The sequence below is a fragment of the Oncorhynchus nerka genome, linkage group LG18 (genome assembly GCF_034236695.1).
Source record: "Oncorhynchus nerka isolate Pitt River linkage group LG18, Oner_Uvic_2.0, whole genome shotgun sequence".
Lineage (NCBI taxonomy): Eukaryota > Metazoa > Chordata > Actinopteri > Salmoniformes > Salmonidae > Oncorhynchus > Oncorhynchus nerka.
In genome coordinates this window covers 62,715,880-62,833,843 of record NC_088413.1, presented here as the reverse complement: position 1 = coordinate 62,833,843, position 117,964 = coordinate 62,715,880, and the positions used below count along the sequence as shown (strand labels likewise).

The window sequence follows — 117,964 nt, the reverse complement described above, 5'->3', positions numbered from 1 at the left end:
CTGCCTTGGCAACACTTCCTGTATTTTATGTACTTTAGGAGACAGGGAGTTCCTTTTTTTGCTCCAGTTCGAGAACTGACCATCTCGAATTCCACCGTACCTTCTCCGCTGTGCAATCTGATTTCCGAGCCGGTCACGGGTGCACCTCAGCCACACTCAAGGTACTAAACGATATCATAACCACCATCGATAAAAGACAGTACTGTGCAGCCGTCTTCATCGACCTTGCCAAGGCTTTCGACTCTGTCAATCACCATATTCTTATCGGCAGACTCAGTAGCCTCGGTTTTTCGGATGACTGCCTTGCCTGGTTCACCAATTACTTTGCAGACAGAGTTCAGTGTGTCAAATCGGAGGGCATGCTGTCCGGTCCTCTGGCAGTCTCTATAGGGGTGCCACAGGGTTCAATTCTCGGGCCGACTCTTTTCTCTGTATATATCAATGATGTTGCTCTTGCTGCGGGCGATTCCCTGATCCACCTCTACGCAGACGACACCATTCTATATACTTCCGGCTCGTCCTTGGACACTGTGATATCTAACCTCCAAACGAGCTTCAATGCCATACAACACTCCTTCCGTGGCCTCCAACTGCTCTTAAACGCTAGTAAAACCAAATGCATGCTTTTCAACCGATCGCTGCCTGCACCCGCATGCCCGACTAGCATCACCACCCTGGATGGTTCCGACCTTGAATATGTGGACATCTATAAGTACCTAGGTGTCTGGCTAGACTGTAAACTCTCCTTCCAGACTCATATCAAACATCTCCAATCGAAAATCAAATCAAGAGTCGGCTTTCTATTCCGCAACAAAGCCTCCTTCACTCACGCCGCCAAACTTACCCTAGTAAAACTGACTATCCGAAGGATCCTCGAATTTGGCGATGTCATCTACAAAATTGCTTCCATCACTCTACTCAGCAAACTGGATGCAGTTTATCACAGTGCCATCCGTTTTGTCACTAAAGCACCTTATACCACCCACCACTGCGACTTGTATGCTCTAGTCGGCTGGCCCTCGCTACATATTCGTCGCCAGACCCACTGGCTCCAGGTCATCTACAAGTCCATGCTAGGTAAAGCTCCGCCTTATCTCAGTTCACTGGTCACGATGGCAACACCCATCCGTAGCACGCGCTCCAGCAGGTGTATCTCACTGATCATCCCTAAAGCCAACACCTCATTTGGCCGCCTTTCGTTCCAGTACTCTGCTGCCTGTGACTGGAACGAATTGCAAAAATCGCTGAAGTTGGAGACTTTTATCTCCCTCACCAACTTCAAACATCTGCTATCTGAGCAGTTAACCGATCGCTGCAGCTGTACATAGTCTATTGGTAAATAGCCCACCCATTTCACCTACCTCATCCCCATACTGTTTTTATTTATTTACGTTACTGCTCTTTTGCACACCAATATCTCTACCTGTACATGACCATCTGATAATTTATCACTCCAGTGTTAATCTGCAAAATTGTAATTATTCGCCTACCTCCTCATGCCTTTTTGCACACAATGTATATAGACCCCCCCCCCCTTTTTTTCCTACTGTGTTATTGACTTGTTAATTGTTTACTCCATGTGTAACTCTGTGTTGTCTGTTCACACTGCTATGCTTTATCTTGGCCAGGTCGCAGTTGTAAATGAGAACTTGTTCTCAACTGGCCTACCTGGTTAAATAAAGGTGAAAAAAAAAAAATAAGAATAAGAAAAAAAAAACTGGTCCAGGCAGTTTGCTGGGTGCACCTGACAGAATGCACACCATGTCTCCACACGCTGAGAGAACAGGAAAACGACTACAATGTTCTGTGTCTGTCAGTACACCGCTCTATTAGACAGTGAAAACAGCAGGGGCAAGTGCTAACAGGGAAAATGAGGAGTTAGGGCAGAACTAAAAGAGAATCCTGTACAGTCTACCTGCTGCCAACGTGTGTTATTTTCTTTGTCTACACAGTGAAAGACCCACAAGTCCTGATTCAAGAGGCTGAATAGAGAGAAATAACATTCTGTGTCAACAGACCAGGTCCAACCTTGATTCCTGTTTGATTATTACAGAGTTAATTTTTACAGAAGACAAAAACATACACTTCATTGAACAACTGAAATTCCCCTTTCTGGAATACAAAGTAAGACTAACTTGTTCGATTTCACTTCACAGCCCTGTGTTCACCTTTACTACACATATCATCCCTTTTATGATCTCTAATTTCCATGTAAACAGAGGAGTCACTTGTCCCAAAGACTGACAGGTAAATTTCCTCAACTGGGAGGGTCGCCTACCACCCTGGCTAACGTATAACACTGGTGATTGGACCGGTCCTCTTATACAATTAGAGTGTTGCTCATACTGTATGTTCTGATCCCCATATAGAATGATTGTCATTAATATGTGACAAATGCACTAGTGCTGATATGGGACTAATCTCAGCACTCATACCCGGCACTGAAACATGCATGACAGCACCAGCTGTTCCGGAAAACTGTGTGATCCCACTCTCTGCAGCCGATGTGAGTAAGACCTTTTAACAGGTCAACATTCACAAGGCCGCAGGGCCAGACGGATTACCAGGACGTGTACTGCGAGCATGCGCTCACCAACTGGAAAGTGTCTTCAGTGACATTTTCAACCTCTCCCTGTCAGAGTCTGTAATACCAACATGTTTTAAGCAGACCACCATAGTATCTATGCCCAAGAACGCTTGGGTAACCTGCCTATATGACTACTGACATGTAGCACTCACGGGCTGTAGCCATGAAGTGTTTTGAAAGGCTGGTCATGGATCACATCAACACCATTATCCCAGAAACCCAAGACCCACTCCAATTTGCTTACCGCCCTAACAAATCCACAAATAATGCAATCTCTTTTGCACTCCACACTGCCCTTTCCCACCTGGACAAAAGGAACACCTACAGTTGAAGTCAGAAGTTTACATACACCTTAGCCAAATACATTTAAACTCAGTTTTTCACAGTTCCTGACATTTAATCAGAGTAAAAATTCCCTGTCTTAGGTCAGTTAGAATCACCACTTTATTTTAAGAATGTGAAATGTCAGAATAATAGTAGAGAGAATTATTTATTTAAGCTTTTATTTATTTCATCACATTCCCAGTGGGTCAGAAGTTTACATACACTCAATTAGTATTTGGTAGCATTGCCTTTAAATTGTTTAACTTGGGTCAAACGCTTTGTGTAGCCTTCCACAAGCTTCCCACAATAAGTTGGGTGAAATTTGGCCCATTCCTCCTGACAGAGCTGGTGTAACTGAGTCAGGTTTGTAGGCCTCCTTTCTCGCACACACCTTTTCAGTTCTGCCCACAAATTCTCTATAGGATTGAGGTCAGGGCTTTGTGATGTCCACTCCAATACCTTGACTTTGTTGTCCTTAAGCCATTTTTCCACAACTTTGGAAGTTTGCTTGGCGTCATTGTCCATTTGGAAGACCCATTTGCGACCAAGCTGTAACTTCCTGACTGATGTCTTGAGATGTTGCTTCAATATATCCACATAATTGTCCTGCCTCATGATGCCATCTATTTTGTGAAGTGCACCAGTCTCTCCTGCAGCAAAGCACCCCCACAACATGATGCCGCCACCCCCGTGCACGGCCAGGCACGACTCTAACACCATCATTAAGTTTGCAGATGACACAACAGTGGTAGGTCTGATCACCGACAATGGCGAGACAGCCTATATGGAGGAGGTCAGAGACCTGGCCGTGTGGTGCCAGGACAACAACCTCTCCCTCAACATGATCAAGACAAAGGAGATGATTGTGGACAACACGAAAAAGAGGACCGAGCACACCCCCATTCTCATCGACGAGGCTGTAGTGGAGCAGGTTGAGAGCTTCAAGTTCCTTGGTGTCCACATCACCAACAAACTAACATGGTCCAAGCACACCAAGACAGTCGTAAATAGGGCACGACAAAACCTATTCCCCCTCAGGAGACTGAAAAGATTTGGCATGGGTCCTCAGATCCTCAAAAGCTTCTACAGCTGCACCATCGAGAGCATCTGGTTGCATCACTGCGCATGGTATGGCAACTGCTCGGCCTCCGACCGCAAAGCACTACAGAGAGTAGTGCGTACGGCCCAGTACATCAGTGTGGAAAAGCTTCCTGCCATCCAGGACCTCTGCACCAGGCGATGTCAGAGGAAGGCCTTAAATTGTCAAAGACTCCAGTCACCCTAGTCATAGACTGTTCTCTCTGCTACCGCACGGCAAGCGGTCCCGGAGCGCCAAGTCAGCTTTTACCCCCCAAGCCATAAGACTCCTGAACATCTAATCAAATGGCTACCGAGGCTATTTGCATTGCCCCTCTCCTCTTTTACACCGCTACAACTTTAATAACTCTACCTACATGTACAAATTACCTCAACTAACCAGTGCACCCGCACATTGACTCTGTACCGGTACCCCACTGTGTATAGTCTCGCTATTGTTATTTTACTGCTGCTTTTTAATTACTTATTTCTTATTCTTACCTAGATTTTTATTTAATTAAATTTTTTAACTGCATTGTTGGTTTAGTATCTCGTAAGTAAGCATTTCACTGTTGTATTCGGTGCATGTGATAAATAAAATTGGATTTGATTTGAAATCTTCTACATGAGAGTAAAATGGGAAATTCAATGCTAAGGGACTTTTCATGGTCTTGATCCTTATCTAAGTCTCTGAACCAAGAAATAGCATTTGAATACTGTCTGTAATGAATTAACACAGGTGCCATCATAGAAAAATGTACTGTATAGGGGCATTTCTCTCACAATGAGTATGGTCTCTTGTTTGTATGTTAAAAATATTCCCAAAACATGCATTCTGTTTCCAACAAGGTACTAAAGTAATATTGCAAAAAAATGGGGCCAATCAATTCACTTTTTGTCCTGAATACAAAGTATTATGTTTGGGGCAAATCCAATGCAACACATTACTGAGTACCACTCTCCATTTTTTCAATCATAGTGGGATCTGCATCATGTTATGGATATGCTTGTAATTGTTAAGAACTGGGGAGTTTTTCAGGATAAAAAATAAATGGAATGGAATTAAGCACAGGCAAAATCCTAGAGGAAAACCTGGTTCAGTCTGCTTTCCACCAGACACTGAGAGATGAATTCACCTTTCAGCAGGACAATAACCTAAAACACAAGACCAAATCTACACTTGAGTTGCTTACCAAGAAGACAGTGAATGGTCCTGAGTTGCCTAGTTACAGTTTTTACCTAAATATACTTGAAAATCTGTGACAAGACCTGAATATGGTTCGTTTAGCAATGATCAATGACTAATTTGACAGAGCTTGAAGAATTTTGAAAAGAATAATGGACAAATGTTGCACAATCAAGGTGTGGAAAGCTCTTAGAGACTTACCCAGAAAGACTTGCTGCCATAGCTGCTTCTACAAAGTATTGAATCAGGGGTGTGAATACTTCTGTAAATTGAATATTTCTGTATTTAATTGTCAATGAATTTGCTAAAATTTCTAAAAACATGTTTTCACTTTGTCATTATGGGGTATTATGTGTAGATGGGTGAGAGAGAAAAATATTTAATACATTTTGAATTCAGGTTGTAACGCAACAAAATATGAACCAAGTAAAAGTGTATGAACTCTTTCTGAAGACACTGTAAATATCCCCAAATATGTTTACATCCATGTATTTTGAGATACACAGTTTCATCAACAGCTTACAGAAACTCACTAAAATCATCATCTCTACTGGCTTTATGCAGTGTATGTATTTTAGAATATACAATGTAATAAAAATAAACACAGAATAGCCATACTCATTTTTCAAGCCATGTTTGTGCATATCTAATGGACTAACATCAGTATGACCAGAAAAATACTCTCAAAGTCCATAGAAGAAATGACATATTTTTAATTGTCTGAAAATACATTGCTCTTTGCTTCATCTTTTTCACAACAAAGCCTGATGCAGTCTCTGCCATTCGTAATGAAGGATGAGACAGGGAAAACAACTTCTCGAGGGCATAAGAACAGCAGTGGTATGGGCACAGTGTGGCAATGGTTGAGTCCTTTCATAAAAATAGCACTGGTAAAGTTGTGAGGTGTGGTAGACAGCGAACAAATAACATAAGAATACATTACATTTCCCAGCCCTAGCGTGAAACTTTCCTCTGTAAATGATGGATATTTTATTTAAAGTGACTAATTGATTTGTTTAATTACCAGGTCAATGACAGAATGGTAGGTAAACAATTTATCCAGGAATGTCAAGAGCTATCCAGTTCCATTGTAGCTCAGGCAATGAGAAGACAGTCTTGAATGGCAGTGAGGTACTCTCTAGCCCAGTGAGGGCCTGAAGAGAAATGGAAGATATTTCCCATTGCCTCCAAACTTATGTCTTCTTTGCATTCTCTCATTCAGTCTCTAATGTCTTTGTCCAGTCTTTACCTCAGGCATACACGACAACGCTATAAGATGGGGCTGAGGTATCCTTGCTGGGTAGCTTTATTGAGGGCAGCTTTAATGAGTTGGACTGCATTCCATTCTTGCCACCAACCACCAGGGAGGTAGCCATGGCCATCTGGCGTGGCTGAATGGTGGAGGAGGGTGAGTTCTTGTGCATAATACGGGTGAAGACCTCTTTACAGCGTTTCCCGACCAGGTACAGGATCTCCAAGAAGGAGAGCAGGATACAAGCCAGACTGGTGACCACCATGAAGATGGTGAAGATCCGCTTCTCAGTGGGGCGAGCAATGAAGCAGTCCACCTTGTTGGGACAGGGCTTCTGCTCACACTTGATGAGGGAGGGGAAGTCATAGCCCTCGTAGATATGGTAGATTAAATACACAAAGGTGGCGTCCACAGTCATCTTGAAGACCAGGGTCAGGACGTAGGTCCACCACAGCCCTCCACGCTTCTTACCGGTGTTCATGTAGATTTTCTGGCAGCCCTCGCCGTATTTTAGTGTGTGTTTACGCTCACGTTCATCTCTGTAGGCTACGTGCATTACCACCAGGAGAGAGGGACATGTGACGAAGATGAGCTGCAGGGCCCACAGGCGGACGTGGGACACAGGGAAGAAGTGGTCGTAACAGACGTTGTGGCAGCCAGGCTGGGCCGTGTTGCACGTGAAGTCTTTTTGCTCATCGCCCCACACCTTCTCGGCTGCCACGACAAACACCATGACCCTGAAGAGGAAGACAACGGACAGCCACACGCGGCCGAACGCCGTGGAGTACTTGTTCACCCCACTGAGGAGGCTCTGGAGGAATTCCCAGTTCATTGTGAGACTGACTCACAATCTACCTCCCTGACGAAAGTTATTACGGAATAATTAGTGCGAGAAACTATTTCAACTGTTGGTTGAGATCTCAGGTAAAATTCTGGAGTGTTCTTCACTTTCAGCGATCTTTAGAAAAAGAGAGAGGAAGTGGGGAAAAGATTAGGCCTTTGAGTATGAGTGAACAAAAGGACTTAAACAACTGGTGTCACCTGTTTTCCCAAGAGTAAAAAGTCATTCCCAACCAAATACCTGGTAGCTATTTTCACACTTGCGGTCTTCTTTTAAAATTAAATTGAATGATAAAGTTAATATATTAAGGATGATAAAAGCCCCCATGTCCTAAAAACACATGACAGGATTTCTGTTGAGTAGCAAGTTACAGTGCCTTCAGAAAGTATTTACACCCCTTGACCTTTTCAAAATGTGTTGTGTTACAAAGTGGGAATAAAATGGATTTAATTGTCATTTTTTGTCAATGATCTACACAATATACGCAATAATGTCATTTGTAAACAAAACAGAGTCAATACATGTTAGAATCATTTTTAGCAGTGATTACAACTGTGAGTTTCTGGGTAAGTCTCTAAGACTTTTCCATACCTGGATTGTGCAACATTTGCCCTAAACAAACATTTTCAGGTCTTGCCATAGATTTTCAAGCATATTTAAGTCCAAACTGTAACTCGACCACTCACAAACAATCACTGTATTTTTGGTAAGCAACTCAAGTGTAGATTTGGCATTATTACTTTAGTGTCTTGTTTGAAACATAATGCATATTTTTTATATTTTTATTCTGTACATGCTTCCTTCCTTTCACTCTGTCAATTAAGTTAGTATTGTGCAGTAACTATAATGTTTTTGATCCATCCTCAGTTTTCTATCACAGCCAAACTCTGTTTCAAAATCACAATTGGCCTCAGGGTGAAATCTCTGAACGGTTTCCTTCATCTCTGATAACTGAGTTAGGAAGGACGCCTGTATCTTTGTAGTGACTGGGTGTATTGATACACCATCCAAAGTGTAATTAATAACTTCACCATGCTCAAAAGGATATTCAATGGATTTGTTCATTTTTACCCATATGCCAATAGTTGCCCTTTGAGAGGCATTTGTGGTTGAATCTGTGTTTGAAATCCATTGCTCAACTGAGGGACTTTACAGATACTTGTGTGTGTGTGGGGTACAGAGACGAGGTAGTCATTCAAAAATCACGTTTAAAAACTATTATTGCACACAGAGTCCATGTTACTTATGTGACTTTAGCACATTTTTACTTGTGAACTTATTTGAGGCTTGCCATAAGAAAGGGGTTGAATACTTATCAACTCAAGACATTTCAGCTTTTCATTTTTTTGTAATTTGTGAACTATCCTAAAAACATAATTCCACTTTGACATTATGGGGTATTGTGTGTAAGCCACTGACAAAACATCAATTGATTAAATGTTAAATTCAGCCTGTGACACAAAATGTGGAAAAAGTCTAGGGGTTTGAATACTTTCTGAAGACACTAACTATTGCATTCATAGTAGGCCTAAACATTAATACCGGACACATTTATAGTTTTTATAACACGGTTAGGCTGTGGAAACTCGTTTATTTCCTAATTGTTGATTCTAGTCAGTGCTCTGCGGAGAAAAATTGTCTCAAATGCAATCACTGCAATCATCGAAAAAGAACCCAAACTTGATCTCTCGCAATCTTTATATAATAACCTTATAGTACAGCTATTGATTCGCAGGTGGGAATCTAAACAAATAAATGTACTTACACTTCAAAATGACTTTATATAGAAAGGACCATAAACTCTGTCGGGAAAGTTGCAGTTCGTATCGTAATGGAGAAACATAGATTTTCATCTGTGGGGCGCAGTAAAACTATGAAGATTTCCCAAGGGAATTTACATAACGACGTTACGGTACAACGTTCCATTTATCCAGGTGTGGCTCGTGAACGAACCATCGAGCGGAGTGTTTTCTCCGGTCATTTAAATGTTATTCAGAGTGGAGCGGCTGGTCATAGGCTTTATTTCAGACCGTTAGTCAAAAATATCGAGTTTTTATTTTTCATTGAAGACCCATAAACTTAAATTATCGAATATATAATGCAACCTCTTAGAAATGTTGGGGTACATTTTGAATGAAAAATCCTAAAAGACACATTTCTAGAGGAAATGTAAGTATTTGTATTCACTATACAGTCCTATACTGTATCAACGAAGAAAACGTTTTATTTGCAATTTGGAAAAGGTGACATTGATACAGCAGTTGTTTATGTTCATTATAAAACAAGTGTTTATTGTAATATTTACATCACAGAGAAGGTGGGAAGAACAGGGAGAATCCATGTACAGCAGATGAGTCATGGACATGTGTAGTACATGATAAAAACTGAGCAGTTTACCATTCTTCAGTCTGATACTGCATATTTTTTTACACATAGTCACACACTCAGCTACAACAGTCACTCTTCTGTGCTTCAAGTTAAACATAGTCTCCACAGTCTGAAATGATCACTTTCTGCTTGGTCTTGCCTTCTTTGGTTCCTTGTGTGTGTGGTGACTTTGTGCGTGTGGTGACAGACAACATGACATGAGTCTTGGTACACAACTTCTTCACAGTCTGTAACAACCTATACAACCCTTATTCCCCTCCATGGGAGAATCTCAATTGCCTACTCCTCGCATCCCCTCTCATAGTCTCCTTCTCAAAACTCATTGGAGGAGAAAGTTAAAAGGGTAGGGACCTCTGGCTTTCTCATCCAATGGGTTTGAGAAGGAGACGAGGAGAGGACACGAAGAGTATGCATTTGAGATCTTCCCCAGCATGTCCCTTCCCTCTTACCTCCATGGCTTTTGCCACCTCCATGCCCTCCATCAACTCTCCAAACACCACATGTTTGTTATCCAGCCAATCCGTTTTGTCACAGGTGATGAAGAACTGAGAGCCGTTGCTGTTTGCTCCAGAGTTAGCCGTGGAGAGCTGACCTATTACACATTACATTACATTACATTACATTTAAGTCATTTAGCAGACGCTCTTATCCAGAGCGACTTACAAATTGGTGCGTTCACCTTAAGACATCCAGTGGAACAGCCACTTTACAATAGTGCATCTAAATCTTTTAAGGGGGGGGGGGGCGTGAGAAGGATTACTTTATCCTATCCTAGGTATTCCTATTCCTTTTTGAACCAATGGAATGGTTCAAAAATAAACATATCCAGGTGTTAGAATGGCCAAGTCAAAGTCCAGACCTGAATCCAATCGAGAATCTGTGGAAAGAACTGAAAACTGCTGTTCACAAATGCTCTCCATCCAACCTCACTGAGCTCGAGCAGTTTTGCAAGGAGGAATGGGAAAAAAATTCAGTCTCTCGATGTGCAAAACTGATAGAGACATACCCCAAGCGACTTACAGCTGTAATCACAGCAAAAGGTGGCGCTACAAAGTGTTAACTTAAGGGGGCTGAATAATTTTGCACATAATATATTTTTCAGTTTTTGATTTGTTAAAAAAGTTTGAAATATCCAATAAATGTCGTTCCACTTCATGATTGTGTCCCACTTGTTGTTGATTCTTCACAAAAAAATACAGTTTTATATCTTTATGTTTGAAGCCTGAAATGTGGCAAAAGGTCGCAAAGTTCAAGGGGGCCGAATACTTTCGCAAGGCACTGTATCTACCTCAAATACCTTATTATTATCTATCCTGATGCCTAGTCACTTTACCCTGCCTTCATGTACATATCTACCTCAAATACCTTGTACCTCTGCACATTGATATGGTGCTAGTTATTCTCTGGTCTCTGAACACACTGTATCTCGAGATGTGTTTCCCAGTACTGTGTCCATGTAGCCCACCTGCCAGGGCCTTGATGATGTCGTCCCTCTTGTTGTGGGAACTGTTCCGGGCCTTGAAGGCGATCTGGTAGCTGCCCTGGTTGGGGGCTTTAAACCACGGCTCTAAGAACACACTCAGGTACTTATCCATGTCCTCCTGGAACGCCTTGCACGTTCCACTCACCGGCAGCATTCACACGAGAGAGAGGTGCATTTATCCTCATGTGATCAGAAACTATACTCATTCAAATCTGCATATTTTTTTTTTTCACCTTTATTTAACCAGGTAGGCTAGTTGAGAACAAGTTCTCATTTGCGCCTGCGACCTGGCCAAGATAAAGCAAAGCAGTTTGACACATTCAACAGAGTTACACATGGAATAAACAAACATACAGTCAATAATACAGTAGAAAAAGTATATATACAGTATGTGCACTGAGGTAGGATAAGGGAGGTAGGTAAAGGCAATAAATAGGCCATGGTGGCGAAGTAATTACAATATAGCAATTAAACACTGGAATGGTAGATGTGCAGTATATATATACAGTGGGGCAAAAAAGTATTTAGTCAGCCACCAATTGTGCAAGTTCTCCCACTTAAAAAGATGAGAGAGGTCTGTAATTTTCATCATAGGTACACTTCAACTATGCCAGACAAAATGAAAAGAAAAAATCCAGAAAATTACATTGTACGATTTTTAATGAATGTATTTGAAAATTATGGTGGCGAATAAGTATTTGGTCAATAACAAAAGTTTATCTCAATACTTTGTTATATACCCTTTGTTGGCAATGACAGAGGTCAAACGTTTTCTGTAAGTCTTCACAAGGTTTTCACACACTGTTGCTGGTATTTTGGCCCATTCCTCCATGTAGATCTCCTCTAGAGCAGTGATGTTTTGGGGCTGTTGCTGGGCAACACAGACTTTCAACTCCCTCCAAAGATTTTCTATGGGGTTGAGATCTAGAGACTGGCTAGGTCACTCCAGGACCTTAAAATGCTTCTTACGAAGCCACTCCTTCGTTGCCCGGGCGGTGTGTTTGGGATCATTTGTCATGCTGAAAGACCCAGCCACGTTTCATCTTCAATGCCCTTGCTGATGGAAGGAGGTTTTCACTCAAAATCTCACGATACATGGCCCCATTCATTCTTTCCTTTACACGGATCAGTCGGCCTGGTCCCTTTGCAGAAAAACAGCCCCAAAGCATGATGTTTCCACCCCCATGCTTCACAGTAGGTATGGTGTTCTTTGGATGCAACTCAGCATTCTTTGTCCTCCAAACACGACGTGTTGACTTTTTACCAAAAAGTTATATTTTGGTTTCATCTGACCATATGACATTCTCCCAATCTTCTTCAGGATCATCCAAATGCTCTCTAGCAAACTTCAGACGGGCCTGGACATGTATTGGCTTAAGCAGGGGGACACGTCTGGCACTGCAGGATTTGAGTCCCTGGCGGCGTAGTGTGTTACTGATGGTAGGCTTTGTTACTTTGGTCCCAGATCTCTGCAGGTCATTCACTAGGTCCCCCTGTGTGGTTCTGGGATTTTTGCTCACCGTTCTTGTGATAATTTTGACCCCACGGGGTGAGATCTTGCGTGGAGCCCCAGATTGAGGGAGATTATCAGTGGTCTTGTATGTCTTCCATTTCCTAATAATTGCTCCCACAGTTGATTTCCTCAAACCAAGCTGCTTACCTATTGCAGATTCAGTCTTCCCCGCCTGGTGCAGGTCTACAATTTTGTTTCTGGTGTCCTTTGACAGCTCTTTGGTCTTGGCCATAGTGGAGTTTGGAGTGTGACTGTTTGAGGTTGTGGACAGGTGTCTTTTATACTGATAACAAGTTCAAACAGGTGCCATTAATACAGGTAACGAGTGGAGGACAAAGGAGCCTCTTAAAGAAGTTACAGGTCTGTGAGAGCCAGAAATCTTGCTTGTTTGTAGGTGTCCAAATACTTATTTTCCACCATAATTTGCAAATAAATTCATTAAAAATCCCTACAATGTGATTTTCTGGATTTTTTCCCCTCATTTTGTCTGTCATACCTGTGATGAAAATTACAGGCCTCTCATCTTTTTAAGTGGGAGAACTTGCACAATTGGTGGCTGACTAAATACCCCCCCCCACTGTACCTGCTGGAGTGCGTGCTACATGTGGGTGCTGCTATGGTGACCAGTGAGCTGAGATAAGGCGGGGCTTTACCTAGCAGAGACTTGTAGATGACCTGGAGCCAGTGGGTTTGGCAATGAGTATGAAGCGAGGGCCAGCCAACGAGAGCGTACAGGTCGCAGTGGTGGGTAGTATATGGGGCTTTGGTGACAAAACGGATGGCACTGTGATAGACTGCATCCAATTTGTTGAGTAGAGTGTTGGAGGTTATTTGTAAATGACATGGCCGAGGTCGAGGATTGGTAGGATGGTCAGTTTTACGAGGGTATGTTCGGCAGCATGAGTGAAGGATGCTTTGTTGTGAAATAGGAAACCGATTGTAGATTTAATTTTGGATTGGAGATGCTTAATGTGAGTTTACAGTCTAACCAGGTATTTGTAGTTGTCCACATATTCTAAGTCAGAACTGTCCAGAGTAGTGATGTTGGACGGGTGGGTAGGTGCGGGCAGCGATCGGTTAAAGAGCATGCATTTAGTTTTACTTGCATTTAAGAGCAATATGGCAATGCACTTCCTCACCACTCTACACATTCATTCACAGACATACATATTTACAGCTGTACAGGGACATGTCTCACCTGCAGCAGTGTGTTTGAGGACAAAGTTCTCATCGTCAAACTTTCGCCCATAGATGGACTTGCCCCCAGTGCCATTGTGGTTGGTGAAATCTCCTCCCTGACACATGAACTGTGGGATGACACGGTGGAAACAGCTGCCTTTGAAGCCAACGCCCTTCTCATGTGTGCACAAGCAGAGGAAGTTCTCTACGGGAGATGTTAGGGCAGAGGAGTAGTAGATTTTAAGGGATGCTGCTTCTATTTAACAGGCAGTTTAACTGCAGACTAGAGAAACTGAATTGGCTGAATCTTTCTAGCTTTACATATGATCTCTTTTGATACAGTCCAAATATTCCTCTAATGACAGGGTTCTATTTTCAGAAATGTCCCTGATACATTATAACAAGGAGGAACATGGATACCTGCGGTCATAGGAGCACTGTCTGCTCGGAGCAGGAAGCGCAGTCTCCCTGCTGGCTTATTGCCAATCTTGATGTCCATGTAAACCTGGGGGTTTGTTCTGCCCTTCTTGGCTGGGGGCTCGTTCTGCAATCAATGATAATATATTATTGTGGCAGGCTTTTTTACAATATAAGATGTTATTATACAATGTTCTACACTCACAGAGACAGACAGGAACACACACACAACTTGCATCTGCTGTTGATTTGGCTGATTCTCCAGTGGACTCCGTCACCTCAGCCTCTTCGGCAGTCGTTCCCGAGAACTTTTTCAGCCAATCATCATCTGACCAAACTGAGGAAATGGCATAAAGTTAGAGGTTTTATCACATCTATGGGGTTTCATTATAGATCAAAGCCATGGGGCAGTTGTTTTTTTAACCTTTATTTTACTAGGCAAGTCAGTTAAGAACAAATTCTTATTTTCAATGACGGCCTAGGAACAGTGGGTTAACTGCCTGTTCAGGGGCAGAACGACAGATTTGAAGTATTGAAGTATTTATAGAGAGACTAATGCATATCACTCACCTGGACGAGAAGAGCCCTCTTTGATCCTCATAGGTTTGGCGATGTTGACCCGGATGGTTCTTCAAAAGAACTCTGACTCATTCTGTCAATAAAACAGAGGGAAAACCTGCATGAAAGAGAATGGTTCAAACCACACCTTTTAAAAATGAGAGTCACTGTCTCAGAGTACATAGTAGCAAAACAGGGGATAATGCAAAGGTCTATAAGTTAAACCAAACTGACTTTAGAAGCAGACAATGTTTCACTCACCATGTTATCAATAGCAGCAGAAGAGGGGGATGAAAGAATCACAGCAAATCAAATTGTATTAGTCACATGCGCCGAATACAACCGGTGTAGACCTTACAGTGAAATGATTACTATCGAGCCCCTAACCAACAATGCAGTTTAAAACAAATACAGATAAGAATAAGAAATAAAAATAACAAGTAATTAAAGAGCAGCAGTAAAATAACAATAGCAAGACTATTTTACAGAGGCAATGTGCGGGGGCACCGGTTAGTGGAGGTAATATGTACATGTAGGTAGAGTTAAAGTGACTATGCATAGATGATAACAACAGAGTAGCAGCAGTGTAAAAAAAAGAGGGGGAGAGGGCAATGCAAATAGTCTGGGTAGCCATTTGATTAGATGTTCAGGAGTCTTATGGCTTGGGGGTAGAAGCCGTTTAGAAGCCTCTTAGACCTAGACTTGGACCTCCGGTTCCGCTTGCTGTGCGGTAGCAGAGAGAACAGTCTGACTAGGGTGGCTGGAGCAAAATATTACAACACAATCATTATTGTGAGCATTTCACTGTAAGGTCTACACCTGTTGTATTCGGTGCAAGTGACAAATAACATTTGAATTGATAGCCAATGACCATCCACCACAACCACTAGATGGCGGTCCATGCTGAACCCTGAGCCATTACAATACACACACATTTGTTTGCTGGCCATATCCAACATAATATGGCATATTTGCTTAGAGGTTGATTAAACTTACTTCAGCAAATTCAAATTCAATGAAGGCAATCCTCTGTGCTTCTCTGCAAAGCAAACAATATAGGGTGCATTCGTAAATTAACTCTGGCCATCTACTCCGATTTCAGAACACTCGTCTGAGCCTGCCAGAGCACAGAATAACTGATGAAATTACAAACAACACCCATTGAATATGGCCGGTGTCAGTAAACGTTGGCAAAACACACAATTAAATTGCCAGCAGCAGTTAGTCATCAACGCTCTGGATAACATGAAAACTGCCTAACCAACTCTGCTTGGGCGGTAAAATGGTCAGTGGGGTGTTCTTATTTGTGTCTGTAAGTATCTAAGTAGCTAAGTAAACTATCCAACGTTAGCTTGGATGCCGTTGTGAGGTCTGCACGCCCGGATCAACCCTACTCCTCCGCCAGAGCGTCCAGTGTGCACTCTGAAAGTTTAGAGAGCGAAACGCTCTGAATTTACGAACGGACAATCTGACATCGCTCTAGATTAATATACACCCAGAGCGCACTCCAGATTGAATTTATGAACACACTCATGAGACACAAACTTCTGCTCTAACGTTAAGGTTTTCATCTCCAGTAGCAGCTAACTCTGGCTAAGTAGCCAGGCAGGATGGATGAGTTTCTTTTCACTGTTGCGCTTTACGTTTATGCAAAACACTGAATGGTGAAGGTATTTCCTCTCACCCGTTTCATAGTCTATTGGAATCTGAATATCAGTGATATCCCGCATGCAGCACTTTTTCGTCCACCTGTGTAAACACATATACAGTCACGTTAGCTAGCTAGTCAATCAAAGTAGTAAATGATCAGCTAAACTAAACGGTTTCTTAAGTGTCTTTGACTTCGTATTAAAACAATGAATGGGGCTTTAGCTACAACAACCAATAAGTTGCTAAACGTAAGGGGATTCGATCTAGCAACCTTTCGGTTACTGGCCCAACGCTCTAACCACTCTAGGCTACCTGCCTCATCAACCATTCAGTCACAGCCTGCCCACTGCCTGATAGTCAGCAGCGTTTCACAGTGAAATGTATATCTTTCAAGAGAAATGCCATGGCAGCCTTAGTGTAATTTAGCAAATCACGAACCATTGACCCCTGCAAAACTAGTGATTGGTCCATTACAACCAAAGCCCACTTTCTTCTGTGGATTTTGTATGGCGGTAGGCAACCAACTTTAAAGGTACATCACCGCCACCGACTGGACTGTTAACCAGAAACAGGGAAGGTCTAATAACCCTACCCATTAATTCTAGTCTCATTAAAAACGAACTACACAATTCACTTAAACTTAGCTCTGGAATACCATTACTCCTTATTAAATCGAATTACAATCTCTCCCTTTCCCTCCCATTGAATAGTGCTGGCACTGAAATATGACATGTTCCACAGTTTCCATCTCCTCTTGACAGTGATCACACTTCCCAGTTGGATGATTTCCTAACCATTTCAATGTGCTGTTGAGCTTTGCGTGTCAGTCTCAGCCTTGTGATTACACTTTCCTCCCTTATCGCTTGACCCGAGGACGTCCCTGTCCCCACTTTTTCCTCAATTGTATACAGGGGTCTTCCCTTTCCCTCCCTGTTCCACAACTCGACATTTGTTTTTAACCACAGTTCATATTAACCCCTTGGCTTCTGAATTTACTGATTAACATTTCCATGTCAACATTAGGATGTTTGAGAGCCTGCTTGGCGAGAACATTCACCTCCTCATTCTCCTCTATATGAGCGGGTACCCAGAGGAACCTCACAAATACTACCATCTGTCTCAACCTAAACCCGGCACTGAAAAATCTCAAAATACATTTTCTGCTCTGTGATACAAATTAATTTAAGCTAATCAGTGCTGAACATGAGACGATGACTACCCCTGTCTGGCCTCACCTCCCCCACCCACTCTGTAGCCATGAGTATGGCCAGGAACACCTTTGTGTATACAGATAAATTATCCGTTGCTCTTTTTGTCACAGCCATCAGGAACACTAAAAGCTGCACCTGTGTTCCCCGTTTTAGGGTCCTTAGATTCATCAGTGAATATATTCAAGAAAGCATAGTACTGAGTTCTTAATTGTTTACTGAATCTTACTAAACATTGGCTGAGGGAGAAACCAAGGTAATCCACTAGATCCACTTTTGAGCTCTGAAGGTAAAAATGCTGGTTTAGTTTAATTCTAAATAGTACTGTTTTGCATAATCCTTTGGTTTGAACCTGTGAAATGAAAAATGTAATAATTTGACACAAAAATCATGAATATTTTTCTTTTTTTTTTTCAAGTTGTTGGCGCTCAGTCCTCAATTCCCAAATTATATTTACTTTATGCTCCCTAGTCTGCGAAGGTAGCTAGTTTAATGTACCATAATCCTTTGGTTTTGTGAAATGAATTAATAATTTGACCAAAATTGAATATTTTTTCAAACGCTTCACTTGAGCAATGCAATGTGTACACACTATGGGGCTAAGGTAGTATGCAAACTATAGTGGAAAAGAAAAAACAGACAATGTGGTAAACTTGATATATTAATCCCTTTATTGAGAATAACATACCAAACCACCCATGATAACATGATGGGATAGAGGAATCCAATTTTTCAAATCATTAAACAAAACTTTCAAACAAAGAACTAAGAGCAAAGCTCATTTTCCTTATAGAAAAAGGTTCTGTCCTGGCCACAAAATAAAGGGACTTAGAAGAAGTCCATTACTTTTGGTCAAGTTTAAAATTGTTACACAACTAGAAAAATTAAGTAGTGTAATATTTGGTTTATTAATGCTCAAGTACGTTAAAATGTATTCTTTATAACCTTTTTTTAATACATTTTTTGCATAGGATTTTGTAGAAGACCCAGGCATTTGCGACCAATGTAGTAATCTCTAACCGTCTTTTCCCAGTTGCCTGTGTAAAAAAAAAGCAAAACAAACATAGGATGAGAAATATTATTATTATTTTTAAACATTTAGTAAGCGGTCTTTACACATCAGGAGGTAGTGGCAGCAGCGGTTGTAGTGATGACTCCCACTTTCTGTGTGGCATCCTTCTTTGCCTGGTGGGCCTGGAGCACGGCAACAGCCTCCTCCACCTGCACAAACACACAGTGAAATAGGAGACCGTCAGAGATTTGGACAAAACTATGACTCCTAGATCCCTTCTTATGATCTTATCCTGTTGCCGGTACCTTGGAGCGCAAGGATTCGTTGGACTCCAGCATGTGCAGCAGCTCAGAGTTGTCGATCTCAAGCAGCATTCCAGTGATCTTCCCTGCCAAGCTGGGGTGCATGGGCTGGATCAGGGGGAACAGGCGCTCCCCTGAGAGAGAGAGAGCGAGATGGAAGGTTAAGAATGGTTCTCACAGGTAAAATGATACTTTATAATTGCACCTTGTTGCATTGATGTTCAAAATCCCTCCAAAGGGTCTAGACTCTAGAACTTCCAAGGAACAATATGACACACCGCCAATCTGTTCCAGCACTCACTCACTCACCAAGCATCTGCTTCTGCTCCTGAGGCGGTGCAGCAGCCAGCACAGAGGCTGTGAGAGGCTCCTGACCCTGCACATCTACAGCTAGTTGAGACTGAGAATAGAAAGACAGGCCACAAAGAGTTTAAAAACAGAGCAGTGATGAATATACAGTACCAGTCAAAAGTTTGGACACACCTACTCATTCAAGGATTTTTCTTTATTTTTTACAATGTAGAATAATAGTGAAGACATCAAAACTATGAAATAACACATGGAATCATGTAGTACCCAAGAAAGTGTTATAAAATATATGTTGTTTTTGTTTATTTGAGATTCTTCAAAGTAGCCACCCTTTGCCTTTGATGACATAAAAAACATAAACAAACAAAATATATTTAGATTTGTTGAACACTTGTTACTACATGATTACATGTGTTATTTAATAGTTTATGTCTTCACTATTATTCTACAATGTAGAAAATAGTACAAATATAGAAAAAACCCTTCAATGAGTAGGTGTCCAAAATGTTGACTTGTATTACGTATGCATGTATGTATACAGTTGAAGTCAGAAGTTTACATACACCATAGCCAAATGCATTTAAACGCAGTTTTTCACAATTCCTGACATTTAATCCTAGTAAAAATTCCATCTTGGGTCAGTTAGGATCACCACTTTATTTTAAGAATGTGAAATGTCAGAATAATAGTAGAGAATGACTTCAGCTTTCATCACATTCCCAGTGAGTCAGAAGTTTACATACACTCAATTAGTATTTGGTAGCATTGCCTTTGTTTATCTTGGGTCAAACATTTCTGATAGCCTCCCACAATAAATTGGGTGAATTTTGGCCCATTCCAACTGATAGAGCTGGTGTAACGGAGTCGGGTTTGTAGGCCTCCTTGCTTGTACACGCTTTTTCAGTTCTGCCATCTATTTTGAGAAAGCACCTCCAGGTGTTCTTTGGCTTGCAAGCCTCCCCCTTTTCCCTCCAAACATAACAATGGTCATTATGGCCAAACAGTTCTATTTTTGTTTCATCAGACCAGAGAACATTTCTCCAAAAAGTACGATATTCGTCCCCATGTGCAGTTGCAAACAGTAGTCTGGCTGTTTTATGGCAGTTTTGGAGCAGTGGCTTCTTCCTTGCTGATCGATATATGTCGATATAGGACTCGTTTTACTGTGGATATAGATACTTTGTACCCGTTTCCTCCAGCATCTTCACAAGGTCCTTTGCTGTTGTTCTGGGATTGATTTGCACTTTTCGGATCAAAGTACGTTAATCTCTAGGAGACAGAACGAGTCTCCTTCCTGAGCGGTATGACGGCTGCGTGGTCCTATGGTGTTTATACTTGTGTACCATTGTTTGTACAGATGAGCGCGGTATCTTCAGGTGTTTGGAAATTGCTCCCAAGGATGAACCAGACAATTTTTTTTCTGAGGTCTTGGCTGATTTCTTTTGAGTTTCCCGTGATATCAAGCAAAGAAGCACGGAGTTTGAAGGTAGGCCTTGAAATACAGCCACAGGTACACCTTCAATTGTCTCAAATGATATAAATTAGCCTATCAGAAGCGTCTAAAGCCATGACATCATTTCCTGGAATTTTCCAAGATGTTTAAAGGCACAGTCAACTTAGTGCATGTACATTTCTGACCCACTAGAATTGTGATACAGTGAATTATAAGTGAAATAATCTGTGTAAACAATTGTTGGAAAAATTACTTGTGTCATGCACGAAGTAGATGTCCTAACCGACTTGCCAAAACTATTGTTTGTGAAGACATTTGTGAAGTGGTTGAAAAACTAGTTTTAATGACTCCAACCTAAGTGCATGTAAACTTCCGACTTCTACTGTATATGCGTTTCATGGTTACCTACAACAGATAGGTGCAGTTAAATGTGTTGTTTTACAGGGTCAGCCATGGGTTAAGTGCCTTGCTCAAGGAGACTTTTCACCTTGTCGGCTCGGGTATTTGAACCAGCATCCTTTCGGTTACTGGCCTTACGCTCTAACCGCTAAGCTACCTATCGCCAGGTTAGTGAGTTTTACCTGCTGTGAGGCGATAGGGTGCACCACCTGGGGGTTAGTGTTGCGTACGTTTGTGGTGTACTTGTAGGACGTCATGGCCCGAGGGGCGGGGACTCCCATGGAGGGATGAGGACCCATGGCCTGGCCAGCAATTCCTAATGGTAGGGATTAAACAAAGTATGTATGAGCCAAGCATATGAAGTTTGATGAGGTATTATTTCGACAATGTCAATTGTAATCAGAAGTACTGAGGCAATCCAGACTTACCAATTCTCTGAGCTCCAGAAGGGCCCATGCTTCGGGGGCCCTGGGCGCTGGCATTGGGAGTCAGGTGTCTCGGGTTGGCACGTGGACCAGGCTGGCGCAGGGAGTTGGGCATTCCCTGGAACCCACCTAGGAAGGAAGGTGGAGGCAGGGTTATTATTAGACAGAAGTTAAAGTCCCCATAATACAGTATGTCACCAGGACATGTAGTACTTAAATAAACATCGCCTGGATATACAACTCATGATAGATTGTCATTGTGTATGTCATCTCTAACCCTCACCTTGGCCTCTGCCACCCTGCTGCTGCCAGCGGGGGTTGTGCCTCATCTGGGCCAGCTGATTGGGTGCATAGTAGGTGGTCCTGTTCTGGGCCTGACGTGCACACACACACACACACACACACACACACGTTGCACAACATTCAAGTTCTCAATCTTAGTCTACATAAAAAAAATACTGATTCTCACTGGCATTTGCACAGCAGTCTATCATATCAACTGGCAGAACCCTGACATGGCTGTTGTGAAGGGCATTTCCAAGCACACAACTTTCAAACCCATTTGAACCCGCTCTCCTTTCAACACTAACCTGTGGCACTGCAGGCATGAAGTATCCGCTGGCGGGCTGGAACTGGTTGATGATGGCGTTGGCTGGCATGGCCCTCATGCCAGCGATGCGCTGCACATACTGGTTAGTGAGGTGGGCTTTGCGCTCTTCTTTGCGCTGAGCCAAGGCCACGTAGATTGGCTTGGAGCCCACGATGCGCCCATTCATCTCAGTCACAGCCTTGGTGGCCTCCTCAGGAGAGGAGAAGCAGACAAACCCAAAGCCCTTGGACCGCCCCTCCTCCAACATCACCTGCATTGAGAGAAGTCAGTTGTGTTTTTCTGGATAACATGCTCCAAATACAAAACTAAAAAGGGGTCATTGTTGTTGTACCACATTGACCTCTGCTAAACTCTCTCACCTTGGCACTGGTGATGGACCCGAATGGTGTAAACTCCTTTCGCAGTTTCTCGTCGTCAATGGTGTCGTCCAAGTTTTTAATGTAAAGGTTAACGCCCTGAAACCAGAAATAGTCATGACCCACACACATACTCAGCCTGGCTTGTTGTCTAATGGGTGGGTACTATGAAACAATGTCAGGTTGAATGATGGCATTTGTTTCTTATCAGTGTTCTATTAGACATAGTGGTGCCAGAGGAGGCGACTGACCTGGTAACGGCTGATCCTCTCCTGTTTCAACATCTCGAACTTTCTCCTTAGCTCTGCCTGCCGTTCCATCTTCTTCTGAGCACGCCCCACGAAGACGGTCTTCCCGTTGAACTCTAGACCGTTCATCTCCTCACATGCCTGAGTAGAGATTCATTCTTACAACCAGTGTATATGTAGTAAACCCATAAGTTAACAATGTGATGAGTGATTGTTTCAGTATTTTTCCACCAACCATGAAATCCCACCGACTTGTATTGACAACTGTTGTCATGTGGGTATAATATACCTACCTTGTTAGCGTCCTCGTGTTTCTCGTAACTCACAAAGCCAAAACCTCTGGATTTGCCACTGGGGTCAGCCATAACCCTCACACTGAGAGTTTTACCTGCAGGGAGGAAAAGGGAATAATTATGACTCCGGTATATGAGTTTGGAGAAAGGCAAGTTCATGTCTAGGTTCCTTGGGTGGATTTCAAGACTAATGTGAAAAACTAAATGGCTCCACTAATGAGAAAACTCAGTATTAATCTGTGTCGCAGCTTACCGTATTGGTCAAACATTTCCTTTAGCTTGTCATCATTCATGTCGTCTCCAAAGTTCTTGATGTAGACGTTGGTGAACTCCTTTGCTTTGGCCCCCAGTTCTGCCTCCCTCTCCTTCCGAGACTTGAATCGTCCAACGAACCTAAACACAGCGAGAGCAGCGACAACTCTTGTAAAACAGTCCTGAGCAGGAGGGAGAAAGGGACTGTGATCCATCTCTCATGTTTTTCATCTGAGATACATGTTTTCTGGCTTCAAGCTGGTGTTCCCAGCACTGACATTGAGGATGCCCAGACATGACTACTAAATAGAAGGAAGCACTTCGTATAAGACAAGACCACATTGAGTCAGTCAAGGACCTCTCAGGAACAACATTGATCAACCTTCTTGCACGGTTTATGGCACCACAATCAGGAAAACAGAGCATTCATGCTATCCACCCAGAACACAGCACACAAACAATGCCATTTCCTGGTCCAAGACCTGAAGGATGGAGGGACAGAGGTTCATAAAGAGGAAAGCTGAGGATCAAACGAGCTTGTTGGATCATCTTCCTCACCTCAGACTTTACCTTGCTATGCAGACCTCTCCCAATCCGTGCTCCAGTATCGCATTCCTGCACTCGCTCCATCACTAAAACACACAAGCGTGGTTAGACACATACACACGCCAGGCAGGCAGGGAGGACAAACGTACAGACGGACATTCAGCTGACACGGGGTGTGAGGTGACCAGAGTGTGGACATGTTTTGTAGGTTTCAAAAAAGTAAGCGAGGTGTTAAAGTAAGCACTCCAGTAAGCACTGCAAAAAAAACATTCACTGTTAGTTGTGTAGTTCAACAAACCACACAGAAAGCCATGGTTTATGGGGACTGAGTGTGGGGTGTTACATGGCTCGTTATATCTATCTACAGGCCTTTTTGGTTCCAGGTAGAACCCCTTTGGGTTCCATGTGTAACCCTTTCCAGAGGGTTCTACATGGAACCCGAAAGGGTTCTACCTGGAACTGAAAAATGGGTTCTCCTATACCTATGGGGTTGGCCAAAGAACCCTTTTTGAGTTCTCTCATTCACCTTCATCATCATCACCAGAAATGTTTTACTTCCCCCTTAACAAGTTGAATTGTCTTTTGCCTTGTCACAGTATAGGTAAACAGATGAGCTACTACAATCCTTATCAACATCCTAACTGCCCTTGATTGATCTTAACCAGGAGTCTCCAACCCTATTCCTGGAGAGCTACCGTCCTGTAAGTTTTCACTCCAACCCTAATCTAGTGCACATTCTAATTATTAGATGATTGATAAGCTGAATCAGGTTAGTTACAACTGGGATTGGAGTGAAAACCTACAAGAGGGTAGCTCTCCAGGAACAGGGGCTGCGTTTCAAACTCATTAAAGACATACCCTCCTCCACTTACTCTCGCCTTATGCCCTTGGGGGAATCCCCGCAGCCATCTTTGTCATTGGTCCAAATGATTAACCAAGCAAGGGAAGTTGGCAACGTAAGCCCCTCAGCCCTCGTTTTTGATCGAGTTAGCAAGTGTACAATTATGGTCACTCCGGACCTGAAATTTCCCATAATTCAATTCGCCAAGAAAAGTCAGCCAAAACTTAAAACCAACATTCCCCACCCTCTCCTAGTTAATCAGACACTCACACCTTGCGATCGTTCAGAAGCATGCCGTTCATCTTCTCGATGGCGCGGTCGGCTGCTTCCTGCGTTTCAAAGTGCACAAACGCGTATCCCTTGGATCCATTCTCATCACATACAACCTGTTTGAGAAAAAAAATGTATGCCGTTTAAAAAATATATTACATAGTATGTATACACATAATGTGTATACATGGTCATACAGATGTCTGGCCGGAAACACTTCCATCTTACTTTGCAAGACAGGATGTTCCCAAAGGCAGAGAAGGTGTCATAGAGGGCCTTGTTATCAATGGTCTTGTCCAGGTTCTTGATGAACACGTTGCCCACCCCAGACTTCCTGAGTGAGGGATCTCGCTGTGACCACATGATTCTGATTGGCTTCCCTTTCACCATATCAAAGTTCATGGTGTCCAGGGCTCTCTCGGCTAGAGGGCAAGGGGAGAGGTCAGAGGGTAGAGTCAGGGTGTTAACTTACAACATTAAAAACATCTCAACCACTGGGTCCACTACACCATGTTGTTTATGCTATTTAGTGCCCACTTCGAATCATGGACACCAAATGTACGCCTCCCAATCATTCACTCCACCAAATTGTGCCCTAGTGGACAAGACTATAAGTTATTCCTGGTCATGTGGTCAGAAAAAACTACTGGCCCCAGTTTAAGGCACATTGTTTTAAAGAACCCACGCTACTATTGGAGTGTCCTAACTACTAACTAGACCATGTGACTATGGAGTCTGACCCCCGCCTGCCACCACACTGACCAGCTGTTAGGGGAGGGCACACGGCGCTCACAGACACATGTGGCCTGCAAGGCACTTCTGGTCCTAAGTCATCATTTATGCACACTCTCATAATGAATATAAACAATGGGATACATACTGTACATGGACGGTTATAATTCAAATGGGGCAAATGGCTCTTGAAAATGTGACATTCTTTAACAGGTTCTCTTTTAGAGGTTCTAATTAATACCAGCCACTATTCATTTTATTTGTCCAAACTACATTTGCTGCCAGTGTGCTGTCACTTCGATTTACATTTCTAGATCTGTCGATCGTTATTTATGTTGTGCCAGTTCGCATTTTCCTGCTGCCTCTCTCATGTCCCCTCATGTCCATCTGGGCACACGTGCCAACCAGAGACCTCCCCTTTGTTCCAGTCACTCCACAGCAACACACACCCGGGCTTTAGAGCTAAACATGTCCGGTAAACAAACCAGAGACCTCCCCCTTGTTCCAGTCACTCCACAGCAACACACACCCGGGCTTTAGAGCTAAACATGTCCGGTAAACAAACCAGAGACCTCCCCTTTGTTCCAGTCACTCCACAGCAACACACACCCGGGCTTTAGAGCTAAACATGTCTGGTTAACAAACCAGAGACCTCCCCTTTGTTCCAGTCACTCCACAGCAACACACACCCGGGCTTTAGAGCTAAACATGTCTGGTTAACAAACCAGAGACCTTCCCTTTGTTCCAGTCACTCCACAGCAACACACACCCGGGCTTTAGAGCTAAACATGTCCGGTAAACAAACCAGAGACCTCCCCTTTGTTCCAGTCACTCCACAGCAACACACACCCGGGCTTTAGAGCTAAACATGTCCGGTAAACAAAACAGAGCTCCCTTGCGTCTGCTGGCATCAGCAGTTAGCTGTGCAATTGTACTTCACACAAACCAGCTCAGAGATGGTGTGTGATGGTTTCTCACTGTATGTCTAGTTCTGGAAGGTTCCCATGGCCAACCTTGATGGAAAAAAATTTGCACCATGTGGAGCTGGGATTGCTGAATGGATGAATAGCAGAAATAGATAAACACATCAAACAAGAGGTGAACTGAATGTAACACACAAAAAACCCTTGAAGTGAACTTCACAGGTCAATGTGATATACTAGAAATGCATTTTGTCATAAAACTGAAAACGGGATATTTTATTCTAGGTGAGGCAGGTAGCAACCCTAATATATTCTGTCAAACATTACCCTTAAATGGAGACTTTATAGGGTTTTAGATATTATAGGCAGGGAATATTTAGGCTGCCTGAGAGACATTTAGAGAGGGGTCCTGAGAGTATGTGCTGGTGTGGAATGTGAGTTGAGCATTATCTGCCTGCCATTGATGGGAGACACATTCAACAAGAATGTTGAGATGATCAACACCAGGTCTTGAGACTTAAATGCGGCGGTGACATGCTGAAAGTGGAGATGGTCAGCCAAAGAGACTTCAGACACATGAAGGAAGACTACTCTTCTCAAATGCACTGAACAAAAATTTGAAAACACAACCATTTCAAAGATGTTACTGAGTTACAGTTCATATAAAAAAGGAAATACCTGAACTGAATTAATTTAAATAAATTCACTAGGCCCTAAATCTATGGATTTCACTTGACTGGGAATACAGGTATCTGTTGGTCACAGATAACTTAAAAATGAAAAAAGGTAGGGGTGTGGATCCAAAAACCAGTCAGTATCTGGTGTGAGCACCACTTGCCTCCCACACATCTCCTTCGCATAGAGTTGATCAGGCTGTTGATTGTGGCCTGTGGAATGTTGTCCCACTCTCCTCTTCAATGGCTGTGTGAAGTTCCTGGATATTGGTGAGAACTGGAAGATTGTCTTCCTCGTCAATCCAGAGCATCCCAAACATGCAGGCCATGGAAGAACTGGGACATTTTAAGCTCCCAGGAATTGTGTACAGATCCTTGCAACATGGGGCAGTGCATTATCATGCTGAAACATGAGGTGATGGAGGTGAATGAATGGCACGACAATGGGCCTCAGGATCTCGTCATGGTATCTCTGTTCATTCAAATTGCCATCGATAAAATGCAATTGTGTTCGTTGTCCATAGCTTATGCCTGCCCATACCATTGCCCCATGGTGGAGGTGGGTTTCTCTGTTCACAACGTTGACATCAGCAAACCACTCGCCCACACATGCTATCTGCCATCTGCCCAGTACAGTTGAAACCAGGATTAATCCATGAAGAACACACTTCCTCAGCGTGCCAGTGGCCACCGAAGGTGAGCATTTGCCCACTGAAGTCGGTTACAACGCCAAACAGCAGTCAGGTCAAGACCCTGCTAAGGATGACGAACACGTAGATGAGCTTCCCTGAGACGGTTTCTGACAGTTTCTGCAGAAATTCTTCAGTTGTGCGAACCCACAGTTTCATCAGATGCCCGAGTGACTGGTCTCAGATGATCCCGCAGGTGAAGAAGCCAGATGTGGAGGTCCTGAGCTGGCGTGGTGAGGCCGGGTTGGACGTACTGACGAATTTTCCAAAACGACATTGAAGACAGCTTATGGTAGAGCAATTAACATTCAATTCTCTGGCAACAGCTCTGGTGGACATTCCTGTAGTGAGCATGCCAACAGCTCTGGTGGACATTCCTGTAGTGAGCATGCCAACAGCTCTGGTGGACATTCCTGTAGTGAGCATGCCAATTGCACGCTCCCTTTACATCGAGACATCTGTGGCAATGTGTTGTGTGACAAATCAGCAAATTGTAGAGTGGCCTTTAACTGTGGATGGATTATCTTAGCAAATGAGAAATTCTTCCTAACGGACATAAACAAACTTGTGCACAAAATCTTAAAGAAATAAGCTTTTTGTGTGTATGGAACATTTTTGGGATCTTTTATTTCAGCTCATGGAACATGGGAACATGTGGCATTTATATTTTTGTTCAGTGTATGTGGTAGTAGTTGTACTAGACGTTTACTTCCTGACATGATGCTAGGTTGAAGATGACAAAGGTTAAAAGCCAACTCATGCTTGACCCAACAATGTAGTCGGAGACTTCGTCTGGAGAGTGTGACGGCATAACGAAGCCCCGGGAGGCATGCAGAGGCCAAATCATGCGCCGTACCGCATCTCCTTGCCCCTCTCAAATGTTCAAACAATACGGAGAGCTCCGTATTGACATGATTTGTTGATCTCAGGTGGGGGCGGGTGGTCTTGTATAAACAAACTCACTTCCTTGACAACTTACTTCACAATAGCTCTGCTCAGCGCAAGAAGTATGAAAGCCCTGACGTATGCATCACAGTAAACGCTGTACGGCCACTTCAGACGTCAAATTGACCATGCCTTTAAAATAACGGGATTCTAATATCCCATAACTCTTTGCAACAATGGGACTAGCTATGCTAGTTAGCAATGGCGCTGGTAACAGGTTTGTGATGTTGTCTAAACCTGTATATTCACAACCGAGACATGACGTTATATTATGTTTGTGATCAAAATACAACCTCCAGGTAATATTGCCATGGGGTTCTCTCTACACTGGCTCAGACAAGTGATGGCAGGTGCAAAATGAAAACATCCCGAACTGCATAAACAGTCGGCAGACACAGACACCTTCATAGAACACAAATTATAGCTCAATCCTGCCAGGTCACGCTCACCAACAAATACAGCATTCTACTGTAGATGATAACTCTACATTGGATAATGAGAAGAGTGATTGTTGAATCAAGTGGTATATCGAAGCATGAAATTCTGTTGTATTTCAGACTTCTTACAATAGCCACAGGATTGGGGCTTGGACTGACTCCCAATGCAAATGCTGGAAATTCCTCAAGTGTGTACCCTTGTATGGCGTAAATTGGGAGTGGATTTGGGAAAGAAATTGTAAGCCCCTAAAACATGAGTAAAACATTACAGATCCACATGTAGAGAAGAACATGGAGATGTGAATTACATGACCCTTCAACAATTACTCAAGAAATCCAACCATAAATAGGTGTTACATCCCAGAGAATAGTTTCTGCTTCTACAAATACATTCCTGCTATCTATTCAGACTTATTCTTTTCAGGTGACACACAAATGCATGACATAACATGATCCAAAGAAAGCAGAGAAATGCACAAGTTAATGTTCAGATGTGCCTTTTCTTCCTCTCTGTGTGTGTGTAAGGCAGCAGGGGAGGTGATGGGAATTAATTTCACTGCAGAACAGTTTCCTGGTGGCCCTTTAAATAGGAGCTGAAATGGGTCACTTTGGGTTCCAGCGTTTCCCAAACTCAGTCCTCGAGACCCCAAGGGGTGCACATTTTGGTTTTTGCCCCAACACTACACAGATGATTCAAATTATCAAAACTTGATGATTAGTTGATTTGAATCAGCTGTGTAGTGCTAGGGCAAAAGCCAAAACGTGGGATCCTGAGGACAGAGTTTGTGAAACCCTGGGTTAGGCAGTGTGGAGCAGTACTCTGGAGCAAAACTGTAGCGCCACTTATTCAAAGGTAAATGCAGAACACAGGCAGTAGCCTGGCTACAACATGTACAAAGCAGGAGTCTTGGAGCAGATTCTGGTCAATCCTCCAACACTGTCAGATGGAAGAAGTGGGCCATCATTGCTATATGGGTCAAGAGATACTATTCCAAATGTGTACTTCTCCACTCAACGGAGTTGGTCCATGCAAGGCAAAAAGTCGTTTTGAGAGTCTGTACAGTATGCTTTAGTAGACTGACTGTGCCATGCATGGTTCTGAGCAAGTTTACTTGAGTCCAAAGTGAGGGAAAACATTTATCCTCTCCCATTAATTTAGTTAATTGCAGAGTTGGGGCTTAGCCTACACCTCTTAGATTGCCTTTGTATTGGTATGTTTGCACTAGGTAGTGGAGTCGGGAGGTAACAACAGAGCTCTATATAGGTAACATAGGTGTGAATGATGGAGATATGATCAAAAATAGGTGTGAATTATGTAGATATGATCAGAAGTATGTGGACACCTGCTCATTGAAAATCTTATTCCAAAATCATGGGCATCAATACAGAGTTGGTCCCCGCTTTGCTGCTATAACAGCCTCCACTCTTCTGGGAAGGCTATCCACAAGATGTTGGAACATTGCTGCGGGGACTTGCTTCCATTCAGCCACAAGAGCATTAGTGAGGTCGGGTACTGATGTTAGGGGATTAGGCCTGGCTCGCAGTGTGCGTTCCAATTCACCCCAAAGCTGTTCGATGGGGTTGAGATCAGGGCTCTGTGTAGGCCAGTTAAGTTCTTCCACGCCGATCTCAACAAACCATTTCTGTATGGACCTCATTTTGTGCACGGGAGCATTGTCATGCTTAAACAGGAAAGGGCCTTCCCCAAACTGTTGCCACAAAGTTGGAAGCTTTAAGATTTCCCCTCACTGGAACTAAGGGGCCTAGCCTGAACCATGAAAACAGCCCCAGGCCATTATTCCTCCTCCACCAAACTTTACAGTTGGCACTATGCATTAGGGCAGGTAGCGTTCTCCTTGAACGACACTTGGCATTGCACATAGGGATCTTAGGCTTGTGTGCTGTTGCTCGGCAAAGGAAACCCATTTCATGAAGCTCCCGACAAACAATTATTGTGCTGACGTTGCTTCCAGAGGCAGTTTGGAACTCTGTAGTGAGTGTTACAACCGGGGACCTGTTGTGAGCTTGTGTGGCCTACCACTTTGCGTATGAGACGTTGATGTTCCTAGACTATCCACTTCACAATAACAGCACTTAAGTTCACTGGGGCAGCTCTAGCAGGGCAGAGGTTTACTAACTTGTTGAAAAGGTGGCATCCTATGACGGTGCCATGTTGAAAGTCACTGAGCTCTTCAGTAAGGCCAGTCTCTACTGCCAATGTTTGTCTATGGACATTGCATGGCAGTGTGTTCGATTTTATACACCTTTCTGCAACGGGTATGGCTCAAATAGCCGAAACCACTAATTTGATGGGGTGTCTAAACTTTGGTATATATTGTGTACTTTCTAACGGGAAATCATAACAATTGATACTCTATAAAAGCAATATGTGCTTTACATTGTATCCTATTAGACAGATGCACAGAATAACACGGACAACATGCTCAAATCAAAGATCAAATCAACTCTTCACCGTAATGTAAACAAACACTGATTTTGAGGCATGCTTTTTTTCTTACCGTCCGTGGGTTGCGAGAAATTCACATAGGCATAACCCAGAGAGCGTCGGGTGATCATATCACGACATACTCGAATAGACAGCACTGGTCCAGCTGGGCTGAATTTCTCATACAGCATAGCTTCAGTGATATCAGGGTGCAGGTCGCCAACATATAGAGAAGCCATTGGATAACTCCCCTCATTCGCTGTGTTCATTTCTTGAAGTGCACAAAATGTATGAATTATTCCCTCGCGTTAGCCACGACAATTGTTAAGAATTGTTCACCGGGGCAGAATCTGTGCGTAATGAGCCTAAGACGCTCTTTCCACCAAAATGTGACTTGACCTAAAAGTATTCCACGACTCGCTGACGAGAAAAGAAAAGAGAGCTAAAACAGAATGGAATTTCGGCGTATTCTCCTGAAAAATCGATTTGTCCTAAACGTCGGTTTAAGCCCGAGGCCCCCAAATTATTAACCCCCCAAATAATGTTTTGCGATTTAAAATATGTTTTAGATTACGACAGCTACTTATTTTTTTAATTTTATGAATTTGATGTTTTTTTATATTTTTAAAGTTGTTAAAGAACGGTGAGTTACACTCACGGTTGTTTTGTTGCTGGGGAAAGAGACTGCATGGGCACTATATAGACAGCGCAGTGCGCAGAAGAAATAGACAGGGTCAAACGTGTGATAGGAAAAAAACTGAGCATGCGTTGTAAAAGGGAGCGCGGCGGGTGTTCCGTCACAACTACTCAACACAAATCCCTACAGCGACATCTGGGAGTGACCACAGTTTTTTGCCATTGACCAGGTTTATTAAACCCCCCCAAAAATCAGTACGACATGTGTAGGGTAACGTGGGGTAAAACTACCCACCTAAGATCAATGTCTAATTGCTGAAAAAAAGATAGGATATTTTTAACATTTTATTTTTAGGTGGAGGATGGTCATGCTTATGGTAATAAACTGATGGAAAATGGCTGCAGTTGACAAAACATTTTTTAAATAAAATGTAATTTTTATGTAAGGAGCATTTGATTAGTTGAGGACGATTTATTTGGTCAAGTGTGATTATATCTACAACTTTTTCTAAACGACAAAAAAATTAATATTATATATATATTTACCTCATTGTTTTGATGGAATGACTTCAAACTGATGAAAAACGGAATTACGGGTATTATCACACAGAGGGCGTCTCACTCTATTAGTGGTGGAAAAAGTACTCAATTTTCATAATTCTACTTGAGTTAAAATTTCAAATTTCTACTTGAGTTAAAGTCTAAAAGTATTTGGTTTAAAATATACTTAGTGCATTCAGAAAGGATTCAGACACCTTGACTTTTTCCACATTTTGTTAAGTTACATCCTTATTCTAAAATGGATTAAATAAATAAAAATCCTCAATCTACACACAATACCCAATAATAACAAAGCGAAAACAGGTTTTTAGAAGTGTTTGGAAATGTAAAAAAAAAACAGAAATACCTTATTTACGTAGGTATTCAGACCCTTTGCTATGGGACTCGAAATTGAGCTCAGGTGCATCCGGTTTCCATTGATTATCCTTGAAGATGTTTACACAACTTGATTGGAGTCCACCTGTGGTCAATTCAATTGATTGGATGTTATTTGGAAGGGCGCATGCATGTCTATATAAGGTCCCACAGTTGACAGCGCATGTCAGAACAAAAACCAAGCCATGAGGTCGAAGGAATTGTCCGTAGAGCTCTGAGACACGATTGTGTCGAGGCACAGATCTGGGGAAGGGTACTAAAAAATGTCTGTAGCATTGCAGGTCCCCAAGAACATAGTGACCTCCATAATTTTTAAATGGAAGAAGTTTAGAACCACCAAGACTCTTCCTAGAGCTGGCTGCCCGGCTAAACTGAGAAATCGGGGGAGAAGGGCCTTGGTCAGGGAGGTGACCAAGAGCCCAATGATCACTCGGACAGAGCTCCAGAGTTCCTCTGTGGAGATGGGAGAACCTTCCAGAAGGACAACCATCTCTGCAGCACAACACCAATCAGGCCTATATGGTAGAGTGGCCAGACCATGAGAAAAGGCACATGACAGCCCACTGGAGTTTGCCAAAAGGCACCTAAAGGACTCACAATTATAAACAAGATCCTCTGGTCTGATGAAACTAAGATTGAACTCTGGCCTGAATGCCAAGTGTCACGTCTGGAGGAAACCTGGCACCATCCCTACGGTGAAGCATTGTGGTGGCAACATAATGCTGATTCACATCAATGCGCTAAGTGGATATCATTAAGTTATATCTGTATCGCCGTAGACGACACCTGTCTTCCTTACCTCTGAGTGTTTATTCAAGTTGGATCATCTTAGGTTACCTACAGCAGTCGCATCATTGGAAGACATAGTTTGGACTGTAGCCTACAAAAGCGCACTCCTACGCTTTTCCCGCAATCCATCAAACACATTTGGTGTGTCATCATAGTGCTCTCTGACTTGTGGTCAGACTCGATCAGGTGGAACGAACTTAAACTTTCGCCTGTTTTCAATTATGATTTGAATGTCATTGAGAACAGAGAAGTGTCAAAGAAAATCTAACATCCTTTCTGAATTTCAAAGTAATCCTTGAAGTAATCTAGTTTTTCAAAAGTGTCTAATCTGATTACAATATTTTTGCTGGTAATATAACAGATTACAGTTACCATTATTTGCAATCCCTTACATGTAACGTAATACATGTAATCCGTTACACCCCAACCCTGGCTGTGTGGATGTTTTTCAGCGGCAGGTTCTGGGAGACTAGTCAGGATTGAGGGAAAGATGAACGGAGCAAAGTACAGAGAGATCCTTGATGAAAACCTGCTCCAGAGCCCTCAGGATCTCAGTCTGGGGCGAAGGTTCACCTTCCAACAGGACAATGACCCCAAGCACTCAGCAATGACAATGCAGGATGGCATCTCTGGAGAGACCTGGAAATAGCTGTGCAGCTATGCTCCCCATCGAACCTGATAGAGTTTGAGAGAATGGGAGAAACTCACCAAATACAGGTGTGCCAAGCTTGAAGCGTCATACCAAAGAAGATTCGAGGCTGTAATCACTGCCAAAGGTGCTTCAACAAAGTACTGAGTAAAGGGTCTAAATAATTATGTAAATATGTTATTTCAGTTTTATTTTTAATAAATTAGCAAAAATGTCAACCTGTTTTTGCTTTGTCATTATGGCGTATTGTGTGTAGATTGATGAGGGGGAAAAATTAGTACATTTTAGAATAAGGCTGTAATGTAACAAAATGTGGAGAAAGTCGAGGGGTCGGAATATGATCCGAATGCACTGTATGTATATGCACAGCAGTGTTCTAGAATATTGGACTGTTGGCTTTCATACTTTTCAAATTTTCAGAGCAGATCAAGCAATTTCTCCAACTGTCAACACATTAAAATGAATAGAGGATTCGTACCGGTAGATGCATTGGTTGGGAATTGTGGGGAGGTGCTGGTTCAGGCTGTTTGTACCCTGCAGATGGTGGTCTCAGTGCCATGTAGCTACAATGGGATACTAGACTATTGCATCAGTGTCTTTGGACTATGATTTATGTAACCATAATGCTCACTCCACATTTCATTCTAAATGGCTAGGCTTGCTGCTTGCAATGTTTTTCAACTGTAAAAAATGTTTATTTGCAGGACAAAGACTTAGAAGACTTAGAATGCCTGAAGTGCATCGCTTTGCTTTTCTGGTTAGCTAGCAAGTTTCACCATCCAATTATTTCAGATCTAGCCGTAACCAATGTATTCATGAGAATATTCGGCCTACATGGGTAATGGAAACTTCTATGATATCATGGTGGTCTGCAAACAAACGTTTGCATGTGCTCATACATAACAGCATGAACAGCATGTGCTCATACATAACCTAATCAGGTGTATAGCTTCCGTCCCTCTCCTCGCCCTTACCTGGGCTTGAACCAGGAACCCTCTACACACATCGACAACAGCCACCCTCGAAGCATCGTTACCCACCGCTCCACAAAAGCCACGGCCCTTGCAGAGCAAGGTGAACAACTACTTCATGGTCTCAGAGCGAGTGACGTCACCGATTGATACGATATTAGCTCGCACCCCGCTAACTAGCTAGCCATTTCACATCGGTTACACAGAATTAACCCGGTGTTCTCATTTAGGCTTACTTACCTTACTCCAGGACTCCATAGTCTCAGACTAACTAAGCCAAATTTAAGCCACGTTCATGAAAACGACTTAAATGCCCTAGTTTAACTAGTACACATTAAGGCCTACTCCTGACTTAATCTAAACCCTATCTGTGAAACCGGCCCGAAGTGTTTGTTGTCATTCAACAAGAGAAGACTAGTTTTCATGTAGATTTTTTAAACTTGAGAAATACTGCACCAAACATCTTAGCTTGATGTAAGTTTGTGCGACTATGACCTCTGGAAAAATGTATAAATTAATGACAGATTACTTGATTTAGTAAGTGTTTCTATGTTGTTGCTACTGTGGGTCAAGAGAGACATACAACAGTAATATTTCCGCTTTGTTCTAATTTTTCAAGCGAGAGTATTTTTGGGAGTATGAGAGAGGGGTGAGATAGTGAACGTTTCGACTGTCAGGCGGACCGACAGCCTCGGAGACACCATTGGAAATGCACCAAGATCCAGGAATCTGAAGATTGAGCTGAGGAGGACGCTGCTCTCAGATGCAGAGTAGCCCACGTTTTGCGAGCATGGAGAGGGTAGAGATAGTCAGACTAGTATGCTAAGGAACAGAAGCTGGGTATTGGAGAAAGGCCATCAGTTCTACCAGACAAGACAGCTGATGAAGGTGCATGAACTTGGTGAACGGATAGACGTGGTTATGAGCAGTGAGGAAGAAGGTGAAGAGCCGAGTGCAGAGGGAAGATGCGTGTTGAGGAAGAATGGCACCAAGTACGAACTGTACTCTGCTGTCTCTGATGGCTCAGAAATGTAACCTGATGAGAATGAATTACCTGCGGTGGCAGGTGCGGTGAAGACCTCCGAGTCCAAACCTCGCCCCCTATAGTCATGCAAAGGATGATTCTGGCTCAGTGGAAGTGAAGTTCTTGGAGAAAGTGGATCCCTGCCTTTTGGCTGACCCATATGTAGTATCAGGCTGGGTAGAAAATAATTTGAGTACTGTTAAATGAGTGAAGGTAGCTCAAAGTGGACTGCCCAGAGGGAGCGGGCACATCGCGTCACGCACCTCAGAACAAGACCTGTGACTAGCTTTGCTCTCCGGAGCGTGGTGCCTTTGAAAGGAGTGATTATTGGGGTTGCGTTAAGTGTTGAGGTGGAGTAACTGAAATTGAAGATTCCCTGTATCTGTGACGCCCGCCGTTTGGTGCAACGCAGACCCGGTGGTGAGCATGGTGAAACTGAGAAGACACTGTCTGTCCTTTTGAGGTTTTGAAGCAGTCTTGTCAGTTAAGATTCTTATTTACAATGACAGCCTAGGAACAGTGGGTTAACTGCCTTGTTCAGGGGCAGAACGACAGATTTTTACCCTGTCAGCTCAGGGATTCGTTCTAGCAACCTTTCAGTTACTGGCCCAACGCTCTAACCACTAGGCTACCTGCCGACCCCACTAGGCTTCCTGTCACCCCTATATATATTGTATCCACTCATTAGTTACCTAAAATATAGATGTATGCATTATACAAACGTATGCTAATCCTTCAGGAGGGCTTTGAGGGAGATAAGAAAAAAAGAGAGCCCTACTATCTTCTAAAAACCCCTACCCCATCCCCTTCCAACATCAATAACCCTACACTTCTATATTTCCCTCTCTGCAACATACTTACACCAATATAACACATGCTCCACCGTTTCATCGACCCTGCAATTCAGACACATACCATTTACATGCCTGCCAACCAGATGTAATGACGAGTTCAATGTCCTAGGTGCAACCGAGCAAACAACACCTCTTCCTTCCTATTCTGACCTTTGAATCTTGGTCCACCGACATTTCTCTGGAGGGCATATAAATACCGGCCCTTGGTCTCAGTCCCATCTCTTCTGCCACACATCTATCAAAATTGCTCTGATCTTACATTTGGCCTCAGCTCCACCCAGTGGAGCATGAATATCAATTATATCTAGTTTTAAAGCCCCTTTGCCTATCTGGTCTACAATTTCACTCCCTTCCACACCCAGTCTCTCGATTCTCCTTAATAGCGTTAATGCTTGCAATAGTAGATCACTCCTATTAGATTTTCCAGAGGATAAACTACACAATACAGAAAGAGAATCTGAGCATAATACAATTCTGACAGGTTGAACGTCCTCCACCTACTGGAGGGCAACCACTATTGCCAACATTTCAACAGAGTACAGACAGTTAATCTGTTAGTCTTCTACATATCTGCACATAAAATTCAGGAATGTAAAAGCCTGCTCCTGTGCGCCCACAATCTGGGTCCTTGGATCCATCTGTGAAAAACTGTAAGAATGCATAAACTTCTACCAATGTCATTGTCAACCAGTTTCCCTATATCACTGACTTCTGACCAATCTTTTATTTTTTAATAGCTAGCCTTATTGTTTGGTGTGTTATTAGGCTATTATTACACAGGCAGCCCAATTATTTCTTCCACAAAATTGGTCTTTTGACCAATCACATTAGATATTTTCACATCAGCTCTTTTTCAGCAAAAAAAAAAAAATCAAACTAGACCGTTTTTTCTCAATCTCTTCATTCAAAGACTCAATCATGGACACTCTTACTGACAGTTGTGGCTGCTTTGCGTGATGTATTGTTGTCTCTAATTTCTTGCCCTTTGTGCTGTTGTCTGTGCCCAATAATGTGTGTACCCTGTTTTGTGCTGCTACCATGATGTGTTGCTACCACGTTGATGTCATGTTGTGTTGCTACCACGCTGTGTTGTCTTAAGTCTCTCTTTATGTAGTGTTGTCTCTCTTATCATGATGTATGTTTTGTCCTATATTTGTATATACTGTAAACGGCAGCATTCCAGCTGCATACCACCCTGCGTACCACTGCTGGCTTGCTTCTGAAGCTAAGCAGGGTTGGTCCTGGTCAGTTCCTGGATGGGAGACCAGATGCTGCTGGAAGTGGTGTTGGAGGGCCAGTAGGATCCCAATGCCCCAGGGCAGTGATTGGGGACACTGCCCTGTGTAGGGTGCCGTCTTTTGGATGGGACGTTAAACGGGTGTCCTGACTCTCTGAGGTCATTAAAGATCCCATGGCACTTATCGTAAGAGTAGGGGTGTTAACCCCGGTGTCCTGGTTAAATTCCCAATCTGGCCCTCAAACCATCACGGTCACCTAATAATCCCCAGTTTACAATTGGCTCATTCATCCCCCTCCTCTCCCCTGTGACATAGGTGTCTGGCTAGACTGCAAACTCTCCTTCCAGACTCATATCAAACATCTCCAATCCAAAATCAAATCTAGAGTCGGCTTTCTATTTCGGAACAAAGCCTCCTTCACTCACGCCGCAAAACTTACCCTAGTAAAACTGACTATCCTACCGATCCTCAACTTCGGCGATGTCATCTACAAAATAGCTTCCAATACTCTACTCAGCAAACTGGATGCAGTTTATCACAGTGCCATCCATTTTGTTACTAAAGCACCTTATACCACCCACCACTGCGACCTGTATGCTCTAGTCGGCCGTTCCTCGCTACATGTTCATCGCCAGACCCACTGGCTCCAGGTCATCTACAAGTCTATGCTAGGTAAAGCTCCGCCTTATCTCAGTTCACTGGTCACGATGGAAACACCCACCCGTAGCACGCGCTCCAGCAGGTGTATCTCACTGATCATCCCTAAAGCCAAAACCTCATTTGGCCGCCTTTCCTTCCAGTTCTCTGCTGCCTGCGACTGGAACGAATTGCAAAAATCCCTGAAGTTGGAGACTTTTATCTCCCTCACCAACTTTAAACATCTGCTATCAGAGCAGCTAACCGATCGCTGCAGCTGTGCATAGTCCATCGGTATATAGCCCACCCAATTTACCTACCTCATCCCCATACTGTTTTTATTTTATTTACTTTTCTGCTCTTTTGCACACCAGTATCTCTACCTGCACATCATCATCTGATCATTTATCACGCCAGTGTTAATCTGCTAAATTGTAATTATTCACTCCTATGGCCTATTTATTGCCTACCTCCTCATGCCTTTTGCACACAATGTATATAGATTATTTTTTTCTACTATGTTATTGACTTGTTTATTGTTTACTCCATGTGTAACTCTGTGTTGTCTGTTCACACTGCTATGCTTTATCTTGGCCAGGTCGCAGTTGCAAATGAGAACTTGTTCTCAACTAGCCTACCTGGTTAAATAAAGGTGAAATAAAAAAAAATAAAAAATTAAAAAAATATTCCCCAGGTCGTTGCTGCAAATGAGAACGTGTTCTCAGTCAATTTACCTGGTAAAATAACGGATAAATACTTGTTTTTTCTTTTCTTTTTAATCCCAGCCTTTTGCCTTTTGGTAAGCCGTCATTGTAAATAAGAATGTGTCCTTATGTTAACTGACTTGCCAAGTTAAATGAAGGTTAAATAAATTGGTCAAAAGACCAATTAGTGAAAAAATATCAAATCGAATTGTATTTCGTACAGTGTATTTCGTGCACCGTACAGTGAAATGCGTACTTACAAGCTCTTTAACCAATAACTCTTTAAGAAGTTAATAAAAAAGAACAAAAATAATAATAATAATAGATAAGTTTTAAAAAATTGACTGCCTGTCTAAACGCAGCCTTACATTACTTGTTTACCCATATATATGTAGGTAGGCTACGTCATTGGAAATACAGTATAAATTCCTTTCTGATCAGTTTTGACAGAGAGCTATTATTTCACAGGTAATAGCCAACTCGAGGCGGAGCGTAGCGTCCTCAAACTGAAGCACGGGTTGGATTCCATGCAGGTGTGCTGAAAGAGAAGAGAACGAACAAAGCAGAAGCGGCGTTCGCTGTTTCAAGAGCCAAATGGCGATACAGAAATACCTTTAAAATGACTTGAGTGCAAACGGAATTCAACATGGGGAATTTAGGTGAGTTTACTTGTATTCATTGTACGGATGTGTAGTTTAAATGGAAGTGAAGATACGTAGGCTACTTCAGAAGTGTGAGTTACTAATCTGAGCATTATTTTCTGGGTGGGGTCGGCATGCCGACGTTTTTTTTGTTTTATAGAGTGTCTGTCATCAAAGGAACTACCATGGGATGTCGTCGTTTCTAGCAATGTCGTTTCCAGTATAATGCATAGGTCTACCTATGTAGTCTATCTGGCTATCTGATTTAATATAGTAACATTAAACAGTATGAATAACAGAACGTGGGTCAATAACGTCATTTTCCCAGTTTGGACAATGATTGCTCATTAGGCGGGCCTAAAGTAATAATATTGGTTGTGTATGCCTATTCGTAAACAATTGATGGATTAGTAGATGAGGAACAGTAGCGGATCGCAATATCATCACTTACACTAAGGTGCAGGCCTGAATTGACCAATTGTATTTCGGTTTAGCTGGGTGAGAGGAGGCTAAACTTTAAAACTACCTGGTTCAATTTGCTTCAGAGAAGGTAGCATAAAGTGAATTATCTAGGCCCCTCTTTTATTTTCATAGACAGGGGCTGGTATCCTAATAGTCTTATACTTTGTGCATTGTTTAGCATACTGTATTTTCTTCTCAACAAATGCATAATTAACTTGCAGAGAATGGAAATTGGTCTTTATACTCACAACAGTTACCATTTCTGGTGTTGCCCTGGGTCAGATATGTTGATTCAGTTGTAATTACACTATACATTGCCTTGTTTTCAAACTGTCTGTAACCAGACTAGAAATAGGAGCGGACAAGTACATTAGTGTCTAGTTTGAGAAACAGACGACTCTGGGATGCTGGCATTCTAGGCAGAGTTCCTCTGTCCAGTGTCTGTTCTTTTGCCCATCTTAATCTTTTCTTTTTATTGGCCAGTCTGAGATATGGCTTTTTCTTTGCAACTCTGCCTAGAAGGCCAGCATCCCGGAGTCATCGCTTCACTGTTGACTTTGAGACTGGTGTTTTGCTGGTACTATTTAATGCAGCTGACAGTTGAGGACCTGTGAGGCATCTGTTTCTCAAACTAGACACTAATGTACTTTTCCTCTTGCTCAGTTGTGCACCGGGGCCTCCCACTCTTTCTATTCTGGTTTGAGACAGTTTGTGCTGTTCTGTGAAGGGCGTAGTACACAGCGTTGTACGAGATCTTCAGTTTCTTGGTAATTTCTCACATGGAATAGCCTTCACTTCTCAGAACAAGAATAGACTGAGTTTCAGAATCAAGTACTTTGTTTCTGGCCATTTTGAGCCTGTAATCGAAACCAAAAGAAGGCAGTTTTATTGCTTCTTTAATTAGAACAACAGTTTTCAGCTGTGCTAACATGAATGCAAAAGGTTTTTCTAATGGACAATTAGCCTTTTAAAATGATACAGTTGGATTAGCTAACACAACGTGCCATTGGAACACAGGAGTGATGGTTGCTGATAATGGGCCTCTGTACACCTATGTAGATATTCCATTAAAAATCAGCCGTTTGCAGCTACATTAGTGATTTACAACATTGACAATGTCTACACTGTATTTCTGATCAATTTTATGATATTTTAATAGACAAAAAATGTGCTTTTCTTTCAAAAACAAGGACATTTCTAGGTGACCTTGAACAGCAGTGTATTCAAAAGTATGTGGACACCTCTTCAAATTTGTCGATTTGGTTATTTCAGCCACACCTGTTGACATAAATATAAAATTGAGCACACAGCCATGCTATCTCAATAGACAAACATTGGCAGTAGAATGGCCTTATTGAAAAGCTTTGTGACTTTCAACATGGCACCGTCATAGGATGCCATCTTTCCAAAAAGTCAGTTCGTCTCATTTCTGCCCTGCTAGAGCTGCCCCGGTCAACTGTAAGTGCTGTTATTGTGAAGTGGAAACATCTAGGAGCAACAACGGCTCAGCCACAAAGTGGTATGCCACACAAGGTCACGGAACGGGACTGCCAAGTGCTAAACCGCGTAAAAATGATCTGTCCTTGGTTGCAACACTCACTACACTTCCAAACTGCCTCTGGAAGCAACGTCAGCACAATAACTGTTCGCCGGGAGCTTCATGAAATGGGTTTCCATGACAGTGATGCTGCACACAAGCCTAAGATCACCATGTGCAACGGCAAGGATCGGATGGAGTGGTGTAAAGCTCCCCTCTATTGGAATAATGGTTTGGGCTAGGCCCCTTAGTTCCAGTGAAGGGAAATCTTAACACTACATTATACAATGACATTCTAGACGATTCTGTGCTTCCAACTTTGTGGCAACAGTTTGGGGAAGGCCCTTTCCTGTTAGCGCATGACAATACCCCCATGCACAAAGCGAGGTCCATACAGAAATGGCTTGTCGAGATTGGTGTGGAAGAACTTGACTAGCATGCACAGAGCCCTGACGTCAACTCCATCAAACACCTTTGAGATTAATTGGAACGCTGACTGCGAGCCAGGCCTAATCCCCTAACATCAGTGCCGACCTCACTTGAATGCTCTTGTGGCTGAATGGAAGCAAGTCCCCGCAGCAATGTTCCAACATCTAGTGGAAAGCCTTCCCAGAAGAGTGGAGGCTGTTATAGCAGCAAAGGGGGAAGAACTCTATATTGATGCACATGGTTTTGCAACGAGATGTTCGACAAGCAGGTGTCCACATACTTTGGGTAGTGTACATTGAAGTCAGTGTTTACTGTTTACCCACAGATGATCTACAGTGATGAAAGATATTGAAGCAATGTTTCTATCCTCTGCTCCAGGTGTGTGCTGTGCAGACCTGAAGGACAACAAGACCCTTATGAAAATGGGACTAGGACTAGTGCTGGTGGGACACGTCAACTTCTTGCTGGGAGCGCTGGTACACGGCGTTGTGCTCAGGCACATCAACGTGCATGTTCAAGCCAGGGTCATGGGGTACGCCATCTACATCATCATCGCCCTGGTGGCAGGGCTCGTGGTGAGTGACTGGAGGCTGGCACAGATAATAAAAGCACTGATCATCAGCAGGCAAACTATTTCCTGTGTTGTCCTTCCATTGTGTATTGCTCATTTGAGCAGTATATTGTGTTTTGGTTTTCTTTAATCAAGTTATGATTCTTGTTTGGAATACAGTATCAGCCTGTAGTAACAAAGCCCAAACATAATTTTGTAAAGGTTGTGACCTTTTGGTGACGTTCTGGTAACTTTATCATGTGACCTGATAGTAGTAGTATCTCCGTTTGTGGTCCTTTGGTAGACTGGAGCCATTTTAGTTAGTGAATTGTTGGTTGTACCATTCTAGCCTGTGGGCCAATAGGAACAGTGTATTAGCTAACATGTGACTTGACTTCTGTGTCTTCAGGGAATCATAGCTGGAATAGTAGCCATTGTCCTATCCAAAAACCTGAAAAACAGGATTCTGGTAAATATTGCTTCATTCTCTCCTACAGTAGTTTCTTTCTCCACCTATCAGGGACTAGACAAAATACTGTTGTGTGTTTGTATTTGTCAGAACTTGCCCTTGTGTCTGGGCACGTTTTAGTATCCTCTGGTTCTTTATCTATGTGTGTGGGTGAGTTAAACCCATATTCAAAAATGTATTTGGTGCCATGTACATTCAAATAAGGGCAGGCATTATCAATACACATGCAAAAATGGAACCCACCCTCCATACACATACATCATTTGTAACTTGTCAGCCAAGTCAAACAATATATACTGTATAGGCATAATATACACACTTACACTGTTTTGTTGCATTACAAAGTGGGATTTAACTATACTTTTATCATTGATCTACACAAAATGCTCCATAATATCAAAGTGAATAAAATCTGCAAATGTGATAAATTCAATAACTAAAATATATAGTCCTTGCGTAAGTATTCACCCCCTTTGTTTAGGCAAGCCTAAATGAGTTCAGAACTAAACTTTGTCTTAACAAATCACAAGTTATATGGACTCGCTCTGTGAAATAATAGGGGTTGACATGATTTTTGAATGATTACTCCTTCCTCTGTCCCCCATACATTCATTTGTAAGCACAGCTTCGACGACAAAAGACCAGGGAGCTTTTTTGAAAGCCTCATAAAGAAGGGCAGTGACTAGTAGATGGGTAACAATAACAAATCAGACAATAACAAATCAGACATTAAATATACTGTATCTTTTTAGCATAGTCAAGTTAATAATTATGCTGTGGATGATGTATTAAATCACACACGCATCAAAGATTCAGTCCTCCTTCTGAACTAAGCCTTAGGACAGCAAGGAAACTGCTAGGGGATGTCCCCATGAGGCCATTACTGATTTTAAAACAGCCATTGACTGTGATGGGAGATCTGAGGATGATTCAACGACACTGTAGTGACTACAATAATGATAAAATAATACAAATATTGAGAAAATATGCATATGTATTCAACAAGGCACTAAAGTAATACTGCAAAAAAAAAACATGGCAAAGGTACTTTTTGGCCTAAACGCAAAACCTTATATTTGGGACAAGTCCAACACAACACATCATTGAGTAATTGCCTCATCTTCAAGCATTGTGGTAGCTGCATTGTGATATGGGTATGCTTGACATCTGCAAAGACTGGGGAGTTGTTCAGGATGAAAAGAAACAGGATGGTGCGACACACAGGCAAAATCCAAGAGGAAAACATGGTTGTCTACTTTACACCAGACACTGGGAGAGGAATTCACCTTTCAGCAGGACAATAACCTACAACTCAAAGCCAAATCTACACTGGAGTTGCTTACCAAGGAGACAAGTGAATGTTCCTGAGTGGATAAGTTAGTTTTGACTTAAGTTTGCTTAACTCTATGGCAACACTTGAAACTTGCTGTGTAGCCATGGACCCAACACCTAGACAGCGCTTGAAGAATTTTGAAAATAATGGCCAAATAATAGAGAATAAGACACAGCTGTAATTGCTGCCAAAGGTGTTTCTAACATGTTTTGAAGTGAATAATTATCTAATCAAGGTATATTAGTGTTTTCTTTTTCATTCATCTTTAAATATAATACATTTTCTTCCACTTTGACAGTATTTTGTATAGATCATAGACAAAGGACAATTGTAACACAATAAGATGTAAGGAAATCCAAGGGGGGTGTAGACTTTACAGTATATAGGCGCTGTACAGTGTGTCTATATATACAATTGTGCTGAACTACACCATGTGTAGCCACTTATTTTACTTTCCAATAATATTGGTATATACACCTAGTACATCCTAGTCTACCTGTCACGTGAGCTTTTTTGATGTTGGTAAATACGTTATGTGACAAAGTATATGGACACCTGCTTGTCGACCATCTCATTCCAAAATCATGGGCATTAATATGGAGTTGCCCCCCCCCCCCCCCCCTTGCTGCTATAACAACCTCCATTCTTCTGGGAAGGCATTCCACTAGATGTTGGAAGATTACTGTTGGGACTTGCTTCTATTCAGCCACACGCATTGATATTGGGCGTTCAAAGGTTTTCGATGGGGTTGCGGTCAGGGCTCTGTGCAGGCCAGTCATGTTCTTCTGCACTGATCTTGACAAACCATTTCTGTATAGAACTCGCTTTGTGCATGGGGGCATTGTCATGCTGAAACTGTTGCCACAAAGTTGGAAGCACAGAATCGTCTAGAATGTCATTGTATGCTGTAGCATTAAGATTTCCCTTCACTGGAACTAAGGGGCCTAGCCCAAACCATGAAAAACATTGCCACATCATTATTCCTCCTGCACCAAACTTTATAGTTGGCACTACGCAGTCGGCCAGGTGCCGTTCTCCTGGCATCCGCCAAACCCACATTTGTCCATCGGCCTGCCAGATGGTGAAGCATGATTCGTCACTCCAGAGAACGTGTTTCCACTGATCCAGAGTTAAATGGCGGCGAGCTTTACACCACTCCAGCCGATATTTGGCATTGCGCATAATCTTAGACTTGTGTGCAGCTTCTCTGCATTGGAACCCCATTTTATGAAGCTCCCGACGAACAGTTCCTGTGCTGACGTTTCTTCCAGAGGCAGTTTGGAACTGTGTAGTGAATGTTGCAACGGGTGTTGCTTAAATAGCAGAATCAACTAATTTTGAAGGGGTGTCCATGTGCTTTTGTGTGTGTGTATATATACTGCTCAAAAAAATAAAGGGACCACTTAAACAACAGAATGTAACTCTAAGTCAATCACACTTCTGTGAAATCAAACTGTCCACTTAGGAAGCAACACTGATTGACAATAAATTTCACATGCTGTTGTGCAAATGGAATAGACAACAGGTGGAAATTATAGGCATTTAGCAAGACACCCCCAATAAAGGAGTGGTTCTGCAGGTGGTGACCACAGACCACTTCTCAGTTCCTATGCTTCCTGGGTGATGTTTTGGTCACCTTTGAATGCTGGCGGTGCTTTCACTCTAGTGGTAGCATGAGACGGAGTCTACAACCTACACAAGTGGCTCAGGTAGTGCTGCTCATCCAGGATGGCACATCAATGCGAGCTGTGGCAAGTTTGCTGTGTCTGTCGGCGTAGTGTCCAGAGCATGGAGGCGCTACCAGAAGACAGGCCAGTACATCAGACGTGGAGGCCGTTGGAGGGCAACAACCCAGCAGCAGGACCGCTACCTCCGCCTTTGTGCAAGGTGGAGCAGGAGGAGCACTGCCAGAGCCCTGCAAAATGACCTCCAGCAGGCCACAAATGTGCATGTGTCTGCTCAAACGGTCAGAAACAGACTCCATGAGGGTGGTATGAGGGCCCGACGTCCACAGGTGGGGGTTGTGCTTATAGCCCAACACCGTGCAGGACGTTTGGCATTTGCCAGAGAACACCAAGATTGGCAAATTCGCCACTGGCGCCCTGTGCTCTTCACAGATGAAAGCAGGTTCACACTGAGCACGTGACAGTTTGGAGACGCCGTGGAGAACGTTCTGCTGCCTGCAACATCCTCCAGCATGACCGGTTTGGCAGTGGGTCAGTCATGGTGTGGGGTGGCATTTCTTTGGGGGGCCGCACAGCCCTCCATGTGCTCGCCAGAGGTTGCCTGACTGCCATTAGGTACCGAGATGAGATCCTCAGACCCTTTGTGAGACCATATGCTGGTGTGGTTGGCCCTGGGTTCCTCCTAATGCAAGACAATGCTAGACCTCATGGAGTGTGTCAGCAGTTCCTGCAAGATGAAGGCATTGACGCTATGGACTGGCCCGCCCGTTCCCCAGACCTGAATCCAATTGTGCACATCTGGGACATCATGTCTCGCTCCATCCACCAACGCCACGTTGCACCACAGACTGTCCAGGAGTTGGCGGATGCTTTAGTCCAGGTCTGGGAGGACATCCCTCAGGAGACCATCCGCCACCTCATCAGGAGCATGCCCAGGCGTTGTAGGGAGGTCATACAGGCACGTGGAGGCCACACACACTACTGAGTCTCATTTTGACTTGTTTTAAGGACATTACATCAAAGTTGGATCAGCCTGTAGTTTGGTTTTCCACTTTTAATTTTGAGTGTGACTCGAAATCCAGACCTCCATGGGTTGATAAATTTGATTTCCATTGATCATTTTTGCGTGATTTTGTTGTCCGCACATTCAACTATGTAAAGAAAAGTATTTAATAAGAATATTTCATTAATTCAGATCTAGGATGTGTTATTTTAGTGTTCCCTTTATTTTTTTGAGCAGTGTGTGTGTATATATATCAAATACTTGTTCTCCCCACTGTGTACAGTATTTGATACACTCTCGATTTTGCATGTTTCCTACTTACAAAGCATCTAGAGGTCTGTAATTTATCATAGGTACACTTCAACTGTGAGAGACGGTAATTAAAACAAAAATCCAGAAAATCACATTGTATGATTTTTAAGTAATCAATTTGCATTTTATTGCATGACATAAGTATTTTATCACCTACCAACCAGTAAGAATTCCGGCTCTCACAGACCTGTTAGTTTTTCTTTAAGAATCCCGCCTGTTCTCCACTCATTACCTGTATTAACTGCACCTGTTTGAACTCTTTACCTGTATAAAAGACACCTGTCCACACACTCAATCAAACAGACTCCAACCTCTCCACAATGGCCAAGACCAGAGAGCTGTGTAAGGACATCAGGGATAAAATTGTAGACCTGCACAAGGCTGGGAGGGGCAACAGGACAGTAGGCAAGCAGGTTGGTGAGAAGGCAACAACTGTTGGCGCAATTATTAGAAAATGGAAGAAGATGAAGATCAATCACCCTCTGTCTGGGGCTCCATGCAAGATCTCACCTTGTGGGGCATCAATGATCATGAGGAAGGTGAGGGATCAGCCCAGAAATACACGGCAGGACCTGGTCAATGACCTGTAGAGAGCTGGGACCACAGTCTGAAAGAACCATTAGTAACACACTACGCCGTCAAGGATTAAAATCCTGCAGCGAACGCAAGGTCCCCCTGCTCAAGCCAGCACATGTTCAGGCCCGTCTGAAGTTTGCCAATGACCATCGGGATGATCCAGAGGAGGAATGGGAGATTGTCTGATGAGACAATAGAGCTTTTTGGTCTAAACTCCACTCGCCGTGTTTGGAGGAAGAAGGATGAGTACAACCCCAAGAACACCATCCCAACCGTGAAGCATGGAGGTGGAAACATCATTCTTTGGGGATGTTTTTCTGCAAGGGGGACAGGACGACTGCAGCGTATTGAGGGGAGGATGGATGGGGCCATGTATCGTGAGATCTTGGCCAACCTCCTTCCCTCAGTAAGAGCATTGAAGATGGGTCGTGGCTGGGTCTTCCAGCATGACAATGACCCGAAACATACAGCCAGGGCAACTAAGGAGTGGCTCCGTAAGAAGCATCTCAAGGTCCTGGAGTGGCCTAGCCAGTCTCCAGACCTGAACCCAATAGAACATCTTTGGAGAGAGCTGAACATCCGTATTGCCGAGCGACAGCCCCGAAACCTGAAGGATCTGCAATGACTTTATTCAACTTATGTGACTTCTGAAGGTAATTGGTTGCAACAGATCTTATTTAGGGGCTTTCATAGCAAAGAGGGGTGAATACATATTAGAGTTCGACCGATTAATCGGAATGACCGATTTAAAAATATATATATATATTTTTTAATTAGGGCCGATTTTTAAGTTTCATAACAATCTGTATTTTTGGACGCCTATTTCAAATAAATATTTTTTATTAAATTTACATGTTTTACAAATTTTTAACTAGGAATGTCAGTTAAGAACACATTCTTATTTTCAATGACTGCCTAGGAACGGTGGGTTAACTGCCTCGTTCAGGGGCAGTACGACAGATTTTCACCTTGTCAACTCGAAGGATCCAATCTTGCAAAGTTACAATTAACTAGTCCAACACTAACGACCTGCCTCTCGTTGCACTCCACAAGGAGACTGCCTGTTACACGAATGCAGTAAGCCAAGGTAAGTTGCCTGCTAGCATTAAACTTATCTTATAAAAAAACAATCATTATCACTAGTTAACTACACATGGTTGATGATATTACTAGATATTATCTAGCGTGTCCTGCGTTGTATATAATCTGAGCATGCAAGTATTTAAGTATCTGCCTGAGCGGTGGTAGGCAGAAGCTGGAGCATCAACATTCATTCAAACAGCACTTTCGTGCATTTTGCCAGTGAGCTCTTCGTTGTGCGTCAAACATTGCGCTGTTTATGACTTCAAGGCTATCGACTCCCGAGATGAGGCTGGTGTTACCGAAGAAAAATGGCTGGCTAGTTAGCGTGCGCTAATAGCGTTTCAAATGTCACTTGCTCTGAGCCTTCTAGTAGTTTTTCCCCTTGCTCTGCATGGGTAACGCTGCTTCGATGGTGGCTGTCGTTGTGTTGCTGGTTCGAGCCCAGGGAGGAGCGAGGAGAGGGACAGAAGCTATACTGTTACTAGCAATACTAAAGTGCCTATAAGAACATCCAATAGTCGAAGGTTAATGAAATACAAATGGTATAGAGGGAAATAGTCCTATAATAACCTAAAACTTCTTAACTAGGAATATTAAACTCATGTTAAAAGGAACCATCAGCTTTCATGTTCTCATGTTCTGAGCAAGCAAGTGCACATATTGCACTTTTACTTTCTTCTCCAACACTTTTTTTGCATTATTTACTTGAGGCTAAATGGATTTTTATTGATGTATTGTTAAAATAAGTTCATTCAGTATTGTTGTAATTGTCATTATTATAAATAAAAATTGGCCGTTTTTTTTATTTAAAAAAAAAAAAAAAAATTATTTACTTATTTTTTTTAAAATATTTTTAATCGGTATCTGCTTTTTTTTTTGGTCCTCCAATAATCGGTATCGGCGTTAAATCATCATCCGTCGACCTCTAATACATATGCACGCACTACTTTTCCATTTTTGAAGTCCATTTACATGAAATCCCCCAAAAAATCATTTTAAATTACAGGTTGTAATGCAACAAATTAGGAAAAACACCAAGGGGGATGAATACCTTTGCAAGGCGCTATGTATTCCCCTAACCCTACCACCCCTAATTGGAGTAAACTAATAGACATCAACACTTAAGCTTCTACTTCGTTTTTACATTTTACAGAGACTATTTTACATGAGTTTTTAGTCCCACCCTTCAGCTCCACTCAAACCCTCACGAGCTTTTTTGTTTATTGCCCCTTGCAGATGTGGGCGCTGTTGGTGGTCAGCTTACTGTCAGGCCTTCTGGCAATCGCCTCCACTGTGGGGTTAACCATTTCCATGGTTAAGGCCATTATGAGTGGAGGTCGGGGCCTGCTGAAGAATTGCAAGTTCCCTGACGCGATTGGCTACTCCAGTGTCAATGAGTGCCCCTTTGACCCCACAAGGATCTATGTAAGTTTTTATCCAAAGCTATTAATGATGTGCACTTGTTTTTAACTTTAAATGCACACAACAGTAGAATTTAATATTAAGATCATTTTAAGAATTGAGGTTGTTTGTTTACATAGACTTAGTTCGGGCTTGTAGGAGTATAACACACCTTTGTTCTCCCTAGGAAACGACTATTATTCTGTGGGTTCCTCTCATTCTAATGTGTGTGGTGGAAGTGGTGTTCTCAGGCCGCTGTTTTGCTGTCTGCACCTCCTTCCTCCGCCTCTGTACGTGCAGAAGACGAAGGAAGATTGTCAATGGCAGAAGGGTAAGTTAACTACACTTACGGAGTTAGCTTGTCTGAGACCTGAAGATTTGTATTAGCTCTCAGATCTAAAGCGCTGAACCCTAGGTGTGGGCCTGTTTTTATATACATCTCTCTGGTGTGGGCTAATGCAGCCTTGAGGTGCCTGGATGACATTTGATCAAATCCAGGTTGCAAAGTCCTGTCTTCACTTACAAACAGCAATGCTAAACGTTTCACTGACCGTGTGCATATTCATTATGCCTGTTATGTTGCAAAACATTTCTCAAACAAAACAGGAGGTACCTACCTGAATTTGTCCAATAGAAAAACTTTGCTCTTAAGGTTTCATAACTAATGTGTGGGTGTGCAGATCATGTTTTATAACCCTTTGTTGCAGGTGCGCATTCAGACTCCAGGTGAAATGTTACCGGTGTCGCCTTGTCCTGAGTCAGAAACTGAGTCAGAGCCGGCAGAGCAACATGAACTGCTGAAGCCTGACTCACCGACCGAGAGGAGTGAATGGGTCTGAACTAATCCACCATCTGCACTGACTGTTCAGGACCCATGGTTCCTGTATGTTGACTGGAGGAAGTAGTGCTATTGAATAACTAGCCAAATTTGAGGTTCTTGTCACATGATTACTGTTTCTTGAAAGGAATATGTTCAAGACTAACCTTGATGTCACTGCAAATATTGTTTACTTAACCTGTTTCCCCTGCCATGGAAAAGGAGTAGGGTTGCAAAGGGTGGGTATATTACTGTCGAGGTTTACCAGAACTTTATCACATGACATCTAGTGGCCTTTTAAGTACTTCAGATGATCACAGGTAAATTACGAATAAAGTTTTTTAAAAAGCTGTAAAACAAGTTTAGTGAATACTATTTGAGGGTTTCAACATGAAATCACTTTGTAAATGTTTTGGCACATGGAAAGTCATATTGGAGCAGTTGCAGAGTTAATTGAAGATAATGCCATTGATTAGTTCTCCATTAATTAGGCTATTTCCTCTTGAACATATGTTCTATCCACTAGAAATTAATGTACATGATGGACAGAATACACTAAGTTAATCGAGGAGCAACTGAAGATGTTCTGGACTAAACAATTCAATGCATTTGTAGTATATAGCTGTAGATTTTCATAGCATTGGTTTCTTAATGTGTGGCCCTTCATATTTGTAAGCACTACCGGGAAGACATCTTCAATTTCATGTTTGCAGAATAAAATCAGTAAATGTGTCATGACATTTTTGCTTGGCTTAAATGAATGTGCCCGTACCAAAATATCATTGCTGAACATCAATCCAGGAACGCTGATTTCATTTAAATTGGGTCCGAAATAGTCATTGGAATTAAACGATGACCTGTTTAAAAATAAAAAAACTACAATACATGGAAGTCATTGGATTATTTCTGTTTTATCACATACTGTAGGCCTGGTGTAGTATTCAGGTTAATTCTATCCTCCGGACAATATTGCTCAGAGTAGCTTTAGCCGGTAACACAGAATGAATACATCTTTAAGAAGTGGACTTCATGTCATGCTTCAACTATGTTTCCAAAGACACAGGACAACAGCGGGACAAAATACAAAAGGGGGTACAAGAGATGTCAACATATTTATGATTTAAATTAAATCTGAAATTTATAAAATGCATAATATTTTGTGCCAGGCCTTTAATATACTGTAGACAACATTTGTTTGGGTAAGGGGAGCAGTATTGATAGGATAAAGCTAAATGGGCTTAAAGCATACAAAAACAGCAGTACTTATAAAAATTGCAACATTAAGTGTTCTAGAAAATACATGTTTAACCCATTTCAATCTGGAGGGGTGGGATTTTCCCTTGCAGCAGCCAGTAAAGGTGACTGGTCTGGCAAACAGGACTATTCTCAACAGGGCCCGGTTTCCCAAAAGCGAAATCCATCGTTATAACGAATTTAGCCTTCAGATGCTTAAAAAAAAGATGGCTAGGAGCTCCTCACGGTGTCTTGGACTCCTCTTTTGGCCTGTTGAACAGAGGGAAAATGACTTAAAACACATTGACTATCGGATATTCCCGAAACATTTAAAATGAATGTTTGCTAACCCCTTTGTTGTGTCCATTTTCTCCTCCTCTGGCCCCTTTTCTTCTTTAACTTCTATCATAACAAAGAAGCAACAAACAATTAACCTCACTGTACAATGGGACATGGTATAGAACATAATGTCTATAAGGCTTCAAAATGTTCGATGACTGCAGTTGTGCACCACACAAAAAGCATGAGTATTCCACATGAATGAGAGAATTGATTGAGATACCTTTCTTGTCATCAGCTTTCTTGTCATCGCCTGCTTTCTTCTCTTCTCCCTCTTTTTCTTTGTCTTCTTCAGTCTTTGTTCTCTTGGCTTTCTTGAAGCTGGCAGCATTTCTCCGTCCGCCCCCTTGACCCTCAGCCTCGTCCTCAGAGTCTGAGAACTCCTCGTCACACGCTATCCTCTTGTCATGGGCGCGAACTGCACAAGAGGATATGAGCATCTCAGACAAAGATTTGCGTGGGGGGGGCATATAGAAGGTATATTTCTCATATGTTCATTCTGAGAAAAAGTAGGCGTGCCAATGGTGCAAAGATTGTGTTACCAAGAGACACATGTGTTGTGGCTATGTTTGTCAGGTTTTAAAACTTGTAGGCTTGTGGCAGCAGATACCCTAGAGGATAGAGCGTTGTACCAGTAACCGAAAGGTTGCTGGTTTGAATACCCGAGACAAAGGTGAACAAAAATCTGTGTCCTTGAGCAAGGCACTTAACCCTAATTTGCTCCAGGAGCACTGTACTACTATTGCTGACCCTGTAAAACATTTCACTGCACTTTGTGCATTCAGGAAGCAGACCCCTGGACTTTTTCCACATTTTGTTATGTTACAGCCTTATTCTAAAATGGAGTAAATCATTTGTCATTATAGAGGGGAAAGTAAAAACAGGTTTTAAGCAAATGTATCACATTTACTAAGTATTCAGACCCTTTACTCAGTACTTTGTTGAAGCACTTTTGGCAGTGATTACAGCCTCGAGTCATCTTGGGTATGACACTACAAGCTTGGCACAACTGTATTTGGGGAGGTTCTCCAATTCTTCTCTGCACATCCTCTCAAGCTGTCAGGTTGGATGGGGAGCGTTGCTGCACAGCTATTTTCCGGTCTCTCCAGAGATGTTTGATCGGATTCAGGTCGGGGCTCTGGCTGGGCCACTCAAGGACATTTAGACTGGCCCCGAAACCACTCATGCGTTGTCTTGGCTGTGTGCTTTGGGTCGTGGTCCGTTCGGAAGGTGAACCTTCACCCCAGTCTGAGGTCCTGAGTACTCTGGAGCAGGTTGTCATCAAGGATCTCTCTGTACTTTGCTCCATTCATTTTCCCCTCGATCATGACTACCGTAATTTCCGGACTATAAGCCGCTACTTTATTCCCACGCTTTGAACCTCGCGGTTTATACAATGACGCGGCTAATTTATGGATTTTTCCCGCTTTCACAAGATTCATGCCGCCAAAAAACTGAGCACCGTCACATAATGTGACGTAAATCGAGCGCGCTCAAACTTCCCATCATTCTGATTACGGTAGTAATTTTGTCACCCTCATCATGGCAAAGACACGGAGAAATGCATATGATGCAGCTTTCAAGTTGAAGGCGATCAATCTGGCTGTTGGAAAAGGAAATAGCCTTAATGAGTCGATGATAAGACGTTGGAAAGCAGCGTGAGGAACTGACTCAGTGCAAAAAGACAACAACAGCTTTTAGAGGGAAGAAAAGCAGATGGCCCAAAGTATTTGCAGCCACTCGACATCAGTGTAAATCGTGCATTTAAGGTGGCGCTCCTTGTTCAGTGGGAGGCTTGGATGACAAGTGGGGAGAAATCCTTCACTAAAACGGGCCGCATGCGAAGAGCAACTTATGGTCAAGTCTGCCAGTGGGTCCTGACAGCGTGGAGCATTGTCAAAAAAATCCACTATCAACGGGTTTCGAAAGGCTGGACTGCTGCGTGTTGAAGGGGCAGCATTAGCTCAGCGGGGTATTTGCCTCCGGATGAAAGTGACGAGAGCGACAATGAAAACGATCCAACATCGGATGAAGCAATTCTGAGGCTATTCAACTCCGACACCGAAGGAGATGGCTTCAGTGGTTTCAGTGCACAGGAGGAGGACCAATGACTTTCTTTGTTAGGCCACTGTTTAATTTTTGTTACAAGCCGTGTTTCGTTTAAAGGCTGTGTAAAGTTCATTTGTTTCAATGTACCGGTAGGCACCTGCGGTTTATAGACATGTGCGGCTTATTTATGCACAAAATACATATTTTTTAATAATTCAGTGGGTGCGGTTTATATTCAGGCGCGCTTAATAGTCCAGCAATTACGGTAGTCTCCTAGTCCCTGCCTCTGAAATACGTCCCCACAGCATGATGCTGCCACAACCATGCTTCACAATAGGGATGGTGCCAGGTTTCCTCCAGACGTGACACTTGGCATTCAGGCCAATCTTGGTTTCATCAGACCAGAGAATATTGCTTCTCATGGTCTGAGAGTCTTTAGGTGCCTTTTGGCTAACTTCAAGCGGGCTGTTGTGCCTTTTACTGAGGAGTGGCTTCTGTCTGGCCACTCTACCACAAAGGCCTGATTGGTGGAGTGCTGCAGAGATGGTTGTCCTTCTGGAAGTTTATCCCAGCTTTATAGAGGAACTCTGGAGCCATGTCAGAGTGACCATCGGGTTCTTGGTCACTTCCCTGACCAAGGTCCTTCTCCCCTGATTGCTTAATTTGGTCAGGTGGCCAGCTCTAGAAAGTGTCTTGGTGGTTCTAAACTTCTTCCATTTAAGAATGATGGAGGCCACTGTGTTCTTGGGGACCTTCAATGCTGCAGACATTTTTTGGTACCCTTCCCCAGATCTGTGCATCGACACAATCTTCTGTCAGAGCTCTACGTACAATTCCGTCAACCTCATGGCTTGGTTTTGGCTCTGACATGCACTGTCACTGTGGGGCCTTATATAGACGTGTGTGCCTTCCCAAACCATGTACAATCAATTGGATTTGCCATAGGTGGACTCCAATCAAGTTGTAGAAACATCAAAGATTATCAATGGAAACAGGATGCACCCTAAGCTCAATTTCGAGTCTTATAGCCAAGGTTCTGAATATGTTATTAAGGCATGTTTATTTTTTATACATGTTCAAACATTTCCAAAAACCTGTTTTCACCATGTCATTATGGGGTATTGTGTGTAGATTGAGGGGGAAAAATATAATCAATTTTAGAACAAGGCTGTAATGTAACAAAATGTGGAGAAGGTTAAGGGGTCTGAATACTTTCCAATTGCACTGTATTTGACCCCCCCCCCCCCCCCCCATTGTCAGCTGGGTCTAAACATTTGGACAGGGGACTTACTGGATATCCGTTTGTTAGGGTCTTCCTCCTCCTCGTCTCCACTGTCCTCCTGCACGGCGTCTTCTGGGATGGCCTGCATCTGGACCCCCGGGGCGTGGGGCAGCATTCGAAGGTTCTCAAACAGACGCTGCCTGAATGGACACATACAAGTGAGATGCATTAAACCTGTTACTCCTACCCCCTACTTTTTCGAACATTCTGTTAAAAATCGCGCAACATTTCAGCGCCCTGCTACTCATGCCAGGAATATAGTATATGCATATGATTAGTATGTGTGGATAGAAAACACTCAGACGTTTATAAAACTGGTTAAATCACGGCTGTGACTATAACAGAACGTGCGTTTCATTGAAAAGCGCAGGAAAACCTGATCACTGAAAATGGAAATAAATATCCTTGCGCTACTTCCAGGAATTGTTCAAAGTGAACCGAATTAAATGAGGCCGAGGTTGCAGTGCCTACAGCTCCCACACGATGTCTAGAGACTTGTCATTTGATTCGGCTTTGATTCTTGGTCAAACCGACACAAGGGAACCGATTCCCTCCGGTCTCCGACCGGATGTTTTGGTCGAGCTCTCTCCAAGACATTTTTTCGAGACGGACATCTATAGAATTTACATCGCCTCCTGATGAATTTTATCGCTTATTTACGTGTACTAATACCTAAAGTTGCATTACAAAAGTATTTCGAAGTGTTTTGTGAAAGTTTATCGTCGACTTTTTGAATTTAAAAAAATGACGTTACGTTATGAAACGCTACTTTTTTTCGTTTATCACACAGTCTACACAGAACGATATCTAGGCTATATATGGACCGATTTAATCGAAAAAAAATACCCAATAGTGATTATGGGACATCTAGGAGTGCCAACAAAGAAGATGGTCAAAGGTAATGAATGTTTTATATTTTATTGTGCGGTTTGTGTAGCGCCGAATATGCTAATTATTTTGTTTACGTCCCCTGCGGGTCTTTTGGGGTGTTACATGCTATCAGATAATAGCTTCTCATGCTTTCGCCGAAAAGCATTTTAAAAATCTGACTTGTTGCCTGGATTCACAACGAGTGTAGCTTTAATTCAATACCCTGCATGTGTATTTTAATGAACGTTTGAGTTTTAACTAATACTATTAGCATTTAGCGTAGCGCATTTGCATTTCCAGAGCTCTAGATGGGACGCCTGCGTGCCAGGTAGGAGCAAGAGGTTAACCTACGTGACATCACTTCAACTAACAGTGGCAAAAATACCATCAAATATACACGCGTCAAGGATAATATGTATAACAAGTGCCGTAATATGACATATGTGGTATCTGAAATTACCTTGTCAATAACTAGCTTACATAACGGTTATTGTTTATGACCCAAATCTAAAAACATTACTTCATTATGACTAATAGTATGATTGTGAACCAAAATATTGTTCTAATTATGTACAGTAGGTATAAAGAGCACAACAAAGTGTGGTCAACAACTCACTTGATCTTCTCCAGGTAGTCGTTGGTGTTCTGGTTGGTCATGTTGGAGGGACTGATGTGCAGTTTGAAGTCTGGCCCAAAGTACTCAAAGTAATCATTGTATGGAAGCTCTGTGGAGATAACATGAATTTATCAACACAGTGACATACATCTACTGTAGTGGAATCTATCCTAAAACACTCATGCCCCTCTCGGACCTGTCAAATACTACTGTAAACATAGTAACGCTAGAAAGTAAAAGTACATAAATCAACAGTGCAGCAGGATGGCTCTGATAAAAAACATGAGCTGGAGCACAGCCAGAGAAAAGTATTTAGTGTAGAGGTGCTAATGGCAAATAAACTATAACGTTAAACTTTTTTAAGAAGTCTCACACTATATATAAACTCCCAGTAATTTATTGGGTAAAACCCCAAAACTGCTGCCTTCAGGGCCCCTCAAAAATGTGTGTGCAACCATTTATTTGTTATAGCTTGCAGCAGGAGAGCTCACCGTTTGGTATGGAGCTGTCTAGGGCCACGGCTGTCTCATAGGTCCAGCAGCGGGCCACGTTCCGGATGGTGTAGCCTCCACCACCCAGCATCAGCAGGGGCAGGTTGAAGCTCTTCATGTACTCCACACACTTAGCATGGCCTTTGATGGTGAGGTTAAAGCAGCCAAGCCTGTCTCCCGAGAGAGAGTCAGCTCCACACTGAAGAACCACTGCACTAGGCTGGTACATCTCCATCACTTTAGTCATGATCTGCACACACACACAGACATAAATTAACATTTTAGTCATTTAGCCGAAACACTTACCCAGAACGACACAGTTGAATGCATTCAGTTGTACAACTGACTAGGTATCCCCCTTTCCCTTTCAGATGCTTCTGGAAGCTGGTTCTACCATTGGGGTAGCAGGACAGAGAACAGCTTGGTTGGCTAAATGGAAAGTAGAATGTAGTCTATCTACACTTGGGTCTGTTTGAGTTACAGGGAGGAGAGATTAAATACAGCCAAGATAAGAAGTTAGTATACTTACAGGCTTGAATATGGCTTCGTAAGACTCGTCATCTATCCCATCTCTCAGAGGGTAATTCACAGCATAGTACTTGCCTTTCCCTGCGCCAATATCCTTGAGAAATAACAAAGCAGACTCAGTCAACTACAAATGTGGACACAAGCTCTGACCAACAAAGCAATTATGAAACTACAATCACCAGGCCGTGAAGTTTTCTAAGTATGAATTAAATCTATCCTTTGGACATCATTTAATAAACAATGCCACCAAATTGCATCCCCCGATGATGACATGACAGCCTCACCCTCAGGTCTCCAGTGCCGGGGAAGTACTCTCCGTACTTGTGGAAGGACACGGTCATGACCCGGTCTGTGGTGTAGAACGCTTCCTCCACTCCATCTCCATGGTGAATGTCAATGTCTATGTACAGAACCCTCTGGTGGTATCTGGGGGAAGAGAAGATTTACCATCAACAGGTTGAATAAAAATCTCCTAAATATGGCGTACCAAAGTGAAGTTACTATTGAGATCCGTTAGGGTATATCATTCCCTACATTTCACAAACTCGATTAACTGCAGTGGAGAGGTTGTACTCACTTCAGTAACTCTAAAATGGCGAGCACAATGTCATTCACATAGCAGAAACCTGACGCCTCAGACTTCTTGGCGTGATGGAGACCTCCAGCCCAGTTAATAGCAATGTCTGTCTGCTGTTTGTTCAGCTTCACAGCTCCAGCTAAAACACAGGGGAAGAGAAGCCAATCAGAGAGCATGAAACTATGGCTACATTCTTGTAATGGACAGTCACAGAAGAGGTCAAGTAAGCCAGAGAATATTCCATCTATCCAGGCAAAATGTGTCTCACCTAAAAGAGTAGACCTACACCTGTATATTAACTTACCAACAGAGCCTCCTGTTGAGAGCTGGCAGAACTCAAACAGGCCATCAAACACAGGGCAATCCTCACCAACGTTAACTATATGAGAATTGCAGAAAATGTGTTAATCTCAAAAACATAAGGACAAAGCTGGCCTAGAGGCTTTTCAAAGTATTTATTTCTGACTTTTCATGGGCTACTGCTCAATTGTATAGGTATATTGAGACATGACATCCTCTATGCCTAAAACTCACATCTCTGCATCTGTTTGCTGTACTCCGACATGTTGTCAGGCCGGATGGAACGCAGGAACTTGATGTAGTCGTCACTGTGGTACTTGGTCATCTCCTCTCCACTGGCTTTGTGAGGTCGCTGAGACCGACAGGGAGAAGATCAGTTACTGAGACCTCACTACCTAGGTATTAACCTTTCAATTCAGAACTATTGAGTTTGCAGGCTTTCTGCTGCTCTTATGAATAGTTCCAGGATTCTCAACATACGTATATCTCCATCTTTCTGTAGAGACCATAGTTCAGCAAGAGGTTGTGTGTCATGCGGATACGGTGTGGCTTCATGGGATGCCCCTGGCCATAGTAGTAATTCCCAACATCACCTTTGAAGGAAGAAAGTGGACATCAGCAGATGTCCAATGAATTAATCTTAGCTAATTGTTCTGTACAGCCTTTTATCTACTGTTGTACTTCATTTGATTATAAAAAATATATACAGTACCAGTCAATTTTGGTCAAACCTGCTCATACATTTTTGCTATTTTCTACATTGTAGAATAATAGCGAAGACAACAGTATTAAATAACACATATGGAATCATGTAGTAACCAAAACAAGTTTAACAAATAAAAATATTTTATATTTGAGATTCTTTAAAGTAGCCACCCTTTGCCTGGATGACAGCTTTGCACACTATTGGCATTCTGTCAACCAGCTTCATGAGGTAGTCATCTGGAATGAATTTCAATTAACAGGCGTGCCTTGTTAAGACATGAAGGTCAGTCAATCTGGAACATTTCTAGAACTTTGAAAGTTTCTTCATGTGCAGTCGTACAAGAGTTCAAGTAAAAGACATCTCAACATCAACTTTTCAGAGGAGACTGTGTGAATCAGGCCTCCATGGTCAAATTGCTGCAAAGAAACCACTTCTAAAGGACACCAATAAGAAGAAGTGACTAGCTTGGGCCAAGAAATACAACAATGGACATGAGACAGGTGGAAATCTGTCCTTTGGTCTGATGAGTCCAAATTTTAGATTTTTGGTTCCAACCGCTGTGTCTTTGTGAGACGCAGAGTAGGTAAACGGATGATCTCTACATGTGTGGTCCCACATTGAAGCATGGAGGTGTGATGGTGTTTGCTGGTGACACTGTCAGTGATTTATTTAATATTCAAGGCACACTTAACCAGCATGGCTACCACAGCATTCTGCAGCAAAGCACCTCTCATCTGGTTTGCACTTAGTGGGGGTTATCATTTGTTTTTCAACAGGACAATGACCCAACACACATCCAGGCTGTGTAAGGGCTATTTGACCAAGAAGGAGAGTGATGGAGTGCTGCATTAGATGACCTGGCCTCAACCCAATTGAGATGGTTTGGGATAAGTTGGATCACAGGGTGAAAGAGTGGAAGATAAGCAGCCAACAGGGACTCAGCATTTGTGGGAACTCCTTCAAGACTGTTAGAAAAGCATTCCAGGTGAAGCTGGTTGAGAGAATGCCAAGACTGTGCAAAGCTATCAAGGCAAAGGGTGGCTACTTTGAAGAATCTAAAATATATTTTGAATCGTTTTACACTTTAGTTACTACATGATTCCATGTGTGTTATTTCATAGTTTGTGTCCAAACCTTTGACTGTTCATATATATTTGTTTTTGTGTGTGTACTGTGTACTTGTTTTACATTTACTGTATTTATTGATAAACATCAGCATTTCACTGCACCCGCCATAACACCTGCTAAACGGTGTATGGACCAAAAGTGATTTGCAGTAACAAACCATTTTTTCATTGATTGAAGAGATACTACCCGGAATTACGGCAGTCATATCTACTTGGGAACCAGCATGTCAAATTCATTCAAAAAATGTAATATTTTTTGTTGTTGCGTTTTAGCTAACCCCAACTCTTTTCCAAATCTTCATCTGCTACGTGTATTCTCCTAAAACTGCTATGAAAAGTCAATTCTGACAAAAGTTCTAGCTATAACCATTTTGGAAATGAGGCCTTTATCCAAAATCCCTTAGTATCACTTTAGATGTAACAATTCTGACCAACGTATGCACATTTGAGGAGAATGGAGGGTCACTAAGCAAGCAATCTGGCCAATGCAACGAAACGATGCATTTTTTTGCAGGAAATCCCTATAAATCGAAAGGTTATTACGTCTAGGAAGTGAAATAGGGTAGCTAGTAGCTAACGTTGTTAGCTTGCTAGTATAGCTAGCTAATGTAGCGCTAGCTTAGTGTTTTTGTGGAGTCCAATGCTTGCATAAGCTAATTAACGTTAGTTGGCTAACTAATCGGTTCTACCTTTGTACAAGCTAGCTACCAAGTTAACCGAAAATATACACTGTGAACAAGTAACGGTAACTTGACGTTAATACACAATGGAGAATAATATTTGATAATAGTGAACATTTCTCAAAGATCAACGTACAGAATTTGGAAATGCCTCGCTCTTTCACAAAGCTAACGTTAGCTAGCTAGAGATGCTGCACGTTTGCACTAGCTAATTTGACCACAACAAATCTGACTATTTGCACCACTTTTAACATGGCACATTGTACTCGATGTATAACAAAACTAGTACTTACCATCGTAATAGTAGCACACTTTTTTCTTTGTTCCTTGAGAACTCAGCGCCATTTTACATCACAGACGGGCGAAAAGCGGCAGCTGTACTTGAGAAAAGGGGTGTATACAATCCGTTACTGTGTAGAACGTCACTTGAAACAATCAAGTGGTAGTTTACAATGTAGACGGCGTTGCAGACACATTTATTTAACTAGGCAAGTCAGCTAAGAACAAATTCTTATTTCAATGACGGCTTAGGAACAGTGGGTTAACTGCCTATTCAGTGGCAGAACGACAGATTTGTTCGGGGGTTTGAACTTGCAACATTCCGGTTACTAGTCCCAACGCTCTAACCACTAGGCTACACATCCCGCCACAACAAGGACGGTTTTGGATTTCAGGTAGGCATCTTTTTAAAAAATATTTTAAAAAAAACTTTTGACACTTATTGTTAATGTTTACATTCCTTTTTATGTTTTACTTGACTTTTTATTGAATGAGCACCATTGACATTTCATATGAATTTCTTGTCAATGGCATTAACAGGTAAATGAACAGAGTAGGCCTAACATTTGTGCTTTTGTAAGATACATCATGTCATCTTCCATTTATAGTCTTCAAACGCATAGCAAAATATACAAATAGATTATAGCAATATCTAAATAGTACAAAATGGAACAAATTACATGAAATGTCAAAGAAATTAGAGGATACAAAAGTACTGTGGTATCTTCCTTGAGCTCTCTAAAATGTTACACTAAATATGCTTTCATTGCATCCTTCTTCAAAGTATTAGGTGTATATCTGTCTGTCTACAGAGCCTAAGATTACAAAGCGTGTTTTGAAAGGAGAAGCAAGGTTCTCAGACAGACAGTATCAAAAGCATATAAACTGGGATTATATCTCTGTGTTTTAACAGTTGGAGTTAATGTCCTCTCCTCTCCTATCCCATGTCTGTATGCCTTAGCAAGGCTGTTCTTGGTACTGCCTCTCTGTTGCTGTGAAGAAGTCCTCCAGAACGCTCCTCAAGTACTCAAAGGTTGGCCGATTCTCTGGGCTCTCATTCCAGCACAGGTTCATAATATTGTACAGACCTTCAGGGCAGTCCTCCGATCGGGGCATCCGGTAGCCTCGCTCCAGGTTCTGGATCACCTCTGGGTTACTCATGCCTGACAGTGGGAGAAGACAAGAGATGGGGATGCAGTCTGGCTGATAATATGGGAAAAGTGTTGTATTTTGGTGAACAAAATATGTCATTTTTGAGGATTACTGTATACAGGTGCTATTTGGAGAATGGTGTGGAGTATTCTCAGTCAAATACCTGGATATGGGATACGACCATACGTCACTATCTCTGTCAAGAGGATCCCAAAAGACCACACATCTGACTTGATGGAAAAGGTTCCGTAGTTTATAGCTTCAGGTGCTGTCCATTTAATGGGGAATTTGGCACCTGAAAAGTGAAATAGGTTTACTTTATGGTTTACTTTATGGTTATGTTCATTTCAATAGCACCCTATGCATTCTACATGAACACTTGGTGGGGCTATAGTACAGAGAGAGTTCCTGGCATATCAGAAAGCACTTAGAACATTCAAGCACATCCATTTTTATAGTGTAAACTAAGGAAAGTCATCCTACCCTCTCTGGCTGTGTACTCGTTGTCCTCGATGAGTCTTGCAAGTCCAAAATCAGCAATCTTACAGATGAGCTCATCAGACACCAGGATGTTTGCTGCTCGGAGGTCCCGATGGATGTAGTTCTGTTCTTCAATGTAGGCCATTCCCTCAGCCACCTGCAGGAGGCAGTACAACATAAGGAAGGATTTCTTTTTTCACCTTAATTTACCACGTAGGCTCGATGAGAACAAGTTCTCATTTACAACTGCGACCTGGCCAAGATAAAGCAAAGCAGTGGACCCAAACAACAACACAGAATTACACATGGAATAACAAACATACAGTCAATAATACAATAGAACATTTTTATATACAGTGTGTGCAAATGAGGTAGGATAAGGGAGGTAAGGCAATGAATAGGCCGTAGTGGCTAAATAATTACAATATAGCAATTCAATTAAACACTGGAGAGGCGTCATGGGGCCTGAGGTCCTTGAGAGAAAACAGAGAGGTGCGTGTGTTGTATGAACTTGACCTCATCATCATGCCCAAAAATGTCTACATTTTCACTCACTAGCTCTAGGGTTCATGTTGTTTCACTGTCTGTCACGTAACACAAAAAAAACACAGTATAACACAAAGTCTTCATCTTCAAGAAGCCCCGACCCTAACCTGGTAGTAACCCTAACCTCTGCCCTCACTTTCAGTTGATGTGAAGATATTCTGGCTCTAAACAGGCAGCCCTGCTCTCAATAGCACGATACACTAGACAGAGTTTCCACTGTTGGGCCAGAGTAATTTCTTACAGGACTCATTTGAATTCTAAATCCAATTCCATGGCAGTTGGGTTCTTACTCACTACGCGCTCACAGCAACTTATGATGCTGAATGCCATCAGTGTTCTAGCTATTGCTCAGGAACGTTGTCTTTTTCCATAATACCTTCCATAGATTAAGCTCTTCCTCTGTAACAGGCGGCTTTGAAAGTACTCTGAGCTTGGCTAGTTGGCATCCCTGTAACCCCATTACACCTCCATGTGGCTCAATTTCCATTACTGTGAATGAGAGGTACATAATTGAACCCTGAAGAATGAACAGTGATGCCGAAACGTTGGTAAATACCCATGAAATTGCTGGGAGTATACATGGAGTGTGCGACTTTCTTTATTTTGATAGTTTATATTTTATTCACTGTTAGTCATCACCTCCACACAAACTATTATTCTGGGTGTGCGCCAGCTCGTGTTTTTTAATATAATTGAACCAAAACATTATGTTAGTGTAGCCCAATTAAATTAGATGTCGGTGTAAGCAGATGTTCTCCCATCTTTGGCCCGATATTTGGCCGTCAAACTACTCCTAAGTAATTTGTCCTTATACGAGAGGCTCAAGCAGCGATACAGCTGCTTTCTTGATCTTATGAAGTTCAAGGGGTGAGTAACACAGTGGTGGTGACACAGTTAGATTTGTGTCAATGTGTCTAGTCTTATGGTGTTATTGTTTATAAACCTTACACAGGGGTCTCCATTGTTACAGTGAGATTAGTATAAGCCTCATAATAGCAAGGGCTGTTTCCTGTCGACGAGGATCATACAGAGAGAATAGAAAATGAAAGAGCGAATGGAGGGGATAGTGAGACAGAGTTTGGGAGACAGTGTATAGAGAGCTATTGAGATTGAAGTAAAGAGCAGGGGACTTGCCTGAGACGCCATATCTATGAGGGTGTTGATGGGTATTATGGATCCCTCGGACGTCTTGAGAAAATCTACAAGAGCGCCTGTAATAAAGTGTGATCAAGTTATTCAAATGACAGATAGGGGTCTTTCTATAAGCTAGGGTACCAGTGAATATTTCCTACACCGGACAACTTGCTACAGCTGTTGATAAGTCATTGATAATAATCAGCAGATGTTTTTCTTCATGTCATTACATTAAGATATAAGGGGATCATAGCTATAGTCAATCAAATTCAAGAGTTGATTTAAAACCTATGTTTAACCCTTTATCATGGTTGGTGTCTTGAAGGATATGTCCAAAATCCTTGCATTTATGGCAGTGTAAGTTGTCGTTATACATATATTAAGCATTAATCAGTTAAATTAGACATTGAACTTGAACCCTGTAAGAATCATGGATCTAGCTGCTGGACAGTTTGTTGTATAGAGATATCAGAAATGTAGTGTAGCTACATAACATTTAGTGTCTGTCTCCTTATAGTATGGCGTGAACTGTTTTCATGGGCACACAAATCCAAAATAATGTAGGCATTGCAAAATAGCTACCTTACCTTGATACTTAAAACCTAAATCGATACTGTCATTAATGTGGTTCTTCAGTAATTATGCATAATACTTGTTGAATGCCATTTGGTGTCCAATTGGTTAGTTACGCTGTGATATTTTCACACTTCATCATCTGATCCAGGAAGGAATTTTCCGATTGACAGTCAAGTGACGAAAAGCTGTTGTGATATGGGAAGCGATGCAACAACAGCCCAAGTGCTGGGAAAAAAAGGTGTTTGTGAGGAATGTCCAGAATATATATTGTGCCTGGATCCACATTGAATCTAATATCCCGAGTGAATTGAGGTTAATCATCTGTTGTTGTCTGTTTCATTTACATCAGGGTCTCATTAGGTTTAACAGAGAAATCATCAAGGTAATGAGTTCATGTTTTCTTATGTTTTTGTACCTTGGATTGGACACCGGGTCTACTGTGAACACTTGTATAGGACAGACTATTGAGCAACACCCAACGCTATTCATGTCAGTTATTCTGGATAAAAGGACAACAAATAACATCCTCTAGTGGGCTTATTCACAACATGATCTGTTAATGAAATAACATGACAAATACATTTTGTTTTCCATGTTACACCTGCCATTTTAAACAATACAAGTGGCTTGAATTAGCCTGTTGAACATGAATTTGTACTGGAATAGGCCAAGCCTTGAAAATCAGACATTTCCTTACTTGGTGCTTGAAAAGTTATTGTAATTATTGTAGCCAATTTAGAAGTTCCCCTGTTCCCTTTATAATTACCCGTGATGACATTTTTTATCCGTTTTTGTGAGCGATGTGGCTACTTTCGTTTGTTTCCCGTCACTTCATTTAAAGGGTGTTGCACGACTCTGTTGCGGTAAAACCAAGTGCGGTTATTATGAGGACGACACCTAATGTTGGTTTCAACTTGGCGTCCAATACAAATCCATCCATTTAAAAAAAATGACCTGTTTTTGGGTCACTGACATTATAAAAAGTGATGACGAGATTCAAATGTTGAGATTAATTCTACCGCTATTCATGGGTTTATTATGTGTCTCTGTTGAGAGGATGGAAACATCAAGCCTTCCTTTCTAGTGACAACAGAGGCAACAATTGTGTCTGTGAACACGTGAATCACAAACAAAGAGACAGTTTATAGAGGACTATACAAAGGCCCGACATTCACTAGCTCAGAGCACTTGCATACTGAAGATGTCGATGCACGAGGAACAGTGTCTTCCAATGTGCTTTGTTGTTGTCTATCGCAATGTAAGGCCTTCAAAAAGGCAACAACACATTTTGAGGGCAATGTGAAAACATGCAGGTGATATACTAACAGTAGTCAGAGGTTAAGACCGAGGCTACTGGAGAGAACATATTGGTATCAAAATATGTTGTTATTCTATGAAGTTACGTTTTCAGTGTCAGTCTGTGTGCAGTGCACCTGTAACCATGATGACATTTTTGTTGGTCTGTGTTTGCTACCCTTTTTACAGGCAGCCTCTCTCTTTGTTGTGTGAGGAGAGAAAGAGAGTAGTCACTGGACAGTGGCTGAAAGGCCTCGTCTGACTGGGGGATTATGGGGGTTGAAGGGGGTGGGGGGGTCTGTGTACTGACACAGGAATGGAGCCACGCGCCCATGGGGGTTGACACAGGTCCCGTCACTGAACAATGAGACGGTGAATCACCATTCTCCTATTTGACATCACTTTTTTTCCCGTCAGAACAGACTTCCCTTTGGTGTGTAGACATCAGAGGCCCCGGCTGGTCGATTTGATAATTTTAGTTAAGGCAAGTGCCGCAGGTTCATCAAAATAGAAGAACAGAACTGAAAAGAATAGGATCAAGGTTACCTATTGTATAGGGAGTTAGTCTTACCCTGAAAGACGAGCATTGACCATTAGCCTAACAACAATGTAAACCTAGATAGTGACACCCACCGTTCTCCATGAACTCTGTGATGATGTAGATGGGCTCCTGGGTAACCACAGCGAAGAGGCGGACCAGGCGCGGGTGCTGCAGCTCCTTCATCAGGTTGGCCTCGGCCAGGAAGGCAGCCATGGACATGGTGCCCACCTTCAGGTTCTTAATGGCCACCTGTCTGTGGTTGTTGTACAGACCTGCAGCATAGAGGAAGGCCATTGGTGATACAGTAAATAAATATACAGTATATAATAATACTACTATCACACTACAGTGTTATTATTCAGTAGTGTAGTATACGATGTGTAGGCCAGTTGAGTCAGTTGAGGACATGCAAGTTCACTATCGGTCACTCTCAACTAGTTGAGTTATATAACCTATGCTGTAATGGTGAGAATCAACTTGTTTTGTTATTGAAAGCATTCTTCTCTACATTTGATCTAAAACAAAAATGGTGATGAAGTTTTTTCCAATCTGACATGCATGGATAAACATTTCATCTGAAACAACAATCACCCCAATGATGTGGGTGTATTCAGTTGCTGCTGTTCGGATGAGGAAAGGAAAAACAATTATGTTGCCAAGATCGCATGCAGGAGGAAGTTGTTAATACAAAGTTCCATGGCAGGCTATTTTGAGGTCTGATACAGGGGGTTGTTTTGAATGTAGCATTGTGTTCACATACATGAAGATGGACGATAGGGAAATCTCCCCCTTCAATGGAAAAGTAGTGTGGAGGGTTTAGATTACATTAAAATATATTCTCACCATCAAAACATTGGAGTTTTTTGTCTAATGTTTGATTTTAGGGTCACAATGGGAGGGGAAATAGTAAATATTGTAATATAGACACACATGTATGAACTAATATAGGCATGTGAAGAGCTTCAGAGAGACATAGCTACAGACTGGTTTTTGACTAGATCTTCAACCTAGAATGCTCACTGGCTCTTGCGTAATCCAACTGACACCTGACATCAACCCCAAGAGACTTTATACCAGCTCAAACAAGCCCTGCAGTCATGGCAGTATTTAGGAAATTACACACAATGCAGAACTAAAGCCTAAACTAAAGCTGCTCTGGCAGACACAGAGAGAGACAGGCCCAAAGCCAGATTGAGCAACTGGTTGCTTTATATCTAGGGAATCGATGTAAACCAACACACTTATTTGTGTATATAGCCTGATCAGTGGTGGAAAAAGTACCCAACTGTCATACTTGAGTAAAAGTAAAGATACCTTAAGAAAAGAGGACTCAAGTAAAAGTCACCCAGTAAAATACTACTTGAGTAAAAGTCTAAAAGTATTTGGTTTAAAATATACTTTCTTGTTTTTGAAATTTACGGAAAGTCTGGGACACACTCCAATATTCATTTACAAACAAAGCATGTGTGTTTAGTGAGTCTGCCAGATCAGAGGCAGTATGGATGACCAGGAATGTTCTGTTGATATGTGTGTGAATTTGGCTATTCATGTCCTGCTAAGCATTCAAAATGTAACGAGTACCTTTGGGTGTCAAGGAAAATTTATGGAGTAAAAAGTACAACATTTCATTTACTCACCCATCCAGACTTCCCCAAACTGCCCGGCCCCGAGCCTGCGCTCCATCTTGAGGGACTCTCGGGGGATCTCCCATTCGTCCTGCCACCAGGGTTTCTGGGGCACACGGGACTGGCAGGGCTTCATCAACCTGGTGCACAGGCCATCCGCCTCACCTGCAGACACATACAACACAGGCAGAGTCAAAGGTCAAACAATGCCACCACATTTTAAAACAGATGAGTATGTGCACTATGGATAGTATGGTAATGGTTTTTGGTACCAAAGCTATATGTATTGTTTGGCTGATGTATTATTGTGTTCTGACTGGAGGCATCGCTCCAGGAGTTCAGACAGGATGTGAGTCATAGCACGTACGTGAGTGATGCTGGACCAGCTCTTTCAGGGAGTTGAAGGATATCTTTGCGGTGATGTAGAAACCACCAGTATCCAAGTTGCGGATTCGGTAGTGCTTGACCGTGTCTCCCGTGTTCGGATCAAATTCCCTGACAGACAAGGAGAAGGAGCCTTTGGTGGTCTCACTCTCTCTGACCATGAAGGAGCCCTGTGTGTTCCCCGGAGCTAGCAGGAGCCTCATGGCATCATTTCTGGAGAGGTTCTTGAAAAACCATCTGAAACACATGAAACAGGCGTAGAACTTCAAACAAAACCACATCCCTTTCCCTTAACGGGTGTTGACTGTTGTGTATGGGGAGATGGTGTTGGGGTTGAGTTAGACACTGTTGGGGGATGTATGTTCTTCCTACGTGACTTAAAGTGAAATTAAATACAATTATTTGAGTTTCTGAATTGACTTACGTCTCCATCTCCATGGAGTTCAGGGGGGCCACAAAGTTGTATGGGATGAAGCCCTTCTGGCCTGTGATGAGCGACTCTGCCATGAACCACTCCGAGTCATCCCTAGACAGCACACAAAACAACAACACTTACATGTAAGTATAGCTGTTCTAACTAACACACACTATCTCACTATATCATACTTTCCAAGCCTTGGCAGTATGTCATGCTCCTTCAAACAACTACGCACTTTTGCATAACTACACAAATATACCACATCCTCTAAAAAGTAAATGGCATCATCACACATCCTCCACTATTCTTACTTATTGAGGATCTTCAGCTTGTCTCCCTTCTCAAATCCCAGGTCATCACTGTGGTTGGGTTCATAGCTGTATATGGCAACCACCAGGCTATCTGCACAACACAAAACCCGCATGGGTTAGGAAAACATAAACAGTAATGATCAGATTTGACCCACAAGAAGATGGCACATATTTACCCCCATATTCATGTATAAGAACATACCTGGTAGAGGGGAAGAGGGAGGCGTGAAATGAGAGGGGTATGGGATCAGCTGATCTGTGTACTGATAAGAGCAAAGCAGGTTAAGGTTCAGTAAAATAACCTAGGTTTCCACTTGAGAATTCAAAGATTGTCATTCAGTGTACGAACAATATGGAAGTTCAAGTTGTTATTTGCATGAGAACAGTAAATAGAAAAGTCTGGGGGGTTTCCACGTACAATTTAATTGATGGTAAAAAAACAATTCAATTTGAACCAGATTAAGATTAAATTAAATTTAACAGGTTTTACGTAATGTTTACTTTGTGCCAACAAACTGGCCCACAACAAAATGGCATTCACATGTTCTCTTCTTCTGTATCTGTAATCTATAGTGCCTTCAGAAAGTATTCACACCACTTGATTTTTCCCACATTTTGTTGTGTTACATAATCTACATAAAATCTACACCTTTTGTTTTGGTCAATAATCTACACAAAATACTCTGTAATGTCGAAGTGGAAGAAAAATGTGAACATTTGTAAAGAATTCATAAAACATAAAACACTAACATATCTTGATTAGATAAGTATTCAACCCCCTGTCAATACGTGCTAGAATCACCTTTGGTAGCGATTACAGCTGTAAGTCTATCTGGGCAAGACCTTTCGATACCTGGATTGTGCAACATTTGCCCATTATTCTTTTCAAAATGCTTCATGCTCTGTCAGATTGGTTGTTCATCATTGCTAGACAACCATTTTCAGGTTTTGTCAAAGAGTTTAAAGCAGATTTAAGTCAAAACTGTAACTCAGCCACTCAGGAACATTCACTGTCTTCTTGGTAAGCAACTCCAGTGTAGATTTGGCCTTGTGTTTTAGGTTATTTTCCTGCTGAAAGGTGAATTAATCTCCCAGTGTCTGGAAGAAAGTGTACTGAACCAGGTTTTCCTCAAGGATTTTGCCTATGCTTAGCTCCATGCTGTTAATTTTTATCCTGAAAAACTCCCCAGTACTTAACGATTACAAGCATACCCATAACGTGATGCAGCCACCACTATGCTTGAAAATATGGAGAGTGTTACTCAGTAACCTGTTGTATTGGATTTGCCCCAAACATAACACTTTGTATTTGGGACAAAAAGTGAATTGTTTTGGCAAAATAAATTCAGTTACCAAAAAAAAATCTAATTTAGTGAATGTTTACAGTCCAAATGAATTGCCCACACAAAAGCCAACTTCCCCCCAAATGATGTAAGTTGTCAATTCCCAAGCACTGACATGCACAACACCCTTTCAGGTAGACCATGGTTGCATAGGTAATATTCATTGATACCTCAATTAAATGCATATTGGAGATGTTTGTGTGTTTTCACATTCCACTCCAGTTACCCAGCCACGTCCAGACGCTATGCCGCCGTCGAAACACACTCACCAATTTAGCTGACTTGGGGGGAATCGGGCAGTTGCAGTGGTCACACACTTCGTCTAGGTTCTCTATCCAGTCATCATCATAATCTGAACTATAGTTGCATCCCATTTTACCTGGAACATAGTCAAGTGTTTCTGTCAGTTTACATCACCACATAATAGAAGAGATTGATTGACAAAGTATAATAACAATTTTTGAATACTTGAGTTAAACAATATAGTTGCTTAGTGCCTCATACTTGGTTCCCAAGAGACTCGGTGAACTAGATAGCTGTAGCTTATTATATTACCCTCTTAAAAGTAAAGAGCTGTTCAATTTCAGATCCCTTAAAATTTCAAATAAACAAAATCTTTAATAAGAAAAAGTAATACCCAACATCAGTGCCCGACCTTACTAATTCTCTTGTGGTTGAATGGAAGCAAGTCCCTGCAGCAATGTTCCAACATCTATTGGAAAGCCTTCCCAGAAGAGTGGAGGCTGTTATTGCAGCAATGGGGGGACCAACTCCATATTAATGCTCATGAATTTGCAATGAGAAGTTTGAGGAGCAGATGTCCACATACTTTTTTAGTGTAATTTAATGAGACCTTTTTTGTTGAGACGCCAAATTACTAAGTGTTTCACAAGGTACATTTTGTGTTATAATTATTTTACTTCATTTCGGAATTAATCATAGTTTGGATTCTTTGATAGAAAATGTGATTATATGTAAAGTCACACTTATCCGGTGCGGATGGAGTGCTCTACCCCTCAGCAGTACAGTATAACCCTGTGCTCTCAGGCCCGTTCTACACTCCTATCCCATTGTTCGGCTCATGTAACGGGGTCAGTGGGCTAGTTGGAGTCGCCGCCTGTCCCAAGGGCACAAATCCGTGAGAAAATCTGACGGGTTGGGAAATGCCTGACCCCGGTAGCGATAGTCTACCCCTACACTGGGATGCTCAGGGACGGAATGGTGGAGGACGAGAGGGATTGTTTTTGGGTGACATCTCTTCCTGCTTCTGTCTGGCAGCCTCTTACAGAAATAATTCTAAACAAAGTCAAAATGTTCCATTTGAAGGGATTCCCCTCTTGGTTTCGTATTTTAATCATATTCAGCTGCTGATGGGCTGCCCTCCTCTCAAGGCCAAAGGCCAGATTGGTTTGTGTGACTCACAGTGTGCTGCCTTTGGTTTGTTGGCTTTATTATCATTACGTTGTGCTGCATTTGTCGAGACATTGTTTTTGATTCTGTCTGTTTCACCTCCACTCTCTGCGATGCTATGTGGTGTGATGAAGGTCATACTGGACGTTGGACATTGGTCACACAGAGGTGGAGACTGGACACACTGCTCTTTAGGCTACCTAGTGGTATGACTAACCTGCATTGCTCTTCACAGAGCTGTATTCATGAATTACATCGACAAGATGGCCTTCCATAAGTACATCAACTGATCTGTCAGACTGCTCTGAAAATATGTTGTTGCCTTCATGAAATTATCACATTTTAGATATGCATATTAGATACTCTATAGCTGTAATGATTTGCTATAAAGATGGATACTATATCACAAAGTCATTCTTGGTGACCAGATCCCTCCCTGACAAACAAAAACCCTAAACAATTGTGTGTCAACTTGTAATTAAAGCATAATAACCACAAGAATTGCGTTCACCAAACCAGATGTTTCAACTTAAATTACCAGTTTTTCCCCTGTTGTTTTGTATGACCTTTTAAGCCAAGCCAAATGTTGTTTTTTCAGTACAGTTAACATCTTCTCAATATTGAATATAGCCTAAACATTTCTGACTCTGCTCATTTACTGTAGAAGACAAGTCTATACATTGTGGTACAATCATCCTGATAAATGAAGCTTTCAATGGGAGAACACACCAATATAGATGAGTGCATTATATAGCACATCAGGTTGAAGACGTACCTCATAAAACTTCCCAAATGTGTTCTTCAACAGGGTGTCAGCGATTTCACTGGTCTACAGCCAGAGCAGCTTTATCCATGATTTAGATATCTATATCTAGATATCTAGGATTTAGTAATCCTATCAAAAACAGCAACTAAGAATATAACACTACTTTTGGAGAGAACGTAAGAAACAATAGGATGTTGAGTGAGTTTTTCAGGCAGGGAGTTTTATATGTGAAGATCTCATCACTCACTCATGCATTGCCATCCAAACGTACACTCGCACACCCACACAGACACACACAGACACAGACACACACGTGCACACACACCTCAGTGGAGATATAGCAGCCCAAAGGGCTTCCTGTCGTTGAAAGGTTGAGGGTTGTTCTGCAGTGGCTCTGACAGGTGCTACCCATGCAGCTGTGTGTTACACAGGGAACATTAGGCTCCTCTGTAAATGGGTCAAGACAGTACCTCTCTCCTAGTGTGTGAATACTTGTGAATGCTCTATAATATTTATGGCTGAAAATATGATGTATAATGTATAAGTAATATCTATCTAGATGTAGTGTATATCAAATTACATTATTCTTGCTATGTAACTGTGTGTATAATTTACATGTAACAACAAAATAAAAAACTGTTGAGAAAAAAAGTATATTTTTGTCCCCTGAAGAGGATGGGTCCAATATAATTTTTAAAAGTACACAATAGTCACAATTATTTATTTATTTTACCTTTATTTAACTAGGCAAGTCAGTTAAGAACAAATTCTTATTTACAATGATGGCCTACCCCGGCCAACCCCTAACCCTGGTGACTCTGGGCCAATTGTGTGCCGCCCTATGGGACTCCCAATTACGGTTTGTTGTGATACAGCCTGGAATCAAACCAGGGTCTGTAGTGACTCCGCTAGCTTTGAGATGCAGTGCCTTAGACCGCGGCGCCATTTGGGAATTGGGTAAGATCTTGGTAAATGAGGGTCTCAGGCAGTCGATAGACATTTTGATTCAGATCTTCTGTGTATCGCAATGAGACCGTTATTATGGGAAAATTTGTGTCATCAACATTTAGTTACAATTGTCAAATGAGTCATTGGTCCCCAGTTCCTCTCTCTGGTCTCACTTCTGTGCCTCTGTGAGGGAACGTTGTCAACGCTGTGGACCACATAGCTCTTTGTTGCAGTGGCAAGCTGCAACTTTAGACTCTAGAGCATGTACAGAAGTCAGCCCAAACATGTACAGGAAGTGCACTGAAATATGTGCAACTGTGACTGCCTTCTCACATATTAAACCACTTAATTGAAGACTTTTTCTATTAATAAGAAGCATGAGTGTGTCTCAGAAAGCGTATTATGTATCCAGAAAACAATGTTTTATAGTTTTACTTTGTAAAAGGCACAGTGATGCCGAAACATTGGTGTTTTACCCAATACATTACTGGGAGTTTATAAACAGTGCATTAGGAAAGTATTCAGAGCCCTTGACTTTTCCCAAATTTTATTATGCCTTATCTTAAAATTGATTTTTTTTAAATCCCTCATCAAACTACATGCAATACCCCAAAATGACAAAGCAAAAACAGTTTTTTAGACATTTTTGAAAATATATATATACAAAAATAATAATGAAATATCATATTTGCTTAGTACTTTGTTGAAGCATCTTTGGCAGCGATTTCAGCCTCGAGACTTCTTGGGTATGATGCTACAAGCTTGGCACACCTGTATATGGGGAGTTTCTCCTATTCTTTTCTGTAGATCCTCTCAAGCTCTGTCAGGTTGGATTGGAAGGTAAACCTTCACCCCAGTCTGAGGTCCTGAGTGCTCTGGAGAAGGTTTTCATCAAGGATCTCTCTGTACTTTGCTCCGTTCATCTTTCTCTCGATCCTGACGACTCTCCCAGTCCCTGTCGCTGAAAAACTTCCCCACAGCATGATGCTGCCATCACCATGCTTCACTGTAGGGATAGGGTCACGTTTCCACCAGACGTGACACTTGGGATTCAGTCCAAAGAGTTCAATCCTGGTTTCATCAGACCAGAGAATCTTGATTCTCATAGTCTGAGTCTTTAGGTGCCTTTAGGCAAACTCTAAGCGGGCTGTCATGTTCCTTTTACTGAGGAGTGGCTTCCATCTGGCCACTCTGCCATAAAGGCCTGATTGGTGGAGTGCTGCAGAGATGGTTGTCCTTTTAGAAGTTTCTCCCATCTCCACAGAGGAACTCTAGAGCTCTGTCAGAGTGACTATCGGGTTCTTGGTCACCTCCCTGACCAAGAGTCTTATTTGTTCCAAAACTTCTTCCATGTAAGAATGATGGAGTCCACTGTGTTCTTGGGGACCTTCAATGCTGCAGAAATTTTTTTGTACCCTTCCCCAGATCTGTGCCTGGACACAATCCTGTCTCAGAGCTCTACGGACAATTCCTTCAAACTCTTGGCTTGGTTTTTGCTCTGACATACACTGTCAACTGTGGGACCTTATATAGACAGGTGTGTGCCTTTCCAAATCATGTCCAATCAATTGAATTTACCACAGGTGGACTCCAATCAAGTTGTAGAAACATCTCAAGAATGATCAATAGAAACAGGATGCACTTGAGCTCAATTCGAGTCTCATAGCAAAGCGACTGAATACCTACGTAAATAAGGTATTTCCATGATTTTGTTTTCTAAAAACCTGTTTTCGATTTGTAATTATGGGGTATTGTGTGTAGATTGCTGAGGATTTTTAGTTATTTAATCAATATTAGAATAAGGTTGTAACTTAACAAAATGTGGAAAAAGTTAAGCAAGGCATGAGATTGGTTTGACGTGTTGTGAAGCGTCACTGATTTACACCGGGTTCCGACCCCACTTCAGCTGATTTCTGCCATGGAACTTCCCCAGGATTAATATGCAGGGATCCTGCATTTGGAGATCTGGTGTTGAGCTGAGGTTGAGCTGTATACCAAGAAAGAGCTGAAGGTTTTTCCGGCACAAAGGGAGTAGAACAGAGTTGAGTTTGGGGGTTGTTTTTCTGTGTGTGGCCATGATAAGGGAATTTAAGAGGATTGTAGACTTATGATTCTAATACATTTCACATAGTCTTATAATTCTAATACATTTCACACCGTTAAATACGTTTCAGGGTGGAATTCTTTAGTCATTACTTTAAACATGTAAATGGGACAAGTTAAGAGGATTGTAGACTTATGATTCTAATACATTTCACATAGTCTTATAATTCTAATACATTTCACACCGTTAAATACGTTTCAGGGTGGAATTCTTTAGTCATTACTTTAAACATGTAAATGGGACAAGTTAAGAAATGTATGGTTGAGAAAACAGGCTGGTAGACTACACATGACCTGGTTATGGCTCTGAAAAAGCTGACAACAGGAAAGAGGGCCCTTCCAAGGCCTCTCTAATCTGTGTGTGTGTGGGGGGGGGGGGTTATAAAATGACTGTGTTTGCATTTTTGACTTCAGAACGTTCTCTGAATAAAGAACTAACCTATTGCAGACTTGTGGCTTTGTCTTCATTACCCATTCTCCTGTTTGACGGGTAGAGCCCTGGAATGGGCCAACGCTGTCTGGAACGGCCCAGACTCTGCTCGGTTCGACCACCCTCCTGAGGGCCGAGCGGCGGGTGAGCGACTGTTTCACCTCAGACAGGAGACGAGGAGTGCGCAAGACTTTGCCTTGGAGTTCCGGACCTTGGCCGCTGGTGCGGGGTGGAATGACAGGGCCCTGATGGACCACTACCGGTGCAGCCTCCGAGAGGACGTCCGCAGGGAGCTAGCTTATCTGGACACCACACTCTCCCTCGACGAGCTCATCGATCCGGCTGGACAACCTGCTAGCAGCCCGCGGGCGTTCAGAGGGGGTCCTGTCAGTTCCACCTCCCAGCCCTCCTGCTGGAGCTGCATCGAGGGGGACCGGAGGAGGAGGCTCCTCCTGCACCTACTGCGGGCGGAGAGGACACACTTCGGACCGGAGGAGTCCGTCTGGGAGTCGAGATGGCAGGCGGAACACTTCTCGGCCACCCCAGGTGAGTAAGCACCAAACTCACCCAGAGCACCCTGTTGGTCACATGTTTTTTTTTTCCTGTGTTTTTTCCCTCTCTCCAGCATAAGGCGCTAGTCGATTCAGGCGCAGCTGGGAGTTTTATGGATCGTGGACTCGCCCGTAGGTTGGGGATTCCGTTGGTGCACCCTTCCCCGTGCACTCCTTAGATAGCCGACCGTTAGGGTCAGGGCTGGTCAGGGAGGCCAATAAATAAATAAATTATACATTTAGAACAAAGGACATCAAGGACAACTAAAATCATTACAGCAATGACAACTGTATATGTTTGTGTGCATGTCTGGCACTATTACATGTATGTGTGTGTTTTTTTATGTGTTTATTTGAATGAGAGTGTGCGTATATACATGTGTACAAACACCTGCACGGCATCAGCCTCAGGCAAACCGGCATTAGTGGTGAAAACACTGCCACTTAGTGTCATTCAAATGTACTTTTTATTATATTTTATTCAGACTTTTTGTATTTATTTTTTGTAACTTTTATCTTTTCATTCTATCTCTCACACAGCAACTCCACTCCCACTTGTCTCCAATTCCACATCCCAACCCTCAGCCCATCCCATCTATCTGCTGGCCACCCACTTCGGGTTTCTACGCAACACATATCTTTCAACTATGCTGTGATGTTTAACGTACAATTTCAATCTATCTAATCGAATAGAATCCACAGATTGCGAGATGAAGATAAATACTTTTACTAAGAATATTAGTATATTAGTAATTGACTGACCCGGTCACTCCAGATCTCCTAACAGTACTATTTCTAGGGTCAATTTTAGTTCAACGCCATTCCTGAACCTGAGACCAGAAAAAGGCTACCTGAGAGCAATACCAAAATAAATGGTCTATTGATTCTGTATCCTCACAAGAAAATCTGCAGATCTTCGATGATTTTATGCTCCAAATATTCACCATTTTGTTGGTGGCAAGAATTCTATATAATAATTTTAGCTGAAAAGCACAAAGTCTTGAATCTTGCGTTGTTTTATATATCAACTCATACACCCTGTACCATGGAATCGGTACATCAAAAATCTCTTCTCAACTATTTTTGCAATCTGAATGGCACAGTTGTCAACATAATGGTCCTAAAATGAAGCTGGTATACTTTCCTATTTATGCTATTTTTATTCCTCCGCCAGTTTTGATCCTTAATATTGGGCAGACAGACCAGTTCCCTACCTCCTCCCGCTGCCACCTACCTCCTCCATTTTTGGGGTAATGCTGTAATCAATTGGTTGTACTCTTGGAGTGAGCAGACCTTCCCGTACAATTCTGATAACTCCATGAAGGACATAACTCTACCATTCCAATTTACAATATAATTGAAGAACAAAATACCATTTTCAAACATCTTTCCCATAAATACAAGTATTTTATCAACCAGCACATTTGAGATCAGCCATAATATTTGTTGTAATATTTGTTCTATCTTTTCAGGTGGATGAAATTGAAATTGTGGCCAGCTCTGCAATGCTTGTTTGAAAAAGAAGGATACCTTGAAAAAAGTATAATTTTCAATTAATCGAAAATGAGACATGGCAATCTGCACAAAGGCAAAAAGGCCATTTTAAAACTTAAGCTTTTTTTAGTAATCTACTTCAGAACAATTTAGGGTTCAAATAAAACTTTTGAATGAGTGAAGCTTTTAAGAGAGGTTTAGTGCTTTTATATTTAATAATCTCAACACACCCAATTAATTTTCATTATATAGATAGGCACGTTTTATTTTTTGTCTGGTTTAGCATCCCAGATCAAGCTAAATATTTTTTGCTCATATGATTTGAAAAATGAATCATCAGGAGTAGGCAGCACCATAAGTAAGTGAGTAAACTGAGATATGACTAAGGAGTTAAATCAGGGCAATTTTTCCATAAATAGACAGGTGTTTACCTCTCCATGGTTGCAGGATCTTGCAGTTTTCTATTGAAATTCATTGTGGAGAGCTTATATCTTTTGTGATATGAATACCAAGTATGTCCACTTCACCGTCAGCCTATTTTATAGGTAAACTGCAGGATAATGTAAAAGTTGTATTTTTAAGGATCCAATACGTAATATTGTACACTTATCATAATTAGGTTTTAGTCCAGAGAGTACAGAAAAGTTAGCTAGATCTTCAATGAGACATTGCAGGGATCTAGTTTACGGACTTAATGTAAAACTTGAGTCATCGGCATACATAGACACCTTTGTTTTTAAGCCTTGGATTTCTAATCCTCTAATGTTATTGGATCTGATTTTAATAGCTAGCATTTCAATGGCCATAACGAATAGATATGGTGACAGCGGACACCCTTGTTTAACTCCTCTTGACAATTCAAAACTCTCTGAGAAGTAGCCGTTATTTACTATTTTACACCTGGGGTTGCTAAACATTATTTTTACCCGTTTTATAAGAGAATTACCGAAATTGAAAAAATCCAGGCATTTATAAATAAAATCCAGTCTTACTTCATCAAATGCCTTTTCAAAATCAGCTATAAATACCATCCTGGCTTCTTATATGTTTCAGGATGTTCTATTATTTCTAGTAGTTGTCATATATTATCTCCAATGTATCGTCCATGTAAAAAACCTGTCTGGTCAGGATGAACAATACCTGGTAAAACCCTTTTAATTCTGATTGCTATGCATTTTGCTCGTATTTTTGCATCACAACATTGAAGTGTAAGAGGCCTCCAGTTTTTTAGATAGACTGGGTCTTTATATTTGCCATCTGGGTCTTGTTTTAATAATAGAGAAATCAGACCTTCCTGCTGAGTACCTGACAGACTACCATTTCTATAGGAGTAGTTAAATCAATCTAACAATGGAGCTTTTGGTATATCAAATAATACTTGATATACCTCTACCGTTATGCTATTAAGCCCTGGAGTTTTCCAAACTGAAAGGATTTAATAGCCTCAAAAAGTTATTCCTCTGTTATTTGGCCTTCGCACTGATTTTTCTGTACATTTGTTAATTTTCTAATTTTTATATTATTTGAATATAATTCCTTACCATAATCTTCATTCAGTGGGAAAGGATGAGACGGAAAAGAGAACATCTGCCTAAAATAATTAGGTTCCTCTTTTAAAATATAATTCAGAGAATCATAGATGACTCCGTCTTCAGTAACGAGTTTCTGCAAATTATTTTTGTTAGCGTTCCTGTATTGGAGATTCAGGAAGAATTTTTCTCAGGAACATTTTTCTCCATATTCCATCCAGTTTGCTTTATTTTTGTAATAGATTACATTAGATCGTTCTTTAACTAGTTCCTCAAGTTATTTTTGTTTTTCCTCTAACTTATTTTGTGTCTCTGTAGTCCTTTTTGAGTTTTGAATCCTAACATGACTTTGTCGGGTAAGACTGATTCAAAACTCAAAAATGACTGACAGTGACTCCTCTGTTTCACCACACTCACCACCGGGTCTGCGTCACACCAAACAGCGGGCATCACAAACTCCAGGAATCTTCAACTTCAATTACTCCACCTCCACACTTAACTATACCCCAGAAATCACTCCTTTCAATGGTGCCCTGTTCCTAAGAGCAAAGCAGATAACAGTTATCCTGATATCAGTTATCCTGTTTGAGCTTTTTGCAGAATCCACTGCTCTGTTTCAGGTGCAACGTTTATGGTCATGTCGCAGCAGTTTGTAGGAGGGAGATCCCAAGATGTGGGAAGGGTGCCGCAGGGCATGGGATAGAGGATTGTGTAATTTCGGTGGATAATTTTGTGTGTGTCATCTGTAGGGGTGCCCATGTTGCTGGAGATCAGAAGTGTCCGGTGCGAGAGAGGCAGGTTGAGGTGGCTAGAGTCAGAGTTGTGAAGAAAGTGCCGTATGCTGTGGCAGTGAAGAAAGTAGAGGAAGATGGGTCAAGGGGGAGGGATCCTGAGAGGATCCCTGTGAGTAGTAGATCTGTGTCAGCATAGAGGGAGAGGTCAACGAGTGATATATGCTTCAGTAAGGTTGGCTTCTTAGCGTTCATAGCCATGGTTATCCACTATACCACATAAATGGAACGTAAATCACAGAAAATAGATGTGGTGGCATCTGCAGAGAAGTATTTGGGTATACAAGATTTGACAGTGTGTGTTGAGTGGTGGTGTCCCATCCTCCCAGGCCGTTGGCATGGTGCAGGAGTAGATAGGATCCAAGTAGTGGAATGGGGTAGTGGGTTTTTAATTGAGTGTAGGGTTAGTTGGAAGGGTGTTTTCTTTTTCCCCCATTTTGTATCACAAAGTATAATGGATTTATATTATAGTCCAGTTTGGGGAGGTAATGCAACATATTGGATGACAACCTCCATTAAACTCCAAAGAAGAAGAAGAAGTAGCAAAATGATCTTCACCAGGCTTCCCGTTTTCAGGAAGCCTGGTCTGCAAAAAGGCTAATTCAGTGTAAACGTCTAATCAGATAAGTAATGTTGGTATCATAAACATAATCCAATACCTGCAGGTAGTCTAAGGTTTTAATGAATTTCTTTTGAAGTGCATTTTAAGTGAACTGATTAACCCTTACTCAGAACTCTGAGGGAACCTCTTTAGGAGAAGCACATGCCACACATTTCTGTCTTTATGTCTCAACTATCCCCATATAAATACAATTCTGCAGGCACAGAACATAATCTATTGTAAGGCCCTCTCCTTGGTGAAGTGATTATGTGGAATCTCATGACATTCACAGTGACTGCAGCTACAATGAGTGAAAACTATTGACGGAAAATGAAAAAACGATTCAGCAATTAGCATCTGTCTAAGTCAGGGGGATTCCTCTTCTCTTTTCTACTACTACAGATTATTGTCACTTATTCGTAACGTGGGTTTGAAATCACGTCTCTGGCGCAGGCTCATTGTGATAACTATCTAGGTGCAGTAAAACCCATTTTCCAACCCTGTCACTTCAGTGCTTTTCTCTATGATACATGTGTTATCTGGCTGCTGATGAGTGGATGAGTTTACCGCTATTCTCAAAACTAAACAATGCTTTGTGCTATGCTTTTTGTTTCCCGTAAGCTTCCTGATCTGCTCCATTAAATCATAGGGGTAGTAAGCTACTGTCACCCTATCTTTGTTTTACTGAAAATGTACGGTATGTATCATTTTTGAATGTCTGGTTAAAATAGTAATATTACATAGTCTTATGTATTATTTGTCAGTAAGACCAGTGGGCTGGCCTGCAGTTTGCAATATTAAACTTTACATTGAGTTGTGTGGTGTTCGCATTTGATTGCACACAACCATCACGTGTAGATAATGCCACCAACATATTTTCCCTAAGGGGACAATAATGTCAGTAAACACTACAATATTTCACAAGCTGCACCGTGAGACTCTTCTATGTATCGTAACTAATCTACAGACATAGACAGAAATGACATTTGTCTTCCCTACAGACACACAATACAGTGTCACTATAGTTACTTGAGGGAGTTAAAGCTGGATGTATTTGATTGCAGCCTTACCTAGCCTGGAGGATAAAAAAAATGCTGAAACAGTCAAGATATAACGTACTTAGGGCTATTAGTTTATTAACAGTGCATATGAGGGGAGTGAGGACAGAGAAAACCATCTTAACTGCAGGGCAGTTGGTCTTTATGAAAAATGGAAACAGCATAGGTGAGAGACATAGAAGCCACATTACACAGGAAATGATATGAGGATATCCAATGAAGGACCAGGCCTTAAGGTACTACCAGAGACCCTGTGTACCCTGTATTTATCCTGTCATTCATTACAATGGTTCCAATTGGCCTGGTTCTCTCTCTTTCTCCCTCTGTCTCACGTCATACATGAGGTCATCTCATAAACTAGTATATCATGTCTACTTCACACAGCTTGTATATGTACCCATTTTGTACAATAATTGAAAACAACTTGACATGGTTATGAACTCATCAATTTATGCTTGTACCCCTTAAAGGCCCAGTGCAGTCAAAAATGTGAATTTTCTGTGTTTTAGTTATGTTTTCACACTATGAGGTTGGTATAATACTGTGAAATTGTGAAAATGATGACAACTGCCCTCATGGTGTAAGAACTGTTTGAAAAGACTTCCTGAGTGGCCTCATAGGATGGCGCACAATTGGCCCAGCGTCGTCCGGGTTAGGGGAGGGTTTGGCTGGTGGGGCTCTACCAATTGTTACTTAATTGTTAACCAAAAATGATTTGATATTGAGATTTTTAAAAATGGCTGCATTGGACCTTTAAGGGGTTTTCTGATCAATTAAGCCTATACCACATCATTTTAAAAAGATTAATGCCTGATGCAGTTGAAAGATGAAACTGTGCATTAATGGAATTTCAGGATGTGAAAGGTTACAGCTAAATGAGCACTCAGTGAGGTCACAGGTAATGACAGAGGTCATTTAACCAGTTCTCTAATGGATAGACAGACTGACAGACAAAATGCCTTTTTACATGTGAGTTAATAGCAAACAAAAAAACTTTTAACAAGCCTCTTGAAAGAACAGCTCTGTCTCCAATCATTTATATTTCCCTCATAGATTAAATGATAACCATAACATATTCCTGCAATATATAGGTGAAAACTCTGTACATAAGGCACTTACAAATCTACATTTTGATGTATTACAACTTTGTAAGTTTTAAACTTTGTTGGGTAATATTCAGCAAACATCGATAAAAACACACCAAATCCTGTTCAAAATTAACTCCCTCTTAATTTCCCCAAAGATACTTTCAGTTTCTCCTCCTATCTCTCTTCCTGAGAACAATATCTTTAAACACATCTAAACTCAACCCTGATAATCTGACACAACATTGTCAGATTGGACTGTGATCTTTCTTCATCTAATGGAAAATAAAATGCATGGAGTACATAGGACATAGCCTTCAATTATGTCATGTCACTGAAGCCATGACCCCATGGAGGTCCTTGTTATTTTTGGTCCCTAAAGAGGTTAAAGAATGCTGGAATGTGACCTCCAGCTTCCTGTGGACTGCTGTCTGGGACTCTGCCAACACAGGGGTGGGGGGCCTACAACAGAGTTTGGGAACATGTCCCTAGTGATGTGACTAGTGTCTTATATATACTTGCTCCTGGGCTGGGGTTACAGTATGGAACTCAAGTTAGTGTGTGTTAGCGCTGTGATAGATTTTTCTTAATCTGAAGAAAGACCATTCCCCTTTGCAACTCTCAAGAGACATCTCTAGTTACAGTTGTGTTCACTATCATGGCAGTCTTATTCATTCTATCAGAGGGTCATCTTAACTATTGCTTTTGTACAGTGCAATATATCTGACACCATGCCGATCCAGACTCGCATCAGCTCCATCCCAGAACCACACCTCATCACTATCTTCCCTGTCTACTCTGTCCTATTAGTCAGCACCTTCCCTGAGGTACAGTAGAAAGGTGCTGCTATGGGATGGGTTTGTGTTTTGCCCTTACAGGGCTTTACTATGGAGGCCTGTATCTATCTCTCTCAAGTCAGGGCTGGGGCACAAATCAAAGGAGTCATTTCCATTTCCTCCCACTTGGCTAATTACTGTCTGCACACTCTTCCAGCCATTCGTCTTCCCTCTCGTGTCATAACAGAAACCTTTGCAGTGAAACACCCCTGATTACCCTGCGTAGATTAGACAGAGGTGTTAATTCAGCAAATCCATCCTCACATGGTGGAATATGTTTTAACAGAGGGAGAAGCGTCGGAAGTTGATGTTCATCTTGGTGAGGCCGAGGTGTTTGAGGGGGGTGGAGAGGGCGAAGGCAGCCTTCATGGGGATGTCACAGAGCAGGTCAGACTCCTCACCACACTCCTTCAGCTCGTAGGTGGCGTCGTCCAGCATCTCCTTGTGGCGGTGACACACCTGCTCCACCTTCAGCCGGTGGATCTCCACACGCAGGCGGATCAGCTGTCGAGCCAGACGGTTGTCCTGGAAACGCATCTCCCTCTGAGGATGGCAGGCGGAAAGGAGAGAGATGAGAGAGAATGGGGAGAAATCAGTCATCAAATATAATATTCTAGCAATCGGACCCCAGGATTAGGTTTTTGCATATAGTGGGTGCTATTTTTTTATTATTATTATTATTTATTTCACCTTTATTTAACCAGGTAGGCTAGTTGAGAACAAGTTCTCATTTGCAACTGCGACCTGCGACCTATTGATGTGTAATGATACTGACACAAGATCTATGTGAAAAAATACTTTGCCTTTCTATTTGGGGATTTTTCAGCTCTGAAATTAACACAAGGTCCCTATTGTTTAAGCATGTTTGCATTATTTTGGATGCAAAGATAGCACAAAGTCATGCTCTAGTCAGACAAGCATTCAAGCAAAATTAAACAGTGAAAGCACGATTATTTCCCATAAATCTCTCCGTCACACAACAGTGGCATCTGGCACAGAGACTCTACGCTCTGGAACGTGTGCGTCATGAGGAAGCCAAACCAGTGTAACTACCTGGTAGTTACGTTTGCCAAATAGTTGCACTGCGTCTTATTCACACTGGTGGAAAAAGTACTAAAATGTCATACTTGAGTAAAAGTCTAAAAGTATCTGTTTTTTTTTGTACTTAAGTACAGTGGTAGAAAAAGTATTCAATCGTAATACTTAAGTAAAAGTACAAAGTAAAAGTGCTATACACCTAATTCCTTATTTTAAGCAAACTAGGAGGCACGATTTTACTATAATTTTTCATTACAGACAGACATGGGCACACCAACACTCAGACATCCTTTACAACCACAGTATTTGTGTTTAGTGAGTCCGCCAGATCAGAGTCAGTTGTAACTGCTGTTGGTGGTGGAAGAAGGTGAGGTCCAAAGTGCAGCGTGGTAAGTGTTCATGATTATTTAATAGAACAGAACACTGAATGACAACAACAACAAGAGAACTAAATGAAACCGAAACAGTTCTGTCTGGTGCAGACACAAAACAGAAAACAACTACCCACAAAACCCATGTGGGCAAGAGCTACCTAAGTATGGTTCTCAATCAGAGGCAACGATATACAGCTGTCCCTGATTGAGAACCATACCCGGCCAAAAACAAAGAAATACAAAAACATAGAAAAAGGAACATAGAATGCCCACCCTAGTCACAGCAGTAGGGATAACAAAGTGTTATATTGATAAGAGTGTCCTAATTTTGTCCTGGTTGAGCATTCTAAATGTAATAAGTGCTTTTAGGTGTCAGGGAAAATGTATGGAGTAAAAAGTACATTATTTTCTTTAGGAATGTAGGGGAGTAAAAGTTGTCAAAAATATAAATAGTAAAGTAAAGTACAGATACCCCCAAAAACGACTAGTAGTACTTTAAAGTATTTTTACTTAAGTACTTCACACCACTGCTTATTCATATGTACTAAAATATTTTCGTTGTATTCTACATATCTAGGAAATGCAGAGATAGTGTAGCCTAATTAATTTCTAACATGTCCATGTACAAATAACCGTGTCAGAGTTGGAGAACATTTCGGCATTCAAAAAAATGTGTGCTCACCAACTCTTTCCTAAGAAATTCCAACGCGTCATTAATGGTATCGAAGCCACAGATGTTGCGGATGGTTAGATCTGAGTTCTCATCCCGAATAATTTCAGGCAAGAGCACATATTTCTCGGCAGTCTCTTGGCCATTTTTTGAACCATTCGGGTTCTCCTTCCATGGTTGGCTCTGCAAGCGCTCCTGCCATTCAAAGTATGATGGTCTGCGGGTTTGTAACTTTAGTTTTTCGGTAAGTGCTTTCACATTGTTCAAATCCTCAGCTTCTCCGTCAGTATCTCCGTCGGGGTTATCATTACCTCCCAGCTCTTTAAAATCCATTGCAAGTGCTCTAGACGTTTAAAAAGGATCTCCGTAAAAAGACATTTCAGAGGCTGCAAAAAAGTTGGAATGAGTTATTCACAGAGCACGATGCCTCTCGAAGCACATGAAGTGTACTGTCACTGGGCTTGCCAGTTGTAGATTGGAGTGTACTGGTGATCCTTTATTTATAGAATGATAAGGAGAAGCGGAAGTGGCCTCTCATATCCATTATGGAGAAGAGGTGTAGTTCATGCAAGTAGCCTCCCTCATGTTATCCACCTGACCACACTAAGGTGAAATAAATAGTTTGCTGTGTCCACTTATGGCAGCACTCAGGTGCAGGTTCAAAGGTTTTGTATAATGTCCCCTCTAAATTCCTTAAACACTAAAATGGCAATGGGATGAAATTGATTTAGCCATATCTCTTAAACCTTTTATGTTAAAGACATGCTCCTGTACGTAAACTCCCGCTTTGGGCAGGATGTGTAGTTCATAAATGCATTATCTATGAGCAGACTTACTGTCTTACCTCAAATAGCCACAAAATCCCTAGTTTGAAAGCAACTGTTATCTTGAAGCTGTTTTCCCTACATTTCCCACCACCTGGGCCAGCCCCTAGCAATTCCAGTTCTAGGAAATGAGCTTCAGCCCCTCACATTTGAGTGAAAGCTAGTGAGAGGCCTGTCCAGTGTTATCCAATAAGGTAGCAGTGTGGGCCCAATGGCTCAGTGGAAACAGCATAGAGAGAAAGAGAGTGAGAGCAATGACCTGGTGCACAAACTCCTTAGAAATAGGGATTGGAATGTCTTAATTTGAGGCAATGCCTCCATCTAGTGTTAATTTTCGAACACACTTCTGGTCAATTGCCCAATAATGGGCTGGAAAGATGGATGGGATAGCAATATGCTGCATGTTTTAGACAATATGTGAGTGTAAACATTTACTCACCTATTACTTGATCTCCAGATGATATATATATATATAAAGACTAGGTCACACACAGGAAATGTAGGTCACACACAGGAAATGAGAAGGGTATTGCTTTAGGTTAGTGACCTGAAGTTACTAGAGGCGCATCTACTTGGTTGGAAGCAGAGGCTACTAAATCAAATCAATGAGTAATGTAAACTAACTAGTCTGGTACGGTTCAACAACAGTTTGAAAGAGACAGAAATCCGTCAGCAGCTGATTTCAGTCAAAAAATCTAGCATGTGATTTATATACATACTCAACTCCAATGGTCTAGTGGTGAGGTTTGCTGTCTTTAGATTGTCAGTTCTTCAGGCGCCAGCAGGTACCAGGGCCCTGTGGATACGCTATAATGACTGACTAGATGCAGACGATACCATTATCTTATCATGAACTGGGTATGAATATGAACCGAGTAGGAATTGTATGAACTTTTTTAGGCAAGATTATCTACAAAATGCAAACCCAATATTAGGCCACACACTAATAGGCATTTTTAAATGAATTGCCCCTGTATAGATAGGATCTTTGACTTTGTGTTCTCTCACCACTGCTTTCAGGAAACGCTCACTTCCTTCTTTTGTAACCACAAGATGTTTTCACATTTTAGGGGCTGGTTGGAAAGCAGCCAAGTATGGCTTAAAGAGGTGTCCCCACGGGAAGGGTGGGTTAATGAGAAAACGAAAGGAAATAACTGCTATGAAGATGTTATTAACTTCAAACAAACACTTCACCTAGCTGTAGTTACAGCAAGCTACAGTCAACATTTGGACCGTGTCACGCCCCTTTTCCTGGGACAAGAATAAGTGGTTTAATTTCAATAATTCAGATAAGTAACCTATACAAGATCCAGAAGAAGAAAATAAACGGAATACTTTTTCTGGCGCGCGCGACTTGGATCTCCCGTCCGCTTCTTGTCATCTTGCGCTGATGCGATGGAGTTTTCAGAGCACATAAAGACCGCGAACGTTGAAGATGTCGTTCTGAGACGGCCGTTTCATCCACCGATGCAAGGAACGTTATGTGTCACTGGCCACCACCTGCTCTTTTCTAACAGAGATGGAGACAGCTCGCGGCTGGTCTTGTTACTTCTCAGAAACATCGATGCCATAGAGAAAAGGTAAACGGAGTGAGGGCAATACGTGGCCCCTTTTTCAACTAAAGTATTTAAATGTCATATTCAAAGGTGTAATGATGGACCATATAGCCTTATACAGAACTGCTGCCATATTGCCTGAACCCCATATTTCAATGTGCTGACAGCCAATTGTCACATTGGGGGAAACTAATAGTTACTGATAAAGTGTTTAACATGTTAACATTTTCCCAGCCTTCATCAGTCTGAATGTTGGGTCAGGGTGCCTGTGTAGCCTGTTAATAAACATGTCTCACTAACCCATCTTGCTGTCTCTCTCCCTCCATCCTTCTCGCTGTCTCTCTCCCTCCATGCCCAGTGTGGAAAACCTGTTGGGCTATTCCAGTCTCTTCTCTAGTACAGGCCAGAGTCAAAGGTTTGACATAAGTGTGACACCTTGCGTGTGAGTCTGCGTGTGTTTGTGCGTTTTGCAGTGTGCTGCTATCCATGTCCTGTGCAGCACTGTGCGAAAATAACAGGATTCTGATGCTGCAGGAATAATAACCAATCCCACCTTCGCTCAAGCTCTGTCTCACATGCCATCTCTTTGAATCCTCTCCATATGCTTTGTGTCATGAACTGCGAAGAACCAAATGCAGGAATTTCAGTGCTCATTTACTACAGTTATGAATCTGGTTCAGACAGTACATTTGGAGGCGTAGTGCAGACAAAGATTTGATATGGAGGGGAAATGCAGGCCTCACATCCTTTCTCTGAGAGAATCTCCACTCCCACCAGCTGGTTGGGTTGGACTTGCTTTTTTGAATGTTTTTTTTGGAGGGGAGGCAGCCTAGATCATGGAACCCTGAGGGGGAGTGTTGAGGGTAATATGTGGGGTTGGACAGAAGCCCTATAATGATGTGTGTGTATTTCATATGAAGGCCTTCTGTGTCCTCTGGAACAATCACCCTCAAGTGTAAGGATCTGTGTGTTCTGCAGCTGGACATTCCAGGCATGGAGGAGTGCCTGAACATTGCCCGTTCCATTGAGGTACAGTAGCAGGGTGGTAGAATACACACAGGCTGTACATACATACCCATTATGTAAAAACTAGTATTACAGTCATAAAGGTTAGACAACATTACAATTAGTGTTTTGCTTTTTGTTTTGACTAGTCAGTAACTTTTTGCCTCTTTCTCTTTCTCTCTCTCTCTCTCTCTCTCTCTCTAGTATCTCTCTTCTCTGGACATTGTGTCCGATATGTATCCATTCTTCTACAGACCGCTTAAACTCAGTCTGCAGGACCAGTGGGGCCTCTCATCGCCTGAACAGAACTACGCTCAAATGGAGGAGCTAGTGAGTGCAGCACAAACACACACACACACAGATGTCCTGTTGTTTTAGAGTAAATGCAACAATCTGAGCTAATCATCACAAACATTAAGAGTATACAAAACATCCATGACATAGACTGACCAGGTGAATCCAGATGAACGCTATGATCCGTTATTGATGCCACTTATTAAATCCACTTCAATCAGTGTAGATGAAGGGGAGGAGACAGGTTAAAGAAGGATTTTAAGCCTTGAGACAATTGAGACATGGATTGTGTATGTGTGCCATTCAAGAGGGTGAATGGGCAAGACAAAAGATTTAAGTGCGTTTGAACGGGTTATGGTAGCAGGTGCCAGGCGCACCGGTTTGTGTCAAGAACTGTAACACTGCTGGGTTTTTCACTGGGGATACCAAACGGAAGGGTCAAGATTCAGATAAATCAATCCTGCTGAGGCCGCAATACCAGCCCTGCAGCCGATTACATGTGGTTCCACTTACTGCATTATGACTGTGTAAACAATACATGTGAGAAACGACATGAATCCATGCTCATGTATATATATATTAGTCAGCTTCCTGTGGAGCCCTTGTCATGGGGAATTTACTCTAGTTCTAAAACACATAACCTGGGGATCGCTATGTCAAGAGACCCTATTAGAATCAAGATAGTGGGTGTAGGCACTGTTATAAGAAATCATACTATTTAAAACCAAAAAGGGTTCAATGGCTCGCTTCATATATGGCCCTCAAAAAGGTTCTTTACACTGTAGAACTGCAAATCACCCTTATTTTTAGCAGTGACCAATATATACCTATTGATCTGTGTTGTGTCTTCCTATCTTCTCTCCTTCTCTGCAGCAGAACAGGTGGAGACTGAGTCATGTGAACAAGGACTACTCTGTGTGTCCCTCCTACCCCCCTGCTGTTATTGTCCCTCACTCCATAGACGATGAGACATTGGTGAAGGTGGCCAAGTTCAGACAAGGGGGCCGCTTCCCTGTCCTCTGTTATTACCACAGGAAAAATGGCATGGTGAGATACGCATGGATCCACACATATGGACTTAGTCACACACACAAATACTTTTATGTCACTACAATGTACAGTAATTAATGTTGTTTGACATTAGATGTTTTTTTAAATAATGTTTTATTTATTTAAATAGGCAAGTCAGTTAAGAACTAATTCTTATTTTACAATAATGGCCTACCCCAGCCAAACCCTCCCCTAACCCGGACGACGCTAGCCCAATTGTGCGCCACCCTAAGGGACTCCCGATCACGGCCGGTTGTGATACAGCCTGGGATCAAACCAGGGTCTGTAGTGAAGCTTCTAGCACTGAGATGCAGTGCCTTAGAACTCTGTGCCACTCGGGAACCCTTCTTTATCAAATAGCAAAATTGTGTTTCCCAGGTCATCATGCGCAGCAGCCAACCCCTGACAGGAGCCAATAGGAAGCGCTGCAGAGAGGATGAGCTCCTCCTCCAGGCGGTGATTGACGGCTCTGGGCTGGGTTACATCATTGATACCCGCTCCAACCAACAGGCTCAGCAGGCCAGGATGACAGGCGGCGGGTTTGAATCTAAATCTAGCTACAGTTGCTGGAAGAGACTGCATCGTCAACTGGAAAGGTGTCTGTCTGTGTGTTTGCCTGTTGTGTGTGAGTTTTTTTTCATTTGTTTGTGGTTACGTATGTCTAACCTAGTTGCCAGGGTGTTTCTGATTTAACCAACCCCTTTTTTAGAGCTCTATGCCTGTTGACTGAATAGTTATATTTGTGTGTGTGTGTGTGTCCCCAGGGGGAAGGTGCTCCAGGAGAGTCTGATAAAGTTGGTGGAGGCTTGTGGGGATCACTCCCACAGTGTGGATCGCTGGCTCAGCAAGCTGGAGAACTCCAAATGGCTCTCTCACGTCCACACTGCCCTGGCCACAGCAGGCCTACTGGCAGAGTGTGTGGAGAGGTAGATGTGCACTCTACTCTCATAACCCTAAATGTAATGTTTTCAGAATGGGACGGTAGGTAGCCCAGTGGTTGGGGCGGTAGGTAGCCCAGTGGTTAGAACGTTGGGCCAGTAACCGAAAGGTTGGTAGATCGAATCCCCGAGCAGACAAGGTAAAAAGCTGTCGTTTTGCCCCTAAACAAGGCAGTTAACCCACTGCTCCTAGGCCGTCATTGTAAATAATAATTTGTTCTTAACTGACTTGCTTGGTTAAATTTAAAAATAATCGTACATCATCGTGTAACGGGCTGCTCCAAGATGCCGCCGAATGAGAAGACGAATATGGAGTGGGCTTTTAGTCCGACTCAGGAGATGTGCATACCTTCCAGCGCTTCTGAGTATATTACTCACTAATGTTCAATCCCTGGACAATAAAGTAAACATGCTCAGGGCAAGGATCTTCTTCCAGAGAGACATCAGGGAGTTGTAACATACTCTTTCACGGAATCATTGCTCTTTCCGGATATACTGTCCCCGTCCATACGGCCAGCAGGGTTCTCGTGCGGACAGGAAGAAAGGACTCTCCGGGAAAAGGAAAGGCTCTTGTGCATGTTTCATAATTAACTACTAGTGGTGTGATTGTGGTAACGTACAGGAACTCAAGTCATTTTGTTCTCCCGATCTGGAATACCACACTATCAAATGCCGATGGCATTGCATTCTGAAAGAATTCTTGAAAATTTGATTTGAACACTGCTGCATAGTGTTACACTGAGTCATAATGCGTGTTGTTTTGCTTTTTGTTTTTATTGCTGATGTGCTGTTTTGTTTCCTGTATTGTGTAATATCTTGTTTACGTGTAACATTGTTCTATGTTATGTAACCCTCTATGGTGCTCTGGCCAGGGATGGCCACTCTGTTCTAGTCCATGGCTCAGAGGGCACAGATGCCACCCTTCTGGTGAGCTCTTTGGCCCAGCTCATCCTGGACCCCAACACACGCACACTGGCTGGCTTCCTGGGCCTCCTAGAGAGGGAGTGGCTACTGGTGAGACCCCTAAAATAGTCACACGCTACCTCCTTATGTTACAACTACCCTCATATACTGTAGATTGAGAGCTGGTAATGTGTACATTAGTCCAGTGTACATTCAATGGCTAACTAGCTATACTAGCTGAAGCTGTGTGTATGTTTTTATATCAGTGTGTGTGTTATTTGATCTGTTGAGGTGTGTGTGTGTGTGTGTGTGTGTGTGTGTGTGTGTGTGTGTGTGTGTGTGTGTGTGTGTGTGTGTGTGTGTGTGTGTGTGTGTGTGTGTGTGTGTGTACTCCCTTTCCACAGGGAGGTCACCCGTTCCAGCAGCGCTGTGCCCACTCAGCCTACTCCCACGCCCGTCTGAGGCTGGAGGCTCCAGTGTTCGTGCTGCTGCTGGACTGTGTGTGGCAGCTGGCCCGACAGTTCCCTCTGGCCATGGGCTTTTCTGAGCCTCTGCTGCTGCGTCTGGCCATGGAGGTCTACTCCTCAGACTATGGCACATTCCTCTGCAACAGTGACCAGGAGAGGTGAGACATTCATGCTTTGTCCAGACTGTCCTTAAATCTACAGTCATTGTCTAAGAGTTTAGTGTATCTGCACTAAATACACATCCGTCTGTCCATCTGTCTGTACCTTTCTCTTACACTTCATCTCTCTCTCTCTCTCTCTCCCTCTTTCTTTCGCTCTCATCAGGTGTGCTGCAGGGGTGAAGGAGAGAACCCACTGTCTGTTCCAGTTCCTCCTGAAGCCCAGTGAGAGGGAGCATTATTCTAACCCCCTGTATGAGCCCACTGAGCTGGCCATCTGGCCCTCCATTCAGCCACAGTCCCTGCAGCTCTGGAGAGGTGAGTTAGTAACACAGGCAGATCTGAGTCTGCTCTCCCTTACTGCAGCCCTCTGACATACAGTATGCTAAATGTTGTATGGGTGAATTTTAATATGTATTACATTCATTTCTTAATCGATGAGTAATAAGCAATGAAATGGTAGATCATGTAAATAAATAAATGTATTTACCACCAAGATTCCTCTGTCTGGATGTGTATCAGGTCTGTTCCTGCGTTGGACCCAACATGCTGTGCACCTAGAGAAGGCTCAGGAGGAGTTGCGGAACCTTGTCATTGAGTGCCGTGGGGCAAGTTGAAAACACTGATAAAGTGGAGTCGAAAAATACAGTGACACACTGGACTGATGGAAAACACAGTGACACTCATCCTGGTTGATTGACTGTTGAGGAAGCGAACAGATAAATACTTTTTCTGTGAGACAATTATGCTCCTATGGACATGAATTAGATAGGTATTCATCCATCCCAAAGAATATCAAATTGCATCGCATACTGTGAAAGTTCCTCACTCTTAAATACTTTTCTCTCATGGTGACATGCATATATTTTGTATCTACCTTTTTTATAGCGTTTTCACTGCAAGTCCATTTAAAAAAAATAATGTATTGTGTATTTTTATTTTCGACCTACAAACACTTCACATTTTAGCATTGTTTTGAATAATTTGATACATGTCAAGGTACTCAATATGCAAACGTTTTATTAAAAGGAATGTAATTTATTGCATAGCTTATTTCTTGCCAACATTTGTAGTGTGATGATCCACCCCAAGAACCCTGGGTCTAATGTGATGTGCTTTTAAATGTAGCCTACCCCCCCCCCCCTCCTCACCATTGCCTGCTAGTAGCATTATGCGTTTTGTCACTTTTAAAAAAAAATCCCTTCACTGACTCTGATGTAAGCCTCTACACTGCAGCCCTGTTCAACATTGCAACAATACAAATCCCCTGTGAGCAGGTAGTCAGCATGTTTGCCCACATGTTGGCCCTATAGCGTAGCAGGCTGGATATTGTAGTAAGTTACAATTGAGTCGTGACCTCTCGCGTTCTTACATCATAACGAGGAAAACCACGTATCCCAGCATGACTTTCTTCAGCCATTTAGTTACCCAATGGATGCTCGGTGCGCTTATTCAGTGACCAATCGGGGGGTAGCCTAATCTTTTAATTCTAAGAGTTAAATACCACGAAAAACGTTTTATCAGCGCAATTTACATCAATTAGTTTATTAGCCTAGTGTGGGAAGCGCTTGTGCGATCTGCAAAGCTTCATTTTGGTCAACAAGTGGTTGGCACGATCAACAGAGACAGATTCCAGGTTTTTGTCAGCACACAGGTAAAATGTTTTCTATTAATTCTTCTGATACATAACGCGTGGTGTTCCAGTCAATACGAACACTATAAAGTTTATGTTTTAAATTAAACAACAATGTTACATAACTAACTTATTGGCCTAAACCTAACATGGTCAATTTACATAAATCCGTAGAATGAATAGTGTCTATAACCTACGTGGTGTAATTTCCTACTGAAAAAGATTGATTTGACGGATGAAATTGATAACATAGCCTCTTGTCTTTGATCGAACTTTTTCCTCAGGGGCAGCAGCTCGACATGCTATCGGGTATGCGGGTCTGTGTGCCCTCCGCTGCAGCTCTATTCGGCTCGTTGTGCCATGGCTGTCGCAGCTGGGCACGTAGTTTGTCATTCCGGGGTTTTAGTTGGTCGCCCCGAAAGATCAGCCGGTGGAACAGTCAAGATTCCATTGACCTACCTCCTGCGGAGAACCCACGAATTCTCATCACAGGTTAAACCATTTTAAAAATTGTATTTAAAAAAATCTCAAATAGCAAATAACACTTTATGGACTATAGGCTATATATGCTTTATATGTGTTTAGAATCTCCAACCGACACAGCCAGAAGATGACTGGCCACCCATCAGATCCTGGTTCCTCTCTAGGTTTCTTCCTAGGTTCCTGCTTTTCTATGGAGTTTTTCCTATCCACCGTGCTTCTATATCTGCATAGCTTGCTGTTTGGGGTTTTAGCCTGGGTTTCTGTTTAAGCACTTTGTGACATCTGCTGATGTAAAAATGGCTTTATAAATACATTTGATTTGTTTATGAAAATATAACCATTTGTTTAAATGTTTTAACAGTAATGGCATGTTGTCAATCTCGTTTTTGTCATTTAGATTTGTGTTCACTGTTTAGTAAGTGGCAATCCTATTTTCCCTCACTACAATAGGCTGTGAGCAGACTGTGCTAGGGACAAAAAGGCCCCAGCGAGTGACCACTGGCAGAATAATAGCTTGAGGACAGTTTTTGTCTGTAGGCTACATAAAGCTTTGGTGAAAACAAAAAAAGGTCACAGCCTGGTTGGAGCAGAATATGAAAAAACATCCAGACCAATTTTTTCTGATATTGTATACAAGAAACACATTTTCACCCATATATTCTCAATTTTGAGACCTTTTGAGCAAATACAAATTAACAATTGAGATGATGTGTTTTATTAAATCTGCATTGTATTATTTATTTTCTCTTCATGAAAAGGTGGCCTTGGACAGTTAGGTGTGGGGCTTGCAGAAATCCTGAGGTGAGAAAAAACTAAAGAGCAATCTTTTCTTCAAAGGGTAAGAGATGTTGATAGCCTGAATCTTCCCCAGATTGTATAATTCTCATTTAACATCTACAAATAGATAGTTTGGATTCTGGGGTTCACTCCAGTTAAATTCAAGAATGAACAATGAACTGAAATTGCAGAAATGAATTGAATATCAATGTGTAGGAAACAGTACGGAACAGAAAACGTTATCCTATCGGATATCAAGAAGCCTCCACCAGAAGTGTGCAGAAGTGGTATGTTTTCTTTGTTGGACTGATCAACAATTCTCTTAATCTCTATACCATGCACATCTCCATACTGTGCTTATAATATCCTCTTATTTTCTGCATAAAAGAACATGTCTCCTACCTTAGGTTTCCTAAGCATTTCAGCTCAAAATACGGATAATAAACTGAATTCAAAATTAAGTTGTACACTCTCTATATATATATATATCCAACAATGGGTAAACCTGAAATGTTGGTTTGGTTTACCCATTACAATTTTGGGAAAAAATATAGTGTACAACTTTCTTTATTTTTATACAGTTTGTTCTCTGTTAGTGAGCACCTTTACAAAATAACTAATCCTATTTTAAGTCTCAAAGTCTTATCAAACTCTTTGTCTCTCTTCCCCTCTCCCTCAGGCCCGTTTGTGTATGCTGACGTGTTGGACTTTAAGAACCTCAGAGAGTTGGTGGTGAATAACCGCATCACCTGGCTGGTGCATTACAGCGCTCTACTCAGTGTTGTGGGAGAGGCAAATGTGGCCCTGGCACGCAAGATCAATATCACAGGTCAGCTTTAGGATCACACACACACTACCACAGTATCCAGGGTACCACCCCTTTTGCATGTTTTTGTCTAAAGATTCTCTTTGCTGTGTTTTCTAGGGCTTCATAATGTGCTGGACCTGGCTCTAGAGAGCTGTTTACGTCTCTTTGTCCCCAGCACCATCGGTGCCTTTGGCCCTTCTTCTCCTCGTGACCCTGCACCTGACCTGTGTGTCCAGAGGCCTCGCACCATTTATGGGGTTTCCAAAGTGCATGGCGAACTGATGGGGGAGGTGTGACCTGTTATGTTCACACATACAAACATACATACTGTACATGCCCACACAAACAGTCGTAGATGCAGTCATAATGCAACGACATCGCTGTCTAATGCACACTCCTGCACGCATGCACACACACACACAACCTGCTGGTCCTCTCTTATAGACAAAGGAATCTAGAAAGAAAAGCGAGATCGTTTGCCATTTATCTTTTTCAGAGAGAGTAAGTAAATTCATTAACACAGCAGATAGGGCAGATTAAGAAAAGTATGCTGCAGAAATATGCGTTTGCTGGTTATTTGCTGTACCTTCGATTGTGTTAAATCTCTCTATTAGTATCTTCATCACAAGTATGGACTGGACTTCCGCTGCCTACGCTATCCTGGCGTCATCTCAGCTAACACACAGCCTGGGGGAGGAACAACAGGTAACCCATATTTATCATTTAATCATTTATTAAAGTATTAATGTTACCATTATAGGGATATATTCCAATACATTGTGTACATTTTTGCCCTCCCATAGACTATGCTGTCCAGATTTTTCACGATGCCCTCAGCACGGGTCACCACGAGTGCTATTTACGCGCTGACACGCGTCTGCCGATGATGCATGTTGGTGACTGCCACCGTGCGACTGTGGAGTTCATGCAGGCCCCGGAATGCCAGCTGTCGCTGCGCACATACAACATCGATGCCATGAGCTTCACCCCTGAGGAAGTGGCCACGGAAATCCGCAAGCACCTGCCCCACCTCAAGGTCACCTATAACCCTGACTCTGTCCGCCAGACAATTGGTATGTTCATTGTTCAGCCTAATGGTGTGTCTGACGTTCTGTGTAGTATTGAACTTCAAGATGTATCATTTGAAATAAGCCATAGCAGAAGTATATGGAAAGTTTTCTCCTTCATAGTGTATAGAGTAGATATAAATAAATAAATTGTATTTTTCTTGTATTATTAAATATTGAAAGCCTTGCATGTTCATTTTTCACACGGTCACCAGTCATGAATGATCTCATCATACAGTCTTAAGTTGTGATATGTAAAAACTCTTGACCTTGATTGTCCCCTGATGTGCAGCGGACAGCTGGCCGGTGAGGTTTGATGACTCCAACGCACGGAGAGATTGGGGCTGGAAGTCGACATATGGGCTTGAGGAGCTCGTCTCAGACATGCTGAGCTCCATCCGTGACAAGAGGACCAACGCCGGACTGCCAGTCAGCTAGCAGGTCCCGCCCACAGAGAGTGACTTACCAATCACTATTCCCTTAAGTCCGCTTCAGCCTGGGTCTGCCTATCACAACAGACCCTCTTTCCTTAGCATCATCTCCAAACCAGGACTCTTCTGTAAATCAGGATAATATTACACCAATAAACCAGGGACTATTTTCAAACCTGTCATCTTCAGCCAGAACCACTCAACTTTCCACAACAGTGGACACTAACACCACACACACACACACACACACACACACACACACACACACACACACACACACACACACACACACACACACACACACAAGTAACAGGCAACAAGCACCCTCTCATAATAGCAGCTTTACTCTTTTCAGGGAACCATACTGTCAACCATTCTCTTATGTTGTGACTGTCTTCAGTTTCTGTTTTAAATGTGATAGAGAATTTTAATATCATAGCAGGTTTAACATAGGCCTTAAACGTCTGGGGGAAATAGGCTTCAGGCAAATTATTTTACATATAGTTAGTCATAACCCTACCTTCAGTTTCCAGTATCTCAAGGGGTTTCATTTACATTTTACATTTACAGTACGTCATTTAGCAGACAGTCTTATCCAGAACGATTTACAGTTAGTGCATTCATCTTAACATAGCTAGGGGAGACAACCACATATCACAGTCATAGTAAGTACATTTTTCCTTAATAAAGAAGTTATCAGCAAAGTTAGTGCTAATAGGAAATGTTCCTCCTTGCCTGCTGTATTAGGGTAGTATAGAGGGCACAGTGATTTCCTTCCTGGCCTGCTGTATTAGGGTAGTATAGAGGGCACAGTGATTTCCTTCCTGGCCTGCTGCGTTAGGGTAATATAGAGGGCACAGTGAAATGACACAGGAGCAGTGAGAGATATAGGGACAACTATCAGAAGAAATAGAAAATCCACAACGTTTACAAAAGGCCTGCCTTTACAACACAACTTCAGTACATTTTTCAAACATCTCCACATTTCTTTACAGTCAGTGTGATTTTGGGTCCCAAATAAATTCAGAATTGAAGCCTTATTTTTAATTGACAACTAATTAGAAATATATTTGTGAGTAATGAACAAAATTGCAGTGTACTTTTGATCATAAATTGAATAAATCTCTTAATTTGCTCATTCTGTTGTTTTGTTATTTGCTTTCAGGTTATTTATTATGGTAGTAGGCTAACTGGTGAACCTACTGTGTGTTACTGAACATATCTAGTCCTATATCATTCTGAAATACATATTAGGGTTTCATAAATCTAGCAATAAGTTGGACTGAAATTCAAATAAATAATTTTTGCAAAAGATACATAGGCCTACAGTTGATTGAGAGCGAATGTTGCCTACAGTATCAGCAAATATTTGTATTACTAACTAGACCAGAGCCTGTCGTTTTCAATGGGAGCAAGTGAATCACAGTGGGAAAAACAAGCAAGGGGTGGGCATAGCCAAGCACGAGCTACTGAGATCACATTGGCGCGTTTTAGCATATTTCCGTTGGGGAACGCCTACTCTGCGAAGTGCGCGTGTGCAATAAGTCCATTCGCCCTTGCGCTCCTTCTAAACAACGCCATTTTTTTTTACAACTTTGGCAAAGGTGAATTTTACAAAACACATTCCACTCAGTTTGTTACAGATTTTAGTTTTGGAAACAAAACTGTATGGAGATCAAAAGTTTTAATCGATGAGAAAATTTGCAGAATGTCGGCCAACATTCATCTCGCTCCACGTTATTCCACTACCGGGCTTCCTCTCAACCTCATATTTGGTAGTGAGCGGTAACTCTAACCGGATGCCTCACATTTACACATCCGGTTAAAGATATGGTTCATTGTTCTATATGTGGTATCAGGCTGCAACATATACATACTATTCACGACAAAATGTATGATATTTAAATTATAGGTCGATGTAAGTTGGCAACAGTAACTAAAAGAAGATAAGTAAAACTCTTGACAGCAAAAAAAATAACGATTTCGTCATCATCCATTCACTTCTTCCGTTCTGCTGTAAAGGAGGAGTTCTGTCGCGTGTTGTATGCTGGGGTTTGGTAGTACGTATTTCGCCAGACTCCGTTATCAACCGCTTTTACATCTTTCTCGGCTAATAACATGGACGCGGGATTCTTCCGCGTAAGATATTTACAATGTTAATGTTAATTGTTGAATGGTGTTACAAATGTATATATATTCCTTTGGGTTTGTAAATATGTGCCATTATAGACAGACGAGCTCGTGCGCCATTCCGCTGCAATGGGAAGCTAATGTAAAGATGGCGGCTGCATTAAACTAGCCTAGCTAGATATATTTATATTTTGCGTAGGTTGTGTTTTTCCATTTCAAACTATGTTCATTACTGATGTACAGTAACTATAGGTGATAACTAGCCAAATGTGTTATCTAGTATTAGACTTGTAGGTTGAAAAATTGGTTTGGCTTATTCTAACCAGACAAGAGGCGGGGCATGTCTACTCGGGCCTCAGCTCACATCGAGATTAGCACAACTATACTGAACAAAAATATAAACGCAACATGTAACAATTTCAAAGATTTTACAGAGTTACTGTTCCTATAAGGAAATCAGTCTATTTAAATAAAATAAACCGTTTCACATGACTGGGCGGGGGTGCAGCCATGGTTGGGCCTTGGGGGGCATAGGCCCAGCCAATCAGAATTGGTTTCCCCCCCCACAAAATGGCTTCATTACAGACAGAAATACTAGTCAGCATGTAATGATCATGCTGTTTTATCATCTTGATATGCCACACCTGTCAGGTGGTGTGTATGGACCATTTCTGGGATTTTTTTTTCACCTCATGAAACATGGGACCTATATTTTTGTTCAGTGTAGTTTGCAGACTAGCAACATAAACCCACATTTATCTCCATAACAAGGGTTTTGATTAGCTAGGTACTTATTTTTCACTTTGTTTGACACCTATTCAATTAAGTCTTGTTTCAAAAGTTGCAGCTAGCTTACATTATGTTTCACCATGTTGTGACATAGGTAGCTAGTTTCTGCTAAAGGGACAAGTACAAATAATAAAGAACCAACATTTTATAACTGAAATAGTTAATATAGCTAGTAGTTATGTAGTTGTTTATTACTTGTTTCATACAGGGCACAAGTGCAGAACAGGACAATCGCTTCAGCAACAAGCAGAAGAAACTTCTAAAGCAACTGAAATTTGCAGAATGTCTGGAAAAGAAGGTATGATAAACAACACTGCTTTTAGCACATCTAATTGAATGCTCAGTGTTCCCACAACTAATTATATGGTATTGGCAGTAGCTTCTGTATAGCCAGATTTTTGTTTAAGTGTGGAATGGGTTTAAGTTAGTAATTCATTCTTCCTTCCCTAGGTGGATATGACCAAGGTGAACCTGGAAGTCATCAAACCTTGGATCACTCAGCGAGTGACGGAGATCCTGGGGTTCGAGGATGATGTCGTCATAGAATTCATATTTAACCAGCTAGAAGAAAAGGTAATACTATTGACTCAAATTCCTTCCTTTTCTTGTACATACATCAGATGTTGGTTATATTAACTTAATGAGGAAAAGATAGATTGATGTAACAAAGTGTATTGCTTAGAAAAAACGCAATATAAATGCAGATGGGGAAAGAGCTACCACTGGTGTCCAGTGTAAAGGAAAAATACATAATTTGAATGACACAAAGTTGTTGCTGTGATATGTGACAAAGTGCCTTTGTGTCACAGTTTTCTAATGATGATGTGATTTATGATTCAAAAGGCCTGAACCAATATGGATGTTATACCTTGCATCAGAAGTATAGCACCAACACCTTATTAGCTCTCTGCTGAGCCCAAAGTGTCACTGAGCCCAACTCCCTGATGCAGTGTGTGGTTTGAGGTGAGTTATGGTCAGGGATCAACATGCTAGTGATAGAAACAATTGGACAATGCCATGCCATTTTCTCCATATACCTTTGAATTGCGCCCCTAGTTTGTCTTTTATATCTCCTCTGTATCCTATCTTTGGAGTGTGTTAAAGTTGAGAGGATACAGTGAAATTGTTAGGCCATCGATCCCCATTTTATTTGTGTAGAGTATAATGACATCTGTAGTATCTTCTTTCTGGGCTGTCGGAAAAACGGTGCTTTTAAAATTATCCATTGCAATTCACATGGACCCTATTCTGCATAAATTCTAAGTTGCATCAGTGTACTTGTTGTTCAAGTTTTCCCTCCAGTTTGTTACATTTCATTGCCCCTCAATTTAGGAAGTCCAATTGCATGGTTCAAATTATACTTGTGTATTATAATTGCCTTCATTTTTCCCCCACTTAAGTAGCATTTGGCCTATAAAACATGACTTCAAGGGGAAATTTGATATAATACACTGGATGAAACATTGGATGTAGAAAAAGGAAATGTATAACTCTACTGATAATAATAATAATAATAATTAATCAACAACTTATTTTTATGAATGGTGCATGACTCACAGCAATCCTCGGATGATTTTTATTCATACTCATATGTTGTTGGAATCTCGTAAAGGTACTATCTGTTTTAGTGAACTTAGCCTAATACTGGGAGGGAAAATACATTCACCTACGCCTTACCAATTTTTGTTTCTGTGCAATTTGTTTTTTTTTAAAAAGAGAGAAATTAAGCTAAATGCTATAACATCACAGTAATGATAAAAGGCCTTATTAGTAATTATTATTTAGATAAAAGGGTATCCAACTTTCATTCTTGACTTAGATGTTGAAATAAAACCCCTTTTTAAATGTCTTGTGCACTCATTATTGCTTGTTCGTCTCTTGCAATTTAGATAAATGATATAACAATAAACTGAAGGTGGTTGAGTCTCAAGCAGTAGGGAGGCGGAAGCAAGCCAAGGGAGCGTCTCTTTCTGCAGGAGACACGGGCGCTCCATACCCACTGATCCCGCGGGACACACTGAAGACACCGGGACTGTACTTGCAGTTTTGGGTTTTGATGCACTCTGTTTTGTGGATATCTGTTCATCTCTCAAAGAATAGACTGTGGGGAGGCCGAGAACAACAGGACAGGAATGCTAGTTATTTATGATCAAGAGTATTGACAGTAATGGTGATGGGTGGGATAGTTAAATATTTATTAGATTATATTTTATGAAGGTTAAGTCAGCCTTGATGCATGCAGTGGGTGTCCTTTACATGGATGATGTAGCACTTATGTCTCCCCTCAGCTATTCTCAGTTTTGGGTTTCAATTACCGAACTAATGGGGTGGAGATAAGGAATCGCAGCCTCAAGTCAACAAAAGTTTGTTAGGTTGCAATGACCGTCTGCTTTGGGGCCCAGGGGTCATATACTGTAGCTATTGTCTTTTGTTATGAAGATGGCTGCCATTATTTAGCAGGCAGGTGTAGCTTAGTGAGGAAGCAAAGGGGAAGGCAGTTGTCTGAGTGAGACCCCCCCCTTCTCGCTCTCGCGAGTTCTCCCTCCATGTTAAATTGGTGTGTTGTTTTTCTCTCCCCCTTGGTGTGTGTTGCAGCACCCGGACAGTAAGATGATGCAGATCAACCTGACCGGCTTCCTGAATGGGAAGAATGCCAGAGAGTTTATGAGGGACCTGTGGCCTCTGCTGCTCAGTGCCCAGGACAACATTGCCGGTATCCCCTCTGCCTTCCTGGAACAGAAGAAAGAGGAGATCAAACAGAGACAGGTAAGCAACCAGACACAATCTCACAATCACCACATTGGTGTCACGCACGTGTTTTATGGCTTTGGCCTAGCATGTTGTCTGTGGAACACTAGTCACGTTAATAATATTAACATATAATAGTTTTACTAATTTTACGTGTATATACTGTGTTTTACTCGATGCCACTCCAACATTGCTCCATTCTTTTACTTTTAGATTTGAGTTTTGGGTACTATTGCACTGTTGGAGCTAGGAACACAAGAGTTTCGCTTCACCCGCAAAATCATCTGATAAATATGTGTATGTGACCAATAAGATTTATTTTTTGCAGATTGAGCAGGAGAAGCTTGCCTCTCTGAAGAAGATTGATGAGAAGGAAAACAAAGATAACAGAGAAAGGGAGAGCCCCAGAAGGTGGGAGAAAATCACATTAAGTAAAACCCCTTGAAGTCAATGTCCATCAAAATATTTAAAGATGGTTCATGTAGCATTTGTTCTTATCACATTTGTTGTTGTCGTACAGGAGGAAGTCAAGGTCACAGTCTCCACGGCGACGGTCTCCAGTGAAGAGGGAGAGAAGGCGGAGTCACTCCCGCTCCCCGAGGCGTAAGCCCAGTCCCAGCAGCTCCCCTCCACCAACAGCCCCAGCCGTCACCCTGGTCAGTGTTACATTTCCCCAGAGCACTGAGGAGCCCCAGCCAGAGCCAGACACCTCTGAGAGCGCCGTACCTGAGCCAGTCATTCAGGAGGCCTCTTCCACCAGGTAAGATGCTGGTTTGGGCACCGACTATTATCTGGCAATATTCAGGGATGTGATTTTTCCTGATTTGGTAGTTCTAGATTTTTTAAATATTTTAATCTAATTTGTGGTATGTTTTTCATTTTCAAGTGATTTGGTGAAGCCGCACACTGTGGTTGTGGTACCTGACTCTGTGATGAAGGTCAAAGAACCCTCCCCAGGTAAGGCTCCTAAAAAGGAGGAGAGGCCCAAGCCCAGGGAGAAGGAGGGCAGGAGGGACAGGCCCCGCCACCGCTCTCGCTCCCATTCCCGCAGACGACCTAAATCGCGGTCCAGATCTTACTCCCCACGCCGGAGGCCGAGCCCCAGGAGACGGATGTCCCCTCGTCGTAGGAGCCCCCCCAGACGTGGCCCCCCAGGCCCCAGACACAGGCGCAGTCGCTCCCCTGTCCGCAGGTGAGTAGAGGGCCATGCAAGTGTAGCAGAGGGCAGAAGTGCCCATTACTGAAGCTGTCATTAACTAGCCAACTTACCAAACGGCATGTAAACCTGCATTGTGGTTGATTTGTGCTTTGTTTGTCCAATAGGCGGCGCTCTCGCTCCCCATCATCCTCTGGGAGCAACTCTTCCGCGCCTCGCTCACCTCAGAAGGCCATGAAGAGAATGTCAACCACACCTCCTAGGAAACAGCCCCGCGGCCACGCAGCTGATCCCTCCCTCAGCCCCTCCAGGAGAAGAGCCCCCAATGGTAGCCCACCTGGGAAGGCCCGACGCTCTGCCTCCCCTCGGGCTAGAAAGGGCCGGTCCTCAGCCTCCCCGTCCAGATCAGCTGGTATGTTGGTTTTTCTTACTTCTCTCCATTCTAAATAAAGCTACATGCCACCTTCTCATCCCTGCTCTAATGTACATTAAGTACTATCGGAGTTTACAAAGGGCTGTAATGAACTTGGCCCATCATCCCTATCGAACTCCCTCACCATCTCAGATGTGGGACTCCCTCACCTTGCCAGTGACATCATGTTACATGATCAGTCTCTGAGTGTGATACACATATACCGTTCGTCTAAAAAAAATCAACCAGGGGTGGCTATGTCTATACAGCCAGAAGATGCCTGTTGAACTCAGTGACCTGGAAAAGCATTTTTCATTATCTCAAATCCCTGGATTACTTGATTCCTAGGCAGGCCTGGTTACAGAAGTATGACACTTGAAGTCCTTGGCGGGGGCTTAATGGCAGGCCGTGACTAATGGAAACTACTGAATCATAAACCTCTTTTCGGGCTGCTGAAACCAGAATGTATCAGTCCTACCACTGGTGTTATACAAGCATGTGTATTTGTGAATGAATCTTTCTGGATAGACTTTGTGCCCTTTAAACGTCTTATTGATTTTTAGGTTCAAAGAAGAAACCAGGATCAAGGAATGATTCACTGTCTCCTGTTCCAAAACCCAGGCATTCTGAGGCATCGGAATCAGGTGAGTCTGCCTTTTAGCGTTTGTCTGTGTGGTGTGATGCACAAGGGTGTGGGTGGGTCTTTGTGTTTTCTCAAGCAGTGAATGGAGTCTCTCTGCTTTGCTTTTCAGAGGGGGCTACCGCAGATCCTGTGCAGCAGCGACGTCAGTACCGCAGGCAGAATCGGGAGACGTCTTCAGGTTATAATTTTTTTTTATTTGTCCCTCACCCCATCTTTTTTGCTAGCCGTTTGGTCTTGCACCCTCATCTCGTGGGTCTTGAAGTTGTGCCCAAATCCCCATCTGGGTGTTTTTCCTTTTGTTGCTACTGGGAAATGACGTGTGCTGTCTACTTTTGGATTGGTTACAGATACTGGATCATCCTCCTCATCAGAGGACGAGGGGTCCAAGAGGCCGGGCGGAGGGCCAGCGGCGAGGAACGGGAATGTCAGGAGGCGGCGCAGTCGCTCCCCCTCCTCCCCCAGGAGACGACACAGGGACGGCTCCCCCAGGTCAGCTATAGACGGTTTCTCCTATCCCTCTCAATGTCATGATTAAAGTTGAGGTTTTGCCCACATCATGCGTTCCTCATTTAAATGTTTGCTTTCCTGTACAGAAAAAGACGCTCCCCCTCTCCTGGAGGACGCCGATCTCCCCCACGCCGTCGCAGATCTCCCTCTCCTCCTCCGAGACGCAGGTAAAAAACTTTTGCTACTCTTCTTTTTTTTTCTCAGATTCCCTCAGTACTGAGCATTGTCCAAAATTTGTGTACCACACCTGAGATTCAAATAATAACTTGTCTCGTATGTCCTCCTCTGTTCCCCCAGGTCTCCCTCTCCACCTCCTCGCAGACGCTCCCCCTCCCCCAGACGGTACTCTCCCCCCATCCAGCGGCGCTACAGCCCTACTCCCCTGGGCCCACAGAAGAGAAGGCTATCGGGGTCTCCCCCTCCCAAATGCCTTTCCCCGATGCCCAAGCGCCGTCCCTCCCGTTCCCCGAAGCGCAGGAGTCCCCCTCCCCAAAAGAGACGCACACCTCCCCTCCCCACCTCTCCCCCCGACACAGGAGGAGCCCCATGCTCCCATCCAACCGGCCAGGCCGGGGCACGCGCTCCCCCCCTGCTGTTCACAGTAACCGCCTCTCCCCCTCCCCTGCCAACCGTGGTCGGGCCTTGCGTGGGTCTGCTAGTCCTCAGGGGCGCTTTGACTCCTCGGGCACCTCTCCACCTGGCCAGAGGCGCCAGGTGTCCCCCTCACACAGCAACAGGGCAATCCGCAGGGTGTCCCGGACACCAGAGCCCCGCAAGAACCAGAGGTAAGCAGCTTCTAATTGGTCCAAAGCAGGTGCAACAACTCATACCACTATTTTTAGATGTATTTTCCAGATATCACGTTTTTTTCTGTCTCTATCAGAGCCTCTCAAAGCCCCCAGCCTATGAGGAGAGCGTCATCAAGGTCACCGTCTGGTTCTCCTAAACCAGGAGCCTTGAAGCGGCCGGCCCCAGCCTCAGGCTTCCCCTCATCGGGCTGCTCGGCCAGTGGCTCGCCATCAGCCCCTCTGGCCAAGAAGGCCAGCAGCGGCTCTGGCAGCCCTTCTCCAAACAAGGTGAGTTTAAAGCTGCTGTCTGTTAATAGTACAACGTGAGATTTAAAAATGTTTGACTCAACTAAGTGGCTAGTTGGGGAAGCGTTCTCATGTGCGTAATAGCTGGTGTGTGTTTTTGTGTATTAATACTATGATGACTTGACGTGGTGGTCGACGGTAAAATAGTTTAACCAATGACGTGCGTCATCACACCCTCTTCTTGGCCCAACTGCCAATTAAATACTTAGTCACTCTGCTTTGTCCTCTCCATCTCAGAATTCAGACACTGAGGCTGGAGGAAAGAAGAACAAAAAACATAAGAAGGAGAAGAAACATAAGAAGGACAAGAAGCACAAGAAACACAAGAAACACAAGAAAGAGAAGAGTGGAGTGCTGGTGGCTGCTGGGGATGGCCAGGAGAACCTGGGGATGGAAGAGGATGTAGACTCCGACCTTAAAAAGGTGAAGTCTACTCTTCTGATTTACTGAGGGGGTTTAGCCAGCTTCACATATCAGCTCCACTGTTTCTAAGTAGGGGTGGGCAATGAGGACATTTTATTTTTTCAAATTTGACAGTATTTAGTTTTTCCTATAATGACACTAGAGCGGCAACAAATACATTGTAAGTGGTTAATGTCTGTCTCTATTCTGATTGTTTGATGTTAAATCAAACTTGAATACAATACGTTGTATTTCAAGCAGTCAGCCTTCCACAACCATAGGACCCATGAATAAATGATTTTATCAAAATAGTTTAACCTGCCATTTTGCAGTAGTCACTGATCTGGCTTTTAAGTCTTTCTATGAAAATGCCCCTTTTATTACTTATTTAACCAGAACAATTCACAGCCACTAATAATGACCAAGCTCTTGTAGCAGGCGAATGCATTATAGAAATTGAACACAGGTCTCATAAACTATCTGCCAAGCACAGGCCCATGTGCTGATGAGTAGCCAGCTAATGTTTATATTTCAATTCTAGCCAACTTGGATCTATTAGCTAGCTATCAAGGTAGAACAGTTGAACTGCTAATCACTTTCCTGTCTATCTCCACCTGTTTGAACAGCATGCTAAACTGCTCACTTTGTTTTAATGTTGAAATCAAGTGGCATAGCTGGATAAGATGCTTATTTCACAGAAGGAGAACAAGTTGGTAATTCCTTATAATTGCTTTTATGCTCATTTCAAATGTACTAAAAAGCTACCACATAACACTGTGGCTAAAATGCTGCTAGCGGTACCTTCATGCCGCGCACTGACAAACGTTGCAATCTTCCAGGATCAATGTTCATTGATATTCCTGTTTTCAGTAGTGTCTTCTCTGCGCACAATTTGGAGAGTTGAGACATAAACAAGGTATCGTTATAATAGTTGTTATTTTCTTACAGTAATACAATGTCTACGTTTTTTTTAAATATCCATATAACCGATTCTGTTGGAGCAAACAAAAATATTGATTTGGAACTGCTTGTCAGAAGAGGGCTCTGTTGTGGGTGGCATGGGCTTGGTTTGTGAGTTAGTGGGAATGTGCACATACAGAGGAGCGAGAGAGACTAGACTAAAAAGACGGAACGAGCATTCATAGAAAAGTCTGACTGCATTTAAAGCTCTTGCTAGCAAGTTGGCCGTTCTCAGCTGTTAAACTTACTGGCGGTAATAATTCCCATAATTTTCATATTTTCACCTGTTTCATCTGTGGTTATTACATTTAATAAACCATACATTAATATACCATTTGTAGAAAGGTAAAGTAAAAATACAAACTGGTCCGTCCATCAGTACCGGTGTGTATATACAGTACCAGTCAAAGTTTGGACACCTATTCATTCAAGGGTTTGCTTTATTTTTACTATTTTCTACATATTAGATTAATAGCGACGACATCCAAACTATGAAATAACACATGGAATCATGTAGTAACCAAAAGTTACTACAAATCAAAATGTTATTTGAGATTCTATAAGCCACCCTTTACCTTGATGACAGCTTTGCACACACTTGGCATTCTCTCAACTAGCTTCACCTGGAATGTTTTTCTAACAGTCTCATTCCCACATATGCTGAGCACTTATTGGCATCTTTTCCTTCACTCTGCGGTCCAACTCATCCCAAACCATCTCAATTAGGTTGAGGCCAGGTCATCTGATGCAGCACCATCACTCTCCTTGGTCAAATATCCCTTACACAGCTATACAGCCTGGAGGTGCTGGGGTAGCAATGCTAGTTAACTGTGCCTTGAATTCTAACTAAATCACTGATAGTGTCACCAGCTAAGCACCATCACACCACATCCATGCTTCACCGTGGGAACCGCACATGCAGAGATCATCCGTTCACCTATTCTGCGTCTCACAAAGACATGGCGGTTGGAATGTAAAATCTCATTTGGATATATCAGACCAAAGGACAGATTTCCATCAGTCTAATATCCATTGCTGGTGTTTGTTCGCCCAGGCAAGTCTCGTCTTATTATTGTTGTCCTTTTAGTAGTGGTTTCTTTGCAGCAATTTGACCACGAAGGCCTGATTTTCCCGAAGTCTCTGAACAGTTGATGTCTGTTACTTGAACTCTTTGAAGCATTTATTTGGGCTGTGTTAGGTTCTTGTTTTTCAGAGTAAATAACCCACGGACACTAGAGAAGCTTTAACCAAGTTGATTCTTCCCAAGGGTTCTGTAGAGCTGAAATCAGACAGCAAACCATTTCAGGCATCACAGTTTATATACATCCTACTTAAACTGTAAGGAGGAGTGTCTTATGGCTCCACAGGAAAGGTAACCAGATACCAACCCTGATTAGTCCCTTAAGGGGAACTGACCTCACCTCCTAATCCACAGATATCCATCTGTCTTCCCTATATCAACACATCGCTCTCCTCTCCTCCATTAAACACATTCCAAAGCATTCTGGCCATTTACAAACTCTTTCTTTTCAAGGCGTTGTCTCTATCATTTATTTAATATCTCAATGTTTAGCCGATTCCAACAGCTGAAATTTCCGAGGCTGGTAACTCTAATGAACTTGTGTGCTGCATGGGAATTCTGGGTCTTCCTTTCCTGTGGCGGTCCTCGTCAGCCAGTTTCATCATAACGCTTGATAGTTTTTACGACTGCACTTGAAGAAACTTTCAAAGTACTGGGATTCTTCCGTGTTGACTGACCTTCATGTCTTAAAGTAATGGACTGTTTCTCTTTGCTTATTTGAGCTGTTCTTGACATGGACTTCGTATTTTACCAAATAGTGCTTTCTTCTTTATACCACCCCTACCATGTTACAACACAACTGATTGGCTCAAACGCATTAAGAAGAACATTTCACAAATGAACTCTTTAACACGGCACACCTGTTAATTGAAATGCATTCCAGGTGACTACCTCATGGAGCTGGTTGAGAAAATGCCAAGAGTGTGCAAAGCTGTAGTCAAGGCGAAGTGTCCCTGCTTTGAAGAATCTCGTATCAAATATATTTTGATTTGTTGAACACTTTTTGGTTACTAAACTGAGCAAGAAAAGAAATGTCCTCTCTGTGGAAATATTTGTATGAACATAAGATTCAACAACTGAGACATTAACTGAACAAGTTCCACAGACATGTGACTAACAGAAATGGAATGTGTCCCTGAACAAAGGGGAGTCAAAATCAAAAGTAAGTCAGTATCTGGTGTTACCACCAGCTGCATTAAGTACTGCAGTGCATCTCCTCATGGAGTGCATCAGATTTGCCGGTTCTTGCTGTGAGATATTACCCCACTCTTCCACCAAGGCACCTGCAAGTTTCTGGGGGGAATTGCCCGAGCCCTCACCCTCTGATCCAACAAGTCCCAGATGTGCTCAATGGGATTGAGATCTGGGCTCTTCACTGGCCACGGCAGAACAGACATTCCTGTCTTGCACAGAACGAGCAGTATGGCTGGTGGCATTGTCACGCCGGAGGGTCATGTCAGGATGGGCCTGCGGGCCACATGAGGGAGGAGGATGTCTTCCCTGTAACGCACAGCGTTGAGATTGCTTGCAATGACAACGAGCTCAGTCCGATGATGCTGTGACACACCGCCCCAGACCATGACGGACCCTCCAAATCGATCCTACTACAGACTACTGGCCTCGGCGTAACGCTCATTCCTTTGGCGATAAATGTGAATCCGACCATCACCCCTGGTGAGACAAAACTGTAACTCCTCAGTGAAGAGTACTTTTTGCCAGTCTTGTCTGTTCCAGCGACGGTGGGTTTGTGCCCATAGGCGATGGTGATGTCTGGTGAGGACCTGCCTTACAATAAGCCCACAGTCCAGCCTCTCAGCCTATTGCGGACAGTCTGAGCACTGATGGAGGGATTGTGTGTTCCTGGTGTAACTTGGGCAGTTGTTGTTGCCATCTTGTACCTGTCCAGCAGGTGTGATTTTCGAATGTACCGATCCTGTGCCATTGTTGTTACACGATCAACTGTCCGTCCTTTCTCCCTGTAGCGCTCTCTTCGGCGTCTCTCAGTACGGACATTGCAATTTATTGCCCTGGCCACATCTGCAGTCCTCATGCCTCCTTGCAGCATGACTAAGGCACGTTTACGCGGATGAGCAGGGACCCTGGGCATCTTTCTTTTGGTGTTTTTCAGAGTCAGTAGAAAGGCCTCTTTAGTGTCCTAGGTTTTCATAACTGTGACCTTAATTGACTACCATCTCTAAGCTGTTAGTGTCTTAACGACCATTCCACAGGTGCATGTTCATTAATTGTTCATGGTTCATTGAACAAGCATGGGAAACAGTGTTTAAACCCTTTACAATGAAGCTCTGAAGTTATTTTGATCTTTACAAATTATCTTTGAAAGACAGGGTCTTGAAAAAGGGATGTTCCTTTTTTTGCTGAGTTTACATGATTCCATGTGTTATTTTATAGTTGTGATGTCTTCACTATTTTTCTACAGTGGAAAATAGTACAAAATAAAGAACCCTTGAAAAAGGTTTTGTAAAACTTTTGACTAGTACTATAGTAAATAAGGTTTACCGCCCAGCCCTACATCTAAGCATCACATTTATTTCAATCAAAATGAACAAATTAGACATGGTTGTAGAAGTTGAATGGTGCACCGCTATCATTTATTGCATGTCATCAGCTAATGTTTTTCTTTATTCTATTACTTTGATGACGCATCCTGCTGCATGACCACACCTACCTTGCAACGTAACCGAAATATGATATAATTAATGCTACCTTTCTTTAAGGAATCAGACAGTGAAGTAGAAGAGCGTCTGGACGACCTGGAGAAGCACCTGCGAGAGAAGGCACTGCGTTCCATGAGGAAAGCTGGAAAGCTGTCCCCGCCACTGTCTTGAAGCCCGGCCACACCCCTCCCTCAATCTTCCATACACTTTATTTTATTTGTCTTTAACCTGATTCAGCTTTAGAATGTACAAATTGTTTATTCTTTAGTTTTGTTTTTACAGTTTTGCTCATCTATTGATGGATGTTTTTTATCAAGTGCTTGAATTGTCACACGCGATCTTCCAATTTAATTTAATTTTTTCCCGTATCTTTGACCCAAAATGTGTTATTGCTTATATCCAAACTGTAGAAGTATCTTTGTTTGATCCCTCAATTTTCAAGGTAGGATCATAGAGGGGAATTCTTTAATTATGAAGCTTGCATTATACAAGCTTCTACGTCTCTCGTTCTACAACATACAAAATATTCAACTGTGGTAATTTAGGATTGCATGTGCAGCCAGCGAGTCTCTCCTCTGATGTGCATGAAATGGACTGTAAACTAAAGCAAATGCACAGATTAAATCTGTCCCTTTTGTCAGCAGGCATTGTATGGTGCGGGAATGCTGTTTGCTCTCTAAAATGGATAACAGTCGGATTTTCCTTTTTTTTATGTAATAGAGGTGTTTGGCATTGCAGTAAATTCTGGCTTTGAAAAAGTCACATTTAATAAGAACTAGAACGACTTTTCTTTCTTTTTTTTTCTGACCTCACCAGAGAGCAGGGGTTTGATTTCCCACATGGGTTGATATGCAGTCATACTTTGAGTTCACGCTGGTCCACTCTTTTGCATTAAGCCGTTCATTGCTGTGGAAGTGCTATTTGACTTGTATTTAAAAACTCCTGCATTTGTCATCCTTTCAAAATTAAAATATGTTTTATATAAAAACTGAATTTTATAAACATGAAAGTGATGCTGCACAATTAAAACTTGTAAAAAGGGCACTGTACTATAGTGATGTCCTTTGCAAATAGTCCTGCACCACACTATGTACAGTGTCTTCGGAAAGTATTCAGACCCCTTGACTTTATCCACATCTTGTTACAGCACAGCCTTATTCTGAAATGGATAAAAACATCGTCGGAAGTTTCCATACACTAGCCGAAATACATTTAAACTCAGTTTTTACAATTCCTGACATTTAATCCTGGTAACAATTCCCTGTTTTAGGTCAATTAGGATCACCACTTTTATTTGTAAGAATGTGGAATGTCAATAGTAGAGGATTATTTATTTCAGCTTTTATTTCTTCCATCACGTTCCCAGTGGGTCAAGTTTACATACTCAATTAGTATTTGGTAGCATGGCCTTTTAAATAGTTTAACTTGGGTTAAATGTTTCGGGTAGCCTTCCACAAGTTTCCCACAATAAGTTGGGTGAATTTTGACCCATTCCTCCTGACAGAGCTGTTGTAACTGAGTCAGGTTTGTAGGCCTCCTTGCACGCACACGCTTTTTCAGTTCTGCCTACAAATTTTCTATAGGATTGAGGTCAGGGCTTTGTGATGGCCACTCCAATACCTTGACTTTGTTCCTTAAGCCATTTTGCCACATCTTTGGAAGTATGCTTTGGGTCATTGTCCATTTGGAAGACCCATTTGCGACCCAAGCTTTAATTTCCTATCTGATGTCTTGATGTTGCTTCAATATATCCACAATTTTCCTGCCTCATGATGCCATCTATTTTTGTGAAGAGCACCAGTCCCTCCTGCAGCAAAGCAGCCCCACAACATGATGCTGCCACCCC

The 117,964-nt window shown here is 42.3% G+C and overlaps 10 protein-coding genes across 16 annotated transcripts; 4 read left to right on the top strand and 6 right to left on the bottom strand.

Annotated features, from left to right (window-relative positions):
* Positions 1-5,869: 5,869 nt before the first annotated feature.
* Positions 5,870-9,226, bottom strand: LOC115146313 (gap junction beta-4 protein-like). Its single transcript, XM_029688325.2, has 2 exons — positions 9,033-9,226; positions 5,870-7,384 (listed from the first exon to the last, which is right to left on the bottom strand). Exon 2 carries the CDS (start codon positions 7,256-7,258, stop codon positions 6,425-6,427), a length of 834 nt encoding a protein of 277 aa, XP_029544185.1. The 5' UTR covers positions 7,259-7,384; positions 9,033-9,226; the 3' UTR covers positions 5,870-6,424.
* A 364-nt stretch (positions 9,227-9,590) lies between these two features.
* ppie (peptidylprolyl isomerase E (cyclophilin E)) lies at positions 9,591-17,834 on the bottom strand. Its single transcript, XM_065003359.1, is given in 12 exon segments — positions 9,591-9,822; positions 10,105-10,247; positions 13,850-14,035; positions 14,251-14,374; positions 14,484-14,584; positions 14,818-14,899; positions 15,067-15,093; positions 15,802-15,830; positions 15,833-15,844; positions 16,490-16,530; positions 16,532-16,554; positions 17,691-17,834. Coding segments are annotated over 12 exon segments (990 nt in total). The 3' UTR covers positions 9,591-9,744.
* A 477-nt stretch (positions 17,835-18,311) lies between these two features.
* Positions 18,312-32,550, bottom strand: pabpc4 (poly(A) binding protein, cytoplasmic 4 (inducible form)). 2 transcript variants are annotated; one of them, XM_029688323.2, is made up of 14 exons: positions 31,899-32,550; positions 25,208-25,401; positions 24,980-25,095; positions 23,324-23,463; positions 23,071-23,165; positions 22,781-22,918; positions 22,533-22,628; positions 22,154-22,423; positions 21,847-21,937; positions 21,567-21,692; positions 21,321-21,454; positions 19,287-19,377; positions 18,981-19,111; positions 18,312-18,884 (listed from the first exon to the last, which is right to left on the bottom strand). In XM_029688323.2, the coding sequence occupies exons 1-14, from the start codon at positions 32,092-32,094 to the stop codon at positions 18,783-18,785; spliced, it is 1,920 nt and encodes a 639-aa protein (XP_029544183.2). In that variant the 5' UTR covers positions 32,095-32,550; the 3' UTR covers positions 18,312-18,782. The 2 variants fall into 2 exon arrangements, with proteins under 2 accessions (XP_029544183.2, XP_029544184.2); XM_029688324.2 differs by having other exon boundaries at positions 21,369-21,454.
* Positions 32,551-40,712: 8,162 nt separating this feature from the next.
* On the top strand, positions 40,713-53,446 carry tmem54a (transmembrane protein 54a). Of its 2 annotated transcripts, XM_029688322.2 has the most exons (6): positions 40,714-40,921; positions 43,710-43,906; positions 44,291-44,350; positions 51,579-51,767; positions 51,931-52,074; positions 52,451-53,446. In XM_029688322.2, exons 1-6 carry the CDS (start codon positions 40,909-40,911, stop codon positions 52,580-52,582), a joined length of 735 nt encoding a protein of 244 aa, XP_029544182.1. In that variant the 5' UTR covers positions 40,714-40,908; the 3' UTR covers positions 52,583-53,446. The 2 variants fall into 2 exon arrangements, with proteins under 2 accessions (XP_064860330.1, XP_029544182.1); XM_065004258.1 differs by lacking the exon at positions 44,291-44,350 and having other exon boundaries at positions 40,713-40,921.
* A 6-nt stretch (positions 53,447-53,452) lies between these two features.
* LOC115146310 (probable histone deacetylase 1-B) lies at positions 53,453-63,759 on the bottom strand. Its single transcript, XM_029688321.2, has 13 exons — positions 63,652-63,759; positions 61,326-61,438; positions 61,080-61,197; positions 60,850-60,924; positions 60,546-60,684; positions 60,253-60,394; positions 59,970-60,062; positions 59,441-59,690; positions 58,950-59,058; positions 57,473-57,603; positions 54,356-54,550; positions 54,144-54,195; positions 53,453-54,063 (listed from the first exon to the last, which is right to left on the bottom strand). Exons 1-13 carry the CDS (start codon positions 63,701-63,703, stop codon positions 54,036-54,038), a joined length of 1,497 nt encoding a protein of 498 aa, XP_029544181.1. The 5' UTR covers positions 63,704-63,759; the 3' UTR covers positions 53,453-54,035.
* Positions 63,760-64,088: 329 nt separating this feature from the next.
* Positions 64,089-75,930, bottom strand: lck (LCK proto-oncogene, Src family tyrosine kinase). Its single transcript, XM_029688319.2, has 12 exons — positions 75,629-75,930; positions 73,713-73,822; positions 72,303-72,363; positions 72,101-72,191; positions 71,796-71,897; positions 71,355-71,608; positions 71,000-71,152; positions 69,455-69,634; positions 66,950-67,026; positions 65,273-65,426; positions 64,953-65,084; positions 64,089-64,800 (listed from the first exon to the last, which is right to left on the bottom strand). The coding sequence occupies exons 2-12, from the start codon at positions 73,815-73,817 to the stop codon at positions 64,595-64,597; spliced, it is 1,515 nt and encodes a 504-aa protein (XP_029544179.1). The 5' UTR covers positions 73,818-73,822; positions 75,629-75,930; the 3' UTR covers positions 64,089-64,594.
* A 9,247-nt stretch (positions 75,931-85,177) lies between these two features.
* fam167b (family with sequence similarity 167 member B) lies at positions 85,178-90,050 on the bottom strand. Its single transcript, XM_029688318.2, has 2 exons — positions 89,140-90,050; positions 85,178-87,588 (listed from the first exon to the last, which is right to left on the bottom strand). The coding sequence occupies exons 1-2, from the start codon at positions 89,458-89,460 to the stop codon at positions 87,325-87,327; spliced, it is 585 nt and encodes a 194-aa protein (XP_029544178.1). The 5' UTR covers positions 89,461-90,050; the 3' UTR covers positions 85,178-87,324.
* A 999-nt stretch (positions 90,051-91,049) lies between these two features.
* zgc:154055 (uncharacterized protein LOC556036 homolog) lies at positions 91,050-97,363 on the top strand. 5 transcript variants are annotated; one of them, XM_029688314.2, is made up of 11 exons: positions 91,050-91,531; positions 91,866-91,922; positions 92,428-92,536; positions 92,717-92,842; positions 93,680-93,853; positions 94,235-94,452; positions 94,621-94,782; positions 95,667-95,808; positions 96,102-96,322; positions 96,489-96,640; positions 96,845-97,363. In XM_029688314.2, exons 1-11 carry the CDS (start codon positions 91,347-91,349, stop codon positions 96,937-96,939), a joined length of 1,641 nt encoding a protein of 546 aa, XP_029544174.1. In that variant the 5' UTR covers positions 91,050-91,346; the 3' UTR covers positions 96,940-97,363. The 5 variants fall into 5 exon arrangements, with proteins under 5 accessions (XP_029544174.1, XP_029544173.1, XP_029544172.1 ...); XM_029688313.2 differs by having other exon boundaries at positions 91,866-91,949; positions 93,683-93,853; XM_029688312.2 differs by having other exon boundaries at positions 91,866-91,949.
* Positions 97,364-97,455: 92 nt separating this feature from the next.
* On the top strand, positions 97,456-102,659 carry LOC115146307 (L-threonine 3-dehydrogenase, mitochondrial-like). The gene is made up of 9 exons (XM_029688317.2): positions 97,456-97,976; positions 98,240-98,447; positions 99,197-99,239; positions 99,432-99,502; positions 99,895-100,044; positions 100,141-100,313; positions 100,638-100,728; positions 100,827-101,096; positions 101,383-102,659. Exons 2-9 carry the CDS (start codon positions 98,255-98,257, stop codon positions 101,526-101,528), a joined length of 1,137 nt encoding a protein of 378 aa, XP_029544177.1. The 5' UTR covers positions 97,456-97,976; positions 98,240-98,254; the 3' UTR covers positions 101,529-102,659.
* Positions 102,660-103,429: 770 nt separating this feature from the next.
* On the top strand, positions 103,430-117,111 carry LOC115146304 (serine/arginine repetitive matrix protein 1-like). The gene is given in 17 exon segments (XM_029688308.2): positions 103,430-103,660; positions 104,649-104,738; positions 104,891-105,013; positions 107,036-107,206; positions 107,517-107,599; positions 107,709-107,948; positions 108,075-108,380; positions 108,512-108,756; positions 109,320-109,400; positions 109,509-109,577; positions 109,747-109,888; positions 109,993-110,073; positions 110,204-110,436; positions 110,439-110,691; positions 110,790-110,982; positions 111,238-111,423; positions 116,179-117,111. Coding segments are annotated over 17 exon segments (2,628 nt in total). The 5' UTR covers positions 103,430-103,639; the 3' UTR covers positions 116,290-117,111.
* Positions 117,112-117,964: the final 853 nt, after the last annotated feature.

What these genes read in the sequence shown, in the direction of transcription:
- LOC115146310 (XM_029688321.2), bottom strand. Translation starts at nt 63,703, where the DNA reads ATGGCGCTGAGTTCTCAAGGAACAAAGAAAAAAGTGTGCTACTATTAC. An exon ending in ACGAAGCCATATTCAAGCCT is followed by an intron (nt 59,691 to 59,969) that starts GTAAGTATACTA and finishes GTGTGTGTGCAG; the next exon opens with ATCATGACTAAAGTGATGGA. An exon ending in AGACAGCTCCATACCAAACG is followed by an intron (nt 59,059 to 59,440) that starts GTGAGCTCTCCT and finishes TTATCTCCACAG; the next exon opens with AGCTTCCATACAATGATTAC.
- zgc:154055 (XM_029688312.2), top strand. Translation starts at nt 91,347, where the DNA reads ATGGAGTTTTCAGAGCACATAAAGACCGCGAACGTTGAAGATGTCGTT. An exon ending in ATAAGTGTGACACCTTGCGT is followed by an intron (nt 91,950 to 92,427) that starts GTGAGTCTGCGT and finishes TTTCATATGAAG; the next exon opens with GCCTTCTGTGTCCTCTGGAA. An exon ending in ACGCTCAAATGGAGGAGCTA is followed by an intron (nt 92,843 to 93,679) that starts GTGAGTGCAGCA and finishes CCTTCTCTGCAG; the next exon opens with CAGAACAGGTGGAGACTGAG.
- tmem54a (XM_029688322.2), top strand. An exon ending in ACCTGAAAAACAGGATTCTG is followed by an intron (nt 44,351 to 51,578) that starts GTAAATATTGCT and finishes TGCCCCTTGCAG; the next exon opens with ATGTGGGCGCTGTTGGTGGT. An exon ending in AGATTGTCAATGGCAGAAGG is followed by an intron (nt 52,075 to 52,450) that starts GTAAGTTAACTA and finishes CCTTTGTTGCAG; the next exon opens with GTGCGCATTCAGACTCCAGG.
- pabpc4 (XM_029688323.2), bottom strand. Translation starts at nt 32,094, where the DNA reads ATGAACACAGCGAATGAGGGGAGTTATCCAATGGCTTCTCTATATGTT. An exon ending in TCATGCCTGCAGTGCCACAG is followed by an intron (nt 21,938 to 22,153) that starts GTTAGTGTTGAA and finishes TGTGCACGTCAG; the next exon opens with GCCCAGAACAGGACCACCTA. An exon ending in GGAGCAGAAGCAGATGCTTG is followed by an intron (nt 19,112 to 19,286) that starts GTGAGTGAGTGA and finishes TCTCTCTCTCAG; the next exon opens with GGGAGCGCCTGTTCCCCCTG.
- LOC115146307 (XM_029688317.2), top strand. Translation starts at nt 98,255, where the DNA reads ATGCTATCGGGTATGCGGGTCTGTGTGCCCTCCGCTGCAGCTCTATTC. An exon ending in CCCACGAATTCTCATCACAG is followed by an intron (nt 98,448 to 99,196) that starts GTTAAACCATTT and finishes CTTCATGAAAAG; the next exon opens with GTGGCCTTGGACAGTTAGGT. An exon ending in ACCAGAAGTGTGCAGAAGTG is followed by an intron (nt 99,503 to 99,894) that starts GTATGTTTTCTT and finishes CCTCTCCCTCAG; the next exon opens with GCCCGTTTGTGTATGCTGAC.
- LOC115146313 (XM_029688325.2), bottom strand. Translation starts at nt 7,258, where the DNA reads ATGAACTGGGAATTCCTCCAGAGCCTCCTCAGTGGGGTGAACAAGTAC.
- fam167b (XM_029688318.2), bottom strand. Translation starts at nt 89,460, where the DNA reads ATGGATTTTAAAGAGCTGGGAGGTAATGATAACCCCGACGGAGATACT. An exon ending in AATTTCTTAGGAAAGAGTTG is followed by an intron (nt 87,589 to 89,139) that starts GTGAGCACACAT and finishes TGCCATCCTCAG; the next exon opens with AGGGAGATGCGTTTCCAGGA.
- lck (XM_029688319.2), bottom strand. Translation starts at nt 73,817, where the DNA reads ATGGGATGCAACTATAGTTCAGATTATGATGATGACTGGATAGAGAAC. An exon ending in TCCCTCTTCCCCTCTACCAG is followed by an intron (nt 72,192 to 72,302) that starts GTATGTTCTTAT and finishes TGTGTTGTGCAG; the next exon opens with ATAGCCTGGTGGTTGCCATA. An exon ending in TCATAGATATGGCGTCTCAG is followed by an intron (nt 65,427 to 66,949) that starts GCAAGTCCCCTG and finishes TGCCTCCTGCAG; the next exon opens with GTGGCTGAGGGAATGGCCTA.